Genomic DNA, 134,153 nt, shown 5'->3' on the forward strand with positions numbered 1-134,153 from the left:
ATGCAGGTCGTATCTTAAATGTTGGCGTTAAGCTAAACATGTAGTCTCTTCTCACGGATAGGGCCATCACCTTTGCATACCAACTTTCTTCCGCGAGAACTAATCCAAACCACACACTAATGTCATTATTAAAGTACAATTAGTTATCTACACAATACTCAAAAACTAATTGACATCATGCGAAATGGCTGCTATATTCATTTGCAGGGGCAAAACATACCGTATTTTCCGGACTATAAGGTACACTTAAAATCATTTTTTATCCTCAAAACTGGACAGTGTGCCTTACAACCCGGTGCGCATAATTTACGGAATAATTCTGGTTTTGCTTACCGACCTCAAAGCTATTTTATTTGGTACATGGTGAAAAGATAAGTGTGACCAGTAGATGGCAGTCAAACATAAGAGATACGGGTAGACTGCATTATAATGGCAGTCACACACAAGAGATACGTGTAGACTGCAATATGACTCAAGTAAACAACACCAACATTTTATATGTTCCATTGAGAATATAGAACATTACACACGGCGCTCAAAAATCAATCAAAATGTTTTAGTACGACTTTGGTAAGCTATGAAGCCGCATTGCTTGATGGATTGTACTGTGCTTCAACATACAAGTATTATTATGGTGTGTGTATAAGGTAAGACGTATTATCTGGCGTTTTGTTTCGCAATATTATGCAAAAGGAACTTTTCATACTTTCTGGTGCCTGCTGATCTGTATTTGGGATCTGCATAAGTCCTGAAAAATTGTGAAGCGACTGTCAGAAAGCGGCTTGAAGATGATCTGTAAAACATCATCTATGCAACATTTTGACCACAATGTGTAGACCACAATGAAGTGCTTCCCATTTAGAATTTTTTGTATAATAATATGACTACTTTAATGCGTCTTATAATCCGGTGCGCCCTATGGTCCGGAAAATAGGTACATAAAGAGAACTTGTTAGGAAAATGTCGGTCATTGGGCGCTGTGGGTCCTTTTAATGGCATGAATGATAGTGTTGTTGCGATGGCCGCAGCCATTTTTCTCTTCCTGTTGCTACACCTTTCACACTGACTGGTCTGTTTCCACTCGCGATAGCATCGCCAATTATTATCTTGAAATGTTATTATCGATTTTTTGGCCACATCCACTAATCGCTGTACCTCTTGCTGAGATGGAACTCGACTGTCCAGAATGAACTCACAACAACTGCGTGTCCTTTATTTTACCCCAAGACATTTTTAGCGACTGTCTGGATAGAAAAACAGAGACGTTGAGCCACGCTAGTCAAGGTCAGACCGCTAATGGTCAACAATCTGTGGCCAGGCAGGAAGAAGGCCAAATCATGTTGTAGCGTTTCAAACGGTGCTCATGGAAACACAACACAACTGGTGATTACTGCTCGGGTACGACATTTGTTTCTCTACACCAGGGGTCACCAACCTTTTTGAAACCAAGAGCTACTTCTTGGGTACTGATTAATGCGAAGGGCTACCAGTTTGATACACACTTAAATAAATTGCCAGAAATAGCCAATTTGCTCAATTTACCTTTAACTCTATGTTATTATTAATAATTACTGATATTTACACTTAATTGAACGGTTTAAAAGAGGAGAAAACAAGAAAAAAATGACAATTACATTTTGAAACATAGTTTATCTTCAATTTCGAATCTTTAAAATTCTAAATTCAACCGAAAAAAAGAAGACAAAAACTTAAAAAAATAATTTATGGAACATCATTAGTAATTTTTCCTGATTAAGATTAATTTTAGAATTTTGATGACATGTTTTAAATAGGTTAAAATCCAATCTACACTTTGTTAGAATATATAAAAAATTGGACCAAGCTATATTCCTAACAAAGACAAATCATTATTTCTTCTAGATTTTCCAGAACAAAAATTTTAAAATAAATTCAAAAGACTTTGAATTAAGATTTAAATTTGATTCTACAGATTTTCTAGATTTGCCAGAATAATTTTTTTGAATTTTAATCATAATAAGTTTAAAGAAATATTTCACAAATATTCTTCGTCGAAAAAACAGAAGCTAAAATGAAGAATTAAATTAAAATGTATTTATTATTCTTTACAATAAAAAAAAATACATTTACTTGAACATTGATTTAAATTGTCAGGAAAGAAGAGGAAGGAATTTAAAAGGTAAAAAGGTATATGTGTTTAAAAATCCTAAAGTCATTTTTAAGGTTGTATTTTTTCTCTAAATTTGTCTTTCTGAAAGTTATAAGAAGCAAAGTAAAAAAAAAAAAAGAATTTATTTAAACAAGTGTAGACCAAGTTTTAAAATATTTTCTTGGATTTTCAAATTCTATTTGAGTTTTGTCTCTCTTAGAATTAAAAATGTCGGGCAAAGCGAGACCAGCTTGCTAGTAAATAAATAAAATTCAAAAAATAGAGTCAGCTCACTGGTAAGTGCTGCTATTTGAGCTATTTTTAGAACAGGCCAGCGGGCTACTCATCTGGTCCTTACGGGCTACCTGGTGCCCGCGGGCACCGCGTAGGTGACCCCTGCTCTACACGTATTTGCTTCATCCATATTAAAACATAATTATATGTGACTAATGATTAGCACTTATGAGAGTGGGCTCACATGATTAAAACAAACTCTGGTGCATTTGCACTGTTATTGTGGTTTGTTTCATGCAATTCAGTAGAAGCATTTAAGTCCCATCTTAAAACTCATTTGTATACTCTAGCCTTTAAATAGACCCCCTTATGACCAGTTGATCTGCCGTTTCTTTTCTTTTCTGCTCTGCCCCCCTCTCCCTCGTGAAAGGGAGGGGGGCACAGGTTCGGTGGCCATGGATGAAGTGCTGGCTGTCCAGAGTCGGGACCCGGGGTGGACCGCTAGCCTGTGCATCGGTTGGGGACATCTCTGCGCTGATGACCCGTCTCCGCTCGGGATGGTCTCCTGCTGGCCCCACTATGGACTGGACTCACAATATTATGTTAAATCCACTATGGACTGGACTCTCACTATTATGTTAGATCCACTATGGACTGGACTCTCACTATTATGTTAGATCCACTATGGACTGGACTTTCACAATATTATGCTAGATCCACTATGGACTGGACTCTCACACTATTATGTTAGATCCACTATGGACTGGACTCTCACACTATTATGTTAGATCCACTATGGACTGGACTCTCACACTATTATGTTAGATCCACTATGGACTGGACTTTCACAATATTATGCTAGATCCACTATGGACTGGACTCTCACACTATTATGTTAGATCCACTATGGACTGGACTCTCACACTATTATGTTAGATCCACTATGGACTGGACTTTCACAATATTATGCTAGATCCACTATGGACTGGACTCTCACACTATTATGTTAGATCCACTATGGACTGGACTCTCACACTATTATGTTAGATCCACTATGGACTGGACTCTCACACTATTATGTTAGATCCACTATGGACTGGACTCTCACACTATTATGTTAGATCCACTATGGACTGGACTCTCACACTATTATGTTAGATCCACTATGGACTGGACTCTCACTATTATGTTAGATCCACTATGGACTGGACTTTCACAATATTATGTTAGATCCACTATGGACTGGACTCTCACAATATTATGTTAGATCCACTATGGACTGGACTCTCACACTATTATGTTACATCCACTATGGACTGGACTCTCACTATTATGTTAGATCCACTATGGACTGGACTTTCACAATATTATGCTAGATCCACTATGGACTGGACTCTCACACTATTATGTTAGATCCACTATGGACTGGACTTTCACAATATTATGTTAGATCCACTATGGACTGGACTCTCACACTATTATGTTAGATCCACTATGGACTGGACTTTCACAATATTATGCTAGATCCACTATGGACTGGACTTTCACAATATTATGCTAGATCCACTCAACGTCCATTGCACCGGTCCTCTCCAAGGTTTCTCATTGTCATCCCACTGGGTTGAGTTTTTCCTTGCCCTGATGAGGGATCTGAACCGAGGAGGTTGTTGTGGCTTGTGCAGCCCTTTGAGACACTTGTGATTTAGGGCTATATAAGTAGATATTGATTGATTGATTGAATTTCAGCTCCATTGTGATTGCCACACGGACCAGTGTCAAAATGACAGCAAAAAACACGCAACAATAATAAACATGTAAAATAAAATGTGTTGGGAGCATTCGCTCTCTCCCTCTGGATGTGACGTCCCTCTTTTAATGTCAATTTTAGAAGCTTTTTGTGAAATGCAAACTGTTAAATATGTCAGAATATAAAAATCCCTAACATATTCAACCCACCAGATGGCATTTTGGTTTGGAATATTTTAGCAATGTCATGAAAGCTGCCAAATCATGTCTTTACTTCATGCATATGAGACTCATCTAATGTGAACGATAAGCAAATCACACCAAAATGTGCACTTAGTATCGAGGGATACTACATATATATTGCGATATATATTGCAGCCTCCTGCAATAACGATATACATAACACACAACCAGTGAAGTTGGCACGTTGTGTAATTCATAAATATAAACAGAATACAATGATTTGCCAATCATTTTCAACTTACTTAATGTTGGAACTGAGAAACTTCATTTTTATTTTTTTTGCAAATAATCATTAACTTAGAATTGAATGGTGGCAAAACACATTGCAACAAAGTTGCACAGGGGCATGTTCACCACTGTGTTACATGGCCTTTCCTTTTAACAACACTCAGTAAAGGTTTGGGAACTGAGGAGACACATTTTTGAAGCTTCTCAGGTGGAATTCTTTCCCATTCTTGCTTGATGTACAGCTTAAGTTGTTCAACAGTCCGGGGGTCTCCCTTGTGCTATTTTAGGCTTCATAATGCGCCACCCATTTTCAACGGGAGACAGGTCTGGACTACAGGCAGGCCAGTCTAGTACCCGCACTCTTTTACTATGAAGCCACGTCGTTGTAACACGTGGCTTGGCATTGTCTTGCTGAAATAAGCAGGGGCGTCCATGATAACATTGCTTGGATGGCAACATATGTTGCTCCAAAACCTGTATGTACCTTTCAGCATTAATGGCGCCTTCACAGATGTGTAAGTTACCCATGTCTTGGGCACTAATACACCCCCATACCATCACACATGCTGGCTTTTCAACGTTGCGCCTAAAACAATCCGGATGGTTCTTTTCCTCTTTGGTCCGGAGGACACGACGTCCACAGTCTCCAAAAACAATTTGAAATGTGGACTCGTCAGATCACAGAACACTTTTCCACTTTGTTTCAGCCCATCTTAGATGAGCTCAGGCCCAGCGAAGCCGACTGTGTTTCTGGGTGTTGTTGATAAACGGTTTTTGCCTTGCATAGGAGAGTTTTAACTTGCACTTACAGATGTAGCGACCAACTGTAGTTACTGACAGTGTGTTTCTGAAGTGTTCCTGAGCCCATGTGGTGATATCCTTTACACACTGATGTCGCTTGTTGATGCAGTACAGCCTGAGGGATGGAAGGTCACGGGCTTAGCTGCTTACGTGCAGTGATTTCTCCAGATTCTCTGAACCCTTTGATGATATTACGGAGCGTAGATGGTGAAATCCCTAAATTCCTTGCAATAGCTGGTTGAGAAAGGTTTTTCTTAAACTGTTCAACAATTTGCTCACGCATTTGTTGACAAAGTGGTGACCCTCGCCCCATCCTTGTTTGTGAATGACTGAGCATTTCATGGAATCTACTTTTATACCCAATCATGGCACCCACCTGTTCCCAATTTGCCTGTTCACCTGTGGGATGTTCCAAATAAGTGTTTGATGAGCATTCCTCAACTTTATCAGTATTTATTGCCACCTTTCCCAACTTCTTTGTCACGTGTTGCTGGCATCAAATTCTAAAGCTAATGATTATTTGCAAAAAAAAAAAAAAAATGTTATCAGTTTGAACATCAAATATGTTGTCTTTGTAGCATATTCAACTGAATATGGGTTGAACATGATTTGCAAATTATTGTATTCTGTTTATATTTACATCTAACACAATTTCCCAACTCATATGGAAACGGGGTTTGTAGTTACTCACAACAAATTACACACTTGCAAATCAGATGGAAAATTAGAGGGAACATTTTTTTGGGGTATTCATAATACGGCAATAGGGAGAAGTTTTTATTTACACGATAAGTCGGGTGTGTCTTGACCTCTTCTGCCAAACCCCTAGGGTTCGATCGAACCGGGGTTAAGAACCACTGTTCTAGACCCTAATGAGGACGAGCGGTTTTGCAACTTTCCGATTCAAACCAAACATATCTGTCAAAACCGGAGCCACTTGTTTTAATGATAATGAGCAAAGCCTTCCTGCACAAAGACTTTTAAACGTACTCAGCCAAAGCAAACATCGGTACAATGGAAGCTGGAAGCAGCTCAGCTATCGTTGTCTCCCCCCTCTCTGCTGCGTACAAACGTTCATTACGGGGGGAGCGACATCTACAAGGTGTTGCTTCCCTTTAACTTTAGCCCAACTTTCCGAATAGCACGAACGCGCCGTGGCTTTTGTTTGTTTGGCTCATTGTGATGCAGGACCCGTCTGTGAGAACCAGGCGAGCTGCACACTCGCTGCCACCTCGTCTCCAAGGAGACGGCAATGCGGCCGTATAGCAGTGCTTCCATGCTCTGTCCTCAGCAGGAAGCACGATCTCATAATGTGAGGTCAGAGTTTCATAACCTGACTCATTTCACTGATTGGCCGTTCATTTCTGTGCCAGTAAATGATAATGTTTACTTAAAAGCCAAAGGGGGAGGGAGAGTTTCTATGAGAGTCTAATCAACATACTCTGTACTTTTGGACGGAATACACGTTTTAAATCACTTTGCGAGACTCAAAATATAAATTGCATGTATTTTTTCTGGCTTCAACAGAGATGCACTTTTGTGTATATAAATAGCTCTTGATATTTGTACTGTAAACAAGACAAACATAACCATATAAAGCAACGTTGTGCTAACATTGCATTTATATTATTTGGCAGCCATATCCATGCATCCATCCATCCATCCGGGAGTGGGGAGACAGGGGTGGAGGGTTGGGGGCTATCCCATCTGCACTCGGGCGGAAAGCAGGGTACCCCCTGGACAAGTCGCCAACTCATATCGTTATATTAAATTCCCCAACTTTACTCAAGATATGTGTCCCAATAATATTTTACACTGTTTCCATGCACTGAATTAGTCTGATTTCTCAAAGTTTGTTTAGGGGGGGTCTGCGGTTCCTTCCAAGGTTTCTCGATTCTCCCATTGGGTTGAGTTTTTTCTTGTCCTGATTTGGGATCTGAGTTGAGGATGTCGTTCTGGCTTGTGCAGCCCTTTGAGACATTTGTGATTAAGAGCTATATAAGTAAACTTTGATTGATTAAATGATTTATTCTATTTTCACGCCTATATGTGTCCGTCACCAACGCGGTGCCCGCGGGCACCAGGTCGCCCGTAAGGACCAGACGAGTCGCCCGCTGGCCTGTTCTAAAAATAGCTCAAATAGCAGCACTTACCAGTGAACTGCCTCTATTTTTTTAAATTTTATTTATTTACTAGCAAGCTGGTCTCGCTTTGCTCGACATTTTTAATTCTAAGAGAGACAAAACTCAAATAGAATTTGAAAATCCAAGAAAATATTTTAAAGACTTGGTCTTCACTTGTTTAAATAAATTCATTTTTTTTTTTAAACTTTGCTTCTTATAACTTTCAGAAAGACAATTTTAGAGAAAAAATACAACCTTAAAAATGTTTTTAAGATTTTTAAACACATATACCTTTTTACCTTTTAAATTCCTTCCTCTTCTTTCCTGACTTTTTAAATCAATGTTCAAGTAAATTTATTTTTTTTATTGTAAAGAATAATAAATACATTTTAATTTAATTCTTCATTTTAGCTTCTGTTTTTTCGACGAAGAATATTTGTGAAATATTTCTTCAAACTTATTATGATTAAAATTCAAAAAAATTATTCTGGCAAATCTAGAAAATCTGTAGAATCAAATTTAAATCTTATTAATAAAAGTCTTTTGAATTTCTTTAAAACATTTTGTTCTGGAAAATCTAGAAGAAATAATGTTTTGTCTTTGTTAGAAATATAGCTTGGTCCAATGTGTTATATATTCTAACAAAGTGCAGATTGGATTTTAACCTATTTAAAACATGTCATCAAAATTCTAAAATTAATCTTAATCAGGAAAAATTACTAATGATGTTCCAAAAAATCTTTTTTTAATTTTTTCAAAAAGATTCGAATTAGCTAGTTTTTCTCTTCTTTTTTTCGGTTGAGTTTTGAATTTCAAAGAGTCGAAATTGAAGATAAACTATGTTTCAAAATTAAATTTTTTTTTTTTTTCTCGTGTTTTCTCCTCTCTTATAAAAATGTTAGTGGCATATTGTGATTTCACAAGACTGTCTTAGAAGTGATCATTTGAAAATGTTCAATTTGAAAAATGTGCACTTAGAGAAAATATAAAAATAAAGTGTTGCATATTGATATTTATCTGTTTCTATATATATTTATTGTGAGAAATCATTAAGATGATCAGTGTTTCCACAAAGATAAATATCATTAATTATTAATAATAATAATAATAATAATAATAATAATAATAATACCTGATATTTATATAGCGCTTTTCTAAGTAATAATAACATAGAGTTAAAGGTAAATTGAGCAAATTGGCTATTTCTGGCAATTTATTTAAGTGTGTATCAAACTGGTAGCCCTTCGCATTAATCACTACCCAAGAAGTAGCTCTTGCTTTCAAAAAGGTTGGTGACCCCAGCTCTAATGCGACTGTTGGCCATACGCTGTGTCCCTCTCGTACACTACGAGGTGATTGTGGTTACTTTATCTAGTTTCCTGTAGTTATGTGGGAATGTCAATAAAAGAAGAGAATGCTACAAGATAATAAGAAAGCTCTTGTTCTATCCAAGGGGTTGGCAACCCAACATGTTGAAAGAGCCATATTGGAACATAAATGTCAAAAAACTAATCTGTCTGGAGCCGCAAAAAGTAAAAAGCCTCATGTAAGTGTTATAACGAAGGCAACACATTAAGTAAGTGTCTCAGAGGGTGGGATAACTCCTGCAAACGACTGGCTTAGAATGGCCAAAGGTATAGATGTGTGTTACAAAAAAGAGCAGTTAGTATAATACATAATGTTGGACACAGAGAACATTCAAACCATTTATTCATTGAATCAAAAATACTGAAATTCCACGACATAGTGAATTTGCAAACAGCTAAAATTATACACAAAGCAAACTATAATCTGCTACCCAAGAAAATACAACAATTCTTCTCAACAAAAGAGGAGAACATTTTTTTATTTAAAACCTTTGTACGCACGTACAGCACTTAAGACCTTCAGTATATCAGTATGTGGAATTAAATGGACTGGATTAAGCAAAGCAATCAAACAATGTACTAACATGATCCACTTCAAGAAACTCTTCAAACTTAAAGTGTTTACAAAGTACAAAGAAGAAGAAACATGTTAAACATTCTGAATTTATTTCATCCATCCATTTATTTTCAAGATAATCTTACTCATCTCACCATATGAAATATAACTTACTTCACCAATTATTACGTATTTATTAATTTTTATTGTGATTACTTATGGAGTATATTGTGAATAAATTGAGAACAGGAAGTGACCAAACGTTTTAGCACCTGCTATGTAAAGGAAAAGGGGTCGGATTAAATAAGCTCGGCCTCTTCCCACTCCTTTTCGAACATGTTGAATAGAGAAACTGGAAACTGTGGTGTATCATGTTGTATGCTTGCATGTTCCAAATAAACTCAATCTCAAACTCAAGTTAAAGGAAAGGACAGGCTGTCTTCTTCTAATGGATATAATACAATCTTTTGCTGTGATCTGGAACAACATGGCACACAAACAACTATGAGAAATGCAGGCAGATGACATACAGATAATGTGTCATGAGACATGCTAATATCAATTAAATACACAGAGGACATAAGTAAAGGAAATTAAATCAACTCAAATATACCTACAAACGAGGCATAACGATGCAATAAAAACTAGCCTAAATAGCATGTTAGCATCGATTATTAGCACTCCACGCAAGTCAACAACATCAACAAAGTTCACCTTTGTGCATTCACACACAGCATAAAACGTTTGGTGGACAAAATGGGACAAAGAAGGAGTCGCATAAAACACGTCTTTCTCTGGCAGCATTGGAGAAAGTTGTACATGTAAACAAACTACGGTGAGTTCAAGGACAGCCGAAGTTAGTAGGACAAAACTGCGCTGGCCAAATACTCTCATCGGTGAAGCATAAACACAAACATATTAAACAGTGGGCTTTCTGACAATTAGGAAGGTTTGTGTTATGTTGTCCTCCTACGGAAACATTATTAAAACAACAAATACATTTTTGTATATTTTTAGAGCCACGAGGGCGGTGCTCAAGAGCCGCGAGTTGCCGACCATCTTTCCACTGCTACTTTGTGTTGTTGGTATTATTTCAATGTGTTTAAAGGCCTACTGAAATGACTTTTTTTTTATTTAAACGGGGATAGCAGATCCATTCTATGTGTCATACTTGATCATTTTGCGATATTGCCATATTTTTGCTGAAAGGATTTAGTATAGAACAACAACGATAAAGTTCGCAACTTTTGGTCGCTGATAAAAAAAAGCCTTGCCTGTACCGGAAGTAGCGTGACGTCACAGGAGGAACGATTCCTCACAATTCCCCGTTGTTTACAATGGGATTCGGACAGAGAAAGCGACGATTACCCCATTAATTTGAGCGAGGATGAAAGATTCGTGGATGAGGAACGTTAGAGTGAAGAACTAGAGAGGCAGTGCAGGGTGTATCTTTTTTCGCTCTGACCGTAACTTAGGTACAAGCTGGCTCATTGGATTCCACACACTCTCCTTTTTCTATTGTGGATCACGGATTTGTATTTTAAACCACCTCGGATACTATATCCTCTTGAAAATGAGAGTCGAGAACGCGAAATGGACATTCACAGTGACTTTTATCTCCACGACAATACATCAGCGAAGCTCTTTAGCTACTGAGCTAACGTGATAGCATCTGGCTCAAATGCAGATAGAAACAAAATAAGTAAATCCCTGACTGGAAGGATAGATAGAAGATCAACAATACTATTAAACCATGGACATGTAACTACACGGTTAATAATTCTCAGCCTGGCAAAGCTTAACAATGCTGTTGCTAACGACGCTGAAGCTAACTTAGCAACTTAGCAACCGGACCTCACAGAGCTATGATAAAAACATTAGCGCTCCACCTACGCCAGCCAGCCCTCATCTGCTCATCAACACCCGTGCTCACCTGCGTTCCAGCGATCGACGGCGCGACGAAAGACTTCACCCGATCACAGATGCGGTTGGCGGCTAGCATCGGCTAGCGCGTCTGCTATCCAAGTAAGTAGTCCTTGTTGTGTTGCTACAGCCAGCCGCTAATACACCGATCCCACCTACAACTTTCTTCTTTGCAGTCTTCATTGTTCATTAAACAAATTGCAAAAGATTCACCAACACAGATGTCCAGAATAATGTGGAATTATTCGATGAAAACAGAGCAGTTTGTATGGTGACACATTGGGTACGAATACTTCCGTTGCCGTCGTGACGTCACGCGCATACGTCATCATACATAGACGTTTCCAACCGGAAGTTTAGCGGGAAATTTAAAATGTCACTTTATAAGTTAACCCGGCCGTATTGGCATGTGTTGCAATGTTAACATTTCATCATTGATATATAAACTATCAGACTGCGTGGTCGCTAGTAGTGGCTTTCAGTAGGCCTTTAAGTGACAGGTGTGGCTACTGTGATCATGAGAGATTAAGGCTGTGTGATTTTGAATACAAATAAAATCTTGATTTTCATGTCTGAACACTGGATTTTACATTTTACAAAAGTCAAAAGAAAGGTGGGAGTTACTGACATTTGTAATGAAATAAGCTAATTAAAAAAGGATAAATCAACATTATACTTAGGGATGGGAATCAAAAACCTTGTTTAGAGCTATTCTGTCTAGCTGTTCTCCCTCTACTGCTCACTAGTGTTACCATATCTGACTTATTGTGCAGAAATATGGGGAAATAACTACAAATGCGCGCTACATTCGTTAATAACCATGTTACAAAAAAGATCAGTTAGAATAATACATAATGTTGGATATAGAGAACATACAAACCCTTTATTTATTAAGTCAAAAATATTAAAGTTTGGTGATTTGGTAAAATTGCAAACAGCTAAAATGATGTACAAAGCAATCTATAACCTGCTAATATTATAATTAATTAATAATTATAATTTAAAACATTTATATGCATGTACAACACTTAAAACTTTTAGCATATCAGTATGTGGAATTAAATTATGGAATGGATTAAGTAAAGAAGTAAAAAATTGTACTGACATGATCCAGTTTAAGAGGTTGTTTAAATTAATAGTGCTTACAAAGTACAAAGAAGAAGAATTATGAGAAAAACTTCCAACCTTATTGAAAATATTCTTCATCTCAGTATGTTAATAATGACTGAATTAATTAATTACATATTACAAACTGTTGTATATACTAATTCATAGATGTTATTTTATTATATAAAAAGGTCAGTAAATGATTTTATATAATTGTAAATGCTTTGAAGTGGGAAAGGGGTAGGATTAAATAAGCTTTGCTTCTTCCTACTCCTTTTCGGGCATGATGTAAATGAAATGATATGAAATTGTGTGATGTATTATGATGTAAATGTGTTCATGTTCCAAATAAACTAAAAGAAAGAAAGAAAGAAAGAAAGAAAGAAATGTTCTTCCGGGTGGGGATGACTTCATTACGCAACGTGCGATGTGACGTCAGATCGCAAAATGCAAAACACTAACATTTTACAAGAAAATATTGCAATCATGCTGTGGAGGTTGCCCCCCAGTGGGTTCTCCAGACCACCAATCACTGACATGAGAGCAGGATTCAGGTTCACAACATTTTCTCCACAAGTCTCTCGGGTGCTTTCCAGCAATTGTCTTTTTCTCAATAAGTCTCTCGGGTGCTTTTCAGCAATTGTCTTTTCCTCTCTCGCTCTCGCTCGCGCTCTAGCTCCAACTCCCACTCCACACGTCTCTCCTCCTGGCTGCTTCTTTATAACAGAGCGACAGGTGATTAGATAACCAGGCCCAGGTGGGCCATCTACGCACCTGCCGCTGATTTCGAGGCCGGTCCTGGCACACCCCGCTTCGCTGCAGGCCCGCAGGCCACGCCCCCCTCCACACACGCTACTTGTAATAATTATAAGGCTGCTAGTTCATCAAAAAAAGGACACACGAGCAATACGCTGCAATATTTGAACACACAGCATGCAGCAAGTATAAATGAAAGTCAGATTTTTGAAACCGCTCCTATCTCATCCCAGCAGCAGTAACGCTAGAACGTCATCTGAACACGGCAGGTACTAACTCACCGCCTGTTTTTTGTTCAATTAAAATAAATGCCTTCTCATTTAGATGAGCATGACGAGAGACAGATGCTGAGCGGCTCTTAGGCGGGCAGTACTCGCCCCAGTTCACGTCTGCTGCTAGACCACACGTGTCAAACTCAAGGCCCGGGGGGCCAAATCTGGCCCGCCACATCAATTTAGGTGGCCCGCGAAAGCCTGGAAATAATATGCGTTAATAAAACGCTTAATCTTGTCTTACTAAATATGTATATTTGGTATTTCCCTTTTGCCATACAAATCATGTACTGCATGCATTTGCATATCTTTTCAAATTAAATATGATCAAAATCAAAATATTATATTATTATGTATTCCAAAAATATTTTTTTGTTAAAATAAAGATAAATACTGTACTTAAATATCTGCTTGACTTATGATTTCAAAACAAAGTATCAATCAAGTTGTAGACTGTACAATTGACAATGGATTTTACAGTTAAATTCTGCCGACTGGGTTTTTTCTATATGCAGTAAGACACTAAAACATTAAAAAACAAACAAAAAAAAACATTGAAACAACAAGATTTTACGGTAAAAAAAAGAAAAGAAAAAAAGGCAGCTCTGTTGCTTAAATTTTACTGCTAAAAACAGTGGTATTCTTTTTCCATTCCATTCATAATTTTTTTTTTATATGCTGTAAAACCCACTGCTTTTACTCTAAAGTTCTAGTGACTGAGCTGCCAGATTTTAAAGTAAAATGTCAATATTTTTTTGCAGCTTATGTAAAAAAATATATTGATACTGTATTATATATATATATATATATATATATATATATATATATATATATATATATATATATATATATATATATATATATATATATATATATATATATATATATATATATATATATATATATATATATATCAGGAGTCCCGACTAAACCCGTAAATGTAAGAAAATTTAAGAAAATGCATATTATACGAAAATACATTTTTGCTAGAATGTCGTAAAAAAATTCAAAAAAACGGACTTGCTTCAGCAGCATAATTCTGGTGCTGTAGTTGTAGGAGATGTCTCAAAACGTTTTTAAGAGTCCCGACTAAACCAGTAAATGTAAGAAAATGTAAGAAAATGCATATTTTACGAAAAAAATGTTTTGCTAAAATGTCGTAAGGGGGGCTTCTTACAAAAAATTCAAAAAAACGGACTTGCTTCAGCAGCACAATTCTGGTGCTGTAGTTGTAGGAGATGTCTCAAAACGTCATCAGGAGTCCCGACTAAACCCGTAAATGTAAGAAAATGCATATTTTACGAAAACATTTTTTTTGCTAAAATGTCGTAAAAAAATCCAAAAAAACGGACTTGATTCAGCAGCACATTTGTGGTGCTGTAGTTGTAGGAGATGTCTCAAAACGTCATCAGGAGTCCCGACTAAACCCGTAAATGTAAGAAAATGTAAGAAAATGCATATTTTACGAAAATACATTTTTGCTAGAATGTCGTAAGGGGGGACCCTTACAAAAAATTTAAAAAAACCGACTTGCTTCAGCAGCATAATTCTGGTGCTGTAGTTGTAGGAGATGTCTCAAAACGTTTTTAAGAGTCCCGACTAAACCAGTAAATGTAAGAAAATGTAAGAAAATGCATATTTTACGAAAAAAATGTTTTGCTAAAATGTCGTAAGGGGGGCTTCTTACAAAAAATTCAAAAAAACGGACTTGCTTCAGCAGCACAATTCTGGTGCTGTAGTTGTAGGAGATGTCTCAAAACGTCATCAGGAGTCCCGACTAAACCCGTAAATGTAAGAAAATGCATATTTTACGAAACATTTTTTTTGCTAAAATGTCGTAAAAAAATCCAAAAAAAAGGACTTGCTTCAGCAGCACATTTGTGGTGCTGTAGTTGTAGGAGATGTCTCAAAACGTCATCAGGAGTCCCGACTAAACCCGTAAATGTAAGAAAATGCATATTTTACGAAAATACATTTTTGCTAGAATGTCGTAAGGGGGGCTTCTTACAAAAAATTCAAAAAAACGGACTTGCTTCAGCAGCATAATTCTGGTGCTGTAGTTGTAGGAGATGTCTCAAAACGTTTTTAAGAGTCCCGACTAAACCAGTAAATGTAAGAAAATGTAAGAAAATGCATATTTTACGAAAAAAATGTTTTGCTAAAATGTCGTAAGGGGGGCTTCTTACAAAAAATTCAAAAAAACGGACTTGCTTCAGCAGCACAATTCTGGTGCTGTAGTTGTAGGAGATGTCTCAAAACGTCATCAGGAGTATTGACTAAACTCGTAAATGTAAGAAAATGCATATTTTACGAACATTTTTTTTTGCTAAAATGTCGTAAAAAAATCCAAAAAAACGGACTTGCTTCAGCAGCACATTTGTGGTGCTGTAGTTGTAGGAGATGCCTCAAAACGTCACCAGGAGTCCCGACTAAACCCGTAAATGTAAGAAAATGCATATTTTACGAAAAAAAATTTTTGCTAAAATGTCGTAAAAAAATCCAAAAAAACGGACTTGATTCAGCAGCACATTTGTGGTGCTGTAGTTGTAGGAGATGTCTCAAAACGTCATCAGGAGTCCCGACTAAACCCGTAAATGTAAGAAAATGCATATTTTACGAAAAATTTTTTTTGCTAAAATGTCGTAAAAAAATCCAAAAAAACGGACTTGATTCAGCAGCACAATTCTGGTGCTGTAGTTGTAGGAGATGTCTCAAAACGTCATCAGGAGTCCCGACTAAACCCGTAAATGTAAGAAAATGCATATTTTACGAAAAAATTTTTTTGCTAAAATGTCGTAAAAAAATCCAAAAAAACGGACTTGCTTCAGCAGCACATTTGTGGTGCTGTAGTTGTAGGAGATGTCTCAAAACGTCATCAGGAGTCCCGACTAAACCCGTAAATGTAAGAAAATGGGCTCGAACTCGATCATTTTTTATCAAACATCATCCCTACAAATAACATTGACAATGTTAATGCTTTGCAAACATTAAACCCAGGGTTGAATCACAAAAGAGTACAATGTTGCTTCTAATATTAATAGACGTACTGCAGATGTTGACAAAAACAAACATAATTCATGTATTTTTCTCTTGCTCAGAGGGCTGTCACGTCTTTACTTGTGAGATTCATAAATCATTTTTGTTGACGGCACTGCCTTTTAGTTTTTAATGGACATCATTTCCACTAACATTCTGCATCGACTGAGTTACGGTGCCGTTGATTAGAGCAGTGTTTTTCAACCGCCGTGCCGCGGCACACTGGTGTGCCGTGAGAGATTATCTAATTTCACCTTTTTGGGTTAAAAATATGTTTTGCAATCCAGTAATTATAGTCTTCAAATGATGTGTTGTTGTTGAGTGTCGGTGCTGTCTAGAGCTCGGCAGAGTAACCGTGTAATACTCTTCCATATCAGTAGGTGGCAGCCGGTAGCTAATTGCTTTGTAGATGTCGGAAACAGCGGGAGGTAGCGTGCAGGTAAAAAGGTGTCTAATGCTTAAACCAAAAATAAACAAAAGGTGAGTGCCCCTAAGAAAAGGCATTGCAGCTTAGGGAAGGCTATGCAGAAAACTGATGGCTACAAAGTAAACAAAAACAGAATGCTGGACGACAGCAAAGACTTACGGTGGAGCAAAGACGGCGTCCACAATGTACATCCGAGCATGACATGACAATCAACAATGTCCCCACAAAGAAGGATAAAAACAACTGAAATGATAGATGCGGGAAATATCGCTCAAAAGAAGACATGAAACTGCTATAGGAAAATACCAAAAAAAAAGAGAAAATGCCACCAAAATAGGAGCACAAGACAAGAACTAAAACACTACACACAGGAAAACAGCAAACAAGTCAAAATAAGTCAGGGGGTGATGTGACAGGTGGTGACAGTACACCTACTTTGAGACAAGAGCTATAGTGATGCATGCTTGGTCATGGTTTAAAGCAGGGGTAGGGAACCTATGGCTCTTGAGCCAGATGTGGCTCTTTTGATGACTGCATCTGGCTCTCAGATCAATCTTAGCAGACATTGCTTAAAGGCCTACTGAAATGAATTTTTTTTATTTAAATGGGGATAGCAGATCTATTCTATGTGTCATACTTGATCATTTCGCAATATTGCCATATTTTTGCTGAAAGGATTTAGTATAGAACAACGACGATAAAGATTGCAACTTTTGGTATCTGATAAAAAAAAGGCTTGCCCCTACCGGGAGTAGCGTGACGTAGTCAGTTGAACATATACGCAAAGTTCCCTATTGTTTACAATGATGGCCGCATGAAGTGAGAGAGATTCGGACCGAGAAAGCGACAATTTCCCCATTAATTTGAGCGAGGATGAAAGATTTGTGGATGAGTAAAGTGCAAGTGAAGGACTAGTGGGGAGTTGAAGCTATTCAGATAGGGAAGATGCTGTGAGAGCCGGGGGTGACCTGATATTCAGCTGGGAATGACTACAACAGTAAATAAACACAAGACATATATATACTCTATTAGCCACAACACAACCAGGCTTATATTTAATATGCCACAAATTAATCCTGCATAAAAACACCTGCGTGTTTGTTACGCTAGCTCCTAGCTCCTCTGCTAGCTCCTAGCTCCATAGAACACGCCAATACAATTCAAACACCTGATCAACACACACAATCACTCAGCCCAAAAGACTGTTCACCTAACCCAAGGTTCATAAAGCTTATATATTTTTAAAAAGTTACATACGTGACGCGCACGTATGGTACGGTACGTGTTATGCTAGCTCCTATGCTAGCTCCTAGCTCCATAGAACACGCCAATACAATTCAAACACCTGATCAACACACACAATCACTCAGCCCAAAAGACCGTTCACCTAACCCGAGGTTCATAAAGCTTATATATTTTTAAAAAGTTACGTACATACGCAAAAAAAAGTTGCGCACATACGGTCAAGCGATCAAATGTTTAGAAGCCAAAGCTGCATACTCACAGTAGCACGTCTGCGTCTTTGTCATCCAAATCAAAGTAATCCTGGTAAGAGTCTGTGTTGTCCCAGTTCTCTACAGGCGTCTGTGTATCGAAGTCAAAAGTCCTCCTGGTTAGAGTCTCTGTTATCCGAGTTCTTCCATCTTGACTGCATCTTCCGGGAATGTAAACAAAGAAGCGCCGGCTGTGTACTGTTGTGGCTGACTACGTTCGAAAAATACGTCCATTTCGCACCGACAACTTTCTTCTTTGCTTGCTCAGCTTCCTTCTTCATAATGCAATGAACATGATTGAAACAGATTCACGAACACAAATGTCCAGAATACTGTGGAATTATGAAATGAAAACAGAGCTTTTTCGTATTGGCTTCAATGTGGAAGGCATACCCGTGTTCGCCGGTCTACGTCACGCGCATACGTCATCCTCAGAGGCGTTTCGAACCGGAAGTTTAGCGGAAAATTTAAAATATCACTTTATAAGTTAACCCGGCCGTATTGGCATGTGTTGCAATGTTAAGATTTCATCATTGATATATAAACTATCAGACTGCGTGGTCGGTAGTAGTGGCTTTCAGTAGGCCTTTAACACGATAAGTAATGAATAATTCTGCTGGTAATCACAATGTTAAAAATAACGTTCAAAACATTGGCGTTTTTAGGTCTATTTTAGGGGGGCTCAAGCCCCCCTAAAATGTTCTTAAGCCCCCCTAAATAATTTGGTGTTAAAAAAAAAAATATATATATATATATATATTTTTTATTTTATTCATTTATTTTTTACAAATACATGCCGACATATTCATTATAAAGTGGCCCGAATATGAGTTTAAATCATTTAACCTGTCATTATTCACTCAGTTTCCCCTCACTTCATAGCGTAAGGTAGAGAGCTCCTTTTGTGCGTTTGTCCATTCCACTAGTTCATATAGAAAATGCCCACATCACTCAAAATCCAGTCCGCATTTTCTCTGAGACCTTGCTTGCGGTCCTGCAGGTGTACGAAGCACATTAGCACACAGCACAGCAGAACAAGAACCTTGTGTCTGCAATTGTAAATAATTTAGTTTTTAAAGGCCTACTGAAAGCCACTACTACCGACCACGCAGTCTGATAGTTTATATATCAATGATGAAATCTTAACATTATAACACATGCCAATACGGCCGGGTTAACTTATAAAGTGACATTTTAAATTTGCCGCTAAACTTCCGGTTCGAAACGCCTCTGAGGATGACGTATGCGCGTGACGTAGCCCGGCGAACACGGGTATGCCTTCCACATTGAAGCCAATACGAAAAAGCTCTGTTTTCCGGCTCTCACAGCATCTTCCCTATCTGAATAGCTTCAACTCCCCACTAGTCCTTCACTTGCACTTTACTCATCCACAAATCTTTCATCCTCGCTCAAATTAATGGGGAAATTGTCGCTTTCTCGGTCCGAATCTCTCTCACTTCATGCGGCCATCATTGTAAACAATAGGGAACTTTGCATATATGTTCAACTGACTACGTCACGCTACTTCCGGTAGGGGCAAGCCTTTTTTTTATCAGATACCAAAAGTTGCAATCTTTATCGTCGTTGTTCTATACTAAATCCTTTCAGCAAAAATATGGCAATATCGCGAAATGATCAAGTATGACACATAGAAAAGATCTGCTATCCCCGTTTAAATAAAAAAAATTCATTTCAGTAGGCCTTTAAGTTGTGTGTTTCTTGTAGAATCTATATAAAGTAATATACATTAGCCTATTGTTAAAATAATGAAAAAAAACATAATTAAATATATTTGTTTTATTGTATTGTTACAATAATAGCTGTTGTATTATTATAGGATGGCTTGTTAAACATTTCATAGGATTTTCAGAGGGTGGAAAAACCAAAGACATTTAATATAAAATGTAAAATGAATAAATACATAAAAAGGGAGAAAAAAAATGGTTAAAAGCCATCGTCCCGGGGAGCATTTAATTTCGTCCCGTGCATTTTTTTTAACCATCCCCGGGACGACGGGACTACATTAATCTCAAGCCCTGGAAATTACATTTTATTGTTTGCATTATTTGTTCCAGCATTGCACTTTGAAGATGGTCCCTCAGCTCTTTGACACCCTTGGCTCTTTTTCAGATCAGGGGCCGTACTTATCAAGCTTCTCAGAATTACTCCTAAGAAGTCTGCTAAGAGCTGACTTAAGAGTAAATAAATTCTTCGCTGAAAGCTGCACTTAAAAGTTAGTTATCAAGCGTCTTACTCACACTTTCAGTGAAGTGTAGGACTGAATTTTAAGTGTCACACTCAGAGCTGAATTACGACATTACTATGTGCCGTAAACGGAATTTTAGGTGACGTCATTTCTGTGTCCATAGAAATGACCAATCACGGAAGGGAATTCCTTGTCTAAGAATAAAGAAATATCTTGGAAATATTTAAGTGGACAATGGGAGTGTATATTTTGACAATAAACTACAAAATAATACAAAACAAACTAGTCCCCGCCGGCACTCACGCTACCGCTCCCTCTCTTCTATCGCCCACACACTCACTGACGTCACTCACCTCACGGCCACACACATACGCTACTGTCATAACATTTTCTTTCCAATTCATTAATTAGGCAACTAATTTGAAACTGGTGTGGGTGGCTCTATATATTCTAGCTCACTGCAGCCACATGCAGAAATCAACATGGAATCGAAAAGTATTAAATCCGTGACAAAAATAATACCCGCTCTGTCTAAACGATACCGTTTGATCAGCTGCTCGTCATCAAACAAATCCAGGACATCGTTCCGCTCCCTGATTGTTCGCGCACGTCTCTCTCGCCTCAGTGCCATCCCCTGCTGGCAACTCCTAACCACTTAAGACACCTCTGAAGGTCTCTTAAATATTGTGGAGAGTAGGAGTGATTCTTAGACTTAAGAACGTTGATAAAAAGCTTTTATTCTTAAGTTTGAGAGTAGGACTAAATTTTGCAAATTCTCAGGACTTAAGTGTAAAATGGCACTCTAAGAAGCTTGATAAGTACGGCCCCAGGACTCTAAGTCTTTCTTATTTACAGTATATATAAACGTTTCTCATTTCTATTCAGACTTCCATATATATTTAATTTCCTTAACAGCTTGCCGTAATATATATATATATATATATATATATATATATATATATATATATATATATATATATATATATATATATATATATATATATATATATATATATATATATATATATATATATATATATATATTATATACAAGCCAAATTATCCCGATCCAGATATTACTTTAATTCAAGTAATTAAGTAATATTTCCAGGGCTTGAATTTACAACCATTTTAGTCAAATATGTGCCCAAAATGTAATCTGTGCAACTTCAAAATATTTGGGAACAAACAATTATTGTATTGTGAGCTAAAGTGGTGGCATTAGCCTCTATGTTGTGAATGAATAACATAGAGGCTAATGCCATGACTTTCATTGTGTTTCAGTGTATCTTGAAGGATCATGCAAGTCGTTGTTTCTTGTTGATGCTGTAAACAAAATGTCACTGTGCACACCCATGTTTGTTGTTGTACTGAACACAGATTGAAAATAAACCCACTGAAATATTAATAATAACAAGGATTAATTTCTAAGTGTTTGTTAGCCGTTTGTGAAGTTTTGTGCTCGTGCGCTACGTTCGCTCGCATCCTGTGCATCTCCTGGGGGCTAAGCCCCCCCTGTCCTTAAAAGCTAGTGACGCCCCTGGTTCAAAATATAAAACATTCTCATGCATTTTAATCCATCCATCCGTTTTTCTACCGCACCTGTTCAAGAAGTCGCATTAATGGTAAGAAGTATTCTATTTATTATTGGTTAGCTTCAGAATAACATTGTTATTAAAAATAATATTATATTATGATAATAACTATACTCTAAAAATGTTGGTTTTAATTAAAAATGCACGCATTTAGTTGTATTCAGTGTTAAAAAATATTATATGGCTCTCACGGAAATACATTTTAAAATATTTGTCTTTCATGGCTCTCTCAGCCAAAAAGGTTCCCGACCCCTGGTTTAAAGTCATATCCAACAATTGCGACGACAACTTTTTACTGTCTACTGAGTTTAGTTTTTTAATGATTTCTGCTGGTGGTGTGGTTCTCCGCAAAAAATGTGCCTTCGCTCAAAAAAAGGTTGAAAAACACTGGATTAGAGGACAACGTTATTGGAGCAAGCTTGCAGCAAAATCCACTGATCAGTCAGGTTGCATGTACAGGAGATTTGATACAGAAACGGCTTGACGTGAAGCTCAGGTGCCTCCAGAATGGCTTCAGTTTGATTCACTAATGCAGTGAACCATGGGAAATGAATGTGGACGTAGGACCAATAAACCAGCAGATATAAATTGGAGATGAAACCCTAGAATCAAAGGGCAGGAGCAGCGGTGCACATGTAAGTAAACGACATTCATCTGACCAGGCACCATAATTGGAAAAATTAACTTTTGACATGTCGAGGCAAATGCTTCGCTTTCGGGCGGCAGAACAATGTGATTCCTCCCACACAATCTGGAGAGAAGAAAAATCAATGATTGTAATTAGGGCTGTCAAAGTTAAAGGCCTACTGAAATTAATTTTTTTTATTTAAACGGGGATAGCAGATCTATTCTATGTGTCATACTTGATCATTTCGCGATATTGCCATATTTTTGCTGAAAGGATTTAGTAGAGAACAACGACGATAAAGATTGCAACTTTTGGTATCTGATAAAAAAAAGGCTTGCCCCTACTGGAAGTAGCGTGACGTAGTCAGTTGAACATATACGCAAAGTTCCCTATTGTTTACAATGATGGCCGCATGAAGTGAGAGAGATTCGGACCGAGAAAGCGACAATTTCCCCATTAATTTGAGCGAGGATGAAAGATTTGTGGATGAGTAAAGTGCAAGTGAAGGACTAGTGGGGAGTTGAAGCTATTCAGATAGGGAAGATGCTGTGAGAGCCGGGGGTGACCTGATATTCAGCTGGGAATGACTACAACAGTAAATAAACACAAGACATATATATACTCTATTAGCCACAACACAACCAGGCTTATATTTAATATGCCACAAATAATCCTGCATAAAAACACCTGCGTGTTTGTTATGCTAGCTCCTAGCTCCTCTGCTAGCTCCTAGCTCCATAGAACACGCCAATACAATTCAAACACCTGATCAACACACACAATCACTCAGCCCAAAAGACCGTTCACCTAACCCAAGGTTCATAAAGCTTATATATTTTTAAAAAGTTACGTACATACGCAAAAAAAAGTTGCGCACATACGGTCAAGCGATCAAATGTTTAGAAGCCAAAGCTGCATACTCACAGTAGCACGTGTGCGTCTTTGTCATCCAAATCAAAGTAATCCTGGTAAGAGTCTGTGTTGTCCCAGTTCTCTACAGGCGTCTGTGTATCGAAGTCAAAAGTCCTCCTGGTTAGAGTCTCTGTTATCCGAGTTCTTCCATCTAGACTGCATCTTTCGGGAATGTAAACAAAGAAGCGCCGGCTGTGTACTGTTGTTGCTGGCTACGTTCGAAAAATACGTCCATTTCGCACCGACAACTTTCTTCTTTGCTTGCTCAGCTTCCTTCTCCATAATGCAATGAACATGATTGCAACAGATTCACGAACACAGATGTCCAGAATACTGTGGAATTATGAAATGAAAACAGAGCTTTTTCGTATTGGCTTCAATGTGGAAGGCATACCCGTGTTCCCCGGTCTACGTCACGCGCATACGTCCTCCTCAGAGGCGTTTCGAACCGGAAGTTTAGCGGCAAATTTAAAATGTCACTTTATAAGTTAACCCGGCCGTATTGGCATGTGTTATAATGTTAAGATTTCATCATTGATATATAAACTATCAGACTGCGTGGTCGGTAGTAGTGGCTTTCAGTAGGCCTTTAACGCAATAATGACGAGTTAAGGAAAGTTTTATTTTTTTTATTTTTTATTTTTATAATGTCCTGCCCAGCTTCTCGGGCAAATCATATAGCAGATGTAGATGCCCATATCGGCTGTTCAGATTTACTTTACAAAAGAGAAGTGTAGGATACTTCTCTTGTTGCCTTACTTGTATTTTGACTTTATTAAATGTATTTATATTATCATTTGGTGCAGCCGGGCCGGAGCAGGAGGGGATAGAAAGAGAGAAAAAGGAAGACAGAGGGGGGAATTGTGGGGACAAGAGGGGGATTAGACAGAGAGACAAAAACAACAACAGCAAACACAACAACAACAACAACAACAGAGCAACATCAGCAAATACAACATGTACAAATATGATGGTGAAAGTAATAGCAAATAAGCAGTTAGCGAAAATTTTAAAAAAAATACAGAAATGACAATGAGCATTATTACACTAAAAATGGAGCAATATGAATACCAATAGAAATAGTGCTATTGATAATAAACAATACCAGTACTTTACCTTTATTATCAACAATACAATTGTTCAAATGCAACAATACATATACGTAATGATAACTTGAGATACGAAAGAATGCAGAAAAATGGAGGGGAAGAAAGAGAAGCAACCTACATTAACCTTGTAGATTGTTATAGTAACAATAGGTTAAGCTTTGTCAGTGTGCCATGTGTTATACCCAGTTTACCCTAGGGCAACAACGTTAATATATGTTTGATGAAACGTGATTATGTGCATGAGTGTATGTGTGCATATGTACTTGTATATGTACAGTATGTGTATGTGAAAGTTTTCTTTAATGGCTCTTTTTTTTTTTTATAGTGCGAATAACACATGTGACACATACCGTAGTGGTGGGAAAGCAGCAGCGTTTCAGCTGGTGTTGAGTCACAGGAACAATAAAATGGACAAATAAAAAGGTATATTCAATGGAAAGTTGGGCTTCGAAGCCCTCCCGCCACTAGACCAACGTTATTTCCATCCACATCGTTGCCATCATGAGTCGCACTTTGCGTTTAAAAAAACCCCAAACTTGTTTCTGTATACGTGGTTGCTTATTAGGGTCCGCCCTGTAACCAGTACACAGGACTCCCCCAGGGAGTCCTGTGTACTGGTTACAAAGGAACCTATTGTTATTGTAAGGTTTTATTATTATTCTTTATTCTTCCGCCTGTTGGACAATTTGCTCATGCATTTGTTGACAAAGTGGTGACCCTCGCCCCATCCTTGTTTGTGAATGACTGAGCATTTCACGGAAGCTGCTTTTATACCCAATCATGGCACCCACCTGTTCCCAATCAGCCTGTTCACCTGTGGGATGTTCCAAATAAGTGTTTGATGAGCATTCCTCAACTTTATCAGTCTTTTTTCGCCACTTCTGCTAGCTTTTTTGAAACACGTTGCAGGCATCAAATTCCAAATGAGCTAATATTTGCTAAAAGTAACAAAGTTTACCAGTCCAAGTATCTTGTCTTTGCAGTCTATTCAATTGAATATAGCTTGACAAGGATTTGCAAATCATTGTATTCTGTTTTTATTGACCATTTACACAACGTGCCAACTTCACTGGTTTTGTAAAATACTGGGCTTTTTGTGCGAAGAGCGACATCAACCAACGACAAGCCTCCCTGTGTGGAATGTCACAGTTGCCCTCTCAGAAGGTTTTTTTTTTTTTTACTTCCGTTGGCTCTGCTTCCTCCTTGCCTTTTCGCCTTTGTGTCTGCCAAGTTTCCTTCCTTTCCTTGCAAAAAACAGCAATCCCTGCTGAAGATGGACTGCTCTGCAAACAATAGTGTACGTGCGCACGTTCCTGAATTACTCCATGTCATTTGGTCAAAGAACAAAAATTCCTACGGTGACCCCGACTCTGCTGGATGATGATGACAACATTAATCAGCCCCGGTATTAGAAATCAACACCATTAAATCTTGATGACAATTAATGAATTTTAAAAATGAGGGCACCTGTTAAGATGTGGTCTCATTCTTCTCCTTGTTTCAGTTTCTCATGCTGATTTATGTCTCCGTTCAGTGTATACTGTACATATACAGTATTTGTGCCCTGTCTCTGTTCCTGGCCAAACATGCAATACTGCTCTATTCATTAGACACTGTACCGATGATCAAAACAACACCCATTTGGGGAACGAGGACACTAACTCTGAGGACATTCCAAAGATCAAACTTAGCCTTGGCATCAACGTCTCAAACAGATTAAATTTCTGCTTCCTGCCTTTGTCTGAGATGCAAGTGCCTCTGTCCGTTTTGGATTCTTTAACATAACCCGAAGAGGCAACATTTATTTTTCCCCTTGCGCCTTGTTCATGGATACAATTGTATGTTGCAATTAATTGTTTTCGAGTTTTATATATTTTCAAGGGACAACAATGAACTTGGATGTACCGTATTTTCCGGACAATAAGGCGCACTTAAATTGTTTTAATTTTTCTTCTCAAAACTCGACAGTGCGCCTTATAACCCAGTGCGCCTAATGTACGGAATAATTCTGGTTTTGCGAAGCAATTTTTTTTTTTTTGGTAAATGGTGTAATGATAAGTGTGACCAGTAGATGGCAGTCAAACATAAAGAGATACGTGTAGACTGCACTATGACTCAAGTAAACAACACCAACATTGTATATGTTCAATTGAAAATATAGAACATTACACACGGCGCTCAAAAATCTATCAAAATGTTTTAGTACGACTTTGGTAAGCTATGAAGCAGCACCGCTGTGCTTCAACATACCAGTATTATTATGGTGTGTGTATAAGGTAAGACATATTATCTGGCGTTTTGTTTCGCAATATTATGCAAAAGCAACTTTACTTACCTTCTGGTACCTGCCGATCTGTATTTGGGATCTGCATAAGTCCTGAAAATGTGCGCACATCCGCCTTTGTAGTCCGTACCGACACCGTAGTCGATAAGCTTCTTCCTTTTCTCTATCTTCTTGTTATGGGACATTCATCCTCCACTGTTGCCATTTCTAATATAAAGTAGTGTAAAGTTCTTACTTATATATGTCAGTAAACATGCCATGAAAGCGCTAAAACATACCGGTGTAGTGAGTTTACATTATTCACCCAAGGAACTTTAGTTATTAGAGAGTTCCGGTCGGACGGTTTTTCACTGGACACATTTCCGGCCTTGTTGTTGCACTAGTGAGCCACGGATGAGGAGATGCTGCTCCGTTGTTGATTTTTATTTTACATGTGCAAAGAGACTCATGCATATAGTAGGATATATACATAGAGTATGTACCATATTTTTCGGACTATAAGGCGGACTTAAAATCCTTTCATTATCTCAAAACTCGACAGTGCGCCTTATAACCCGGTGCGCCTAATGTACGGCATAATTCTGGTTGTGCTTACTGACCTCGAAGCAATTTTATTTGGTACATGGTCTAATGATAAGTGTGACCAGTAGATGGCAGTCACACATAAGAGATAGGTGTACACTGCAAGATGATGGCAATAAACAACAACAAACTTTAAATGTTCAGTTGAGAATATAGAACATCACACACGGCACTCACAAATCCGTCAAAATGTTTTTAGTACGACTTCGGTAAGCTACGAAGCTTGATGGATTGTCGGTGCATTAAACATACGAGTATTATTATGGTGTGTGTATAAGGCCCGCAAAATGGCACAACAGCAGACATATTACCTGGCGTTTTGTTTCGCAATATTATGCAAAATTAACTTTTCTTACCTTATGGTACCTGCTGATCTGTATTTGGGATCTGCATAAGTCCTGAAAATGTGTGCGCGTCTGCAATTGTAGTCCATGCTGACGCCATAGTCATAAGCTTCTTCTTTTTCTCTACCTTCTTATGTGACATTCATCTTACGCTGTTGCCATTTCTAATATAAAGTAGTGTTCTTACTTATATCTGTCAGTAAACTCGCCATGAAAGCACTAAAACATACCGGTGTAGTGAGTGTACATTATTCACCCAAGGAATTTTAGTTATTAGAGAGTTCCGGTCGGACGGTTCTTCACGGGACACATTTCCTGCGTTGTTGTTGTTGCACTAGTGAGCCACGGATGAGGAGATGCTGCTCCGTTATGGATTGAAGTAAAGTCTGAATGTCATTAAAACAGTTAGCTCCATCTTTTGACACTTCTTCCACTCCCGTCCTTGCACGCTACACCGCTACAACAAAGATGACGGGGAGAAGGTGAGCCACGTAAATAAGACCGCCCACAAAACGGCGCATCCTGATCTGTAAAACATCATCTATGCAACATTTTGACCAAAGAACCACCATTACATGTTATGTAGACCACAAGGAAGTCTTTTACACTTAGAAAAAAATCATAATATGACCCCTTTAACGCGCCCTATAATCCGGTGCGCCTTTTGTATGAAAAAAGACCTGAATAGACTTGCTCATCGGCAGTGAGCCTTATAATCCGGTGCGCCCTATGGTCCGGAAAATACGGTACTGTTTAGGCACTGGAGAACCTAGGCCTCCAGCTTATCTTTTCTCCATTGAAGTTATTGTGTGTTAACATTTTATTTTCACAACGAGCTCCTTAACATTAATAACATGACACGTTAAATTCGTAAAAACTATATTAGTTAATAACATTCATTCATCCATTTTCTACCGCTTGACCCTCTCGGGATCACAGAGTTAATAACTGCTGGACTGGACTCTCACTATTATGTTAGATCCACTATGGACTGGACTCTCACACTATCATGTTAGATCCACTATGGACTGGACTCTCACTATTATGTTAGATCCACTATGGACTGGACTCTCACAATATTATGTTAGATCCACTATGGACTGGACTCTCACTATTGTGTTAGATCTACTATGGACTCGACTCTCACAATATTATGTTAGATCCACTATGGACTGGACTCTCACTATTATGTTAGATCCACTATGGACTGGACTCTCACACTAGTATGTTAGATCCACTATGGACTGGACTCTCACACTATTATGTTAGATCCACTATGGACTGGACTCTCACAATATTGTTAGATCCACTATGGACTGGACTCTCACAATATTGTTAGATCCACTACGGACTGGACTCTCACAATATTGTTAGATCCACTACGGACTGGACTCTCACACTATTATGCTAGATCCACTATGGACTGGACTCTCACAACATTGTTAGATCCACTACGGACTGGACTCTCACACTATTATGTTAGATCCACTATGGACTGGACTCTCACAATATTGTTAGATCCACTACGGACTGGACTCTCACACTATTATGTTAGATCCACTATGGACTGGACTCTCACAATATTGTTAGATCCACTATGGACTGGACTCTCACAATATTGTTAGATCCACTACGGACTGGACTCTCACAATATTGTTAGATCCACTACGGACTGGACTCTCACACTATTATGTTAGATCCACTATGGACTGGACTCTCACAATATTGTTAGATCCACTACGGACTGGACTCTCACACTATTATGTTAGATCCACTATGGACTGGACTGTCACTATTATGTTAGATCCACTATGGACTGGACTCTCACACTATTATGTTAGATCCACTATGGACTGGACTCTCACACTAGTATGTTAGATCCACTATGGACTGGACTCTCACACTATTATGTTAGATCCACTATGGACTGGACTCTCACACTCGTATGTTACATCTACTATGGACTGGACTCTCACACTATTATGTTAGATCCACTATGGACTGGACTCTCACAATATTATGTTAGATCCACTATGGACTGGACTCTCACACTATTATGTTAGATCCACTCGACGTCCATTGCATCGGTCGCCCAGAGGGGTGTCCCCCACATCTGCGGTCCCCTCCAAGGTTTTGAATGAAGTCACTAGTCAGAAAGTATATTTTGGACTAACTTAAAAACCGTAACGACACCAAACAGCACACACTAATGGCAGTGCTATTCCAGTATTTGCAATTATAAGGGGGGGCAACTTCAGGTTGACAGAAGCTGTGGAGAAAAGATAATAGCCTGCAGGAATTAAACCTCTGAACTGCACTTTATTAACTTCTCCGCCTATCAGCTGTGTGCAAATGTTGCCTTTCACTCCTCCTCATCTGCAGATGTGTGCTATGAAGTGTGGAGCAATAACGCTAGAAATACCAACTATGGCGAAACTTCGCCGCGTGACTCAGGATGATTTTATTCCTCCGCTCGTGTCCGCGTGTTTTCTCAGCATCTCTGTGTCCTCTTGTGACTGGTGTGGTGCAGCTTGTGAGAAGCAAAAAGCAAACTTATTTTCCCAGCAGAGAGCGAGCTCTGGATCGGGTCTCGGTTCAGTAGAAGTCATTCTCTTCCCTTATCAACGTCCTTCATGGTCGTGTTTATGTTCGCAAATGTTCCCTCTACAGAAAAAGTTCACTTTTTAGAATGATGTCCTCATTCCGCAGCCTTACAAAGACACCCCCAAAGCAGGGGTTCTTAACCTTTCTGATCTCGGGGCCTAACTTTTCCACTACAAAAGGGGCCTGCTCAGCAGGCACAAGACATTGATACAATGTAGGGTTGTCCCGATACCAATATTTTGTGAACCACGACCAAGTGTATTTCGATACTTTGATACTAAATAAAGGGCACCACAAAATTTTTTATTATTGGCATTATTTTAACAAAAAATATTTACATGTTTCTTATTGTAATTTTGTCCTTAAATAAAATAGTGAACATACAAGACAACTTTTCTTTTACAAACCCCGTTTCCATATGAGTTGGGAAATTGTGTTAGATGTAAATATAAACGGAATACAATGATTTGCAAATCCTTTTCAAGCCATATTCAGTTGAATATGCTACAAAGACAACATATTTGATGTTCAAACTGATAAACATTTTTTTTTTTGGCAAATAATCATTAACTTTAGAATTTGATGCCAGCAACACGTGACAAAGAAGTTGGGAAAGGTGGCAATAAATACTGATAAAGTTGAGGAATGCTCATCAAACACTTATTTGGAACATCCCACAGGTGAACAGGCAAATTGGGAACAGGTGGGTGCCATGATTGGGTATAAAAGTAGATTCCATGAAATGCTCAGTCATTCACAAACAAGGATGGGGCGAGGGTCACCACTTTGTCAACAAATGTGTGAGCAAATTGTTGAACAGTTTAAGAAAAACCTTTCTCAACCAGCTATTGCAAGGAATTTAGGGATTTCACCATCTACGCTCCGTCATATCATCAAAGGGTTCAGAGAATCTGGAGAAATCACTGCACGTAAGCAGCTAAGCCCGTGACCTTCCATCCCTCAGGCTGTACTGCATCAACAAGCGACATCAGTGTGTAAAGGATATCACCACATGGGCTCAGGAACACTTCAGAAAACCACTGTCAGTAACTACAGTTGGTCGCTACATCTGTAGTCACCTGAAATGGTTTTCACTTCACGGGTGTGATTGAAACTCATCGAGAGAATACCAAGAGTGTGCAAAGCAGTAATCAGAGCAAAGGGTTGATATTTTGAAGAAACTAGAATATAAAACATGTTTTCAGTTATTTCACCTTTTTTTAATTAAGTACATAACTCCACATGTGTTCATTCATAGTTTTGATGCCTTCAGTGACAATCTACAATGTAATTAGTCATGAAAATAAAGAAAACGCATTAAATGAGGATTAGGTGTGTCCAAACGTTTGGCCTGTACTGTATATCATATTCATTAACTAAACAGGATAAACCTTGTCGAATGATATGAAACCATGTGTGAATCGCAAAGATGATCAAGGCTTAGGTCAGGCTGATTACAAAAATAAATACGAATCAAATATACTGCAAAAGAAGGGACTGATGACTAATACATTTACATACCATTACACAGTTCTAACATAAAAACTAACTAAATTAATCATATATAACACGATATATATGTTTTTTAAATAAACTGTGAATAACATTTAGGTGCAAATGGGCAAAAAATACAAAATACACAACAACAGTAACTAAGCAAGAGAATACTTAGTGGTATGGAAGCAACAGAAGATCGGCGCTGGCGTGCAGGCCCGGCCCTAACCAATCTGGCGCCCTAGGCAAGATTTTAGGTGGCGCCCCCCCACATCGGCAGTGAAGTGTATATACTCACAAGAAACCGAATAGCTTTGTCTTTGACCTTTTTTTTTACTTAAAGAAAGCAAATTAACATATTATATGAGAATGTTATATTATGATTATCTTTAACCGAATCACAGCAGTGCTCGAATTAAAAAAACAGCATTCCCTCTCATGTGATATTGCTTAATTAACATTAATGATGTGCACTTTAACAACTAGGCTTGCAACTATACCTAATATATAAAGGGGTGGAAAAGTGACTATTACCTGCAGGGCAAACATTAGCTAACCAGAAGGCAATAACAATGTAAACAAAAAACACCTGCTTAAAAGATCTAATACAAATGTCCCTGAGGAATGTAAGGTGGGAGTACTGTAATTACCTAACGTTACATTATTATTTTCCATAACAATTTAGCCCCCTCCACAATATTAACCCGACGTTAAAACAGAACTAGCTATTTATTGATTAGCAATAGCCGAATCATGTAACATTAGCTTAATGCTAAAAATCCAGGTTACTATCACATTCTGTAACAGACAAATAATTTCATGTAGGCTAACGTTACCTACCTGCTACCTCTGTCTTTTTCTCGTTTCCCCTCCTCTTCTTTTCTATTTTTTCTTCCCTGGGCACCTGACAGTTTTGGCCGTTTTGACATCTTGTGTTGATTTTTTGATGTGGTGACGTCCAAAAAAAACCATGATACGGGAAGGGAGGGGGCGCACCGTTACGGTTAATGTTGTAACAAATAATATTTCTATTAAATAGGCTTTACTTTGCATTTTAATTAACGTGGGATTATTTTTTGTACTTAGAAATAATAGTACCAACTTTTTTTCTCCAACATTTGTGGCACTGGTGTGGCGCCCCCTGATGGACGGCGCCCTTAGCATTTGCCTATACGGCCTATGCCACGGGCCGGCCCTGCTGGCGTGGACTCAATGTGTTGGAACACAGTAGAAGGATTCCGCCACACCAAGTGTGTCTGTTGAGTGTAAATAGGCTGGGGTAATTGCAAACAGCTGTGCTCAATTACTCACGCCTTCCCCTGGGAACCATGGGAACTGAAAAAGTAGAGAAAAGAAAACAGAACTGGGAATCAAGATCGCCAGCAGGAGGCACAACAATGGGCTCTATGGTTAAAAAACGCTGCCTTAGAAGATGGCAATGGTTTAGTTAGACCTGTAACATAACTAAGTAATTCTATCAATAAAGTACTTTCTATTCTATTCTATTGTAATTTGGTAATCTCTTCACGTCTCAGATTACCATTTGGAATATGTTTGCAGTAAGGATGACAAAGGTGATTTGTTTGTTCTGTTGAATATTGCAGTGCTCGATACATGATACACGCTGTAGATTAGTGCTTAGATTACTGTAGATCAGGGGTCACCAACGCGGTGCCCGCGGGCACCAGGTAGCCCGTAAGGACCAGATGAGTTGCCCGCTGGCCTGTTCTAAAAATAGCTCAAATAGCAGCACTTACCAGTGAGCTGCATCTATTTTTTAAATTGTATTTATTTACTAGCAAGCTGGTCTCGCTTTGCCCGACATTTTTAATTCTAAGAGAGACAAAACTCAAATAGAATTTGAAAATCCAAGAAAATATTTTAAAGACTTGGTCTTCACTTGTTTAAATAAATTCATTAATTTTTTTACTTTGCTTCTTATAACTTTCAGAAAGACAATTTTAGAGAAAAAAATACAACCTTAAAAATAATTTTAGGATTTTTAAACACATATACCTTTTTACCTTTTAAATTCCTTCCTCTTCTTTCCTGACAATTTAAATCAATGTTCAAGTAAATGTATTTTTTTTATTGTAAAGAATAATAAATACATTTGAATTTAATTCTTCATTTTAGCTTCTGTTTTTTCGACGAAGAATATTTGTGAAATATTTCTTCAAACTTATGATTAAAATTCAAAAAAATTATTCTGGAAAATCTAGAAAATCTGTAGAATCAAATTTAAATCTTATTTCAAAGTCTTTTGAATTTCTTTTAAAATTTTTGTTTTGGAAAATCTAGAAGAAATAATGATTTGTCTTTGTTAAAAATATAGCTTGGTCCAATTTGTTATATATTTTAACAAAGTGCAGATTGGATTTTAACCTATTTAAAACATGTCATCAAAATTCTAAAGTTAATCTTAATCAGGAAAAATTACTAATGATGTTCCATAAATTCTTTTTTTTTATTTTTTCAAAAAGATTCAAATTAGCTAGTTTTTCTCTTCTTTTTTCGGTGGAATTTTGAATTTTAAAGAGTCGAAATTGAAGATAAACTATGTTTCAAAATTTAATTGTCATTTGTTTCGTGTTTTCTCCTCTTTTAAACCGTTCAATTAAGTGTAAATATCATTGATTATTAATAATAACAGAGTTAAAGGTAAATTGAGCAAATTGGCAATTTCTGGGAATTTATTTAAGTGTGTATCAAACTGGTAGCCCTTCGCATTAATCACTACCCAAGAAGTAGCTCTTGCTTTCAAAAAGGTTGGTGACCCCTGCTGTAGATTATCAGTTTACAAAACCCAAAACCAGTGAAGTTGGCACGTCGTGTGAATCGTGAATAAAAACAGAATACAATGATTTGCAAATCCATTTCAATCCCCACATCTGCGGTCCCCTCCAAGGTTTCTCATTGTCATCCATTGGGTTGAGTTTTTCCTTGCCCTGATGTGGGATCTGAGCCGAGGATGTCGTTGTGGCTTGTGCAGCCCTTTGAGACACTCGTGATTTAGGGCTATATAAGTAAACATTGATTGATTGACTGAGATCGACCGGGATGTATTTTTCAGGGCCGATACTGTTAATTACAGACCTGGGCAAATTACGGCCCGCGGGCCACATGCGGCCCGTTAAGACAGTGGTTCTTAACCTCGTTGGAGGTACCGAACCCCACCAGTTTCATATGCGCATTCACCGAACCCTTCTTTAGTGAAAAATAAAATGTTTAGTTTTTTTCAAATTCAAGACAAAGTTATGTTTTATTACTGGTGCACAAAATGAACCGTGCATGAACATCACCTTGTTCAAAGAACAAAACCATCATATCACATTTGTACATGTCGTATTTGCTGATGTTGCTCTGTTGTTGTTGTTGTTGTGTTTGCTGTTGTTGTTTTTGTCTCTCTGTCTAATCCCCCTCTTGTCCCCACAATTCCCCCCTCTGTCTTCCTTTTTTTTTTCTCTTTCTATCCCCTCCTGCTCCGGCCCGGCTGCACCAAATGATAATATAAATACATTTAATAAAGTCAAAATACAAATAAGGCAACAAGAGAAGTATCCTACACTTCTCTTTTGTAAAGTAAATCTGAACAGCCGATATGGGCATCTACATCTACTATATGATTTGCCCGAGAAGCTGGGCAGGACATTATAAAAAAAAAAAAAAAAAAAAGAACAAAACCAACACAGTGCATAAACTCACAACAAATTACACACCTGCAAATCAGTACGACTTCTGCTGTTGCCGTATCCATAATACGCCCATAGGGCATACTTGCCAACCCTCCCGATTTTCCCGGGAGACTCCCGAATTTCAGTGCCCCTCCCGAAAATCTCCCGGGGCAACCATTCTCCCGAATTTCTCCCGATTTCCACCCAGACAACAATATTGTGGGTGTTTATAAATGGTTGATTTATATAGGCTAGTAAGGTAAAGTTTTGTACCTGACAAGTTTCGGCTATCTTGCTTCTGCAGCCTTCCTCAGAGGTGTATATAAATCAACCATTTATAAATACACATTAGTAGGCTAAATGAACCTCTTTAACATAATATTGTGGGTGTGCCTTAAAGGCACTGCCTTTAACGTCCTCTACGACCTGTCGTCACGTTCGCTTTTCTTCCATACAAACAACGTGCAGACCCAGTCACATAATATATGCGGCTTTTACACACACGAGTGAGTACAAGGCATTCTTGATCAACAGCCATAAAGGTCACACTGAGGGTAGCCGTATAAACAACTTTAACACTGTTACAAATATGCGCCACACTGTGAATCCACACCAAGCAAGAATGACAAACACATTTCGGGAGAACATCCGCACTGTAACACAACATAAACACAACAGAACAAATACCCAGAACCCCTTGCAGCACTAACTCTTCCGGGACGCTACAATATACACCCCCCGCTACCACCAAACACCGCCCCCTCTAACCCCCCCCCCACCCTCACCCCCCATCTCCCGAATTCGGAGGTCTCAAGGTTGGCAAGTATGCGATAGGGAGAAGTTTTTATTTACACGATGAGTCGGGTGTGTCTTGACCTCCGCGGCAGAGACTCTGCCGAACCCCTGAGGCCGATTCACCGAACCCCTAGGGTTCGATCGAACCCAGGTTAAGAACCACTGCGCTAAGATTTTCAATCCGGCCCGCCGGACGTTCTACGTAATTTTTTTTAGATCTTTAACATCAAAACTGTAGCCGCCATTATGATGTGCAGTGCTGTTTTTAAATGACCTTAAGTCTTGAACTATAGAAAGTATTTCAAGGGGAACAAAGCAGAGTGGGCGGGGTTTGCTTTCAGAGCAGCCAGCCCGAAACGCGTGTGTCAGAAACAGATGCGGAAGCAGATTTTTAAGTGATAATATATCATATTGTAGGTGTTTATTACACTTTGCATTCATATTTTGCCATTTTTTACATTTTTGTTGTGTTTTGCTTGGTCCGAGAAGTAAAAGAGGAGCTACATTCACATGGTGTTAATATTCAGTGTTTTATTGTTCATAGTTAATATTGTAACTCACACTTACTTTATTTTAATGTACATTTTGGGTGTCCCATCCAGTAAAAAACTGTAAAATTCCATTCCGTTTTTTTTGAGGTGGTATGTCATAACTTTTTTAGAACTCTATCGGACATTGTTGACTTTTGGTATTGGTGTTCCTGAAAAAAACTTGATAACCTCTCCGTGCAGGAAGTGGGGCAGAGCAGAAAAGAGAGACGGCAGATCAACTGGTCTAAAAAGGGGTTCATTTTAAGGCCAGAGTATACATCAAAATGCCAAATATCGGTGCCGATAATCGTCCTGATCAAAAAAATTGGTCGATCTCTATTTTGCATAATAGGACCAATATGTTTATTAAACACCTATAATATCAAGTTTATATTAATAAAAAAACATGTTTGTTTTTATAAATCTTGAACTTTAACTCAAACTTTTGGACATGTTACTCCTTGTGTTAATAATGTGATATTTTAAGATGGAAGGGCTTCAATCAATCAATCAATCAAAGTTTATTTGTATAGCTCTTAATCTCAAGCGTCTCAAAGGGCTGCACAAGCCACAACGACATCCTCGACTTCACTTCTTCCTGCAGAGTGTGCATATCACTTTATGTTGGTGGACTGTTCCATAATATTTTTTTGTACTCAAATTTCCCATCAAAAGGGCCAACCTGCTAATTAGAGTGTTCCATATCGACTTGTTTGTTTTGCAACCTGCTACTACCGCATCACTTGCCCATTTGCGCATGCACTACGGCAAGGAGGACTATTTTCAGAGTTACACTGATAGCGGATTAATCTGCAGTGAAGTGTTAATTTGAAGCCCTACAGTACAGGATTGTACGGTATACCGGTACTGGTATAGTATCGCGGCACTAATGAATCAAAAACGGTACTACACTCTGAAAAGTACTAGCTCCCGGCCATGACGGCGTGTCGTCACGTCATGACATTGCTGGTTTTACGAGCAGAGGAGCATGTTTGGCAGCGCACAATCACAGAGTACTTACAAGCAGACACAGTGTGTGGACAGAAAAGGGAGAACGGACGCATTTTGGCTTAAAAACTAAAGATAAAGGTGAAGTTATAACACTGAAACGCCCTCAGGAAAAGATGCTTTAAGACATGGCTAGCTAGCTAGCGGCGAACGTCCATTCACAGTCCACAGTGCTTTAGCTACTTCTAAATCACTAATCCTCGCCTCCATGGCGACAAATTAAGTAAGTTTCTTACAAGTATCATCCCTGCAGGACGAGGAATAGCTAAACATGCTTCACTACACACCGTAGGAGGATACAATAGCTAACCGCTAACAGAAAGCTAGCACCCTGAATATAAACAGATGCCATGGTGGATCTACACCTGAAATCCACTGTAATGATAACAAGTTCAATAGCGTATATAGTCGATACTACTATGATTACGTCGATATTTTTGATTGTCACAAAATCCTTTTTCAAAAATTCATATATGTCAAATACGTCCCTGGACACATGAGGACTTTAAATATGACCGATGTATGATCCTGTAACTACTTGGTATCGGATTGATAGCTAAATTTGTGGTATCATCCAAAACTAATGTAAAGTATCCAAACGATAGAAGGATACGTTATTATTACATTTTAACTGAAGTGTAGATAGAACATGTTGAAAGACAAATTAACCAGATATTAACAGTGAATGAACAAATGGATTAATAATCCATTTTTACAGTTTGTCCCTCATAATTTTGACAAAATAGAATGATAAATGACACAATATGTTACTCCATATGTCAGCAGACAAATTAGGAGTCTTCGTTTGTTTACTTACTATTAAAAGACAAGTTGTCTAGTATGTTCACTATTTTATTTAAGGACAAAATTGTTCTTCGATTGCAATAAGAATCATATCTTTGATGTACCGTAAGAGTTTTTTGTTAAAAGAAAGCCAATAATGCCATTTTTTTGTGGTGCCCCTTATTTGGAAAAATACAGAAAAGTGTCAAAATACATTTTGGTACCGGGACAACACTACTATAGTAGATACATGATGTGTGCAATAGAGTTGAACCCTTTGAAAAGTTAATTTCCATTGTTGTAGTACAGTAAAACCTTTAGGGTCGTCTGTTTTCATATTTGGAAACAGTCAATCTGATAGGAGATAGTAGAAAATCACCGTAAAACATTTACAGGCCTTTTTATTTTTACTTTCCCAACTTTCAAACTGCAAGAAGTGACTGCGGATATGACCAAGAACTTGAGTCAGTACAGCTCATTTTTCCAGAATGATAATTTGATGCTTCTCCGATGGTGCTCGGGGGCAGAGAAGTGATTCATGGCAGTGTCGGAACACTGGGAATACTCACATTGATCATTGACACCTATGAGGAAAGGAAACACATTCTCTCGCCTCAGTCCGCGGCCTTCACATTCTAGTCTTCTCCAACTCTGGAATCCAGTAGTGAGGTGTTTCCGCTCCCAAATTCCTCAAGAGTTCTGGTCTCCTCCCGAGGGACATCAACAGAAGAGAGGAGGGAGGCTTTCGAATACATTCCCAGGAGGACGAGAGTTGGAAGTAAGAAGTGGGGAAAGGGCCGACGTTTGGAGCAAAACATAAGAAATACAGCTTATTGTCAAGAAGAACCCATATTTACACTTTGTAGTGATTGTTGTTTAAAGGCCTACTGAAAGCCACTACTACCGACCACGCAGTCTGATAGTTTATATATCAATGATGAAATCTTAACATTGCAACACATGCCAATACGGCCGGGTTAACTTATAAAGTGCATTTTTAAAATTCCCGCCACACTTCCGGTTGAAAAACTCCTTTGGATATGATTTATGCGCGTGACGTCACAAAATCCACGGAAGTGGTTGTACCCCATCGAACCCGATACAGAAACCTCTTGTTTTCTTCGACAAAATTCCACAGTATTCTGGACATCTGTGTTGGTGAATCTTTTGCAATTTGTTTAATGAACAATGGAGGCTGCAAAGAAGAACTTTGTAGGTGGGATCGATCGGTGTATTAGCGGCTAAGTACAATACTTACAGCAACACAACAAGGACTACTTACTACGCCTAGCCGATGATTGCCGCCAAACCCACGGATGAAGTCCTTCGTCGCGCCGTCGAACGCTGGAACGCAGGTGAGCACGGCTGTTGATGGGAAGATGAGGGCTGGCTGGCGTAGGTGGAGCGCTAAAGTTTTTATCATAGTTCTGTGAGGTCCGGTTGCTAAGTTGCTAAATTAGCCTTAGCGTCGTTAGCAACAGCATTGTTAAGCCTTACCAGGCTGAGAATTTTTAACCGTGTAGTTACATGTCCATGGTTTAATAGTATTGTTGATCTTCTGTCTATCCTTCCAGTCAGGGATTTATTTATTTTGTTTCCATCTTCATTTGAGAACGATGCTATCACGCTAGCTCAGTAGCTAAGTGTGTCACCGATGTATTGTCGTGGAGATAAAAGTCACTTTAAATGTCCATTTTGCGTTCTCGACTCTCATTTTCAAGAGGATATAGTATCCGAGGTGGTTTAAAATACAAATCCGTGATCCACAATAGAAAAAGGAGAGAGTGTGGAATCCAATGAGCCAGCTTGTACCTAAGTTACGGTCAGAGCGAAAAATTATACGTCCATCACTGCCTCTCCAGTCCTTCACTGTAACGTTCCTCATCTACGAATCTTTCACCCTCGCTCAAATTAATGGGGTAATCGTCACTTTCTCGGTCCGAATCTCTCTCGCTCCATTGTAAACAACGGGGAATTGTGAGGAATACTAGCTCCTGTGACGTCACGCTACTTCCGGTACAGGCAAGGCTTTTTTTTATCAGCGAGCAAAAGTTGCGAACTTTATCGTCGATTTTCTCTACTAAATCCTTTCAGCAAAAATATGGCAATATCGCGAAATGATCAAGTATGACACATAGAATGGATCTGCTATTCCCGTTTAAATAAATAAAAATTCATTTCAGTAGGCCTTTAACAAACAGTGCTGTCCTGTTAGACGCTTGGTTTTCATCGGACAGCGTCGATATAGAAATGGGTTCATGCCGGGTTAGATAGATTCGTTTTTGGATGTGCAATTTTTTGATTTACTTTAGGCCAACGGGGGAAATCCAATTTTGAATACTCAGGAAGAACATGAGCTATGGCAAGAGCCCTCAGTGTAGACCCCTGCCAAGGCTTGGACATTTATAACCTACAAAATCAATGTGTGAATAAATAGTTGCACAGTAATTTAAATAGTTGAAGTTTCATCCACATTCTGGACGCAAGGCAACAATAAGTAATGAGATTATACTTAAACACAACACACATAAACACAACATTATCAACGTCATCTCAGCATCATTTATCATTATTGAAACACCTTCCATAGAGGAAGTCGAGTCTAAGAACACCAACCTCAACATGCCCATCACAGAGGCTGACAGATCTGGGGTAGTCAAAAAAACTTAGTGGAAGGCTCCTGATGTGCCCTGAGTCACTTAAAGTACCAGTAGAACGGAAAAACAAGTTGATGTTATATTCTTATTTGTGTTTCATTGTATTCCAACTGATGCAACGAGATTTCTCTATAGAATCTCCTCTCTGGTCAACAAAAGCACCATGAGGATTCTAGCGGGAACTCTCGTTCAACCCTTTTTCGACTACGCATGCACCTCCTGGTACCCTAGCACCTCCAAATCCCTCAAATCTAGACTCCAAACATCTCAGAACAAGCTAGTCGGATTACTTCTAGACCTCCACCCCAGATCACACCTCACTCCTACCCACTTCTCTAAAGTGGGCTGGCTCAGGGTGGAGGACAGAGTAAAACCACTTGCACTGAGCCTAGTCTATAAAATCCGCTACACCTCCCTGATACCGAAGTACACGTCAAACTACTTCCTTAACGTAAATGACCGCCATAACCACAACACCAAGGGGAGCTCCACTAACCACGTTAAACCCAGATTCCGATCTAACAAAGGTCTTAACTCATTCTCTTTCTATGCCACATCAATATGGAATGCACTCCCACCAGGTGTAAAAGAAAGGGCATCTCTATCCTCCTTCAAAACCGCACTAAAAGAACACCTCCAGGCAACTACAACCCTAAACTAACACCCTCCCTTCCACATAATACCTCTTCGGACTATAAATAATCAAATGTAAACAATCAAACAATCAAATATAGACACTTTGTCTTACACTTTTTTTTATACTTTCTGATCTCTCCCTATGTCCACTACTTGCTATATATATATCCTACCAAGTCAGACCTACACTGTTTCAATATCCATTTCTCTGATGATGCAATTGTTGATGCTGATTGTTGATGTCTGAAGTGTTGATACCAACCAAACCTACCCCCCACCCCTCCATATCCCACACCCCGGATTGTAAATAATGTAAATAATTCAATGTATATACTCTGATGATTATCTTGTGTAATGACTGTATTATGAAAATAGTATATATCTGTATCATGAATCAATTTAAGTGGACCCCGACTTAAACAAGTTGAAAAACTTATTCGGGTGTTACCATTTAGTGGTCAATTGTACGGAATATGTACTTCACTGTGCAACCTACTAATAACAGTTTCAATCAATCAATCAATGCAGAGGAGTGGTCCACCCCGGGTCCCAACTTGGAACAGCTAGCGCGTCCTCCGGGTCCGAACTTGGACCAGCTAGCGCATCCTCCTTGGAAACTAATCTGTGGCCACCTGAAAACCTCTCCGCGCAGGAAATGGGGTCAGAGCAGAAAAGAGAGACGGCAGATCAACTGGTCTAAAAAGGGGGTCCATTTTAAGGATAGAGCAGGCCTGGGCATTTATTTTGACTCAGGGGCCAAATTTAGAGAAAAAAATGTGTCTGGGGGCAGGTATATCTATCTATCTATCTATGTATAATTATATATATATATATCCATCCATCCATCCATTTTCTACCGCTTATTCCCTTTGGGATCGCGGGGGGTGCTGGAGCCTATCTCAGCTATAATCGGGCGGAAGGCGGGGTACACCCTGGACAAGTTGCCACCTCATCGCAGGGCCAACACAGATAGACAGACAATATATATATATATACTGTACACACACACACACACACACACACACACACACACACACACACACACACACACACACATATATATATATATATATATATATATATATATATATACATATATATATATATATATATATATATATATATATATATATATATATATATATATATATATATATATATATATATATATATATATATATATATGCAAGCTGTGAAAAATATGCTGTACAGTATGTGTGCTTGGGTCCTATTTTTAGGAACACTAATACAAAACCTCACAATAATGTCTGATTGAATGCTAAAAACGTTATGACAGACCGCCTTAAAAAAACAGAATGGAATTAAAACATTTTTTACTGAACGTGACACCCAGAATGTACGTACATGAAAATAAAGAATGTGGGATTTAGAATATATATATGAACGATAAAATACTGAATATTGACAACATATGAACTTCATACCCCCTCTCGATCGACAAATTTTACAATCAAGCGAAACTCAACAAAAATGCAACAAACACAACGAAATACGAACACGAAAGGTAAAAATAACCCCACCTACAGTCTGATATATCTGATATTTCACTAAGTTTTAGAACTTTGTTGTAAAAATCTCCTTCCGCGTATGTCCCTGACACCCGCATTTCAGGCTGGCCGCTCTGGAAACACTCTGTGGAAAAGCTCCCCACCCACACTGCTTGGTGCCTCGTCTGAGCTGCTGTGACATAGATGACCATAGTAACTAATTAGATTACCACAGTAACTAGTATATCATGCAAAAGCGCAGATTCCAACCATTGAAATACTTTGTATAGTTCGAGACTTACGGTCATTAGAAAACATCACTGCACATCATAATGGCAGCTACAGTTTCCATCTTAAAGATCTAAAAAAATTATTTGGGAATGTCCGGCGGGCCAGATTGAAAAGCTTAACGGGCCGCATGTGGCCCCCGGGCCTTCATTTGCCCAGGTCTAGGCTAGAGAATACAAATGAGTTTTAAGATGGGACTTAAATGCTTCTACTGAGGTAGCATCTCTAACTGTTACTGGGAGGACATTCCAGAGTACTGGAGCCCCAATAGAAAACGCTCTATAGCCCGCAGACTTTTTTTGGGCTCTGGGAATCACTAATAAGCCGGAGTTCTTTGAACGCAGATTTCTAGCCGGGACATATGGTACAATATAGACCGTGTAGTATTTTATACGTAAGTAGTAAAACCTTAAAGTCGCATCTTAAGTGCACAGGAAGCCAGTGCAGGTGAGCCAGTATAGGTATATATACTGTATAGGTATATATGTATATAAAGGTATATACAGTATAGGTGTAATATGATCAAACTTTCTTGTTCTTGTCAAAAGTCCGGCAGCCGCATTTTGTACCAACTGTAATCTTTTAATGCGAGACATAGGGAGACCCGAAAATAATACGTTACAGTAATCAAGAAGAGACGTAACGAACGCATGAATAACAATTTCAACGCCTGTGGTGGACAAAACGGGACACATTTTAGCGATATTACGGAGATGAAAGAAGGCCGTTTTAGTAACACTCTTAGTGTGTGACTCAAACGAGAGAGTTGGGTGGAAGATAATACCCAGATTCTTTACGGAGTTGCTTTGTGTAATTGTTTTGTTGTCAAAGGTGGTATTATTAACTAAGTGCCAGTGTCTAGCACAGACCTGGGCAAATTAAGGCCCGGGGGCCACATGCGGCCCGTTGAGCTTTTCAATCTGGCCCGTCGGACATTCCCAAATATATTTTTTAGATCTTTAAGATGGAAATTGTAGCCGCCATTATGATGTACAGTGATGTTTTCTAATGACTGTAATTCTTCAACTATACAAAGTAGAGATGTATGCATTAAAATGTAATATCGGAAATTATCGGTATCGTTTTTTTAATTATCGGTATCGTTTTTTTTATTTTATTTTTTTTATTTTTATTAAATCAACATAAAAAACACAAGATACACTTACAATTAGTACACCAACCCAAAAAACCTCCCTCCCCCATTCACACTCATTCACACAAAAGGGTTGTTTCTTTCTGTTATTAATATTCTGGTTCCTACATTATATATCAATATATATCAATACAGTCTGCAAGGGATACAGTCCGTAAGCACACATGATTGTGCGTGCTGCTGGTCCACTAATAGTACTAACCTTTAACAGTTAATTTTACTCATTTTCATTCATTACTAGTTTCTATGTAACTGTTTTTATATTGTTTTACTTTCTTTTTTATTCAATAATTTTTTTTAAATTTATTTATCTCATTTTATTTGATTAATTTAAAAAAAAAAGACCTTATCTTCACCATACCTGGTTGTCCAAATTAGGCATAATAATGTGTTAATTCCACGACTGTGTATATCGGTAGCAGTTGATATCAGTATCGGTTGATATCGGTATCAGTAATTAAGAGTTAGACAATATCAAAATATCGGATATCGGCAAAAAGCCATTATCGGACATCCCTAATACAAAGTATTTCAATGGTTGGAACCTGCGCTTATGGATGATATACCAGTTGCTATGGTAATCTAATTAGTTACTATGGTAATCTACGTCACAGCAGCTCAGACGAGGCACCAAGCAGTGTGGGCGGGAAGCGTTTCCACAGACGCGGAAGGAGATTTTCACAACAAAGTTCTAAAGCTTAGTGATATATAGAATAGAATAGAATAGAATAGAAAGTACTTTATTGATCTCTGGGGGAAATTCAGCAAATATCAGATATATCAGATTGTAGGTGGGTTTATTTTGTTCATATTTCACTGTTTGTTGCATTTTTGTTGTGTTTCACTTGATTGTAAAATATGTCGATCGAAAGGGGGTGTGACGTTCATATTTTGTCAATATTCAGTATTTTATCCTTCATAGAAAAATGGAAAATTCCATTACGTTTTTTAAGGCGGTCTGTCATAACGTTTTTAGCATTCAATCAGACATTATTGTGAGGTTTTGTAATAGTGTTCCTAAAAATAGATACACCGGCCCCCAGACACATTTTTTTCTGTAAATGTGGCCCCCGAGTCAAAATTATTGCCCAGGCCTGGTCAAGCAGGAACGATAATCACTATTTCCGTTTTCTTTGCATTAAGATGCAAAAAGTTGCTGAACATCCATTGTTTGATTTAATTAAGACACACCACCAGGTGACTACAATCTGGCTTGTTGGTCAGCTTTAGGGGCATGTAAAGTTGGGTGTAATGCGAGGCGCTAACCACGACCCATCAGGAGCAGTTAAGGGTTTGGTGTCTTGCTCAAGGACACCTCGACATGAGCTCTACCCACTGAGCCATGCACTCCCATATCAGGAATATGCAACCATAATTATTTGATACTTATTTATATTGACAAATGCTGTGTTTTAAAATGTAATATTGTTTAATAAAGGGCATTTATTACGTATGTCTAGTTTGTGTCGCTAGCTCCTCACAGCCTAAAGTATACCCTTACCATGTTTCTTTTTTAAATGACTTCACTAAAATACAAGAAAATGCCAACCATATGTGCTTAATGGGGGACATTTGGCCAGGAAAAGGCTGTTAAGTTTTGCACAAGTAAACACACTGCAGGACTGCTTGTATTCGAGATTATATTGGACATTTTAGATACAAGCCGATTGATTTTTTTTTTTTTTTTTTTTTTTTTTTTTCCAAGATGGCTGCGCTTCAGAGCAGCGGCTTCGTGCGAGCGCTCCTGGAAGTGTAGACCGATTTGGCAAAAATACCCCTCAATTCAGTCAATTTCATGGCTGGCTCACAGCGTGTTCACTCCGTGATCACTTACGACCGACTTACGATTCTGGATGTGGAGAGATCGGGCCATTTTGGGCTGATAGATGCGTGTACGATGGACCTGCTCGCTAGCTTGGGAATTCTTCGCGAGCTACATCCAGCAGTGGCCTTTGAAGCAGCGGCGTCGACTACCAGCGGAGACGGTCAGCGAAAGAGACGTAAGCGATGCGCTCGGAAGCAGAAGCGGGGGTGTCGGGCGGGGTATACTCTAGCCTTTAACACTAGAAGTCCCAGCATTTTTCTGTCTACCTAGAAGACCCAGAGAGGGGTCATTTGGCCCGACGCTTTTCCCGAATACACTAATCACTCATTTTGTTATGGTAATGAGGCTGTTAGGGGCAGTTTGTCTAGGTAGACAGAAAAATTATACATGTGGGAAATGCCGAAAGGAGCAATGGCAGTGCCAGGATTGTGAGTGACTGCTCAAATGTATGTCAGTCACGTTTACATGGACATGGTTTTTCATTCTTTGTAAATATGCTTTTTTCTTTGTAAATTTTTTTTTTTAAACTATTTTTGGCACACAAAAATAACAATTGCTTCTGCAACAACCCTCCACACCAAAACTGGGAAAACAGTTGCTTTTTCATTCTTTGTAAATATGTTTTGTTTTGTATTTTTTTTAACAATAAATGTCAGAGTGTTGATCCCTTCATTCTGTTGATCCTTGCAAAAACACACACAACCTACCTCAGAACTAAAGCTTGAGCTGTAAGGTCCCCTCCCCCACACAGGCTCAAGTGGCCCCCTGCCGTGTGCCACTAACAGCCACATTTTCATAACAAAAGGAGTGTCCACAGGGGGGACTAGGGGTCAAATGACCCTCTTGTGTGTTTTCTAGGTAAAAGTGTCAATTGACCCTTCTCTGGGACTTCGCGTGTTAAATAGACTCCCTTTTTAGACCAGTTGATCTGCCGTTTCTTTTCTTTTCTTTTCTACTCTGCTCCGGGGTGGACCGCTAGCCTGTCCATCAGATGGGGACATCTCTACGCTGCTGACCCGTCTCCACTCGGGATGGTTCCCGCTGGCCCCACCATGGACTGGACTTTCGCTGATGTGTTGGACTTTCACATTATTATGTCAGACCCACTCGACACCGAGGATGTCGTTGTGGCTTGTACAGCCCTTTGAGACACTTGTGATTTAGGGCTGTATAAATAAACATTGATTGATTGATTGATTGATTGATTGATTGAAACTTTTATTAGTAGATTGCACAATACAGTACATATTCCGTACAATTGACCAGGAAATGGCAACACCCGAATAAGTTTTTCAACTCGTTTAAGTCGGGGTCCACGTTAATCAATTCATGGTAATATATCATATCATCCGATACTTGTTTTTATGCTAATATCAGATCAGGACACTCCTAGTTTTCAAACCTGAAACTTTTGAAATACCTGAGGGACAGCCTTATGGGAGAGGAAGTTTGAAGGAGGTGTCTCACATCCACCAGCTACACCAATGATGTCATCATAGTGGACTGGAAGAGGATTCCAGTCACGGCCTGTGCAGGTCTGATGAATTCATTGCTGGATAACAATGGTGCTCACACTAAGTATTGACAAACACAATTTGGACATGTTCACTGTGAGGTGTACTCACTTGTGTTGCCTTCTCTCCATGTTCTTCCGCTTATCTGGGTCTGGATCGAGGGCACTGCAGTGTCAGTAGGGAAACCCAGACTTTCCGGTCTACGGCCACATCCTCCAGTTCCACTGTGGGGACACCGAGGCATTTAGACAATAATGGCTGAGCTGAGTTATTTTCAGAGGAGAGTAAATTGAGACTGATCTTCAAGCTGTACATTGACTACTCGAAAGCAGGGCTCATTAAACAAGTGACCCGAAGGCCAAATCAAATTTAGTTCAAAACTTTTGCAACAAATTCAGGAGTAATTTCCAGGAGTGCTCATGTTGTATAGAGGAACTTGGACCACTGTAAACACATTGGCAGATCCTTGCATTGACATCTGAACCCTGCCAGCAAACAGAACACTGGGGTCCAAACTTCTGATTTAAATAATTCAGGCGTTCCTCAGGGCACCCCAATAAGTCCTCTCTTTTTGTCAGTTACAATTTGTTTTGGTTATGTGATTTACGTAACTAACTTGTTGACTTCAGATGCAGTCAGTAGTGTTTTTCAAGGCACCGTTTCAGGTCCTCTCTTTTTCATCGTTTGGGCTATTCAACTGGTGGCTCGCGAGTTCAGTTAAGAAAATGTGTGAGCGATGCACATTATTGCAGAAGGTCCTTAAAGGCCTACTGAAAGCCACTACTACCGACCACGCAGTCTGATAGTTTATATATCAATGATGAAATCTTAACATTGCAACACATGCCAATACGGCCGTGTTAGATTAGTAAAGTGCAATTTTGAATTTCCCGCGGAATATTCTGCTGAAAACGTCTCGGTATGATGACGTTTGCGCGTGACGTCACGGACTGTGCGGCCATATTGGGACACCATTGTGGCCAGCTATTAAAGGCCTACTGAAAGCCACTACTACCGACCACGCAGTCTGATAGTTTATATATCAATGATGAAATCTTAACATTGCAACACATGCCAATACGGCCGGGTTAACTTATGAAGTGACATTTTAAAATTCCCAGGAAATATCCGGCTGAAACATCGCGGTATGATGACAAGTGACGCGTGACGAAGTCCGAGTAACGGAAGATATGGTACCCCGTAGAATCCTATACAAAAAGCTCTGTTTTCATTTCATAATTCCACAGTATTCTGGACATCTTTTGCAATTTGTTTAATGAACAATGAAGGCTGCAAAGAAGACAGTTGTAGGTGGGATCAGTGTATTAGCAGCGGACTACAGCAACACAACCAGGAGGACTTTGTTGGAGCGCTAGCCGCGCTAGCCGCCGACCTCACCTTGACTTCCTACGTCTCCGGGCCGCCAAACGCATCGGGTGAAGTCCTTCGTCCTTCTGCCGATCGCTGGAACGCAGGTGAGCACGGGTGTTGATGAGCAAATGAGGGCTGGCTGGCGTAGGTGGAGAGCTAATGTTTTTAGCATAGCTCTGTGCAGTCCGGTTGCTAAGTTAGCTTCAATGGCGTCGTTAGCACAGCATTGTTAACCTTCGCCAGCCTGGAAAGCATTAACCGTGTATTTACATGTCCACGGTTTAATAGTATTGTTGATTTTCTATCTATACTTCCAGTCAGGGTTTTATTTCTGTTGTTTCTATATGCAGTTAAAGCAAGATGCTATCACGTTAGCTCGTAGCTACAGCATTTTGCCGATGTATTGTCGTGGAGATAAAAGGCACTGAATGTCCATTTCACGTTCTCGACTCTCATTTTCAAGAGGATATAGTATCCGAGGTGGTTTAAAATACAAATCTGTGATCTACAATAGAAAAAGGAGAGTGTGGAATCCAATGAGCCAGCTTGTACCTAAGTTACGGTCAGAGCGAAAAAAGATACGTCCATCGCTGCCTCTCAAGTCATTCACTGTAACGTTCCTCATCTACGAATCTTTCATCCTCGCTCAAATTAATGGGGTAATCATCACTTTCTCGGTCCGAATCTCTCTCGCTCCATTGTAAACAACGGGGAATTGTGAGGAATACTAGCTCCTGTGACGTCACGCTACTTCCGGTACAGGCAAGGCTTTTTTTAATCAGCAAGCAAAAGTTGCGAACTTTATCGTCGATTTTCTCTACTAAATCCTTTCAGCAAAAATATGGCAATATCGCGAAATGATCAAGTATGACATATAGAATGGATCTGCTATTCCCGTTTAAATAAAAAAAAATCATTTCAGTAGGCTTTTAAGTCGTCTGTTTTCATCGCAAAATTCCACAGTATTCTGGACATCTGTGTTGGTGAATCTTTTGCAATTTGTTTAATGAACAATGAAGACAGCAAAGAAGAAAGCTGTAGGTGGGATCGGTGTATTAGCGGCTGGCTACAGCAACACAACCAGGAGGACTTTGAGTTGGATAGCAGACGCGCTACCGTGAGTACGCATTTGGCTTCCAAACATTTGATCGCTTGTCCGTACGTGCGTGCCGCTATGTGCATGTCACGTACGTAACTTTGGGGAAATATATGTGCTGTATGAACTTTACGGAGGTGAACGGTACTTTGGACTGTGGGATTGAGTGTGTTGTGCGGGTGTTTGATTTGTATTGGTGGGTTATATGGACGGGAGGGGGGAGGTGTTTGTTATGCGGATTAATTTGTGGCATATTAAATATAAGCCTGGTTGTGTTGTGGCTAATAGAGTATATATATGTCTTGTGTTTATTTACTGTTTTAGTCATTCCCAGCTGAATCGCTCCCACTGCCCTCTAATCCTTCACTCTCACTTTCCTCATCCACAAATCTTTCATCCTCGCTCAAATTAATGGGGTAATCGTCACTTTCTCGGTCCGAATCGCTCTCGCTGCTGGTGGCCATGATTGTAAACAATGTGCAGATGTGAGGAGCTCCACAACCTGTGACATCACGCTACTTCTGGTATAGGCAAGGCTTTTTTTTATCAGCGACCAAAAGTTGCGAACTTTATCGTCGATGTTCTCTACTAAATCCTTTCAGCAAAAATATGGCAATATCGCGAAATGATCAAGTATGACACATAGAATGGACCTGCTATCCCCGTTTAAATAAGAAAAATTCATTTCAGTAGGCCTTTAAAATCAGCACTGCACTCCTGTAACTGACAAAATAAATAGACCAAAATCCAACGTCCACTGCAGATGACGCAGGGTCTCAAAAATATACAAAATAAGACAAATCGTGAATCCTTAGATTTCTTGAAATGTGCCTCCCAAAACAATTTAGTTGAATATCCCTGCTCTAAAGTGCTGTTGAAACATTTTTCATTTATTTAGTCTCCACATTGGATACAATAAAATGGTTAGTAAAACGTGAGGGGTGTTCTCAGTTTTGTGATATACACTATGTGTCATGATCTGTGGTCTGGATCATGTTTTTTGTTATTTTCTGTTTGTTTAAGACTCTATTAGTTCCTGTTTTTGTGCACCCTTGTTTGTTTAAAGGCCTACTGAAAGCCACTACTACCGACCACGCAGTCTGATAGTTTATATATCAATGATGAAATCTTAACATTGCAACACATGCCAATATGGCCGGGTTAACTTATAAAGTGCAATTTTAAATTTCCGCCACACTTCCGGTTGAAAACGTCTAGATATGATGACGTATGCGCGTGACGTCAACGGTTGATACGGAAGTATTCGGACCCATTGAATCCAATACAAAAAAGCTCTGTTTTCATCCCAAAATTCCACAGTATTCTGGACATCTGTGTTGGTGAATCTTTTGCAATTTGTTTAATGAACAATGGAGACTGCAAAGAAGAAAGCTGTAGGTGGGATCGGTGTATTAGCAGCGGACTACAGCAACACAACCAGGAGGACTTTGAGGATAGCAGACGCTCTAGCCGAACAACCTCACCTTGACTTCCTCCGTCTCCGGGCCGCCAACCGCATCGGTGATCGGGTGAAGTCCTTCGTCGTACCGTCGATCGCTGGAACGCAGGTGAGCACGGGTCGTGATGAGCAGATGAGAGCTGGCGTAGGTGCAGAGCTAATGTTTTTAGCATAGCTCTGTCGAGGTTCCGTAGCTAAGTTAGCTTCAATGGCGTCGTTAGCAACAGCATTGCTAAGCTTCGCCAAGCTGGAAAGCATTAACCGTGTATTTACATGTCCAGAGTTTGGTAGTATTGTTGATCTTCTGTCTATCCTTCCAGTCAGGGACTTATTTGTTTTGTTTCTATATGCAGTAAAGCCCGATGCTATCACGTTAGCTCAGTAGTTAAAGAGCTTCACCGATGTATTGTCGTGGAGATAAAAGTCACTGTGAATGTCCATTTCGTGTTCTCGACTCTCATTTTCAAGAGGATATAGTATCCGAGGTGGTTTAAAATACAAATCCGTGATCCACAATAGAAAAAGGAGAGAGTGTGGAATCCAATGAACCCTTGTACCGAAGTTACGGTCAAAGCGAAAAAAGATACGTTCTGCACTGCACGCTAGTCCTTCACTTTCACGTTCCTCATCCACAAATCTTTCATCCTCGCTCAAATTAATGGGGTAATCGTCGCGTTCTCGGTCCGAATCTCTCTCGCTGCTGGTGTAAACAATAGGAAAATGTGAGCAGTCCTTCCTCCGGTGTCGTCACGCTACTTCCGGTAGGGGCAAGGCTTTTTTTAATCTGAGACCAAAAGTTGCGAACTTTATCGTCGTTGTTCTATACTAAATCCTTTCAGCAAAAATATGGCAATATCGCGAAATGATCAAGTATGACACATAGAATGGATCTGCTATCCCCGTTTAAATAAAAACATTTCATTGCAGTAGGCCTTTAAGTTTCCATGACGACTTATTAGTTTCACCTGCCTCATGTGTTCGGGACACGCACTTGCTCTAATCAGGAGATTATTATTTAAGCCTGTGGTTGCCAGTTAGTCTGTCTGGCGACATTGTTCTTTTCATGCTCTGTTCATGCTGGCATTCTTGCAATTGTTTCACGCTCTTTTTCTTGCTTCACGCCATGCCAAGTAAGTTTTGTTTATTCATGCCACAGTTAGCGAGTTTTTGTTTTGCCCTGTCCATAGTTTACACTAAGTTTTAGTTTTTCCCCCTGCGTGAAGTTGTGCCTTCGCCTTGTATGCCTTTTTGTTTTCACCTATTTTGAGAGTCAAGATTAAATATGTTCCTACCTGCTACCGTTGTCCAGAAAAGTCAGTTTTCTTCCTGGGAAAACAATCCTCGCAGTAAGTTGCGAAAACCCCCTCGTCTTGACACTATGTTTATGATCATTATAACATTGTAATTTCTATCGGTGGCCTAAGTCAGGCTTTTGCATAGTATTGTAATTCTAATTATTGTAATTTTTTAATGCTATATAAATCTAATTATTTACAAAAAATAAATGTTTGCACAAAACATATTTATTGTTTCGTATCTAAATATTTACCTTAGGGAAGTGACCGCTCTTATTCAAGCGGGATGTTCATAACAAAGACCTTTTCCTGGGGCATATCGTGCGCAACACAACAGTGGATACAAATGTTGACACAGGCATACCTGAAGAATCCTGATAAACTTGAATATTGCTGACTTGTTTTTGGTGTGGGACGAGGTAAATGCACGTGTTCGTACTTCAAGGAAGGAGGAAGGTATGGCCCGAATGCTGTTATCCCATCATTCTAAGACAGGTGGTTTGTGACACAAAATAAGATTGAGCAACAAAGCCAACTTGTACGCTTTATGAGTCAACTATATTGCAAGTGTAGGCCTCTAAAATCTGACTGCAGTCAGGGATCACCTCAGGGGACCTCAAGACCACAAAACCCTGACACCTCCTCCATCACCAACATTAACCCAGACTCTGAACTCTTGTCTATCACCTCTTCTCTTCTGTTTGCCACTTCATCTTTTCTGTTTGCTCTCTGTTTTATCAGACATCAGCCAAAGTCAGGCATGCATTTGTAATGCCCGGCTTTGGCTTTGGACCACTGTTTCAGCTCTGAATCCAAATGTGTATTTTTATCTCTCTACAGAGCAGTCTAATAGTGGCTCCACTTTTGACCCAAACAGGAAATCAAAGTAAACAACACTTTACTTCTACGTGAGCAAAGTTTGTGGCAGGAAAAGAGGTTCACTTGTGGGAATAGTGGTAATGTTCCTCAACTAATAGTCTGTGGCCTTCAATTGCACCCCTGCCACAAAAAAAACCCCAACGAGCATTTCCCCATTTCATCGCCAGAACAGCTGAGCTAAACTACATCGTCTCAGAAGATGTAGTTTCTCTTTAAATATCCTTCTTGAAAATGGCCTTGCAAATATATATCTGCCACCTAATCAACGCTTTGTTCTCCTTCTCTGCTAGCCCGGTCTGGCTACGGCGCAACACTTCCTGCTTCCTGCTAAACTGAAACTTGTGATTGGATACTCACTTTGGAATGACAAGTGAGTATCTAATCGCAACTGTCTATCAACTGTATGTGTTCTCAAATTCATCCGCTAACGGTCCCGGTGAGTATCCAATCACAGTCTCGTTAACATCAGACTATCTGGATAGGCTACTGTCAACAACTTGTGATCTGATTGGCTATCGCAACTGTCTATCAACTGTATGTGTTCTCAAATTCATCCGCTAACGATCCCGGTGAGTATCCAATCACAGGACGCTTAATTGTCACGTCCAACGTTAGGCCATCTAGAAGGCCTTACTGACAACAACTTGCGATCTGATTGGCTATCGCAACTGTCTATCAACTGTATGTCCCCGTTCGCCCGCATTGTTGATTCTGAAGGCCCCTGGCAGATTTGGTACAGCATGGCAACATAAGCTAGCTGAATTCTGATTGGATACAAACTAAAACTAAAAACAACAGCACTGGAAGGAGCATAATATGACATAAAGAGAATATGAGTACTTTTAGATATTTAGGGAAAGTAAATCAAAAAATAATTGTATCTTTAATTATGATCATGATTTCTGGTTATGTTAGGCCAGCAGAGAAAGCCTTGCTGGCCCTGACGGCACACCACTGTATGTATCATAATGTTGTATTAACCGAAGAACAAGAAGAGAAATTCACCAATAAATACATGCAATTATTATTATGATTTGCTAGCTTCTCATAACCTTTCTTGTATTTTGAGTGTGGCCCTAAAACGTTGTGGGCTGTCTGAATTGTATTCTTATTCTATGAAGCCACAGGCCAGTGAAACTCAGCTGCAAACTGCACTCAGTGTCAGGTTCAAACACTGATGACATCTATTAAACAGACAAGAAGCAAGGAATCAAGCAGAGACAGAGTTAAATTTTACTCATGAGGAGAGACGTACTGGACTGTACACTTAGTTACAGTTCCAACCTACGCTCTAAGGCACAGCCCACATGCTCCACTATTTATTCGGGAGGTCCATGGTTACATCACTGAGGCTGCTTCTGAAGGAAGGGGGGTAATTTCAGCAGCCCCAGTTAGACACAATATATGATTATTCAGAAATGGAAATGTGCTGACACTCGTGATATCGCCCCGTCTCTGCTTTGTCTGCGTCAAGGTACTCGATGTTCGCCCTTGGCAGTCAGCAGGCCTGGTCTGGACACAAACACTGATACGAGACGACTCGCAATCCAAGATTGCAAGTTGTCCCTCTGCACAGATAGAAAAGTACGACTTCAGCACAATTGATAATAACTATAGCAACGGCCTTTAAGCATAAGAGTTGTGTGATAACTTACACATAATTATTCTAACTCTCAGTCTCTGGGCTGCACTTTTGACACCCCTGGTTAAATATGTTTACTGGAGGTTTTAGTTTTTGCATGCTGCTTTTTGACTTAAGAGCATGTCTTTTACTGTGTGAACATGTGACAATTTGGAGAAATATACAAAATCAAGTGATTTCCTTCCTGACCCTCAAGAAGAGGAAGTTGAAAGTGCATGACACATCAAGGAAGATTCGTCATCTCACTTCAGTGCATTGTTGTACAAGAACGTACACATGCCTGCTCTTTGTTTTTTATTCCTGTCCGTCCTGAGCCAAGGTAAGTCAATATTCTCTGTGTTTTTGTTGCCTGGGCTCTGTGTGGGGACGTCACATTTTAGAGCTGTGATCTCTTTTGTTCCTTCACAGTTTGCTCAGAGGCCCTCAAAGTCATCGGTCATGTCGGGCATGATATCACATTGCCTTGCGCCTATGACGCCCGAGCTCATGGCTCTCTGAGTTTCTGTTGGGGTCGAGGAGAGGTCCCCACTTTCAAATGCTCCGATTACATCCTTTCCGCCGAAGATGGGGCGGTCGTCTTCCTCAGTGAGCCCAGGTACCAGCTGCTGGGCCGTGGGGGTGATGGTGACGTGTCCCTGACCATCCACAACGCCCAGCCCAGTGATGCTGGAGTGTACGGCTGCAGGGTGGAGTTGCCGGGGTGGTTCAATGACCACAAAGTCAACACGTATTTGGTGGTAAAAGAAGGTGAACACACCACTCTTTTTGTCACCACTGTCATTTTTGTGCTCATATGTGTTTTAATAATCATTTTGTTACACTCACTCTTACTGTTTTAATGCAAAACTCAAGCTGCTTGACCAACGAATGAATTAAGCAGGGAAGAAGAAAAACGGATATGACGTCATATACATATATAAATATTTATAAACGAGAGACGATTAGAGATGGTCATCCTGTAAACAAGAAAGTGGGGATATGGGTGGGCAATAGAGGTCCTTGCAGGAGAAGGGTATAGCTGTGGCCCTAAACACTGAGTCGCGCCCACTCTAAGTTGCGCCCACAAGGGTGACGACGACGGAAGTGAATCATATCTTAAAGACATGCCCATAGCGGCACTGACAATGCGAGGGTGGACACTTGTTTTGTAACGTGATCCGAGATGGCTGATACAGCGTACCAGGGTTGTTATTAATATGTTGAATGTATTGCTTTTTACAACCCTAACACCAACCACAAACCTAACCCTAACCAAAACCAAAACCAAACTTATTTTCAGCCGTATTGTTTTTTATTTAGTTCTGATTTCTGGGTAAAGTATAGTCTCTCCAGCTTCACTTCCAATTATGACATTCTTCACTTCTGTTGTCGTCAACAGTGTTGAGTTAGTTACTGAAAACCAGTAACTAGTTACAGTTACAAGTTACTTTATTTCAAAAGTAACTCAGTTACTCACACCAAAAAGTAATGCGTTACTGTGAAAAGTAACTATTTAGTTACTTTTTTTCCCCCCTCTTTTTTTTTTTTAAAGCTCCCATTAAAGGCCTACTGAAAGCCACTACTACCGACCACGCAGTCTGATAGTTTATACATCAATGATGAAATCTTAACATTGGCTTAATCTTAATACGGCCGGGTTAATTTATAAAGTGCAATTTTAAAATTCCCGCCACACTTCCGGTTGAAAAACTCCTTTGGATATGATTTATGCGCGTGACGTCACAAAATCCACGGAAGTGGTTGGACCCCATCGACCCGATACAAAAACCTCTTGTTTTCTTCAACAAAATTCCACAGTATTCTGGACATCTGTGTTGGTGAATCTTTTGCAATTTGTTTAATGAACAATGGAGGCTGCAAAGAAGAACGTTGTAGGTGGGATCGATCGGTGTATTAGCGGTACAATACTTACAGCAACACAACAAGGACTACTTACTACGCCTAGCCGATGATTGCCGCCAAACCCACGGATGAAGTCCTTTGTCGCGCTGTCGAACGCTGGAACGCAGGTGAGCACGGCTGTTGATGGGAAGATGAGGGCTGGCTGGCGTAGGTGGAGCGCTAATGTTTTTATCATAGTTCTGGGAGGTCCGGTTGCTAAGTTGCTAAATTAGCCTTAGCGTTGTTAGCAACAGCATTGTTAAGCCTTACCAGGCTAAAATTTTTTAACCGTATAGTTACATGTACATGCTTTAATAGTATTGTTGATATTCTGTCTATCCTTCCAGTCAGGGGTTTATTTATTTTGTTTCTATCTTCATTTGAGAACGATGTAAGACTACTTTACCCGAGGCTACATTTGTGAAATTTGTGTTTCGGACGGCAGAAATTGCGATGTTTGTGTTGATTCCAAGTGTTGACAGTCAATGAAGAAAAATCAGCCACCACTTACGCTACAGTTTCATAATTTACCAGGAAAAGTAGTAGCATACATATGTTAACATTGTTACTAACCGTAATCATCCTGATAGATAGACACAACAAAATATTTAAGTTATCTAAAACATGTTATGTTACACCACATGCTGCCTCTTTACCTGTCATAAAAAATACATGTCTTCAGTAATTCTGTATCTACTATTATAGGCTACATGTCGATGATCAAAACAACTACTATATTAAGCTACATCTTTGTGTTTACCATTCACAAAAACAACAATGCAGTCGGCCTGTAGCTACAAACTACTACGCAACTCCTACAACTAATAGAGCAAAGTAATTCGTAATCCTGAAACTAGTGGATTTCCTGAAAGTAAATTGTTGAATAAACTACTGAACTAACCTTAAAACAAATAGCATTTTGCTTGTTGATGTTTTTAACATTAATTAGAAAATTTGGTCACCCACAAGCTCCAAACAAGACATTTGTCATTTGTCTTCAGTTTGAAAAATGGAGAGTTTTGCTTCTTCCAATCTCTCCAGATATCTATAATCGCATAACAAGTGCCCCTTGCACATCTAAGAACCATTTTTCTAAATAAATATCAATTCTACTGTTTGTCAGTTTCTGTCGCAATGCTAACACCAATTGTTTGTGGTAAACGCTTCCTTGTAGTGGGAGGGTACTGTGAATTCCCCGCAATCTGATTGGTTGAAATAGTCAGAATGGTTGAAAAGTTGGAAGCATGGATTGGTTAGACAGCTGCCGTGCACTTTTCAGTGCTGCATACTCCATTGAATCGCTGTCCTCTACAGTTAAAATTTGACTTTGGTTTATCTATTTAGTCAGAGTTACAGGAACGCTGTGCTGTTTTTAAGGATCTTCTGCACAAATGTGAGTCTCTCTCACCACTTGTTGAATAGGTGAATATGGAAATAGTTTAAAAAGCGCTTTAAGTACCTTGAAGGTAGAGAAGTGCTATACAAGTATAACCCATTTACCCTAAATCAGTGGTTCTTAATCTTGTTGGAGGTACCGAACCCCACCAGTTTCATATGCGCATTCAGCGAACCCTTCTTTAGTGAAAAATAAATAAAAAACATTTTTCAAATTCAAGACAAAGTTATGTTTTTGGTAACACTTTAGTATGGGGAACATATTATAAGTAACAAATACTTAATTTAGAGTTATTTGGACACTATGGGAACATATTCTAAGTAACAAAGACTTAATTTAGAGTTATTTGGACACTAGGGGAACATATTCTAAGTAATAAAGACTTAATTTAGAGTTATTTGGTTAGGGTAAGGGTCAGGGTTAGAGTGTTAGGGTTATAATAAGGCCATGCCGAATAAGGCATTAATAAGTACTTAATAATGACTAGTTAAGAGCCAACATGTTACTAATTTGCATGTTAACAAACAACTAATTAATGGTGAATATGTTCCTCATACTAAAGTGTTACCATGTTTTTTTAACTGGTGCACAAAATGAACTGTGCATGAACATCACCTTGTTCAAAGAACAAAACCAACACAGTGCATAAACTCTCAACAAATTACACACCTGCAAATCAGTGTGACTTCTGCTGTTGTTGTATCCGTAAAACGCCGATAGGGAGGAGGTGTGTTTTGACCTCCACGGAACCCCTGAGGCCGACTCACCAATCCCCTAGGGGTCGATGGAACCCAGGTTAAGAAAAACTGCCCTAAATGATGAAAAAGAGAGGACCTAAGATGGAACCTTGAGGAACACCACTTGTATAACTAAAACAGTTGAATAAAGGACTACGGATGACATCTGAAGTAAACAAGCTACAGCAATATCTTAGTTACATCAATCACAGTACAAAAAAACATTTGTAACTGCCAAAAAGGAGAAGACTTAAAAGGAGTGCCTTGAGGAACGCCTCGGTTATGTAAATAACAAGTTTGGACCCCAGTGTTTTATGTTTGCTAGCAAGGTAAACATGTCAATGCAAGTATCTGCCAATGTGTTTACAGTGGTCCAAGTTCCTCTATACAACAGGAGCACTCGAGTGTTTTTAGGAATTTGCTGCAAAAATCTTCCAAGTTTTGAACTGAACTCGGGGGCTGGTATGGTGTATTTCCCTGCTGGATTTAGCCCCCGGCCTCCAGTTGAATAGGCCCTGCAGTAGAGCAACCATGTGATTCCTACCAACCAAACAATCAGACTTCAAACATAATGATAATTAAAACATACAGCGTGTGAATCAGATGCAATTTAAATATAAGTGCAATAGAAGTAATGAAAAAGGGTTTAAAATCTAATTGTTAAAAGTGGCACCATGTTGTATTTTACTACATTTGTTAATTTTTTGTATGATTTGTACTTCACTTAATCATTGAAATACGTACATCTATATAAGGATGTGTGTGCTCAAAGGTGTCCAGTCCTATTTTATTTGAATATATTTTTCTTTATTAAGTAACTAATTTGTGCTAGTCTTTATTTAATGCAGGCTAATAATGGCAGTGTTTCCCACACATTCATTTATTTGTGGCAGCCCGCCACAAAAGAATTACGTCCGCCACAAATAAAAAAATAAAATGTTTTTTTTTTTTTTTTTTGTCCTATCCAGCTTCTCAGGCAAATCATATAGTTGATGTAGATGCCCATATAGGCTGTTCAGATTTGCTTTACAAAAGAGAAGTGTAGGATACTTCTCTTGTTGCCTTATTTGTATTTGACCACTACTGTTTTCTGTTTATTTGTTACTGACTGTGGCAGGACACCTCTGCCTCTGTTTCACTTTATGTTGCTGGTAAATAATATGGTTGTAGTAGTAGGCTAAAGTTAAATTATTTAGTATGCACTAATTAAAGGGGCAGAGCTTTAAGAGACATTTTAGCTTTTATATTTTATAAGATATATTTTTTGTAAGAACCACAATTAATAAATATATTTCAGTGAATAACTTATTGTTCAAATCTGTATATAAATATGTACATAAAGTGTTGTAATTATATTGTAAAATGGATGGATGGATGGATGGATGGACGTTTAAAACAAAACTGTTATTATTAATTAGTAAGTATACATTTTTTGAGCCTTTTTAGAGAAAATCATATCATTGTAGTAAATTATGCAAATTACCCGATGATGTCATGGTGACCACGCCCATAGCCACGCCCCCACCGCCACAGGTATCTTGGCAGTTTATGGGAAACACTGAATGGGCTTACTTGCTCGCTCGAGAAATTAACTGTACAATATTCTTTGTAAAGAAATATTATTTAGTGTACTGCAGATTTTGGCTTAGAAGTAACACTAAAATTTGCTTTCTTTCTGTCCACATTTTCCTCTTAAATATACATGAATTTTTTTTTAATTACTGTAATTTTATTTCGTTTTATTTTACTTAAAATGTCTGCAGAACAAAATAATGGTTATGATACCTGTGTTTACCTTTTTTTGTGTTCGTTATGTTTTAATGTATTACTTTGCTATTATCATCTGAACCTTAAAACATTTTATGTTATTTTTGTAGCTCCTTTGCAACAGCCTGTCACTCAAGACACTGTACATCCAACAGTGGGAATACAACAGGGTGAGTACAGTAATACAGTACAATATTTCATGCTGAGCGCACAATTACATTCATTGGAGTTGTTTTCATTTCCAGACATTACAGATGTGATGTCTACATTTAAACATCTAGAAGGAGATACATTAAAGAACACTAAAAGAGATGAGGTATGGTTATGTTTTTTCTTATAACCATGTTCCTCGTGTGAGAAACGTATTAAGTCCATGCAATTTTGTGTAGTTTATCAATGTATACTTTGTAAATGAACATACCAACTGCAGATTTTAAAAGGGGTCATATCAAGATTTAGTTTTTATTTTTAAAACACTTCTTTTTGGTCTCTATATAACATGTAATGATGGTTCTTTGATCAACATTTTGCATAGATTTTGCTGTTAAAGGCCTACTGAAAGCCACTACTACCGACCACGCAGTCTGATAGTTTATATATCAATGATGAAATCTTAACATTGCAACACATGCCAATACGGCCGGGTTAGATTAGTAAAGTGCAATTTTAAATTTCCCACGAAATATCCTGCTGAAAACGTCTCGGTATGATGACGTATGCGCGTGACGTCACGGATTGTAGCGGACATTTTGGGACACCATTGTGGGCAACTATTAAGTCGTCTGTTTTCATCGCAAAATTCCACAGTATTCTGGACATCTGTGTTGGTGAATCTTTTGCAATTTGTTTGATAACAATGGAGACAGCAAAGAAGAAAGCTGTAGATGGGAAGCGGTGTATTAGCGGCCGGCTGCAGCAACACAAACACATAGCGGCTACCTCGTAGCCGGTGTTTCATTGTTTACATTCCCGAATGATGACAGTCAAGCTTTACCATTGGCCTGTGGATAACTGGGACAACAGAGACTCTTACCAGGAGGACTTTGAGTTGGATACGCATGCTTGTGGAGATGGGACAACAGAGACTCTTACCAGGAGGACTTTGAGTTGGATACGCACTACCGTGAGTACGCAGCTGCGGCTTCCAAACATTTGATCGCTTGCCCGTACGTGCGTGCCGCTATGTGCATGTCACGTACGTAACTTTGGGGAAATATATGTGCTGTATGAACTTTGCGGAGGTGAACGGTACTTTGGGCTGTAGGATTGAGTGTGTTGTGCGGGTGTTTGATTTGTATTGGCGGGTTATATGGACGGGAGGGGGGAGGTATTTGTTATGCGGGATTAATTTGTGGCATATTAAATATAAGCCTGGTTGTGTTGTGGCTAATAGAGTATATATATGTCTTGTGTTTATTTACTGTTTTAGTTATTCCCAGCTGAATATCAGGTCCCACCCGCCTCTCACAGCATCTTCCCTATCTGAATCGCTCCCACTGCCCTCTAGTCCTTCACTCTCACTTTCCTCATCCACAAATCTTTCATCCTCGCTCAAATTAATGGAGAAATCGTCGCTTTCTCGGTCCGAATTGCTCTCGCTGCTTGTGGCCAAGATTGTAAACAATGTGCAGATGTGAGGCGCTCCACAACCTGTGACGTCACGCTACTTCCGGTACAGGCAAGGCTTTTTGATCAGCAACCAAAAGTTGCGAACTTTATCGTCAATGTTCTCTACTAAATCCTTTCAGCAAAAATATGGCAATATCGCGAAATTATCAAGTATGACACAGAATGGATCTGCTATCCCCGTTTAAATAAGAAAATCTCATTTCAGTAGTATAAAAAAAATAGTATAAAAATGTGTGTATGTATATATATATATATATGTATATATATATATATATATATAAATATATATATATATATATATATATATATATATATATATATATATATATATATATATATATATATATATATATATATATATATATATATATATATATATATATATATATATATATATATATATATATATATATATATATATACACATACACACATTTTTATATTATTTTTATTATTTCTGACAGTCCATACAGTATATGTTGACACACACACACAGGACAATATTCTCTGTACTGGTTCTTTTTAGCGCAATTTCTTACTTTCTCACAAAGGCATTTGTAACTGTGTCAGTTTGCACGTATAGATGAGCTAAATAAAGATGCAAAATAGCACCCGCAGAACAGTTTAAATGTTGCTAAATCATATTGCCCTTGCTGAATAATTATAAGTGCATATTCCCCTCGCAGTATTATGGCATTCTGACTATCAGTGTATATTCTGCATATCCAAGAAGACAGACACACTACATTAATTGTACACCTTATTTTGATGATCCTTTGCTCATGACCTTAGTACAGGGGTCGGCAACCCAAAATGTTGAAAGAGCCATATTGGACCAAAAATACAAAAAACTAATTTGTCTGGAGCCGCAAAAAATAAAAGCCGTACATTAATTTTATAATAAAGGCAACACATGACGTACGTGTCTATATTAGCTATAATAGCCTACTATCAAAATGACTATGTGTCACAGGCTGAAGTAAATCTTGGTTGACAGAAATGTTGAAATGTAATATTTATTCTACACATTTTTACAACATTAGAAACCATTAGTAAATCAGAGGCTACTCAGAAGGTGAGATAACTCCTGGAAATGACTGTCTTTTAATGGCCAAAGGTATAGATGTGTGTGTCCAAGTTAAAGGAAACGGCAGGCTGTCTTCTTTTAATAGATTTATTACAATCTTTGGCAAGCTGGGTAATGTTTGCTGTGGTCTGGAACAACATGGCACACAAACAACTATCTGAAATGCAGCCAATATTACATACAGATAATGTGTCATGAGACATGCACAACTAAATTATATACAAAGAGGATAAAAGTAAAGGGTATTAAATGAGCTCAAATATAACTACAAATGAGGCATAATGATGCAATACGTACATACAGCTAGCTTAAATAGCATGTTACCATGGATTAGTTTGCAGTCATGCACTGACCGCATACTGTATGCCTGATTAGCACTCCAACAAGTCAATAACATTAACAAAGTACACCTTTGTGCATTCACGCACAGTATAAAACTTTTGGTGGACAAAATGAAACAAAGGAGTGGAAGATTTTACATGTAAACAAACTGTTGCGTCACAGTCCACACTATTGTGAGTTCAAGAACCGCCGAGATTATTAAGACAAAACAATGCTCACCAAATACTCTCATCAGTGAGGCATACACACAAACATATTAAAACAGTGGTAGTTCTAACAATCGGGAAGGTTTGTGTCGTGTTTGTCCTCAAACAAAAAACATACTAAAACAAAAAAAGTATTTTTTCCCGTTTTTCCATTTTCAATCCTCTTTTAAAAATGCGGCACTGAAGAGCCGTGGATTGCTGACCCCCGCCTTAGTAGATCAGCTTTGCGTGCATATTTTAGTACACACAAACATTTGGTGGATCAGACCCTTTTTTATCAATTTATGTATTTCATCAACACCTATCTTGATACTGTTGCTAAATTATTTTGAACTCATTTCATCCAATGTTTGAATTTGTTTGCAGGAAAACATCAAAGTGTTCCAAGAAGTGGGGAACATTTGCAGGCTGGCAGCTGTAATCTCATTGACCATCATCGTAATCACAATCTTTGTTTCCTGTAAGTATGATTTGGATTTTTGATACATGGTAGCCCTTAAAACTGTTCATTTCTTCAAAGCAGGGAGAAGGCCTCGTCCTCTTCAGCATATGAAAACATCAACTATGGAGAATATTTATCAAAACGTTTAACGTTGGCACACCAATTCTTTGGAAGAAGTGTGTATATATATATACCGTTCAAAAGTTTGGGGTCACCCAAACAATTTTGTGGAATAGCCTTCATTTCTAAGAACAAGAATAGACTGTCGAGTTTCAGATGAAAGTTCTCTTTTTCTGGCCATTTTGAGCGTTTAATTGACCCCACAAATGTGATGCTCCAGAAACTCAATCTGCTCAAAGGAAAGTCAGTTTTGTAGCTTCTGTAACGAGCTCAACTGTTTTCAGATGTGTGAACATGATTGCACAAGGGTTTTCTAATCATCAATTAGCCTTCTGAGCCAATGAGCAAACACATTGTACCATTAGAACACTGGAGTGATAGTTGCTGGAAATGGGCCTCTATACACCTATGTAGATATTGCACCAAAAACCAGACATTTGCAGCTAGAATAGTCATTTACCACATTAGCAATGTATAGAGTGTATTTCTTTAAAGTTAAGACTAGTTTAAAGTTATCTTCATTGAAAAGTACAGTGCTTTTCCTTCAAAAATAAGGACATTTCAATGTGACCCCAAACTTTTGAACGGTAGTGTATATATATATATATATATATATATATATATATATATATATATATATATATATATATATATATATATATATATATATATATATATATATATATATATATATATATATATATATATATATATCTTTCATGCAGTGTATGCATGGTACTTTATTCACAGACACACTGCCTCCTTGTGGATCTGATTTATTACTACAAAAATAGATATGAGAAATTACAGGAAGAGATTCATCGCCTCTGCCAAGAAATGTGTGTTTTGTTCATCATTTGTTTGGTTTGTATCCAAAAAACACAAACGTTGTTCATGTTATATGAAAATATAACAATGTTATATTTTCCCATATTAATGGTGATTTTCTGTTCAGCCATTTTTTGTTGTCACTTTTCACTCAAATACATTTCAGTTGATACTTTGTTGCTGTCTTTCGTGACGAACTGTACTTTTGTTGTTACTTTGTTAATAAACCCTTTTTGTAAGCATACTCTGATACTGGGTCCTGGCTTCCTTGTCTGAACCTTGACAGCATGAATATAAACGAAAGACTAATGCAGTCATTAGGAATGTCAGTTTAGTGCTGAGCCAAATTAAGATGATTTGTTATTGTTGTATGTAATAAGCCCAGAGAAGGGAGATGTTTGAGTTATACAGATACGAGGACACAACTTTGTTGTGCTCATGTAATCGCCCTGAGAAGGGAGATGTTTGAGTATACAGATATGAGGACACAACTTCGTTCTGCTCACGTCTATAATGACTACCAGGAACAAATCAAACACCAAACATGTACAAGTACACAGTATTGCAATAAACATAAAATGCACTCCAGTATTATCATACGGATTTTACATTCAAATAATCGAGTAGGTTTTCCTGTTCTTTGCACTTATAGACTTGACCTTAGTGTAACAGTATTTGAAGATGTCTCAACAAGTAAATACAAAGGTTCACCCAATACAGTAAGCCTATATTGTTTTAGTAACAAAAGTCACTTATCATTCTTTAAGATTAAACAAACTACACTGAGTTAGTCCCAGAAACTGTAGTAAATACACATTTCATCAGCAATATACACAGATTAATAATTAACTACGCACAGTACCTTTCTATATATTTAACACTGTTGATGCAGTTAGAATCTGCTTCGTCATCGGCAGTGCAATTAGCTTTAGCATTAGCTTGGTCATGTGTAAAGCCTTGTCGACTGAAAAGACACATATCATAAAAATATACTCTTTCAAACATGTTTAAACACTATAAAGATACATTCGGGGGTAAAACTATTAACATAAAGACACTCGTACCTGAGAAGGGAGATGTTTGAGTATACAGATACGAGGACACAACTTCGTTCTGCTCACGTCTGTATTGACTGCAAGCAGGAAGTCAGGTGTCCTCTAGTATAGCTCCCAGCACAACGCGCCCCCTGCTGGAGCCGTCCAGTACTACAATGGCTCCTATTAATGCTGGCATTACAATAACATTAGCTCCATATTCTACAAATAACGGTGCTTTACTGTTGTCATTAACAATAAACATTTTTAAGTTGCAAATATAAAATGACATATTAATACTTTGCTACTTACAATTACTGTATTATACTAGTAACTACATTTACATCCTGTCACACTCACGTCTATAATGACTGCCAGGAACAAATCAAACACCAAACATTTACAAGTACACAGTATTGCAACAAACATAAAATGCACTCCAGTTAGGGCTGGGCGATATGGCCTTTTATTAATATCTCAATATTTTTTAGGCCATATCACGATACACGATATATATCTAGATATTTTGAATGAACACTTGGTGCATATAATCACACCAGTATGATGATTCTATGTGTCTACATTAAAACATTCTTGTTCATACTTCATTAATATATGCTCATTTTAAACTTTCATGCAGAGAGGGAAATCACAACTAAGTCAATTTACCAAAAGTGTACTTATTAAACAGTTATTAAGCAGTGGCACAAACATTCATGTCATTTCAAAACAAAGTGCAAGATTGTCAGACATTTTAAAACAAGCTATTAGTGCACTTTTGTGCATGATGTCACTAAGATGACATATCAAAACAACACTAAATTAAAGTGCACTTTTTGTACAGAACGCCACTACAATAGTTTAAAACAAATAAAACGCACTTTTGTGGGCATGATGTCACACAAGATATTTCAATAACTGTCACATAAAAATGAGCTGCATAATAGGAAATCCAATAGTGTTTGTCCTTCGCTATGTGGTAGGTTCCTGCGGACGTTATCTCCTTCTGTTGTTGACTATTTTTTTTTATACTGTGTTGATCTGGAAATTGTTGCTTCTGCATTTTGTGGGTGTGGCGCCGGCCGGAGATGTTGACATGCGGAGTTTCAAGCACTCCTCATTCTCTAGCGCAGTGTTTTTCAACCTTTTTTGAGCCAAGGCACATTTTTTGCGTTGAAAAAATCCGGAGGCACACCACCAGCAGAAATCATTAAAAAACGAAACTCGGTTGACAGTAAAAAGTCGTTGTCGCAATTGTTGGATATGACTTTAAACCAGGGGTCACCAACGCGGTGCCCGCAGGCACCAGGTAGCCCGTAAGGACCAGATGAGTAGCCCGCTGGCCTATTCTAAAAATAGCTCAAATAGCAGCACTTACCAGTGAGCTGCCTCTATTTTTTAAATTGTATTTATTTACTAGCAAGCTGGTCTCGCTTTGCTCTACATTTTTAATTCTAAGAGAGACAAAACTCAAATAGAATTTGAAAATCCAAGAAAATATTTCAAAGACTTGGTCTTCACTTGTTTAAATACATTCATTAATTGTTTTACTTTGCTTCTTATAACTTTCAGAAAGACAATTTTAGAGAAAAAATACAACCTTAAAAATTATTTTAGGATTTTTAAACACATATACCTTTTTACCTTTTAAATTCCTTCCTCTTCTTTCCTGACAATTTAAATCAATGTTCAAGTAATTTTTTTTTCATTGTAAAGAATAATAAATACATTTTAATTTAATTCTTCAATTTAGCTTCTGTTTTTTCGACGAAGAATATTTGTGAAATATTTCTTCAAACTTATTATGATTAAAATTCAAAAAAAATTATTCTGGCAAATCTAGAAAATCTGTAGAATCAAATTTAAATCTTATTTCAAAGTATTTTGAATTTCTTTTAAAAATTTTGTTCTGGAAAATCTAGAAGAAATAATGATTTGTTAGAAATATAGCTTGGTCCAATTTGTTATATATTCTAACTAAGTGCATATTGGATTTTAACCTATTTAAAACATGTCATCAAAATTCTAAAATTAATCTTAATCAGGAAAAATTACTAATGATGTTCCATAAATTATTTTTTTAATTTTTTCAAAAAGATTCGAATTAGCTAGTTTTTCTCTTCTTTTTTTCGGTTGAATTTTGAATTTTAAAGAGTCGAAATTGAAGATAAACTATGTTTCAAAATTTAATTGTCATTTTTTTTTCGTGTTTTCTCCTCTTTTAAACCGTTCAATTAAGTGTAAATATAATTAATTATTAATAATAACATAGAGTTAAAGGTAAATTGAGCAAATTGGCTATTTCTAGCAATTTATTTAAGTGTGTATCAAACTTGTAGCCCTTCGCATTAATCACTACCCAAGAAGTAGCTCTTGGTTTCAAAAAGGTTGGTGACCCCTGTTTTAAACCATTACCAACCATGCATCAATATAGCTCTTGTCTCAAAGTAGGTGTACTGTCACCACCTGTCACATCACACAGTGACTTATTTGGAGTTTTTTGCTGTTTTCCTGTGTGTAGTCTTTTAGTTCTTGTCTTGCGCTCCTATTTTGGTGGCTTTCTCTCTTTTTTGGTATTTTCCTGTAGCAGTTTCATGTCTTCCTTTGAGCGATATTTCCCGCATCTACTTTGTTTTAGCAATCAAGAATATTTCAGTTGTTTTTATCCTTCTTCGTGGGGACATTGTTGATTGTCATGTCATGTTCGGATGTACACTCTGATGCCGTCTTTGCTCCACAGTAAGTCTTTGCTGTAGTCCAGCATTCCGTGTTTGTTTACTTTGTAGCCAGTTCAGTTTTAGTTTCGTTCCGCATAGCCCTTCCTAAGCTTCAATGCCTTTTCTTAGGGGTACTCAACTTGTGTTTATTTTTGGTTTAAGCATTAGACACCTTTTTACCTGCACACTGCCTCCCGCTGTTTCCGACATCTACAAAGCAATTAGCTACCACCTACTGATATGGAAGAGTATTACACGGTTACTCTGCCGCGCTCTAGACAGCACCGACACTCAACAACACATAATTTGCAGACTATAATTACTGGTTTGCATGAATATTTTTAACCCAAATAGGGGAAATTAGATAATCTCCTACGGCACACCAGACTGTATCTCACGCCGCGGCACAGTGGTTGAAAAACACTGCTCTAGAGGGTGACTTTTCAAATGATGCTACAAATTAGCAGAAGGTGCTACTTTTTGTAGCAATGCTTTTGCCGCATACTTGACATATTACGGTTGTCTATCATCTTCCCGCTTCAAGCCGAACCACCGCCAGACGATGGACCCCCTGCTGTTTTTTGGGGGAATTAATTCTTCTTCCTTCATTTGTTACCAGATTCACACCTTCCTTCTGTCGTATTACCACTGGCACCGCTACGCTAGCATCACAGCTAACGTTACCCATGCCGCTACCTGTCTGCTCCGCGAGGGCGTGTGACGTTGCACGCGCGACAGTATGTGACGTATGTAAGAAGGTGCGCTTGTTTTATGTCTCTGTGAGAAGGAGAGACAAGAAAGAGTGAGAAAAGCCTGAAGTGTAATGCCTGCAGCTAAAAGCAACTGCGTGAGAACGTACTGTATACTCGAATATCACGATATAGTCATTTTCTATATCGCACAGAGACAAACCAACGGTATATCGAGTATATTCGATATATCGCCCAGCCCTAACTCCAGTATTATCATACGAATATACAGGTATATATATATAAGACTTTACCTTAGTGTAACAGTATTTGAATATGTCTCAACAAGTAGATACAGAAATTCACCCAATACAGTAGGCCTATATTGTTTTAGTAACAAAAGTCACTTATCCTTCCTTAATATTAAACAAACTACACTGAACTAGTCCCAGAAACTGTAGTAAATACACATTTCCGCAGAAATATACACAGATTAGTAATTAACTACACACAGTACCTTTCCATGTATTTAACACTGTTGGTGCAGTTAGCATCAGCTTCGACATCGGCAGTGCAATTAGCTTTAGCATTAGCTTGGTCGTGTATAATGCCTCGTCGACTGAAAAAAGACACATCATAAAAATATACCCTTTCAAACATGTTTAAACACTATAAAGATACATTCAGGGGTAAAACTATTTACAAACCCCGTTTCCATATGAGTTGGGAAATTGTGTTAGATGTAAATATAAACGGAATACAACGATTTGCGAATCCTTTTCAACCCATATTCAGTTGAATATGCTACAAAGACAACGTATTTGATGTTCAAACTCATAAACATTTTTTTTTGTTGCAAATAATCATTAACTTTAGAATTTGATGCCAGCAACACGTGACAAAGAAGTTGGGAAAGGTGGCAATAAATACTGATAAAGTTGAGGAATGCTCATCAAACACTTATTTGGAACATCCCACAGGTGAACAGGCAAATTGGGAACAGGTGGGTGCCATGATTGGGTATAAAAGTAGATTCCATGAAATGCTCAGTCATTCACAAACAAGGATGGGGCGAGGGTCACCACTTTGTCAACAAATGCGTGAGCAAATTGTTGAACAGTTTAAGAAAAACCTTTCTCAACCAGCTACTGCAAGGAATTTAGGGATTTCACCATCTACGCTCCGTAATATCATTAAAGGGTTCAGAGAATCTGGAGAAATCACTGCACGTAAGCAGCTAAGCCCGTGACCTTCCATCCCTCAGGCTGTACTGCATCAACAAGCGACATCAGTGTGTAAAGGATATCACCACATGGGCTCAGGAACACTTCAGAAAACCACTGTCAGTAACTACAGTTGGTCACTACATCTGTAAGTGCAAGTTAAATCTCTCCTATGCAAGGCGAAAACCGTTTATCAACAACACCCAGAAACGCCGTCGGCTTCGCTGGGCCTGAGCTCATCTAAGATGGACTGATACAAAGTGGAAAAGTGTTTTGTGGTCTGACGAGTCCACATTTCAAATTTTTTTTGGAAACTGTGGACGTCGTGTCCTCCGGACCAAAGAGAAAAAGAACCATCCGGATTGTTATAGGCGCAAAGTTGAAAAGCCAGCATCTGTGATGGTATGGGGGTGTAGTAGTGCCCAAAACATGGGTAACTTACACATCTGTGAAGGCACCATTAATGCTGAAAGGTACATACAGGTTTTGGAGCAACATATGTTGCCATCCAAGCAACGTTACCATGGACGCCCCTGCTTATTTGAGCAAGACAATGCCAAGCCACGTGTTACATTAACGTGGCTTCATAGTAAAAGAGTGCGGGTACTAGACTGGCCTGCCTGTAGTCCAGACCTGTCTCCCATTGAAAATGTGTGGCGCATTATGAAGCCTAAAATACCACAACGGAGACCCCCGGACTGTTGAACAACTTAAGCTGTACATCAAGCAAGAATGGGAAAGAATTCCACCTGAGAAGCTTCAAAAATGTGTCTCCTCAGTTCCCAAACCTTTACTGAGTGTTGTTAAAAGGAAAGGCCATGTAACACAGTGGTGAACATGCCCCTGTGCCAACTACTTTGGCACGTGTTGCAGCCATGAAATTCTAAGTTAATTATTATTTGCAGAAAAAAAACAAAGTTTATGAGTTTGAACATCAAATATGTTGTCTTTGTAGTGCATTCAATTGAATATGGGTTGAAAAGGATTTGCAAATCATTGTATTCCGTTTATATTTACATCTAACACAATTTCCCAACTCATATGGAAACGGGCTTTGTACATAAAGACACTTGTACCTGAGAAGGGAGATGTTTGATGAGAACACAACAAGAAAGTCAGCTGTCTCCTAGTATAGCTCCCAGCACAACGCCCCCCCCCCTGCTGGAGCCCTCCAGTACTACAATGGCTCTTATTAATGCTGGCATTAGATTAACTCAATATAGTACAAATAACCGTGCTTTACCGTTGCCATTAACAATAAACATTTTTAAGATTGTGAATATAAAATGACATAGTAATAAAACTCAAGAGCTTACTCTGCTACTTACAATCACAGTATTCTACTAGTAACTAAATGTACATCCTGTCACATAAACACCACTCTTATTTTCCTTAAAAAATAATATATATTGAAAAATAAATGGGTTTAATGGAATATGTGCAAAATGTCTTCAAAGTATTCATGTTTTCCCACGGATCTGTTTTTAACATGCTGGCCTATAAAATGAGGCGTGATTTGTTTTTGTAAATGAACCAACTAAAAATACATTTTCTTCAGTCCTTAAAAAATCTTGTTCTTTTAGTTTCATGTTCTTTTAATTAACGTAATGGACAGATTGTTTGGCTTTCATATTCCTCTGTATTGCGGAAAGAGATTATTCTAGATTGTACCTAATGTCATGACTGTTTTTTATTGACTATTGACTATCTTATTGATTGTGGGACAAGCAGTAGAAAATGGATGGATGGTTCTTTTTCGTCACTTATTGTTTGTCTTTGGTACACTAATGTGTATATTTTAGGCCATTGGGTCTTTGTTTTGTTTTTGCGAAAATATATACACTACCGTTCAAAAGTTTGGGGTCACCCAAACAATTTTGTGGAATAGCCTTCATTTCTAAGAACAAGAATTGACTGTCGAGTTTCAGATGAAAGTTCTCTTTTTCTGGCCATTTTGAGCGTTTAATTGACCCCACAAATGTGATGCTCCAGAAACTCAATCTGCTCAAAGGAAGGTCAGTTTTGTAGCTTCTGTAACGAGCTAAACTGTTTTCAGACGTGTGAACATGATTGCACAAGGGTTTTCTAATCATCAATTAGCCTTCTGAGCCAATGAGCAAACACATTGTACCATTAGAACACTGGAGTGATAGTTGCTGGAAATGGGCCTCTATACACCTATGTAGATATTGCACCAAAAACCAGACATTTGCAGCTAGAATAGTCATTTACCACATTAGCAATGTATAGAGTGTATTTCTTTAAAGTTAAGACTAGTTTAAAGTTATCTTCATTGAAAAGTACAGTGCTTTTCCTTCAAAAATAAGGACATTGCAATGTGACCCCAAACTTTGAACGGTAGTGTATATCTATTTTTATATTGTTATTTTTATCTTTGGTATGAACATTATTATGTAAACTCGAAGTTATTATTACTTTTTTTGGTTCTTTGTTGTTGCTATTTTTGTATAACAACATTTTATTATTTGATCATGTTGTACTGCATTTTAATCTTTTGTTTTGTGATTGTGTGATGTTTTTTGGTCTGGACCCCAGGAAGAATAGTCTCCACTGCGGTGTAGACTAATGGGGATCCTTAATAAACTAAACTATACTCTGTTGGTTCATCTATAATTTTGGTTGGATCATAGTCATTAGGATAAATCACAGTTTTAAACACACTGAATAAAAACATATCTGGGCTTGAACAATTACTCGTGTTCTCACATTGTTTTAAATCACTGGCTTGTTTGTATTCCTTTCCAACACTAAGAGGTTTTTTCCCCCTGCGGTTGTTGACTGATGCAGATTGTTTCGTTTCCCTTTTAGAACAATCAGGAAGGGGCGCTGTGTTATGTGGGTAGAGACGGGGTTATTAAACAGACAACAAACCACAATCGAGCTTCATAGGAATGTTACTGCATTATTATTGCAGCTGTCTTCTGTTATTACATCATGTCTATCTAAGCAGGCTATTAGCTTCATCGAGCAGCCCTTTGAGATATGCTAAGAATATGTAGGACTGGGGTTGTGCTGATTTGTGAGTGTAAACACTATGGATGAACACATGTAAACTCAACGTGTGTTCATTCATAGTTTTGATGCCTTCATTGACAATCTACAATGTAAATAGTCATGAAAATGAAAAAAACGCATTGAATGAGAAGGTGTGTCCAAACTTTTGGCCTGTACTGTAGTTCAGTGGTGGTTGCGTGTTTGAAAAAGTGGTTTTAGGATCGCCACCAAGAACCATCCAGATTGTTATAGGCGCAAAGTTCTAAAGCCAGCATCTGTGATGGTATGGGGGTGTATTAGTGCCCAAGACATGGGTAACTTACACATCTGTGAAGGCGCCATTAATGCTGGAAGGTACATACAGGTTTTGGAGCAACATATGTTGCCATCCAAGCAACGTTACCATGGACGCCCCTGCTTATTTCAGCAAGACAATGCCAAGCCACGTTTTACAACAGCGTGGCTTTGTAGTAAAAGAGTGCGGGTACTAGACTGGCCTGCCTGTAGTCCAGACCTGTCTCCCAATGAAAATGTGTGGCACAAGATGAAGCCTAAAATACCACAACGGAGACTCCGGACTGTTGAACAACTTAAGCTGTACATCAAGCAAGAATGGGAAAGAATTCCACCTGAGAAGCTTCAAAAATGTGTCTCCTCAGTTCCCAAACGTTTACTGAGTGTTGTTAAAAGGAAAGGCCATGTAACACAGTGGTAAAAATGCCCTTGTGCCAACTTTTTTGCAATGTGTTGCTGCCATTAAATTCTAAGTTAAAGGCCTACTGAAATGACATTTTTTTATTTAAACGGGGATAGCAGATCCATTCTATGTGTCATACTTGATCATTTCGCGATATTGCCATATTTTTGCTGAAAGGATTTAGTAGAGAACAACGACGATAAAGATCGCAACTTTTGGTATCTGATAAAAAAAAAGCCTTGCCCCTACCGGAAGTAGCGTGACGTAGTCAATTGAAAGGCTCCTCACATTTTCCTATTGTTTTCAACGCAGCTAGAGCGATTCGGACTGAGAAAGCGACGATTACCCCATTAATTTGAGCGAGGATGAAAGATTCGTGGATGAGGAACGTTCGAGTGAAGTACTAGAATGCAGTGCAAGACATATCTTTTTTCGCTCTGACCGTAACTTAGGTACAAGCTGGCTCATTGGATTCCACACTCTCCTTTTTTTATTGTGGATCACGGATTTGTATTTTAAACCACTTCGGATACTATATCCTCTTGAAAATGAGAGTCGAGAACGCGAAATGGACATTCACAGTGACTTTTATCTCCAAGACAATACATCGATGAAACACTTTAGCTACGGAACTAACGTGATAGCATCGTGCTTAACTGCATATAGAAACAAAATAAATAAATCCCTGACTGGAAGGATAGACAGAAGATCAACAATACTATTAAACCAGGGACATGTAAATACACGGTTAATGCTTTCCAGCCTGGCGAAGGTTAACAATGCTGAAGCTAACTTAGCAACCGGACATCACAGAGCTATGCTAAAAACATTAGCTATCCACCTACGCCAGCCAGCCCTCATCTGCTCATCAACACCCGTGCTCACCTGCGTTCGATGCGGTCGGCGAGACGGAGGAAGTTAAGGTGAGTTCGGCGGCTAACGCATCTGCTATCCATCTCTGTCTTCCTGATTGTGTTGCTGTAGTCCGCCGCTAATACACAGATCCCACCTACAACTTTCTTCTTTGCAGTCTCCATTGTTCATTAAACAAATTGCAAAAGATTCACCAACACAGATGTCCAGAATACTGTGGAATTTTGAAATGAAAACAGAGCTTTTTTGTATTATATTCAATGGTGTACCAATACTTCCGCATCAACTGATTCCGTCACGTGCATACGTCATCATATCTAGATGTTTTCAACCGGAAGTGTGGCGGGAAATTTAAAATTGCACTTTATAAGTTAACCCGGCCGTATTGGCATGTGTTGCAATGTTAAGATTTCATCATTGATATATAAACTATCAGACCGTGTGGTCGGTAGTAGTGGCTTTCAGTAGGCCTTTAATGATTATTTGCAAAAAAAACCAAACAAGTTTCTCTGTTCGAACATTAAATATCTTGTCTTTGCAGTCTATTTAAATTGAAAACGATTTGCAAATCATTGTATTCTGTTTTTATTTCCGAATTACACAACGTGCCAACTTCACTGGTTTTGGGTTTTGTATTTTGCCTTGGTTCTGTCAGCAGATATCTCCAAATATGGTCGGGCTCGGTTTACCGGAATACTCCTGCGCATGTTTTATTATTTTTTTTAGCAGATATAATAATACCAACCATTGATACGTGTTCATTTTAAGCCTTTGTTCTGGAGTTTCTTTAGTTCCTGTTTGCTTCGGGTCAGTCTCCGGCTGACAGTAAATAGGTGGTTGCTGAAATCAGTCATTGTTGTCATTTATGTTGACCAAAAGTGGAATATAATTGTAATGTGAGATATGAATCAGAAACTACTGTATTTTCCGCACTACAAGGCGCACCTAAAAACCTCCAATTTTGTCAAAAGCTGACAGTGCGCCTTATAATCCGGTGCGCCTTATATATGGACCAATATTGAGCCACAACAGGTCTCGCGACTACAGTAACTACGGGACTTCATTTTCCCCCGTAGAAGAAGAACTTCTTCTTCTACGGGGGAAAATGAAGTCGGCGGCTGCTTACCGTAGAAGAAGAACTTCTTCTTCTACGGGGGAAAATGAAGTCCCGTAGTTGCGAGACCTAAACTTTAATGTAAAGACCCAAAAATGGCTCCTATTAAGAGACACGCTTACGACACAGAGTTTAAACTCAAGGCGATCAGTCACGCAGTAGAACACGGGATTAGAACAGCAGCGAGAGAATTTAACATTAACGAATCAATGGTGCGGAAGTGGAGGAAGCAACACGATGACCTGCGCCAAGTAAAGAAGACTAAACAGAGTTTCCGAGGGAACAAAGCGAGATGGCTACAGTTGGAGGACAAACTGGAACAGTGGGTTGTTGAACAGAGAGCAGCAAGTAGAAGTGTCAGTACAATCACTATTTGTTTTGTTGACATTCCCTTTAGCGCAGCTCCATCTAATGGATGCATAACGTAACCCCAGCCTCTACTGTAGCGTCTATTCTATGCGCCTTATAATGCGGTGCACCTTATATATGAACAAAGTTTTAAAATAGGCCATTCATTGAGGGTGCGCTTTATAATCCGGTGCGCCGTATAGTGCGGAAAATACGGTATATCCAAAACCGTAAAAATGGCTGCCAGGGCCAGAGGAAGAGCAGGGAGCCATACTCACGTTGTTTCTTTTACCGAGTCAAGTTCTTGCTGTCTTCCGAGCAGTAGGCGAAGAGTAGCAGACGTCTTCGGAACACAGTTGTTTTGGACCGGGATTAGCTTAGCGTCGTTGGCTAGCTAGCTAAGAGAGAGGCGGTGAAACAGAGAGTGGGTGCTTTGTAAGTTTGATAAGACTACTAAATATGTTGGAGAAGGAATAAAGAAAGCTGTTAAACAATTAGAAGCACACAGATAGAATGATACTACTTAGCTTTTGCACGGCAGCGAGCGGTAGCAGTCCTTTCCGGAATTGACGTCACTTCTGGCAAGGAAGGCTATCTGGTGTAACTAAGCAAAAACGATTTCATGGGATTGATGTGTTCTGTAGAGTCCTGACAAGGTAAGGCTGAAAGTGGAAAAAAAAGCCCCTCCCTGTGTTTCTTTTGACTTTGTTGACCTTTGGCGATCCCCTTAAGGCTGGGGTGTCAAACTCAGGGGCCACATGGAGGAAAATCTATTCCCATGCGGGCCGGACTGGTAAAATCATGGCATTAAAACATCAAAATAAAGACAACTTCAGATTTTTTTTCTTTGTCTTACTTTGGCCAAAAGTAGAACAAGCACATTCTGAAAATGTGCATATTACAAATAGTCCTCTTGACATAAACATTCAAGTGTGTTGAAAATTCTAAGAAAAAAATTGGTTCAGTTTCAAAAACACCATGAAGAACAACATTAACTTAGACTTTGTCTTAGTGTGTTTATTTACAAAGCCATTAAACTTTAAGCTCTTCCTGTTTAGGATTCTCACGTTGGCAGTTCACTTTTAAAAACGTTTGGAAATGCAATAGAGTGGTTTCCTCAAACCACCGAATTGTTGAAGTTCCACAAATGCCACAACACATTCATTTATCATCATAAAATATAAAAATTACAATATGAACAAAACAGATATCAAAATGACACCATAGCCCAAATCCAGGAAACATAGATTGAAGCATAAAATAAAATAGAACAAACACAACAAATGGAGAAACACACATTTTTACAATGGAGTTCAGGGTGCACATTGTGCATTCAACCAATTGCTAGCGCTGTATGGAACTCTAACTAAAAAGATGATGGTCAAGTTCACTTAAGTCTTTGCATCTTACCATTTCGTTATTTTACCCGTTGAGTGGACAATTTACTGCCGCCATCTGCTGCCAGCCACAACAAGAGCAGCTGATTGCTTGCACCTGCGCTGATTGGAGTAGCGGCAGCCAATCCAGAGGGCGCTTAAAGTCAGCGTATACGTCATTGTTAAACACCGTCATGTGTCACGTGGGTTACACCTGAATTGCTATTGCGACATCCAGTAAAACAGCAGTTTCTTTCATTAAAAAATGCAGCTCACCTTTATATTTAGCAAACTGATCTTGCGGGCCGGATTAAACTCATTTGCGGGCCTGATACGGCCCGTGTGCCGTACGTTTGACACCGCTGCCGTAAGGTCATACAAAAATAATCACATTTTTCAAAAGCTATCTTGCTACTATATGTCCTTCAAACCTGTGCACATTTTATTCTTTATCTTGTGATTTGCAGTGCTTTAGGCTTCATTGTGTTTTCTATAAGACATTTTAATGACAAAATATATTTTGAAAGCTGTTGGTTATCTATAACACCAGCTTTCTTCTGTTTCGACAATGTCATAAAGTATGTCCAACTCCAAAACATAACAGCAGCATTTTTAAAAAGATTGAAGTCGATGTGTTTTGTTGATTTTTTCTTCTTCTTGTTATTAGTGAATTTTGACATGAATCTCTATTGCCAACAAAAACCAATCAGCAAAACTAATCAGTTGATCAGGTATTGTTCTGTCCTCCATGTTTAGAGAAGCGTTTGGGTGCATTTGTAAGCTGGGAAAAACAATGATTCAAAGAAGTTATGGGATGAATAGAAATTGATTTTTTTCCCCCATTATGTTAGTTGCAGCTCATTAACTTCAAGCCGCAAACAAACAAGGCCATCTGAATAATTCCATGCATGTATTAGTTTGTCTAGTTGGTTTTTGGGTGCGCTGAAAGAGGAAGTCATATGCCGGGGTTACTAAAGACTAGACTAAGATACACACTCAGCAGTCTATAAAACAAGGGTCAGTTGCCTGTGAGCGACCCTATTTATTTCCGTATAATCCCATTGTATGTTAAAGGCAAAATTTCACTTTCTTTGGAATTTTGCCCATCGTTCACAATCCTTATGAGAGACAAGAAGACAAAAGTGTTTTTTTGGGAGGCATTCTAATGTGTAATAATCAGCTCGTTCTAGGTGGCTAGCAATGCAACTACTGGGTGCAATCCATTCTGCCTCGTAATCACTTTGGAAATACATCCAAAAAACGCCAACAATGTCATTTACGTTACGTAACCTGTATGATAACCAAGCTGTAGAGACATTGTCATTGTAAGAGCAAACACTGTGGAACTATTTTTGTAGCGTACTATCCATACTTGCCAACCCTCCCGTTTTTAGCGGGAGAATCCCGGTATTCAGCGCCTCTCCCGACAACCTCCCGGCAGAGATTTTCTCCCGACAAACTCCCGGTATTCAGCCGGAGCTGGAGGCCACGCCCCCTCCAGCTCAATGCGGACCTGAGACTGAGTGGGGACAGCCTGTTCTCACGTCCGCTTTCCCACAATATAAACAGCTTGCCTGCCCAATGACGTCATAACATCTAGGGCTTTAGAGAGTAGAGTGGACAACTGCGCACACAACAAGGAGATGAAGCAGAAGAACGAGGAAATTACAGACATGGCGACGCCATCGACGAGCAAGATGAAGAAATACGCTTGCAAGTTCCAAAACGAATGGAAACAAGAATTTCATTTCATCCAGGACAGTTCGAAGGGGAAGGTGTATGTTGCCTGTAAATATGTAGAACAGACTTCTCCATTGAACACGGTGGCCGAAATGATATACTCATCATGAACGGAGAAGTTAAACAGGACAATACTGCCATCTAATGGATAGCCACCGGAACACTGAAATTCAAGTATTTCTTTTATGTAAATAAAATAAATATATATATATATATGTATATATATATATATATATATATATATATATGAAATACTCGAGTTGGTGAATTCTAGCTGTAAATAACCACGCCCCCAAACGCAGCCCCCCGCCCCCAACCAACACCCCCAACCCCTACCCCCCACCTCCCGATATTGGAGGTCTCAAGGTTGGCAAGTATGGTACTATCACATCACCTAGCGACGGCATGCTACGGCTTTAGTCGTAAGCTAACTTCTTGCATCAGCAGCGGAATCTGAACAAATGAGGATTGAATGTGGGATTCCATAAGGTTCGGTTTTGGGACCAAAATTGTTTATTTTATATATTAATGATATATGTGAGGTATCAAAGTTATTGAAATTTGTATTATTTGCGGACGACACCAACTTTTATAGTTCGGGACATGACTTAAAAGCATTATCAAACATTATTGAACAGGAAATGATTCAACTTAAGAGATGGTTTGATGTCAATACATTTTCATTATATGTAAAAAAAAACAAAGTTCATGATTTTTTTGTAGGAGGAAAAGGGAGGAAACGATCAAACTGTCAATAGATGGAATTTATATTGAAAGGGTTTCTGAACTTAGATTTTTAGGAGTGATACTGGATGACGGTCTGACATGGAAATCTCATATTGCACATGTACGGAAAAAGATGTCCAAGAGTATTTTTATATTAAAAAAGGTAAAATATGTATGATAGGGCAATGTGTATATTGTATTGTGCACTTATATTGCCATATATCAGCTACTGTGTGGAAGTGTGGGGGAACACATATAAGAGTAACACAGGCCTGGCCCTAACCAATCTGGCGCCCTAGGCAAGTATTTGGGTGGCGCCCACCCACATCGGCAGTGAAGTGTATATACTCACAAGAAACCGAATAGCTTTGTCTTTGACCTTTTTTTACTTAAAGAAAGCAAATTAACATATTATATGACAATGTTATGTTATGATTATCTTTAACCGAATCACAGCAGTGCTTAAATAAAAAAACAGCATTCCCTCTCATGTGATATTGCTTAATTAACATTAATGATGTGCACTTTAACAACTAGGCTTACAACTATACCTAATATATAAAGGGGTGGAAAAGTGACTATTACCTGCAGGGCAAACATTAGCTAACCAGAAGGCAATAACAATGTAAACAAAAAACACCTGCTTAAAAGACCTAATACAAATGTCTATGAGGAATGTAAGGTGGGAGTACTGTAATTACCTAACGTTACATTATTATTTTCCATAACAATTTAGCCCCCTCCACAATATTAAAAATGACGTTAAAACAGAACTAGCTATTTATTGATTAGCAATTGCCGAATCATGTAACATTAGCTTAATGCTAAAAAGCCAGGTTACTATCACATTCTGTAACAGACAAATAATTTCATGTAGGCTAACGTTACCTACATGCTACCTCTGTCTTCTTCTCGTTTCTCCTCCTCTTCTTTTCTATTTTTTCTTCCCTGGGCACCTGACAGTTTTGGCTGTTTTGACATCTTGTGTTGATTTTTTAAAGTGGTACGTCCAAAAAGAGTCATGATACGGGAAGGGAGGGGGTGCATCGTGCGGGGGGAGGGGGTGGGGGCGTAATGTTGTAACAAATAATATTTCTATTAAATAGGCTTTACTTTGCATTTCAATTAACGTGGGATTATTTATTGTATTTAGAAATAATAGTACCAACTTTTTTTTTTTTCTGCAACATTTGTGGCACTGGCGTGGCGCCCCCTGATGGACGGCCCCCTAGCATTTGCCTATACGGCCTATGCCACGGCCCGGCCCTGGAGTAACATAAAGGCATTGTATCAACTACAGAAAAGAGCTATAAGGATTATTCATAAAGTAGATTACTTAGAACACACTAACATATTATTTATTAATTCAGGTTTATTGAAATTACAGGAGCTAGTAAAGTTACAGACATTAAGTGTCATGTTTAAGGCTAAAAGTAAAACTTTACCAGCAAATTTACAAAAAATGTTTGTCATCACTTCTGAGAATGAAGACCATAGAAGAAAAGGTCATTTCCAACATCAGTATTCAAGGACAACTTTAAAACAAATGTGCATATCAGTGGTGGGGGTTTAACTGTGGAATTCTCTTTACAATGAGATAAAAGATTGTAAAAATATATTCCAATTGAAAAAAAAATATAAAGACAGAACAATAAGATCATATGGACAGCCATAAGTGTTTACATTTTGCTTTATATTTATTATTTTACTTATTTTTTGCCTGGTTTTGTATTTGTTTTGTATCATCCCGTGTGTGTATATTACTTCTCTTGTCTTTTTTGTTCGGTTTGTACTTCATGAAGTTTTGCACTTGTTGTGTTTTTTTGTTTGTTTTCGTTATATTTGGATGTAATTGTTGGCGTATATGATATCATTAAGTAGGACTACGTATTATGTTGAAGGGGGCAGGAAAGTATACGATTTTTCTTCATCCTGCTCCTTCTCAGGCATTGGTGTGTAAATGTATAATTGAATAATTGTGGTATAATTGTCTATCGATCAAAGATGCACATCAATGAAGGAGATAAATAAAAAAATAAAAAAATGGCTTTTGAATGCGATAGGACAACAATCTGTACTGACTGAAAAACATGAATAATCATATTACAGTATCTGTAAAGTATTCGCACACGTTTCATGTTTTGTTTGTACACAGCTAGCCCGGCAGTATATGTATGTACTGTAGTTGTAATACCACTCATGCATCATGGTCAATATCATAGTGACTCACTTGATGGACAGTTGTCCTCTTGGTCAAGCTGGCCTGGTGAAGTTTTTCCGGTTGATTTTGGGGAGGGACACCATTTCTGTCAGCATAGCTTAGCTTCAAGTTCCACATTTGCACCGTTAAGTTACGCCGACCTCACTCTCTTATGTGTGTACTGTAGTTGTAATAACAGGCATGGTGTGCTGCATGTATCATGATCAATATAAAGTGTGACTCACTTGATGGACATTTGTCCTCTTGGTCAAACTGGCCGGGGAAGTTTTTCCAGTTGATTTTGGGGAAGAACACCATTTCTGTCGGCATAGCTTCCATATTTACACCGTGAAGTCACGCCGACCTCAATCTCTCGGTTTCCGTCTGCTCCAACGTTTCGCCCTGTCTTCATGCTCACTTCTTTAGGCAGCCGTTCATCCTCTCTATATTCAGGCACAAAAAGATAATATTGTGAATCCTCATTTGTCCAAAAATGGTCGTCTTCGTTGTCTGTTGCCAAATCTGCTATGATTACAACACACAAACACACGTTTGTTTCTGGAAGTACGAACACACATTTGTTGCCGGAAGTTGGAAGTGCGTTGCTATGGGAACGGAAATAAATGTGCTGAGGGAATAAGTTCCTGTAATGCATAAAATTACCAATACACGGTAAATATTGAACTTGTTACATATTGTTATGAATTTTGTCTTCTACTACATTATATATAGACTTGCAGAGTGTATAAAATGTTAATGGCAGGTTTTGAAGTTGTTTTTGAAGGGTACAAATTTGAATCCTCCTCTTGGTCAAGCTGGCCGGGGAAGTTTTTCCGGTTGATTTTGGGGAAGAGCTCCATTTCTGTCGGCACAGCTTGGCTCCAAGTCCCACATTTACACCGTTAAGTCACGCCGACCTCACTCTCTCGGCTTGCGTCTGCTCTCAACGTTTCGCCCTGTCTTCATGCTCGCTTCTTTAAGCAGCGGTTCATCCTCTCTATATTCAGGTGCAAAAAGATATGGTTGTGAATCCTCATTTGTCCAAAAATGGTCGTCTTCATTGTCTGTTGACAAATCTGCTATGATTACAACACACAAACACACGTTTGTTTCTGGAAGTACGAACACGCATTTGTTGCCGGAAGTCGGAAGTGCGTTGCTATGGGAACGGAAATAAATGTGCTGAGGGAATAAGTTCTAGTAATGCATAAAATGACCAATACACGGTAAATATTGAACTTATTACATATTGTTATGAATGTGTATGTTGCTGCATTATATATAGACTTGCAGAGTGTATATAAAATGGGGTTTTGAAGTTGTTTTTTGAAGGGTACAATGGTGAATCCTATTAGCAGGATCTGGCAAGTGTTTTTTATCATCTTTAGAATCCTGAAAAAAAAAAGATGTGTTATTGTCTCTCATGATTGTGAACAATAGGCAGGATTCCAAAAAACTGCTGTAAACACATAATAATTCATTTACATCAAAATTGTCCATGTTCGGTTAGATTACTGTGTTTAGATGTTGTGGTAAACCTTGTTCCCTAAAAAAAGAATTTTGGGAGTTACAATTTCCTGAAAACGTCAAGCAGCCTTCTTCTAATGGATGAGTGCCTATGGGGCATTGCTCAAATTTGTAACTGCAAAAATGACTGATTGACCTCTGAGTTCAGGCTACTTCATTTGTTACCTCTGACAACTCATTAGCTCCAAAAGTTTGCTCTCTTGTCTATTCATCAAAAACGGAAACTGCTTGGCACTTGGAGGAGAAGGAACCAAAACCACAGAAAAGGAAGCTGACCTTTCGCACATCCCACCTCGGCCTGCAGAAATGTTTGTGTGAGCAAATCAAGGACGGCGTCATGTGATTTGGAAACTTTTCACAGCTGAAACCCACTTGTGGTCTAATTGAGTGCCCGGCAGCAGGTGGATGAAGTCCTTGGTTAAGTGCATATGACAATGACTTCTTTTGTCAGCTTGGGTTGCAGCCTCTGCCTTCTTCTAGGTAAAACATTTTCCTTGGCATGCATTTGTGATACTAAACCATCTTTTCTGGCTTTTCAGGTTGCAGCTTGTCAGTGGGCCTGGAGGTCAAAGTGGGGTCGGATGTTACCCTAATGTGCGTATACAACGCTGGGTACTATGGCAAGCTGTCAACGTGCTGGGGACGAGGGCCGATCCCGAACAGAGGCTGTGCAAATCAACTCATCCAGACCGATGGAACAACGGTGACCAGCAGACTATCTGAGCGTTACCTGCTTATGGGTAATCTCGGCGAGGGCGACGTGTCGCTGACCATCAGACAGGTTGAAGAGAGTGACACGGGGATATATGGCTGCCGTGTGGATGTCCCAGGCTGGTTCAACGATCGCAAACATCAGATCACCCTGACGGTGGTACCAGGTGAGGACACTTCAAATGGTGAGGTTCTGCAGCCATTGCTTGGTTTTTGCTGTGGTATCCAAAATGTAAGTTGGGCTTCAACTATGAGGCGTCAAAAGACATAAGGGGTGGTGCAGTAGTTCCAGAAAAGCAGAGAAAATCTATTTTTCCAGACCTGCTAAACTAACTTCAGTCGTGTCAAAGTCAAAATTTCAAAGTCAAAACAGTTAACGCAAGGTTGTCCAAAGTGCGGCGCGGGGGCCATTTGCGGCCCGCAGATAATTGTTTACCGGCCCGCCACACATTCTGGAAATGCCATTGCAAAAAATAAAAAAGAACAGTAAAAAAAGTGGAATGAGGTGAAAACTAACGAGAAAAAGTTGCAATGTTGACACAAAGCTGCCATGATGTCTGTTTTTTCTTTCTCCTTTGTCTTTCTTTATTATTTTATTTTTTGCCATTGCTCAAAAAAATAATAATGACAAAAAAATCCATGTTATAATGAATTCTTTTCAGGGCTCCAATTACTTCAAATAGTTCACTTTAAAATGTTTTATGTGGTAAATATTGCATATATGGTGTAGTTGCCTTTTAAAAACATCGTTTTCTTTGACAACAGAGAAAAACAAAAAAAAATAATAGTTCAAACGTAAAATCGACAAGATATATCTGAAGTTGATCTCGTAACTTAAGTGTTGAAAGTTAAAAAAAATTTAAAATAATAAAAATGTATCACTTTATGAGTGGGGCACCTTTTGGATCCCAAATATATTTAGTGGTATTTTATTTATCTTTTCACTGTGATGACTCAAAAATATTAAATAATTAAAATCAATGGTGTCCTGCATTATTGATCTTTTAGGGCTTTTATTACTAAATACTGCACATTACAGTTTTACTATAAAAAACAAAGTTGGTTTTTGACAGAAAAGCCATAAAACCTTTTTACTGTAAACATTAAATAAAAAATAATAATACAAATTTGACTTATTTTTAAAATTTTAATGACTGAGACCATTTATGGTCCCCGGGAAAAATTAAAAAAAAAAATCCAAATATTTTGTTATGGTTTGAAAATGAAAAATATCAAAATGGCCTCCACATGCTTTAATTTTTCTGTGTGCGGCCATCAGTGGAAAAAGTTTGGACACCCCTGAGTTAATGGATCTTATCAAGGTTTGTGGTCATGGTTTTCGGTTTGTTTCTGTGTACATTGTTGTTCTTTTTCTACACCCCAGAATATCATATCCCAATAATCCACCATTACCATTTTTAAAAAATCAATTATGTCATGTATAGTTACAGAGCTGCCAACATTTGGTGTTTGATCTCGTTTCACACATTTTTGTTGAAGCTTGATGCTTTGCAATAACTTTAGTAATGTTTGGGGTAAGGTTCTGTGCAGTTGACACTCTCAGGGTGGATTGTTGCAGGTGTTTATCTATTGGGGATGCGGATCTTACAACAATTCATGATTTGATTATATTAAAATTCTGGGGGTGACAATTATTTAGAATCGAATCTCTATTCAACACGATTTTTGATTGAAACCAATTCTCGCCATTTGGTATAAAATGGTAATAAAACCTTTTCAAAAGGTTATGTGCAGTTCACACTCAGGATGGATTGTTGCAGGTGTTCAGCTATTAGGGATGCAGATCTTAAAACAACTCATGATTCGATTTGATTTAAATTCTTGGGGTGACAATTAGATTTGGAATCGAATCTCTATTCAACACGATTTTTGATTGAAACCAATTCTCGTCATTTGGTATAAAATGGTAATAAAACCTTTTCAAAACAGGTTACAGGTTACAAAAGCTCATTATATATATATATATATATATATATATATATATATATATATATATATATATATATATATATATATATATATATATATATACTACCGTTCAAAAGTTTGGGGTCACCCAAACAATTTTGTGGAATAGCCTTCATTTCTAAGAACTAGAATAGACTGTCGAGTTTCAGATGAAAGTTCTCTTTTTCTGGCCATTTTGAGCGTTTAATTGACCCCACAAATGTGATGCTCCAGAAACTCAATCTGCTCAAAGGAAGGTCAGTTTTGTAGCTTCTGTAACGAGCTAAACTGTTTTCAGATGTGTGAACATGATTGCACAAGGGTTTTCTAATCATCAATTAGCCTTCTGAGCCAATGAGCAAACACATTGTACCATTAGAACACTGGAGTGATAGTTTCTGGAAATGGGCCTCTATACACCTATGTAGATATTGCACCAAAAACCAGACATTTGCAGCTAGAATAGTCATTTACCACATTAGCAATGTATAGAGTGTATTTCTTTAAAGTTAAAGGGAAACTTCGGTTTTTTTCAACCTGGGCCCTGTTTTCATAATTTTTTCTGTATATGTGAGTGCTGGATAAAACATTTTTTGAGGTCGCGCCAGTATTGAGCAGGGCAGGCAGCCTCCAGCCCAGCTAACGCTCGTACACAGGGCAACTGGCTCTCGTCAAAATTCGGCCTATAAACATGCATTTTTTTCACACTGACAGGCTCAGATAGTTACAATGAGTGTCCGACAACATACGAGAAAGGAGAAATTAACGTATGTCTCTACCTTTAGCTGGAGATCGCTGTTTGTTGTGAGCTGTGTCCAAATCTCACCACGCTACAAATCTCGTTCCGAAATCTCGCGATAACTCGCGACAAAACACCGGTGGAAAAACAGTTACCTGACTGAGGTGAAGAGAGACGACCGAAGTGATTTTCTGTTGGATTACCGAAGACTGTTATTTTAGTTTTATAGAAAAGTTTGTTTGTTTGTCAGTCATCTCTCTTCACCTCAGTCAGGTAACTGTTTTTCCACCGGTGTTTTGTCGCGAGTTATCGCGAGATTTCGGAACGAGATTTGTAGCGTGGTGAGATTTGGACACAGCTCACAACAAACAGCGATCTCCAGCTAAAGGTAGAGACATACGTTAATTTCTCCTTTCTAGTATGTTGTCGGACACTCATTGTAACTATCTGAGCCTGTCAGTGTGAAAAAAATGCATGTTTATAGGCCGAATTTTGACGAGAGCCAGTTGCCCTGTGTACGAGCGTTAGCTGGGCTGGAGGCTGCCTGCCCTGCTCAATACTGGCGCGACCTCAAAAAATGTTTTATCCAGCACTCACATATACAGAAAAAATTATGAAAACAGGGCCCAGGTTGAAAAAAACCGAAGTTTCCCTTTAAGACTAGTTTAAAGTAATCTTCATTGAAAAGTACAGTGCTTTTCCTTCTAAAATAAGGACATTTCAATGTGACCCGAAACTTTTGAATGGTAGTGTATGTATATATATATATATATATATATATATATATATATATATATATATATATATATATATATATATATATATACATATTCAGAGCGCGATGATGTCACGTCATCGATGGGAAAATGCATTTTCAGACAATATGATTTGCCTGAGCGACTAGGAGACACAGAGAGTAACAAGCGGTAGAAAATGAATTAGAGAGGACAGATTTTAAAAAATAATAACAAATTTAAAAACTTTTTTTTTTTTTTTTACTTGGGACTTCCAGCAGGCCGGATTTTGGGGACCCCTGATGTATACGTTCCGAGAGTAAGCAAAGACATGGCATCTTGAGAATTAAAAAAAAAATACAAAATCAATTTAAAAATAGATTTTTTTAAATTATCAATCGATTAAAAGTGAGAATAAATTAGTCACGATTCGGATGTGAGTACATTTTTTTGTGAGTAAATTTGTTTGACTCCTAGGCACTAATGTCATCTAATATATGGACGTTTTATTAACACCCATCCGGAGGAAATGAGCACTTAAAAAAAAAAAACACAAAAAAAGTGCTCATTGCTGCTTTAAAGTTTTATTTTACAGTTTGAGATTTATTGAATGTTTCCCGACGGGTGGTTGGATAAACGAAAGGAAAGAAAAGTATACACTTTAAAGGGAACCTATTATGCAAAACCAACTTTACATACCTATTGGCACAAGTTTTTGTGTATTTAGGATCTGCATAAGTCCTGGAGTTTTTAAATCAAACCATGTAGGCATGGCGTAGATATTTATAAAAAACATCTTGCCTTCCTTCATACTTGCTGCAAAAGAGCCGCCTGGAATTTGCCCAAAATGTGACCTAAATAAAACTAATGTAAATTTTACAGTGAAATTCTTGCAACTGAGCTGCCTTTTTTTTTTTTTTTACCATACAAACAGCAGTACTGTATTTCCATTGACAGTAACATACAGTCAATTTTGAGGTGAAATTATTGCAACTTACCACATTTTTTATACATTTTCCATCCATCCATCCATTTTCTACCGCTTGTCCCTTTCGGGGTTGCGGAGCCTATCTCAGCTGCATTCGGGCGGAAGGCGGGATACACCCTGGAAAAGTCGCCACCTCATCGCAGGGGCTTCCACTAGGAGGCGTCAAAAGACATCAGGGATGGTGCAGTAGTTCCAGAAAAGCAGAGAAAATCTATTTTTCCAGACCCGCTAAACTAACTTCAGTTGTGTCAAATTAGTTTTCAAAAAAATCTACTAATAAAATGCATTAAAAAATTGTGTAATAATAGTATTCACTGACAGAAGTGTTGGGTTTTGGGCACAGTTGGGTGTTCCAACAGGACAATGACCCCAAACACACGTCAAAAGTGGTAAAGGAATGGTTAAATCAGGCTAGAATTAAGGTTTTAGAATGGCCTTCCCAAAGTCCTGACTTTAAGCTGGTTCAAGTCATATCTACAAGATAGGAACTATTTTGTTTCCATTGGTGACTTTGTATCAGAACCAACCAACGTAGCGTGTGGATTCCCCCAAGGTTCAATCTTGGGGCCGACTTTATTTAACATCTATATGCTCCCACTAGGACAAATCATGCAAAATAATAACATTGACCATCATTGCTATGCCGATGACACCCAAATCTATGTAGCGCTATCACCAAATGACTATCGCCCCATAGATCTTCTGTGCCTGTGCATTGAGCAAGTCAAACACTGGATGTGTCGAAATGTCCTACAATTAAATGAAGATAAAACTGAGATCATTGTTTTTGGTGCTAAAAAAGAAAGGTTTAAAGTCATCCAACACCTTCAATCACTGTCCCTGAAAACCTCAAATAAAGCCAGAAATCTTGGGGTTATTTTAGATTCTGATTTACATTTCGACAGTCACATCAAATCAGTAACAAAATCAGCCTACAATCACCTCAAAAATGTAACAAGACTTAGAGGGCTCATGTCAGCTCAAGACTTTGAAAAACTTGTACATGCCTTTATTACCAGTAGGCTAGACTATTGTAATAGTCTCCTTGCAGGTCTTCCCAAAAAAACTGTCAGGCAGCTACAGCTTGTTCAGAACGCTGCTGCTAGAGTTCTAACAAAGACCAAAAAATGTGAGCACATTACACCAATTCTTAAATCCTTACATTGGCTCCCTGTACATCAGAGAATTGATTTCAAAATCCTCCTGCTCACATATAAATCACTACATGGTCTAGGGCCCAAGTATATCACCGATATGCTCCCACTGTATAAGCCCTCTAGATCACTAAGATCTTCTGAGACCAATCTGTTAGCGGTTCCCAGAGTAAACTCAAATCAAGGGAGAGCATCATTCAGTCACTATGCAACAAATAGCTGGAATAAACTTCCTGAAGATGTCAGACTTTCCCCAACTCTGATTACTTTTAAAACTACACTGAAGACTTTTATGTTCACCTTAGCTTTCAGCTAAATCTTTTAATCTTTTAACTTTTAACGTCCGCACTATTTTTATTTTGATTGTCTGCATTTTAATTTTGCTTTTATTTTCTTTCATTTCACTTTGTCGTCTGTGAAGCACTTTGAGTCTGCCTTGTGTATGAAACGCGCTATACAAATAAAGTTGCCTTGCCTTGCCTAAACATGTGGACAATGCTGAAGAAACAAGTCCATGTCAGAAAACCAAATTGGGTCTTGGGCACAGTTGGGTGTTCCAACAGGACAATGACCCCAAACACACGTCAAAAGTGGTAAAGGGATGGCTAAATCAGGCTAGAATTAAGGTTTTGGAATGGCCTTCCCAAAGTCCTGACTTAAACGGGTGGACAATGCTGAAGAAACAAGTTCATGTCAGAAAACCAACACATTTAGCTGAACTGCACCAATTTTGTCAAGAGGAGTGGTCAAAAATTCAAGCAGAAGCTTGTGGATGGCTACCAAAAGCGCCTTATTGCAGGTAAACTTGCCAAGGGACATGTAAGCAAATATTAACATTGCTGTATGTATACTTTTGACCCAGCAGATTTGCTCACATTTTCAGTAGACCCATAATAAATTCATAAAAGAACCAAACTTCATGAATGTTTTTTGTGACCAACAAGTATGTGCTCCAATCACTCTATCACAAAAAAAATAAGAGTTGTAGAAATAATTGGAAACTCAAGACAGCCATGACATTATGTTCTTTACAAGTGTATGTAAACTTTTGACCACAACTGTAACTGCGATGTGGCCCTCAGTCAAAACAACTTTGACACCTCTGGTCTGGAGGAACTATGGAGGAAGGCAAAGTTTTTTTTAAAATAAATATCTCTGTCATGCTTTTATGGTTTTATTTAACATTTTTGGGTCTTTTGGCGATCCCATATACCAGGGGTCGGCAACCCAAAATGTTGAAAGAGCCATATTAGACCAAAAATACAAAAACAAATCTGTCTGGAGCCGCAAAAATTAAAAGCCATATTACATACAGATAGTGTGTCATGAGATATACATTGAATTAAGAGGACTTAAAGGAAACTAAATGAGCTCAAATATAGCTACAAATGAGGCATAATGATGCAATATGTACATACAGCTAGCCTAAATAGCATGTTAGCATCGATTAGCTTGCAGTCATTCAGTGACCAAATATGCCCGATTAGCACTCCACACAAGTCAATAACATCAACAAAACTCACCTTTGTGCATTCGTGCACATTGTTAAAAGTTTGGTGGACAAAATGAGACAGAAAAAGAAGTGGCATAAAACACGTCCTAGATGGTCGGAGAAAGTTGTAAACAAACTAAGGTGAGTTCAAGGACCGCCAAAATTAGTAGGACAAAACGGCGCTCGCCAAATACTTGATATCAGTGAAGCATATTTAATATAAACAGTGTGCCATGAGTTATAAATTGAATTAAAAGGACTTAAAGGAAACTAAATGAGTTCAAATATAGCTACAAATGAGGCACAATGATGCAATATGTACATACAGCTAGCCTAAATAGCATGTTAGCATCGATTAGCTTGCAGTCATTCAGTGACCAAATATGCCCGATTAGCACTCCACACAAGTCAATAACATCAAAAAAACTCACCTTTGTGCATTCATGCACAACGTTAAAAGTTTGGTGGACAAAATGAGACAGAAAAAGAAGTGGCATAAAACACGTCCTAGATGGTCGGAGAAAGTTGTAAACAAACTAAGGTGAGTTCAAGGACCGCCAAAATTAGTAGGACAAAACGGTTCTCGCCAAATACTTGATATCAGTGAAGCATGTTTAATATAAACAGTGTGCCATGAGTTATAAATTGAATTAAGAGGACTTAAAGGAAACTAAATGAGTTCAAATATAGCTACAAATGAGGCATAATGATGCAATATGTACATACAGCTAGCCTAAATAGCATGTTAGCATCGATTAGCTTGCAGTCATTCAGTGACCAAATATGCCCGATTAGCACTCCACACAAGTCAATAACATCAACAAAACTCACCTTTGTGCATTCATGCACATTGTTAAAAGTTTGGTGGACAAAATGAGACAGAAAAAGAAGTGGCATGAAACACGTCCTAGATGGTCGGAGAAAGTTGTAAACAAACTAAGGTGAGTTCAAGGACCGCCAAAATTAGTAGGACAAAACGGCGCTCGCCAAATACTTGATATCAGTGAAGCATGTTTAATATAAACAGTGTGCTTTATAACAATTAGGGAGGTTTGTGTCATGTTTGTCCTCCTACAGAAACCATATTAAAACAAACTTTTTTTTTTTCCGCTCATCTTTTTCCATTTTTCATATATTTTTGAAAAAGCTCCAGAGAGCCACTAGGGCGGCGCTAAAGGCTCTAGAGCCGCGGGTTGCCGACCCCTGCCATATACACATAAACAAGTGCCAAAAGGTAAGAAAAGTTGGTTTTGCATAAAAAGTCCCCTTTATGTAACCCTAAAATGCACGTTTCCGGTCATAATCAAATGCAGAATCAAACTGGTGACATACACTATATTGCCAAAAGTATTTGGCCACCCATCCAAATGATCAGAATCAGGTGTCCTAATTACTTGGCCCAGCCACAGGTGTATAAAATCAAGCACTTAGGCATGGAGACTGTTTCTACAAACATTTGTGAAAGAATTGGCCGCTCTCAGGAGCTCAGTGATTTCCAGCGTGGGACTGTCATAGGATGCCACCTGTGCAACAAATCCAGCTGTGACATCTCCTTGCTCCTAAATATATAATAATGCTCCAGGATACCAACACATTTTGGACAATTCCATGCTCCCAACCTTGTGGCAACAGTTTGGAGCGGGCCCCTTCCTCTTCCCACACGACTGTGCACCAGTGCGCAAAGCAAGGTCCATAAAGACATGGATGACAGAGTCTGGTGTGGATGAACTTGACTGGCCTGCACAGAGTCCTGACCTGAACCCGATAGAACAGCTATGGCAGCGATGTCCAAAGTGCGGCCCGCAGGTCAATTTTTAACGGCCCTACGGCCCATTTTAAAATACGATTAAAAAAATTTAAAAACATAAAAAGTGGTATGAAAGACCAAACAGGTGAAATGTAACAAGAAAATGTTGCAATGTTTACTCTAATAACACAAAGCTGCCATGCAGGCTGTTTCTTTCTTTAAAAAATATGAATGAATCAAAATCAATGTTATGAATTATTGACCTATCCAAGGCTCCAATTACATCACAGTAAATATTGCACTGTGAGATATTTTTTTGGGAAAATGTTGCACATTTTTTGTGTTTGCCATATAAAAAAATGTAACTGTTTTTTTTTTTTTTTTTAAAGAAGGGCCTAAAACGAACAAACAAAAAACATAAACAACAATACAACTTATAATTGACGGATAGATCTGAAGTTGATCTCGAGATTATTGTGTTAAAAGTAAACAGTAAAAAAAATGTATAATTTATTTTTTAACACTTTAATGAGTAGGACCCTTTTGGATCCCCAATAATTTTTGTGTGATTTGTTTTTAAGTGTCATCGCTCAAAAAATAATAATGCATTAAAATCAATGGTGTTATGAGTTACTGACCTTTTTAAGGCTCCAATTATTATATAATCTCAAATATTCCACTTCAAAATTTTATTGGGTGAAAATATTGCATTTTTTGTGTTTTTTCCATTAAAAAACAGGGTTTTCTTTGACAAAAAGAGCATACGACTTAAATCTTTAAAAACGTTATATTGACAGATAGACCTAATGTTGATCTAGGGCAGGGGTCACCAACCTTTTTGAAACCAAGAGCTACTTTTTGGGTACTGATTAATGCGAAGGGCTACTAGTTTGATACACACTTAAATACATTGCCAGAAATAGTCAATTGGCTCAATTTACCTTTAACTCTGTTATTAATAATTAATGATATTTACACTTAATTGAACGGTTTAAAAGAGGAGAAAACACGAAAAAATTACAATTAAATTTTGAAACATAGTTTATCTTCAATTTTGACTCTTTAAAATGTAAAATTCAACCGGAAAAAATAAGAGAAAAACTAGCTAATTCGAATCTTTTTGAAAAAATTAAAAAAATAATTTATGGAACATCATTAGTAATTTTTCCTGATTACGATTAATTTTAGAATTTTGATGACATGTTTTAAATAGGTTATAATCCAATCTGCACTTTGTTAGAATATATAACAAATTGGACCAAGCTATATTTCTAACAAAGACAAATCATTATTTCTTCTAGATTTTCCATAACAAAATTTTTTAAAGAAATTCAAAAGACTTTGAAATAAGATTTAAATTTGATTCTACAGATTTACTAGATTTGCCAGAATAATTGTTTTGAATTTTAATCATAATAAGTTTGAAGAAATATTTCACAAATATTCTTAGTCGAAAAAACAGAAGCTAAAATGAAGAATAAATTAAAATGTATTTATTATTCTTTAAAATAAAAAAAAATAATTTACTTGAACATTGATTTAAATTGTCAGGAAAGAAGAGGAAGGAATTTAAATGGTAAAAAGGTATATGTGTTTAAAAATCCTAAAATCATTTTTAAGGTTGTATTTTTTCTCTAAAATTGTCATTCTGAAAGTTATAAGAAGCAAAGTAAAAAAATGTATGAATTTATTTAAACAAGTGAAGACCAAGTCTTTAAAATATTTTCTTGGATTTTCAAATTCTATTTGAGTTTTGTCTCTCTTAGAATTAAAAATGTCGGGCAAAGCGAGACCAGCTTGCTAGTAAATAAATAAAATTTAAAAAATAGAGGCAGCTCACTGGTAAGTGCTGCTATTTGAGCTATTTTTAGAACAGGCCAGCGGGCGACTCATCTGGTCCTTACGGGCTACCTGGTGCCCGCGGGCACCGCGTTGGTGACCCCTGATCTAGGGATTTAAAACTTGAATAAATATAAAAATAATAATACTGAATAATAATAACACATTTTTTATATTTTTTTTACCAAAACCCTTTGGGGTCCCTGGGATCAAGCCCGAGTGGAGGCCTAAATGTATATTTTTTTATACATATATTGTATTGGTTTTTAAAATAAAAAAATATCAAAATGGCCCCCGCTTGCTTTGATTTTTCGGTGTGCGGCCCTCGGTGGAAAAAGTTTGGACACCCCTGACCTATGGGATGAATTAGAACGGAGACCTTGTCGACCGACATCAGTGTGCGTTTTTGAATGAATGGTGGAAAATTCCTATAAACACACCCCGCAACCTTGTGGACAGCCTTCCCAGAAGAGTTGTAGCTGTAATAGCTGCAAAAGTTGGACCGACATCATATTGAACCCTTTGGGTTAGGAATGGGATGGCACGTCAAGTTCATATGTGAGCCAAGGCTGGTGGCCAAATACTTTTGGCAATATAGTGTATTTTCTGTGAGGCAACAGTAGTCACCGCCTCTTCTAGCATGCAGCCGCGTCTCTATGTGATCAGGCTGCAGCCTCCCACGCGACTCCTCTCTGTTTACTAAATTGCATTTCTACGTCTGTAGCGCGCCCTGATGCTCTCATGGTGAAAATGCAGGAGGTGGGGACAAGGAGTCTCACTGTTCGCTGGTCTCACGTGTTCGACGGGGGAAGGCCCATCACGTCATACAGGATCGACATCAAGAGCGAAGATGGTAATGCTGACAAATGCAATATTTTTTTTGGAAAAGGAGGGTTTTTTTTATCCCATGCTTGGGTGTGCCGCACAGATCTGTGGGATGCTGCAGTGACAACTGAGGTGTCCAATCCAGACTTAACCCGGGTCACTCTGGTGGACCTACAACCGGCTAGAAACTACAACCTCCGCATGTTTGCCATCAACAGTGTAGGCATGAGTGAGCCGAGTAACGTTCTTAAAGTCACCACCAAAGAAGCAGGTAGTAAAAAAGAACATTTATATAGTCATACGTAGGGATGATGTTTGATAAGAAATTATCGAGTTCGAGCCCATTATCGAATCCTCTTATCGAACCGATTCCTTATCGATTCTCTTATCGAATCCAGATAGGTTGTTGTATATGGAAAAAACACACAATATTTGGTTTAACAAAAGCTCACTTTTATTTTATAAGAAAAAAATTAAATTAATATAAATAAATAAATATTGACTGTTGTTACCCCCTTTAAAAAAATAAAATAAAATAAATACATTGATTGATTGATTGAGACTTTTATTAGTAGGTTGCACAGTGAAGTACATATTCCGTACAATTGACCACTAAATGGTAACACCCGAATAAGTTTTTCAACTTGTTTAAGTCGGGGTCCACTTAAATTGATTCATGATACAGATATATACTATCATATATACTATCATCATAATACAGTCATCACACAAGATAATCACATTGAATTATTTACATTATTTACAATCGGGGGTGTGGAGGGAGCGGGGGGGGGGGGGGTATGGACATCAAGTAGTGGACATAGAGAGAGAGAGAGAGAGATCAGAAGGCATAAGAAAAAGAAAAAGTATCTGCATTTGATTGTTTACATTTGATTATTAGCAATCCGGGGAGGGTGTTAGTTTAGGGTTGTAGCTGCCTGGAGGTGAACTTTTATTGCGGTTTTGAAGGAGGATAGAGATGCCCTTTCTTTTATACCTGTTGGGAGCGCATTCCACATTGATGTGGCATAGAAAGAGAATGAGTTAAGACCTTTGTTAGTTCGGAATCTGGGTTTAACGTGGTTAGTGGAGCTCCCCCTGGTGTTGTGGTTATGGCGGTCATTTACGTTAAGTAGTTTGACATGTACTTCGGTATCAGGGAGGTGTAGCGGATTTTATAGACTAGGCTCAGTGCAAGTTGTTTAACTCTGTCCTCCACCTTGAGCCAGCCCACTTTAGAGAAGTGGGTAGGAGTGAGGTGGGATCTGGGGTGGAGGTCTAGAAGTAACCTGACTAGCTTGTTCTGAGATGTTTGGAGTTTAGATTTGAGGGTTTTGGAGGTGCTAGGGTACCAGGAGGTGCATGCGTAATCGAAAAAGGGTTGAACGAGAGTTCCCGCCAGAATCCTCAAGGTGCTTTTGTTGACCAGAGAGGAAATTCTGTAGAGAAATTTCGTTCGTTGGTTAACCTTTTTGATTACCTTGGTTGCCATTTTATCACAGGAAAGGTTAGCCTCTAGAATGGAACCTAGGTAGGTGACCTCATCTTTCCTGGTGATGACAATGTCACCTACTTTTATGGTGAAGTCATTGACTCTCTTAAGTTTGATGTGGGACCCAAACAGGATGGATTCTGTTTTACCCAAGTGGACATATTGACTGTTGTTACCCAGAGTATATTAAGTGGGATTTTTCAGAAAAACAAGTATGTGACCTGCGCTGGCAAAATGAGTCACAATGAGGACATTTTAAAAATGAGTTATTGTTATATACACATTCTCCATCTAAAGACCTTCAAAATGATATATGGTTTGTTGGAATCGGACAGAAAATGACCGAGTTACATCCGATTGAAGTCGACCAAGTTTGAGGGTCCGTTTTGAGAAAAACCAGCTTAAAGTTTACTGTTCCAGAACAGAATGTTCCAAAACAAAACTCCATAGCAACCATACCTTAAAAGTCCTTGTAGCAACACCAAAATTGGTACAATTAAAGTCAAATCCCATGTCTAAAGGAAAAATATTTATTCAACTCTATTGAAAACGGTTATGTACAAAAATGTCAACACTGTTATGTCACAGTTTTTTTGTTCACTGGTCAGTTTGTCAGCTGGTCAGCTGTCCGTAATATTCCTGACCAGCAGCACTAAGAAGATTCGCCGACTGCAGTGAATTTAGCGCACTTGCAACCGCCTGTGTACCCTCTCCACCTTCGAAATCCATTACGGAATGTAAAACAGTCTAACTTATCCACAAAAATAATAATTAAATGTTCGAAAATCATCTTTTTTCACTAAATATTCCGCTTGAATTACTGTGTGTTGTTTTTCTTCAGGGCGCTACCATGATACCACAATGCACCGCGCGGGGTGATTCAACCAATGAGGGTACGCCTCACAGCGACCGGTTAGCAACAAGCCGGATTTGTTTACGTCGGGACAGGTTTAAAAACTCGACTTATATTGGTTCAGAATGGCGTCATCGGGAATTCCATGCTCATTTTTAGAAAGTACGTAACCGTGGCGTCACAATGATACCAAATATGGCTAGGGGGATTCCCCCTTATTGCCGCGAGTGAGCGTTGAAAACACTTGATTTTCTCAAGGAATTTTAACACAAAGGACTAATTTCTGAAGACATACCTCATACAAAACCTTCAAATAAAGGTGATTTAAGATGTTTTCTTGCTATTTCGATGATTGGGATAGCTAGATTGTGGCATTATGGACTCGTTTTTGTGAAAATCTCAATTTCAACCAAGATATATTTTTTTTCACTTATTTGCCTGTAGGTCAAAATTAGCCTGTGCGTATTCCGACTCATTTTGCCAGCACGGGTCACATATATACAGTAACACAAAAACAACCTGTCTCTGTGATCACTACAGGTGTATAAATAACAATATAGTGTTAAATAAAATCAGTCCCTTGGGCACAAAACTGAAAATAATACAGCTCTCCAAAAAGTGCACTTCTGCTGCTATTGGAACATACTAACTACACACACTATGACACTAAGAACGCCACAGTCATCAATCAACAATTCTGCAGTCCTGGTTGACATAAGAGGTAACCTTATTTTAGCCTAAAGGCTACAAGTGAGCAGATATGGAAATTAACCGGCAACAGTTAACATTAGTTACTCACCGGCACTATCACTGGAACTGGGGCTGCAGGTTGAAGCAGAGGAAGAGGGGCGTGTTTCGTCATCTCTGTCGCTGCTTCTCCACGTGTTCAGGTTATGTGCGGCCTGAACATGTTGCAACATGTATGTTGTACTGAGAGCGAAGCCTGGCAATAATTGCATATTGCCATTTCCTTGTCGTATTTTTTTGTAAAATGAAACCATGCATTGAGGCGTTTTTTCCGGTCCATTATTTTTGCTGCTTTCTGTATCTGCCGCCTAATGACTGAGCTACGTCATTTCCTGTGATGTCCCACAGGGCATTTTCTGTGGGACGGGATTCGTTCCCAGGGATTCGAATAAAGAACCAACTCTTTTTCTTTACTATAGTGGCCTCAATAACGGGGGAACCGGTTCTCAAAAAGGGATTCGAGTCCATGGAATCGGTTCTTTTCTTATCGAACAACAGGGAGAACCGGTTTCGAACATCATCCCTAGTCATACGTTTGTTGAGCGTTTTATTGTTTTTCTTTTTTTATTGTTGTTCCTGTTTAGCACCGGACGGTCCACCCTTGGACATGCAATTCCTTGCTCTCTCATCTACAAGCATTAGAGTCACTTGGAAGGTAAAGTGACACTTTTCACAGATTCTCTAAGAAAAACCTTTGAACATTAAAAACCCCTCAGGATCATCTTTGCAAAGTATGATTTTATTCCAAAAAATATAATACATTTCACATACGGACTAAACCAATTGTCACCGCCCCATAAACACACAAAATTGGTATAATTACATGCACTAAAACAAGTAATTATTGCATGGATTTGGTTGAAACCGCTGTTTTAAAAGACAGGTAAACATCTTATTAGGTTTTTTACTTTTTAAAGATGGGAATAACATGTCCAGAACATATAAACCCCCTTAAGTAATTTGGTTTTGAATTTGTTAAGGAAAAAAAAAAAAAATTCCAAAAAAGTGACAACAAATTCAATATATAGTGGCTAGAATGTGAATTTGAATAATCATATATTATGCCATTGGTTATAATCATATATATTTACATGTCAAATGTTGAATAATATGTTTTTATAAAAAAATTCGATTAATTTAATCAAATTAAATTTTTTAAAATTAAATTAAATTAAATTTAATGTTGTATTTGTATTTGTATTTTATTTATTTATTTATTTTATTTTGGTCACATCAAACCAAAAATACAGTTTTACAAAAAAATAGCATCTCAAAAGCAAAATCATAATTTGTAAAAAAACAAACAAACAAACAAAAAACTCAAACCCAAAAGTAATATTAAAATTTTTTTTTTAAAAGAAAAATGCATTTTGACCTCTTTAGCATGACCTAAAGCACTAATGGTAAGAAAGCAGAAGGTGTAGGAAAGAAGTCTCACTATTCACTGGTCTTTCGTGTTATTTAAAAATATGGTAACACTTTAGTATGGGGAACATATTGTAAGTAACAAAGACTTAATTTGGACACTAGGGGAACATATAGGGCTTAGGGTTAGGGTTAGGGTTACTAATAAGCAATAACTCTGAGGTTATTGAGGGAATACTCTTTTGTTGTATAATAAGGCCATGCAGAATAAGGCATTAAAGGCCTACTGAAATTACATTTTTTTATTTAAACGGGGATAGCAGATCCATTCTATGTGTCATACTTGATCATTTCGCGATATTGCCATATTTTTGCTGAAAGGATTTAGTGGAGAAAATCGACGATAAAGTTCGCAACTTTTGCTCGCTGATAAAAAAAACCTTGCCCCTACTGGAAGTAGCGTGACGTCACAAGCGGTAGTGCTGCTCACAATTCCCCGTTGTTTACAATGGAGCGAGAGATATTCGGAGCGAGAAAGCGACGATTACCCCATAATTTGAGCGAGGATGAAAGATTCGTGGATGAGGAACGTTAGAGTGACGGACTAGAATGCAGTTCAAGAGATATCATTTTTCGCTCTGACTGTAACTTAGGTACAAGCTGGCTCATTGGATTCCACACTCTCTCCTTTTTCTATTGTGGATCACGGATTTGTATTTTGAACCACCTCGGATACTATATCCTCTTGAAAATGAGACTCGAGAAGGCAAAATGGACATTCACAGTGACTTTTATCTCCACGACAATACATCGACGAAGCTCTTTAGAATGAGCTAACGTGATAGCATCTGTCTCAAATGCAGATAGAAACAAAACAAATAAATCCCTGACTGGAAGGATAGACAGAAGATCAACAATACTACTATCAGGAGACACCGAACCAAACACTGGACATGTAATTACACGGTTAATGTGTATTCGATGCCTGTTGAAGCCTAGCAATGCTATTGCTAACGACGCTAACTTAACAACGGGACCTCGTCAGAGCTATGATAAAAACATTAGCGCTCCACCTATGCCAGCCAGCCCTTCTCTGCTCATCAACACCCGTGTTCACCTGCGTTCCAGCGATCGACGATGCGGTCGGCGGCCCGGAGACGTAGGAAGTCAAGGTGAGGTCGCCGCTAGCGCGTCTGCTATCCAACAAAGTCCTCCTGTTTGCGTTGCTGTAGTCCGCCGCTAATACACCGATCCCACCTACAACGTTCTTTTTTGCAGTCTTCATTGTTCATTAAACAAATTGCAAAAGATTCACCAACACAGATGTCCAGAATACTGTGGAATTTTGTCGAAGAAAACAGAGCTCTGTGTATTGTGTCCAATATGGTCCAAACACTTCCGTGGACCTCGCGACGTCACGCGCATACGTCATCCTCCAAAGGCGTTTTGAACCGGAAGTTCCCCGGGAAATTTAAAATGTCACTTTATAAGTTAACCCGGCCGTATTGGCATGTGTTGCAATGTTAAGATTTCATCATTGATATATAAACTATCAGACTGCGTGGTCGGTAGTAGTGGCTTTCAGTAGGCCTTTAATAAGTACTTAATAATGACTAATTAAGAGCCAATGTTACTAATTTGCATGTTAATAAGCAACTAATTAATGGTGAATATGTTCCCCATACTAAAGTGTTACCAAAAATATTTACACATTTAATAATTTTAGACTTTTATTCCCAGTAGGCACAATACATTGATACAACGTTGATTATACATGCATGTCCTTTAAAACTGACTTTGACACAACGTTGTAACATAGTTATAATTTTAAATTGAGCCAACGCTGATGTCCAACGTTGGATCCATGTTGTTGGTTGGGAAATGACCAAATTTCAAAGATCAAGTCAACGTCACAACCTGACATTGAATAAACGTCGTCATAAAGCATGTTGTTTTAACGTCGTATTTGTTTTGTAGAATCCTGGTTGGGAAATGACCAAAATGCAATGGTCAAATCAACGCTGATCCAACATTGATTAAACGTCGTCAAAAAGCATGTTGTTCCAACGTTGCTCAACATCAGGACCTAATTCAACAACTTCTCAACGTTGTTTTATTGTCCTGTGCCTGCTGGGTTAGCCTTAGCTATTTTTCACCAAACATTTAGAATAGTTATTTATTCACTTATATTATTATTTTTTGTTTTTTATTTGTTTATTTGGTGGGTAGTAAAAACATAATTAAGAAACACAACTTATGTTTTTTTTAATATTTTTTGTGTAAAAGCACATATTGACTTTTGCTGTTTTCTTCCTCACAATTTTAATTATTTTGTTTATTATAGACTTTTTATTTAAGAAATATAAATAGTCAGGGTATTTGTAAGAGCATTTTTCTTCTTTTTTTTTTTTAAAATGGAAGAATCTTTTTTTTATTTTTTATTCTATTATTATTATTATTATTTTTTAAATTATTAAATCAACATAGAAAAAAACACAAAATACACTTTCAACTAGTCAAATGGAAGAATCTTTAGTTTAGTGTTAAAACCTCTTAAGGCCCAAGCTGTTTGTTTACATGCTTTTTTTTTTATTTCTCTTTGCTATTGGGGCTTATTGGACCCTAATTAGAATAAAAACCAAGAATCATCTTTTGATATGATGTACTTAGTCCATAAGTACACAAACGTGTACTTCACGTTAGTGACATGTTAATTCTTATTTCTACACTTTTTTTCCCCAAATTTCATTGTATGTTATACTCTTCTGACGCCACCAGATGGCAGTATAAGTGTCCACATAAGCGGCCATAAGACCCCAATTCAGTAGTGTACACAATTTTGTAAATACGAGCTAAAAGGTGCTGTCCACGTATGTGGCCACTAAGCCTTTAGAGGTTTTAAAGCAGTAAAGTGTCACCTTTTCTGTAATAAGTCCTAAACGTGTCCTTTATTCAACACTGTGAAGAGTTGAAAGTGCTAATAATGACAATGTTGTGTTTAGCCTCCGAGCGCTGACCTGAGAAATGGGGTTCTGCAAAGTTACAGCATCAGCTACACAGAGTACGACCCTGCAAGCCGACAATTAAAAAAGTGGCAAAACCAACGTGTCGGGGCCACACGGGAACAGGAGAGCCTCATCCTGAGTGGACTGAAGCCTTCCACCAAGTACGGGGTTATCATACAGGCCTTGACCAACGCGGGAATTGGACCTGCCTCAACTCTACCCTTCATCTCCACGCTAGATGAGGGTGACTTATCATAGAACTTACTTCAGGGGAAGTGGATATAATTGGTGCTGTGCAAAAGTTTTATGATTTTAGCAATGACCATATATAATTATTTGTGAATTGGAATACAGCTAGCCAACCCATTCACATAGAAAACATATATACAGTACAGGCCAAAAGTTTGGACACACCTTCTCATTCAATGCATGTTCTTTATTTTCATGACTATTGTAGATTGTCACTGAAGGCATCAAAACTATGACACCAGTGAAGTGAAAACCATTCCAGGTGGCTACCTCTTGAAGCTCATCGAGAGTGTGCAAAGCAGTAATCAGAGCAAAGGGTGGCTATTTTGAAGAAACTAGAATATAAAACATGTTTTCAGTTATTTCACATTTTTTTGTTAAATACATAACTCCACATGTGTTCATTCATAGTTTTGATGCCTTCAGTGACAATCTACAATGTAAATAGTCATGAAAATAAAGAAAACACATTGAATGAGAAGGTGTGTCCAAACTTTTTGGCCTGTACTGTATATTTGTCCCATTAAATATACCGTATTTTTCGGACTATAAGTCGCAGTTTTTTTCATAGTTTGGCCCGGGGTGCGACTTATACTCAGGAGCGACTTATGTGTGAAATTATTAACACATTACCGTAAAATATCAAATAATATTATTTAGCTCGTTCACGTAAGAGACTAGACCAGGGGTCGGCAACCCAAAATGTTGAAAGAGCCATATTGGACCAAAAATACAAAAACAAATCTGTCTGGAGCCGCAAAAATTAAAAGCCATATTACATACAGATAGTGTGTCATGAGATACACATTGAATTAAGAGGACTTAAAGGAAACTAAATGAGTTCAAATATAGCTACAAATGAGGCATAATGATGCAATATGTACATACAGCTAGCCTAAATAGCATGTTAGCATCGATTAGCTTGCAGTCACTCAGTGACCAAATATGCCCGATTAGCACTCCACACAAGTGAATAACATCAACAAAACTCACCTTTGTGCATTCATGCACATTGTTAAAAGTTTGGTGGACAAAATGAGACAGAAAAAGAAGTGGCATAAAACACGTCCTAGATGGTCGGAGAAAGTTGTAAACAAACTAAGGTGAGTTCAAGGACCGCCAAAATTAGTAGGATAAAACGGCGCTCGCCAAATACTTGATATCAGTGAAGCATGTTTAATATAAACAGTGTGCCATGAGTTATAAATTGAATTAAGAGGACTTAAAGGAAACTAAATGAGTTCAAATATAGCTACAAATGAGGCATAATGATGCAATATGTACATACAGCTAGCCTAAATAGCATGTTAGCATCGATTAGCTTGCAGTCACTCAGTGACCAAATATGCCCGATTAGCACTCCACACAAGTGAATAACATCAACAAAACTCACCTTTGTGCATTCATGCACATTGTTAAAAGTTTGGTGGACAAAATGAGACAGAAAAAGAAGTGGCATAAAACACGTCCTAGATGGTCGGAGAAAGTTGTAAACAAACTAAGGTGAGTTCAAGGACCGCCAAAATTAGTAGGACAAAACGGTGCTCGCCAAATACTTGATATCAGTGAAGCATGTTTAATATAAACAGTGTGATTTATAACAATTAGGGAGGTTTGTGTCATGTTTGTCCTCCTACAGAAACCATATTAAAACAATTTTTTTTTTTTCCCGCTCATCTTTTTCCATTTTTCATACATTTTTGAAAAATCTCCAGAGAGCCACTAGGGCGGCGCTAAAGAGCCGCATGCGGCTCTAGAGCCGCGGGTTGCCGACCCCTGGACTAGACGTATAAGATTTCATGGGATTTAGCGATTAGGAGTGACAGATTGTTTGGTAAACGTATAGCATGTTCTATACGTTATAGTTATTTGAATGACTCTTACCATAATATGTTACGTTAACATACCAGGCACCTTCTCAGTTGGTTATTTATGCCTCATATAACGTACACTTATTCAGCCTGTTGTTCACTATTCTTTATTTTTTTAAAATTGCCTTTCAAATGTCTATTCTTGGTGTTGGCTTTTATCAAATAAATTTCCCCCCAAAATGCGACTTATACCGTAATTTCCGGACTATAAGCCGCTACTTTTCCCCCTCGTTCTGGTCCCTGCGGCTTATACAAGGGTGCGGCTTATTTACGGCCTGTTCTTCTCCGACACCGACAAAGAGGATTTCGGTGGTTTTAGTACGCAGGAGGAAGACGATGACACAATGATTTAAGACTGACTTTTCATATACCGGTAGGCTGGTTATTTTGGTAACGTACAGGCGAGCACTTTGCATTACTTTGCACCGTTGTATTATTTGTACTCTGCACGAATGCTGTTCGCCATGTCAAAGATGTGAAAGTTTGATTGAATGATTGAAAGATTTATTGTTAATAAATGGGACGCTTTGCGTTCCCAAACAGTCATCTCTGTCCCGACAATCCCCTCCGTGGTAGCAGGAACCCCTATATACTACGCTAATTACACATCAAAACCCTGCGGCTTATAGTTGGGTGCGGCTTATATATGGAGCAATCTGTATTTCCCCCTAAATTTAGCTGGTGCGGCTTATAGTCAGGTGCGGCTTATAGTCCGGAAATTACGGTATATGTTTTTTTCCTTCTTTATTAGGCATTTTCGGCCGGTGCGACTTATACTCCGGAACGACTTATACTCCGAAAAATACGGTACATGAAAGAGCCATGACTCTAACCAACCATAAGGTAGGAAAATAACAAATTAAAATGTATCAATGTAAAATTGCAAAAGAGCTGCCTCTCTAAAACCTACACTACCGTTCAAAAGTTTGGGGTCACCCAAACAATTTTGTGGAATAGCCTTCATTTCTAAGAACAAGAATAGACTGTCGAGTTTCAGATGAAAGTTCTCTTTTTCTGGCCATTTTGAGCGTTTAATTGACCCCACAAATGTGATGCTCCAGAAACTCAATCTGCTCAACGGAAGGTCCGTTTTGTAGCTTCTGTAACGAGCTAAAGTGTTTTCAGATGTGTGAACATGATTGCACAAGGGTTTTCTAATCATCAATTAGCCTTCTGAGCCAATGAGCAAACACATTGTACCATTAGAACACTGGAGTGATAGTTGCTGGAAATGGGCCTCTATACACCTATGTAGATATTGCACCAAAAAGCAGACATTTGCAGCTAGAATAGTCATTTACCACATTAGCAATGTATAGAGTGTATTTCTTTAAAGTTAAGACTAGTTTAAAGTTATCTTCATTGAAAAGTACAGTGCTTTTCCTTCAAAAATAAGGATATTTCAATGTGACCCCAAACTTTTGAACGGTAGTGTATATGGAACAAAATACTAATAATTGTCATTGCTAAATTCGTTTTTTTTTTTTTTTGCACAGTACTATATGATTTGAACAAATTACCTCACCATTGATAATTCTATGTTTATTTTTTTTATTTTGTATTCAGTTGTCCAAACTTCAACTCAGGCAACAATCAACACACCCTTTACTGTCATATGGAGCATTGAAGATACCACCAGGTTGATCCCAGGTAACAAAGTCAGGGACACAAAAAAAAAACAAAATCATGACCATAATAAAATGTTAAAAAAGGAAAAGTGAAGCCCGAAGCTTGTCAAATACATGTATCTTGCTTTCACTATTATTTGTATTACCTTTTATATCGCCGACTGGCTTAAATAGACATAAATAAAAGTCATAAACATAAGTGTAAAAAACCCACAATATCCCGGTAAACTGTATTATACTAGCACATTTCCAGAAAACCATGGATGTGGAGCCATATTTTGTATATTCTGGATTTGATTTTGGTCTATTTATTTTGTCAGAGTTACAGGAGCACGCTCCTATTTTTAAGGACCATCTGCAAAAATGTGAGTCTCTCTGACAAAGGATGAACAAAAGAGGACCTAACGTGGAACCTTGAGGAACACCACTACTATAACTACAGAAGTTGAACAAATGACTACTGACTGCATCTGAAGTAAACAAGCTAGAGCACCTTAGTTACACAAATAATTGTATGGAAAAAAATGCCACTGCCAAAAAAGGAAAGGACTCAAAGGGGTGCCCTGACGACCGCCTCAGATGGTCAAGGTTGGACATCAGTGTTCTATGTTTGCAAGCAAGGTAAAAATGTCAATGCACGGATCTGCAGAAACGCGTTTATAGTGGTCCAAGTTCCTCTATATCAGGGATGTTAAATGTGTTTTCATTGAGGGCCACATCGCAATTATGGTTGCCCTCAGAGGGCCGCTTTTAATAATGAGTAATATATGAATATACATGAGTATACATATAATACATTAATAATATATATTTTTACATTAGCTGCAAATTTTTTTTTTTAATTTTACTTTAAAAACTGTGAGCTCAGTCACCAGAATTTTACAGTAAAAGCAGTGGTTTTTTTTTTGGTTTTTTTTACAGCATATACAAAAATGTAATAAATGGAATGGAATGGAAAAACAATACCACTGTTTTAGCGGTAAAATTCAAGTAATTTTTACGTAAAATCTTGTTGATTTAATGTTTTTTCTGTTTGTTTTTTTAACAATTTAGTGTCTTACTGTGTATGGAAAAAAACAGTACCAAAGTTGATTTTACGGTAAAAAAACTCAGTCGGCGGAATTAAACGGTAAAATCTATTGCCAATTTTACAGTCTACAATTTGATTGATCATTTGTTTTGAAATCATAAGTCAAGCAGATATTTAAGTACAGTATTTATCTTTATTTTAACAAAAAGTATTATAATATTTTGATTTGGAAAATATTGGATTTTAAAATATATGCAATTGCATGCAGTTCATGACTTTTAATGTCAAAAGGGAAAGAACAAATATATTTAGTAAGAAAAGATTAAGCATTTTTAAGGCACATAAAATAATGTGGTGGGCCAGATTTGGCCCCCGGGCCTTGAGTTTGACACTCTGCTCTATACATTAGGAGCACTTAAGTATTTTAGGAATTTGCTGCAAAAAGGTTTGTCTCCCTAGTTTTAAACTGAATTCAGGGGCCGCCAGTTGAATAGCCCTGTACTAGCAAATCATTTTTGCAAATGTAATATGGCAATGATTAAAAAAAAACATTTTCTATTGTGCCTTAATACAATTTGTTCAATTTCCAATCCTTTATCAATAATATTCCATCAAATATTTCACTTCTTTTGTATCCAAAGATCACACAACTTCCGTGACAGATGTGGTTCGTGCCAGCACAACATGGGAACAAAGCTCTACAAGTTTCTCTTCAGGTGCAGAGGATAAACAATTCATAATGATCCAGGATACACTGTTGTTCCAAACTCTATTGTTTATATTGTGAACATCTCCTTTGTAGCAGAGTCTCCAGATCCCCCTGTTGTTGAGTTAAAAGAGGTCCGAGACAATGCAGTTTCTCTTACTTGGACTGCTGGGTTTGAAGGAGGCGGCCCCATTACCGGATATTTTCTCGAGTATAAAGCAGTGAATGGTAAAGGACAGTCGGTGGAACGATTCAAACCAAGCTAATTGTTTATTCAACACAACAATGTACTGTTCCCCCCAACAACTACAGGCTCATGGGACTTTAAAAAGACCGTAGTAGACTTCAGCCCCAACCAGACAGAGGCCACCATCATCGAGATAAATCCCTCCATGTACAACATCCGCATGTTTGCCACAAACAGCCACGGCACCAGTAAAGCCAGCAATATCCTCACCTTCACAACTGGAGAGAAAGGTGAGTGTGTCATTATGTACATAACAGAAATGTTTACACAGTTTATCTCCAAACCAGGAATGACGCACAGGGAAGCGGGGAAAAAAGGCAAAAACAGCCCAAATGTGAAAAATGCCGAAAATGATCAAAATGATCAAAGTTCTATAAGTCCCGGGAAGAGCAAAAATGAACAAAATGTCAAAAATACACCCAGGAATGACACAAAGGGAAGCGGGGAAGAAAAAGGCAAAAACAGCCCAAAACGTCAAAAATGACGAAAATTATGAAAATTACCTAACCGGGTTTGAGTTCCATAAATCCTGGGAAGAGCCAAAATGACCAAAATGTCAAAAATTCACCCAGGAATGACACACAGGGAAGTGGGTAAGAAAAAGGCAAAAACAGCCTAAATTGTGAAAAATGCTGAAAATGCTCAAAAATACCTCCCCGGGTTTGAGTTCCATAAGTCCCGGGAAGAGCCACAATGACCAAAATGTCAACAATACACCCAGGAATGACACAAAAGGAAGCGGGGAAGAAAAAAGCAAAAACAGCCCAAAACGTCAAAAATGACGAAAATTATGAAAATTACCTAACCGGGTTTGAGTTCCATAAATCCTGGGAAGAGCCAAAATGACCAAAATGTCAAAAATACACCCAGGAATGACGCACAGGGAAGTGGGTAAGAAAAAGGCAAAAACAGCCTAAATTGTGAAAAATACTGAAAATGCTCAAAAATACCTACCCGGGTTTGAGTTCCATAAGTCCCGGGAAGAGCCACAATGACCAAAATGTCAAAAATACACCCAGGAATGACACAAAAGGAAGCGGGGAAGAAAAAAGCAAAAACAGTCCAAAACGTCAAAAATTACGAAAATTATGAAAATTACCTAACCGGGTTTGAGTTCCATAAATCCTGGGACGAGCCAAAATGACCAAAATGTCAAAAATACACCCAGGAATGACACACAGGGAAGTGGGTAAGAAAAAGGCAAAAACAGCCTAAATTGTGAAAAATGCTGAAAATGCTCAAAAATACCTCCCCGGGTTTGAGTTCCATAAGTCCCGGGAAGAGCCACAATGACCAAAATGTCAAAAATACACCCAGGAATGACACAAAAGGAAGCGGGGAAGAAAAAAGCAAAAACAGCCCAAACGTCAAAAATGACGAAAATTATGAAAATTACCTAACCGGGTTTGAGTTCCATAAATTCTGGGAAGAGCCAAAATGACCAAAATGTCAAAAACACACCCAGGAATGACACACAGGGAAGTGGGTAAGAAAAAGGCAAAAGCAGCCTAAATTGTGAAAAATACTGAAAATCTCAAAAATACCTCCCCAGGTTTGAGTTCCATAAGTCCCGGGAAGAGCCAAAATGACCTAAATGTCAAAAATACACCCAGGAATGACGCACAGGGAAGAGGGGAAGAAAAAGGCAAAAACAGCCTAAATTGTGAAAAATGCTGAAAATGATCAAAAATACCCACCCGGAATTAAACATTAGTTTATGTTCCAACACGTTTACCCTCACACGTTGAAAGTATTTGTTAACTGTTGACAGTGATTTATATCGCACATTTTTGTTGGTAAATGAGAGACGATGAAAGTTTGTCATCACACATCAACATCTCTAACATACAAATGCTGCCTCTTTAGGAGTTTGGTAATGCAAATGAAATACCCTGGATAAGTAAAGTTGAAATAAAATATAAAAAACATCATTTCTGGGCTATAACGCAGACCGGTATTCAAGCCACACCTACCAAATTTGAGAACATTTTTTTTTTTTTTTACATATATTAGCCTCACTGGACAATAAGCCTTAGATATATACCGGTACGAAAGATTTTGTAAATGTTTATTTACATACCTTAAAGGCCTACTGAAAGCCACTACTACCGACCACACAGTCTGATAGTTTATATATCAATGATGAAATCTTAACATTGCAACACATGCCAATACGGCCGGGTTAACTTATAAAGTGCAATTTTAAATTTCCCGCCACACTTCTGGTTGAAAACATCTAGATATGATGACGTATGCGCGTGACGGAATCAGTTGATACGGAAGTATTGGTGCCCCATTGAATACAATACAAAAAAGCTCTGTTTTCATTTCAAAATTCCACAATATTCTGGACATCTGTGTTGGTGAATCTTTTGCAATTTGTTTAATGAACAATGGAGGCTGCAAAGAAGAAAGTTGTAGGTGGGATCGGTGTATTAGCGGCGGACTACAGCAACACAACCAGGAAGACAGAGATGGATAGCAGACGCGTTAGCCGCCGAACTCACCTTAACTTTCTCCGTCTCGTCGAACCGCATCTGTGATCGGGTGAAGTCCTTTGTCGCACCGTCGATCGCTGGAACGCAGGTGAGCACGGGTGTTGATGAGCAGATGAGGGCTGGCTGGCGTAGGTGGATAGTTAATGTTTTTAGCATAGCTCTGTGATGTCCAGTTGCTAAGTTAGCTTCAATGGCGTCGTTAGCAACCGCATTGTTAACCTTCGCCAGGCTGGAAAGCATTAACCGTGTAGTTACATGTCCCTGGTTTAATAGTATTGTTGATCTTCTGTCTATCCTTCCAGTCAGGGATTTATTTATTTTGTTTCTATATGCAGTTAAGCACGATGCTATCACGTTAGCTCCCTAGCTAAAGTGTTTTGTCGATGTATTGTCGTGGGGATAAAAGTCACAGTGAATGTCCATTTCGCGTTCTCGACTCTCATTTTCAAGAGGATGTAGTATCCGAGGTGGTTTAAAATACAAATCCGTGATCCACAATAGAAAAAGGAGAGAGTGTGGAATCCAATAAGCCAGCTTGTACCTAAGTTATGGTCAAAGCGAAAAAAGATATGTCTTGCACTGCATTCTAGTACTTCACTCTAACGTTCCTCATCCACAAATCTTTCATCCTCGCTCAAATGAATGGGATAATCGTCTTTCTCGGTCCGAATCGCTCTAGCTGCGTTGAAAACAATAGGAAAATGTGAGGAGCCTTTCAATTGACTGCGTCTCGCTACTTCCGGTAGGGGCAAGGCTTTTTTTTGATCAGATACCAAAAGTTGCGATCTTTATCGTCGTTGTTCTCTACTAAATCCTTTCAGCAAAAATATGACAATTTCGCGAAATGATCAAGTATGACACATAGAATGGATCTGCTATCCCCGTTTGAATAAAAAAAAATCATTTCAGTAGGCCTTTAAATGTTTTTTTTGTTTTAAACGATGCCAGTCAAATGGCAGTAAAACGGAAAAAATCAAACAAAACAGAAGTCATCGTCAGCACTCTACTTAGCTAAACAGACTCAATAACTCAACGGTGACGTTTTGGTGAATTCTTGAAACTGAAACAATACACAATTGGAATAGACAAAACAGGAACTACATTTTCAACCTGCAACATCTGCAGTGAGCAAACTTGTCCAAAAGATGGCGCCAGAGCACTAACAATAACACACCATTTATTGTCTCTTTTGGTGTAATATGAAAACTGTTTTTTGAATACAAAACATTATGACCGTCAGTGAAGAAAAATCCATAAATTAGCCGCACTGTTTTAAAAATCGTAGGGTACAAAGGGGCAAAATGTTGCGGCTAATAATCCAGAATATCTGCTATTTGTAAACTAGGAAGTGAGGATGCCGGTGTGTTGCTGAATGTTTATATACTGTACAGTACCCAGAAGGCTTAGCGCTGTAGATAAGAAACAGAAGGAGGCCTAAGCTCCACGGGAAGAAGACGATTGTGCCATTCAAGCAGTAAATAGTTAATATATTGTCACATGTTGTGGTTCCCGTGCCATCTCCATTCATCCATCTTCAACCGCTTATCCGGAATCGGGTCGCGGGGACAACATCTCCATCAGAGACCCCCAGACTTCCCTCTCCAGAGCAACATTAGCAACTTCCTCCTGGGGACCCTGAAGCGTTCCCAGGCCAGAGAGGAGATGTAATCCCCCCATCTGGTCCTTGGCTTGCCCCGGAGTCTCCTCCCAGTGGGACGTGCAACAAGGTCCTCCCTAGGGAGACGCTTGTGAGGCATCCGCACAAAAACCACCTAAGCTGGCTCCTTTCCAAGCGGAGGAGCAGCGGCTCAACTCCGAGTCTCTCTCGGGTGACTGAACTTCTCACCCTATCTCTAAGGGACATGCCAGCCACCCTTCTGAGGAAACTAATTTCGGCCGCTTGTATCCACGATCTTATTCTTTCGGTCATGACCCACACTTCATGACCATAGGTGAGAGTAGGAATGTAGATAGCTCGGTAGACCGAAAGCTTAGAGCCTGCAATACTGCCGCAGCTGCTCCGATTCTCCGGCTGATTTCCTTCTCCATCTTTCCCTCACTCGTGAACAAGACCCCGGGATACTTAAACTCCTCCACCTGGGACAGAGTCTTGTTCTCTACCTGGACTGTACAAACCATCGGTTTCCTGCTGAGAACCATGGCCTCAGATTTGGAGATGCTGATCCTAAGTCCAGCCGCTGAACACTCGGCTGCGAACCGATCCAGTGAGTCCCCGGAGTCTCCTCCCAGTGGGACGTGCAACGAGGACCTCGCTAGGGAGACACTCGTGAGGCATCCGCACAAAATGCCCGAACCACCTAAGCTGGCTCCTTTCCAAGCGGAGGAGCAGCGGCTCAACTCCGAGTCTCTCTCGGGTGACTGAACTTCTCACCCTATCTCTAAGGGACATGCCAGCCACCCTTCTGAGGAAACTCATTTCGGCCGCTTGTATCCACGATCTTATTCTTTCGGTCATGACCCACACTTCATGACCATAGGTGAGAGTAGGAATGTAGATAGCTCGGTAGACCGAAAGCTTAGAGCCTGCAATACTGCCGCAGCTGCTCCGATTCTCCGGCTGATTTCCTTCTCCATCTTTCCCTCACTCGTGAACAAGACCCCGGGATACTTAAACTCCTCCGCCTGGGACAGAGTCTTGTTCTCTACCTGGACTGTACAAACCATCGGTTTCCTGCTGAGAACCATGGCCTCAGATTTGGAGATGCTGATCCTCATTCCAGCCGCTGAACACTCGGCTGCGAACCGATCCAGTGAGAGCTGAAGGTCATGAACCGATGGTGCCATCAGGACTACATCATCTGCAAACAGCAGTGACGTGACCTTTAGACCCCCGAGACATATACCCTCTCCGCCATGGTCACGACTCTGCCTAGAAATCCTGTCTATGAAAATCACAAACAGGATAGGTGACAAAACCAGTGAAGTTGGCACGTTGTGTAAATAATAACAGAATACAATGATTTGCAAATCCTTCTCAACTTATATTCAATTGAATAGACTGCATAGACTAAATATTTAATGTTTGAACTAACAAAATTAATTTTATTTTGCAAATAATCATTAACTTAGAACTTAATGGCAGCAACACATTGCAACAAAGTTGGCACAGAGACATTTTTACCACTGTGTTACATGGCCTTTCCTTTTAACAACACTCAGTAAACGTTTGGGAACTGAGGAGACACATTTTTGAAGCTTCTCAGGTGGAATTCTTTCCCATTCTTGCTTGATGTACAGCTTAAGTTGTTCAACAGTCTGGGGGTCTCCGTTGTTGTATTTTAGGCTTCATATTGCCCCACACATTTTCAATGGGAGACAGGTCTGGACTACTGGCAGGCCAGTCTAGTACCCGCACCCTGTTACCAGCACATATTAGTGAAGACACAACAAACTCCCTTCTTGTCTCTCATGGACACACACCTGTTGTTGTTGACTTTGGATTAGCGACTGCAAAAACATCAAGGCTGCGGAACAGAGACACACTACGGGCTTACACACACACTTGCAACCACAAACATATACGCCACACATACACACCCCACACCCCCCAACCCAACGCCCTCGACGCAAATCCCATAGGGGTGATGAATGGATGGTCAGCGCCTGAGAGCTGCGGCCTATCATCATGACCTCGCACTCCCTTCCCTCTATTGCTAGATATCTCGAGATGTACGTTGTAATATGTATATGTGCTTTGCTATGGAGGCTTTTTCCCACTCCAGACTGGGCCCCCTTAGGAGCTCAGTCTAGATTGTATTTTTTTACTCATCCTTCCCCAGCGTTTTACCTTTTTCCCATCTTTTACGGGGCGCCTTGTGGCGACCCATCAGCGTTCCTGTTCTGTAACCCTGTACACTGTTTGTTTGTCTAATCTTGAACGGGTTTGTGCTGAAAAAGTTTAGTTGTACTTTTGCAATGACAATAAAGATCTATCTATCTATCTATCTATCTATCTATCTATCTATCTATCTATCTATCTATCTATCTATCTATCTATCTATCTATCTATCTATCTATCTATCTATCTATCTATCTATCTATCCATCTATCCATCTATCCATCTATCCATCTATCCATCTATCCATCTATCCGTCTATCTGTCTGTCTGTCTGTCTGTCTGTCTGTCGGTCGGTCGGTCGGTCCGTCGGTCCGTCGGTCCGTCCGTCCGTCCGTCTATCTAACTATGAAGCCACACTGTTGTAAGACGTGCAGAATACGGCTTGGCATTGTCTTGCTGAAATAAGCGGGGGCGTCCATTTAAAAAGACGTTGCTTGTATGGCAACATACACTACCGTTCAAAAGTTTAGGGTCACATTGAAATGTCCTTATTTTTTAAGGAAAAGCCCTGTACTTTTCAATGAAGATAACTTTAAACTAGTCTTAACTTTAAAGAAATACTCTCTATACATTGCTAATGTGGTAAATGACTATTCTAGCGGCAAATGTCTGGTTTTTGGTGCAATATCTACATAGGTGTATAGAGGCCCATTTCCAGCAACTATCACTCCAGTGTTCTAATGGTACAATGTGTTTGCTCATTGGCTCAGAAGGCTAATTGATGATTAGAAAACCCGTGTGCAATCATGTTCACACATCTGCAAACAGTTTAGCTCGTTACAGAAGCTACAAAACTGACCTTCCTTGGAGAAGATTGAGTTTCTGGAGCATCACATTTGTGGGGTCAATTAAACGCTCAAAATGGCCAGAAAAAGATAACTTTCATCTGAAACTCGACAGTCTATTCTTGTTCTTAGAAATGAAGGCTATTCCACAAAATTGTTTGGGTGACCCCAAACTTTTGAACGGTAGTGTATGTTGCTCCGAAACCTGTTATGTACATTTCAGCATTAATGGTTGCCACAAATTCCGGAAGGGACTGAATAATGATCCTCGACACTCCTTGTTCTAAGGCAGGGTTAAACGTTCATGATCGTGGTATTATGACTTATCCTCATGCAATTGTGACTTTGCCTTTGTTTCCTCAAAAAACATGACTTTATCCATGCCGGATTACTACTTGTAGTATATTTTGGCTCTAATACTACTCATCATTATATTTGTGTTTGCACAGATCCCCAAAAGGGTGCCGTCGCTACGGCCACATCGATTGACACTCAGGCTGCAGTAAGTAGGAACCAATGTGAAGTACTATTGCTACTAGCAAGGTTGTTTTTTTTAATTATCCGGCCCATGAGAGGACAACAACAAAAAGATGTTCTGTCGTGTCCCCTGCTAGACAAGCACGGTGGATGAGGCTCGAAGTGGTCACCTGGTTGCCATCGTTATTCCAGTTGTGCTGGTGATGCTGTTCATCGTTGCCATAGTAACTGTGTGGCAACTGCGACGTAAGTACGCCGAGTCACGCCGGTGAGTGGCGCTTCGGTCTGATGAATGAATTCTCCATCGCTTGTCCCTTCGCAGGGCTCAAGGGGAAAAAGGGCAACCTCAACATGTGAGTGTCTACATTTGTTCTATTCTGTATTTTCTTCCCTCAAAACACGCTGACTGGATCAAATGCTCTCTCCCCCTGCAGGTGGTTGAGCAATGACGCGATACTTTACAGAAGCTCTGACTCCACGCAGGAGCTGTGAGGTCCTGTATCTTTACGGGACAATAAAAAGGCGTAAAAAGAGCAACGTGCTAAACTAACATCCAGTTTGACAGCTAAAAACGATAAAAAGCACACAGGTCTGACATGACTTTACACTCATGTCCTTATACAAAACCCCAAACCAGTGAAGTTGTCACGTTGTGTAAATGGTCAATAAAAACAGAATACAATGATTTGCAAATCCTTTTTAACTTATATTCAATTGAATAGACCGCAAAGACAAGATACTTAACGTTCGAACTGGTAAACTTTGTTATTTTTTGCAAATATTAGCTCATTTGGGATTTGATGCCTGCAACATGTTTCAAAAAAGCTGGCACAAGTGGCACAAAAGACTGAGAAAGTTGAGGAATGCTCATTAAACACTTAAAGGCCTACTGAAATGAATTTTTTTTTATTTAAACGGGAATAGCAGATCCATTCTATGTGTCATACTTGATCATTTCGCGATATTGCCATATTTTTGCTGAAAGGATTTAGTAGAGTAAATCGACGATAAAGTTCGCAACTTTTCCTCGCTGATAAAAAAAAAGCCTTGCCTGTACCGGAAGTAGCGTGACGTCACAGGAGCTAGTATTCCTCACAATTCCCCGTTGTTTACAATGGAGCGAGAGATTCGGAGCGAAAAAGCGACGATTACCCCATTAATTTGAGCGAGGATGAAAGATTCGTAGATGAGGAACGTTACAGTGAAGGACTTGAGAGGCAGTGATGGACGTACCTTTTTTCGCTCTGACCGTAACTTAGGTACAAGCTGGCTCATTGGACTCCACACTCTCTCCTTTTTCTATTGTGGATCACGGATTTGTATTTTAAACCACCTCGGATACTATATCCTCTTGAAAATGAGAGTCGAGCATGCGAAATGGACATTTAAAGTGACCTTTAGCTCCACGACAATACATCGGTGACACACTTAGCTACTGAGCTAATGTGATAGCATCGTTCTCAAATGAAGATAGAAACAAAATAAATAAATCCCTGACTGGAAGGATAGACAGAAGATCAACAATACTATTAAACCATGTACATGTAACTACACGGTTAAAAATTCTCAGCCTTGTAAGGCTTAACAATGCTGTTGCTAACGACGCTAAGGCTAATTTAGCAACTTAGCAACCGGACCTCACAGAACTATGATAAAAACATTAGCGCTCCACCTACGCCAGCCAGCCCTCATCTGCTCATCAACAGCCGTGCTCACCTGCGTTCCAGCGATCGACGGCGCGACGAAGGACTTCATCCGTGGGTTTGGCGGCAAGCATCGGCTAGGCGTAGTAAGTAGTCCTTGTTGTGTTGCTGTAAGTATTGTACTTAGCCGCTAAGACACCGATCGATCCCACCTACAACGTTCTTCTTTGCAGCCTCCATTGTTCATTAAACAAATTGCAAAAGATTCACCAACACAGATGTCCAGAATACTGTGGAATTTTGTCGAAGAAAACAAGGGTTTTTATATCGGATCAGATGGGGTCCAACCACTTCCGTGGATTTTGTGACGTCACGCGCATAAATCATATCCAAAGGAGTTTTTCAACCGGAAGTGTGGCGGGAAATTTAAAATGTCACTTTATAAGTTAACCCGGCCGTATTGGCATGTGTTGCAATGTTAAGATTTCATCATTGATATATAAACTATCAGACTGCGTGGTCGGTAGTAGTGGCTTTCAGTAGGCCTTTAATTGGAACATCCCACAGGTGAGTAGGCTAATTGGGAACAGGTGGGTGCCATGATTGGGTATAAAAGTAGATTCCATGAAATGCTCAGTCGTTCACAAACAAGGATGGGGCGAGGGTCACCACTTTGTGAACAAATGTGTGAGCAAATTGTCGAACAGTTTAAGAACAACATTTCTCAACGAGCCGATGCAAGGAATTTAGGGATTTCGCCATCTACGCTCCGTAATATCATCAAAAGGTTCAGAGAATCTGGAGAAATCACTGCACGTAAGCGATGATATTACGGACCTTCGATCCCTTAGGGCAGGGGTGTCCAAACGTTTTCCAATGAGGGCCACACACTGAAAAATCAAAGCAAGCGGGGGCCATTTTGATATTTTTTATTTTAAAAACCAATACAAATATGTATAAAAAAGATACATTTAGGCCTCCACTCAGACTTGATCCCGGGGACCCCAAAAGGTTTTCATCAAAAAAAATATTACAAATGTGTCATTATTTAGTAGTATTATTATTATTATTATTATTATTATTCAAAGTTTAAATCTCTATATCAACATTAGGTCTATCTGTCAATATAACGCTTTTAAAGATTTAAGTTGCATGCCATTTTTGCCAAGGAAATCCGTGTTTTTTTATGGAAAAAAACACAAAATATGCAATATTTTCCCCCCAATAAAAGTTTAAAGTGGAATATTTGAGATTATATAACAATTGGAGTCTTAAAAAGGTCAATAACTCATAACAACATTGATTTTAATTCATTATTTTTTTGAGCAATGACACTTCAAAAAAAAAAAAAAGTCCCACTAAAATGATTGGGGATTCAAAATGGTACTGCTCAGTAAAATTTAAAAAAATAAATCCAACATTTTTTTTAACTTTTGCCACAATAGTCTCAAGATCAACTTCAGATCTATCCATCAATTATAAGATTTATTGTTGTTTATGTTTTTTGTTTGTTCGTTTTAGGCCCTTCTTTAAAAAACTTTGTTTTTTAAATGGCAACCAAAAAATATGCAACATTTTCCCCCCAAATGTATCTCAAAGTGGAATATTTAAAGGCCTACTGAAATGAATTTTGTTTATTTAAACGGGGATAGCAGATCTATTCTATGTGTCATACTTGATCATTTCGCGATATTGCCATATTTTTGCTGAAAGGATTTAGTATAGAACAACCACGATAAAGATCGCAACTTTTGGTATCTGACCAAAAAAAGCCTTGCCCCTACCGGAAGGAGCGTGACGTAGTCAGCTGAACATTTCCGCAAAGTTCCCTATTGTTTACAATGATGGCGGCCAGAAGTGAGAGCGATTTGGACCGAGAAAGCGACGATTTCCCCATTAATTTGAGCGAGGATGAAAGATTCGTGGATGAGGAACGTTAGAGTGCAGTTCAAGACATATCTTTTTTCGCTCTGACCGTAACTTAGGTACAAGCTGGCTCATTGGATTCCACACTCTCTCCTTTTTCTATTGTGGATCACGGATTTGTGTTCTAAACCACCTGGGATACTATATCCTCTTGAAAATGAGAGTCGAGAACGCGAAATGGACATTCACAGTGACTTTTATCTCCATGACAATACATCGGTGAAACACTTTAGCTACGGAGCTAACGTGATAGCATTGTGCTTTAACTGCATATAGAAACAAAAGAAATAAACCCCTGACTGGAAGGATAGATAGAAAATCAACAATACTATTAAACCATGGACATGTAACTACACGGTTAATGCTTTCCAGGCTGGCGAATGTTAACAATGCTGTGCTAACGACGCCAATGAAGCTAACTTAGCAACCGGACCTCACAGAGCTATGCTAAAAACATTAGCTCTCCACCTACGCCAGCCAGCCTTCATCTGCTCATCAACACCCGTGCTCACCTGCGTTCCAGCGATCGACGGTGCGACGAAGGACTTCACCCGATCACAGATGCGGTCGGCGGCCCGCAGACGTAGGAAGTCAAGGTGAGGTCGTTCGACTAGCGTGTCTGCTATCCTCAAAGTGCTCCTGGTTGTGTTGCTGTAGTCCGCCACTAATACACCGATCGCACCTACAACTTTCTTCTTTGCAGTCTCCATTGTTGATTAAACAAATTGCAAAAGATTCACCAACACAGATGTCCAGGATACTGTGGAAATTTGAAATGAAAACAGAGCTTTTTGTATTGGATTCAATGGGCTCCGAATACTTCCGCTTCCACTGTTGACGTCACGCGCAAACGTCATCATATCGAAACGTTTTCAGCTGGAAATTTGCCGGGAAATTTAAAATTGCACTTTATAAGTTAACCCGGCCGTATTGGCATGTGTTGCAATGTTAAGATTTCATCATTGATATATAAACTATCAGACTGCGTGGTCGGTAGTAGTGGCTTTCAGTAGGCCTTTAATGTGAAGTAAATGGAGCCTTGAATAGGTCAATAATTCATAATGACAGTGATTTTGATTCATTATTATTCTTTAAAGAAAGAAACAGCCTGCATGGCAGCTTTGTGGTATTAGAGTAAACAATGCAACATTTTCTTGTTACATTTCACCTGTTTGCTCTTTTATACCACTTTTTATGTTTTTTATTTTTTTTTCATCATATTTTTAGAATGTGCCGTGGGGCCGTAAAAAAAAAATTACCTGCCGGCCGCAAATGGCCCCCGGGCCGCACTTTGGACACCCCTGCCTTAGGGGATACTGCATCAAAAAGTGACATCAGTGTGTAAAGGATATCACCACTTGGGCTCAGGAACACTTCAGAAACCCACTGTCAGTAACTACAGTTGGTCGCTACATCTGCAAGTGCACGTTAAAACTCTCCTATGCAAAGCCAAAGCCATTTATCAACAACACCCAGAAACGCCGCCGACTTCGCTGGGCCCGAGCTCATCTAAGATGGACTGATGCAAAGTGGAAAAGTGTTCTGTGGTCTGACGAGTCCACAATTGAAATTGTTTTTGGAAACTGTGGACGTCGTGTCCTCCGGACCAAAGAGAAAAAGTTTGAAAGTTAAGTATCTTGTCTTTGCAGTCTATTCAATTGAATATAAGTTGAAAAGGATTTGCAAATCATTGTATTCTGTTTTTATTTACGATTTACACTATGTGCCAACTTCACTGGTTTTGGGTTTTGTATCTTTGGGTCCTGAAGTATTTGGACAATGATATGAGTGTTCAGTAGTTGGCATTTCATCAACCAACACAGTAGAAATATCATATAGAAACGAGGGCTGTCAGATTTAACTTGATTAATCATACAAATATATCATATTAATCATGTACATACACAAATTAAGCCCACAATTTATTTAAACCGCACATGTGTTTTTACCTTAACTGTAAATGGTTACCTCGAGAGGGGGAGTGGGTTGTCACACAGTGAGTGATCAGTGATGAGTGAAAAGACCGTGGCAAATGTCACTCCAAAATACCATACTCTACCATACCACTTTATTTATATAGCCCTTTACACATTGACTGGGCTTGATAATATGCAATGGGTACAATGTTAAAAAAAAACAATCTGTCCATTAAAGTAAAACATTTAAAAAATCTTAAATTATTATATTTTATCTGTATTTTTATTAGAGCTGTAAAAAAATAAGTTAACTTACGCTAAATGTATTTAATAACAAAAAATATCGTATACAGTATACATTGCAGGCCAAGTTTGGACACACCTTCTCATTCAATGCGTTTTCTTTATTTTCATGACTATTCACATTGTAGATTGTCACTGAAGGCATCAAAACTATGAATGAACACACGTGGAGTTATGTACTTAACAAAAAAAGGTGAAATAACTGAAAACATGTTTTCTATTCTAGTTTCTTCAAAATAGCCACCCTTTGCTCCGATCACTTTTTTGCACACTCTTGGCATTCTCTCGATGAGCTTCAAGAGGTAGTCACCTGAAATGATTGTCACTTCTCAGGTGTGCTTGAAGCTCACCGAGAGAATGCCAAGAGTGTGTAAAGCTGTATATATATATATATATATATATATATATATATATATATATATATGTATATATATATATATATATATATATATATATATATATATATATATATATACTGTATATATATATATATATACATATATATATATATATTTATATATACTGTATATATATATACATATATATATATATATTTATATATACTATATATATATATATATATATATATATATATATATATATATATATATATATATATATATATATATATATATATTCTAGTTTCTTCAAAATAGAAACTAAAATATAAAACATGTTTTCACAAAAAAAGTGAAAACATGTTTTATATTCTAGTTTCTTCAAAATAAAAACTGCAATATAAAACATGTTTTCACTTTTTTTTGTGAAAACATGTTTTATATTCTAGTTTCTTCAAAATAGAAACTAGAATATAAAACATGTTTTCACTTTTTTTGTTAAAACATGTTTTATATTCTAGTTCCTTCAAAATATCCACCCCTTGCTCTGATTACTGCTTTGCGCACTTTTGGCATTCTCTCGGTGAGCTTCAAGCACACCTGTGAAGTGAAAACCATTTCAGGTGACTACCTCTTCAAGCTCATCGAGAGAATGCCAAGAGTGCGCGAAAAAGTAATCAGAGCAAAGGGTGGCTATTTTGAAGAAACTAGAATACAAAACATGTTTTCAGTTATTTCACCTTTTTTTTGTTAAGTACATAACTCCACATGTGTTCATTCATAGTTTTGATGCCTTTAGTGACAATCTACAATGTAAGTAGTCATGAAAATAAAGAAAACCCATTGAATGAGAAGGTGTGTCCAAACTTTTGGCCTGTACTGTACATATGTGCACACTGATTAAGCACACCATTTATTTTGACTGTACATGCTGCTAACCCTAACCATTGATGGTTACCTAAAATGTAGCATGGGTTGTCAGTGCAAAGGTCAATCCATCAATCAATCAACCAAAGTTGACTTATACAACCCTAAATCACAAGTGCCTCGGAGGGCTGCACAAACCACAACAACAACATCCTCTGATCTGAACCCACATCCGGGCAAGGAAAAACTCCAAAAGCCCAAAATGGGAAAAAGACGAAACCTTGGAAAGTGGCCGCAGATGTGGGGAGACTCCAACTGGTGTGGTCGCTGGCAAATTTCACTCCACAATCCACCCGAACGAGACTTTAGTTAGCAGGTTTTCAGCAAACACATGTTTTAACATTCTGACAATATAATTGCATTTGTGTGAAAATAGCGGGGTCTTTTTCAAGTTTATTTAAATTATGCAAGCCCATTTTAATCTGTGACTAATCATGATTAATCCAAACTCAATGCTGTGAATAATCTGATTAAAAAAATATACTTTTTTGACAGCACAAACTTTTGTATTAAAAATGAGCTTCTACCCTTTCCAAAAGCTTCACAATCAACACACCAGGGGCCGTACTTATCAAGCTTCTTAGAATTACTCCTAAGAAGTCTGCTAAGAGTTGACTTAAGAGTAAATAAATTATTCGCTGAAAGCTGCACTTAAAAGTTAGTTATCAAGCGTCTTACTCACACTTTCAGCGAAGTGTAGGACTGAATCTTAAGTGTCACACTCAGAGCTGAATTACGACATTACTATGTGCCGTAAACGCAATTTTAGGTGACGTCATTTCTGTGTCCATAGAAATGACCAATCACGGAAGGGAATCCGTTGTCTAAGAATAAAGAAATATCTTGGAAATATTTAATTGGACAATGGGAGTGTATATTTTGACAATAAACTACAAAATAATACAAAAAAAACTAGTCCCCGCCGGCACTCACGCTACCGCTCCCTCTCTTCTCTCGCCCACACACTCACTGACGTCACTCACCTCACGGCCACACACATACGCTACTGTCATAACATTTTCTTTCCAATTCATTCATTAGGCAACTAATTTGAAACTGGTGTGGGTGGCTCTATATATACTAGCCCACTGCAGACACATGCAGAAATCAACAAGGAATCGAAAAGTATTAAATCTGTGACAAAAATAATATCTGCTCTGTCTAAACGATACCGTTTGATCAGCTGCTCGTCATCAAAAAAACAACAACATTGTTCCGTTCCCTGAACGTTCGCGCACGTCTCTCTCGCCTCAGTGACATCCCCTGCTGGCAACTCCTAACCACTTAAGACACCTCTGAAGGTCTCTTAAATATCGTGGAGAGTAGGAGTGATTCTTAGACTTAAGAACGTTGATAAAAAGCTTTTATTCTTAAGTTTGAGAGTAGGACTAAATTTCGCAAATTCTCAGGACTTAAGTGTAAAATGGCACTCTAAGAAGCTTGATAAGTACGGCCCCAGATCTTTGATAAGTACGGCCCCAGATCTCCAAAGCTATTTATATTATACACACTTGAGTGTGTACAAATATCATTGAGACCATGAAAATGGATGTACTTTCCATAAATGTACATTATTATATGATGAAAGTCTTTCTGTGTATAACACTTTTGTTAATATATACAGTACTCACCCCCTTATCAGCTGTCAGGCATTACTCAATCTGTATTGAACAGTAATAAAGGATTGAAGGAACATTTTGATTGTGAACAAGCTTCATTTCGCTTGAACGTGTTATGATATACTGTATTTTCCGGAACATAGGGCGCACCGGATTATAAGGCGCACTGTCGATCTTTTTTCATATCTAAATCGCACCGGATTATAGAGCGCATTAAAGGAGTTGTATTATTATCATTTTTTCCTAAAGTAAAAGACTTCATTGTGGTCTACATAACATGTAATGGTGGTTCTTTGGTCAAAATGTTGCATAGATGATGTTTTACAGATCATCTTCAAGTCGCTTTCTGACAGTCGCTTCCGGATGCGTCGTTTTGTGGGCGGTCTTATTTACGTGGCTCACCTTCGGCAGCGTCTTCTCCCCGTCATCTTTGTTGTAGCGGTGTAGCGTGCAAGGACGGGAGTGGAAGAAGTGTCAAAAGATGGAGCTAACTGTTTTAATGACATTCAGACTTGACTTCAATCAATAACGGAGCAGCATCTCCTCATCCGTGGCTCACTAACAGGGCCGGCCCGTGGCATAGGCCGTATAGGCAAATGCTAAGGGCGCCGTCCATTAGGGGGCGCCACGCCAGTGCCACAAATGTTGGAGAAAAAAAAAAGAAAAAAGTTGGTACTATTATTTCTAAATACAAAAAATAATCCCACGTTAATTAAAATGCAAAGTAAAGCCTATTTAATAGAAATATTATTTGTTACAACATTACGCCCCCCCATCCCCCCGCACGGTGCGCCCCCTCCCTTCCCGTATCATGACTCTTACCACATCAAAAAATCAACACAAGATGTCAATACGGCCAAAACTGTCAGGTGCCCAGGGAAGAAAAAATAGAAAAGAAGAGGAGGAGAAACGAGAAAAAGACAGAGGTAGCAGGTAGGTAACGTTAGCCTACATGAAATTATTTGTCTGTTACAGAATGTGATAGTAACCTGGCTTTTTAGCATTAAGCTAATGTTACATGATTCGGCAATTGCTAATCAATAAATAGCTAGTTCTGTTTTAACGTCGGGTTAATATTGTGGAGGGGGTTAAATTGTTATGGAAAATAATAATGTAACGTTAGGTAATTACAGTACTCCCACCTTACATTCCTCAGGGACATTTGTATTAGATCTTTTAAGCAGGTGTTTTTTGTTTACATTGTTATTGCCTTCTGGTTAGCTAATGTTTGCCCTGCAGGTAATAGTCACTTTTCCATCCCTTTATATATTAGGTATAGTTGTAAGCCTAGTTGTTAAAGTGCACATCATTGATGTTAATTAAGCAATATCACATGAGAGAGAATGCTGTTTTTTAATTTGAGCACTGCTGTGATTCGGTTAAAGATAATCATAACATAACATTGTCATATAATATGTTAATTTGCTTTCTTTAAGTAAAAAAAAAGGTCAAAGACAAAGCTATTCGGTTTCTTGTGAGTATATACACTTCACTGCCGATGTGGGGGGGGCACCTAAAATCTTGCCTGGGGCGCCAGATTGGTTAGGGCCAGGCCTGCTCACTAGTGCAACAACAATGCCGGAAATGTGTCCTGGGAAAAACCAGTGAAGTTGCACATAAAACATTTTAAAGTGAAATATTTGAAGTAATTGGAGCCTTGAAAATAATTCATTATAACATGGATTTTTTGTAATTTTTTTTTTTTTGGGAGCAAAGGCAAAAAAAGAAAAATAAAGAAAGACAAAATAAATAAAAAAAACAGCCTGCATGGCAGCTTTGTGTCAACATTGCAACTTTTTCTCGTTAGATCTCACCTCATTTATTTTTATTTTTGCAATAGCATTTCCAGAAAGTGTGGCGGGCCGGTGAACAATTAGCTGGGGGCCGCAAATGGCCGCACTTTGGACACCCCCGCTATAGTGTGAGGGCAGAAACACATTTTTTTTTATGCCACACTGTTTAACAATTTATTGATGATTATTATAGACTACAGTATAATCGATTTAATGAAAATCAGGAAATATTATCTAAGGTCAGCTGAAAAACTCAGTTTAAGAATAATAAATAGAAATCCTTCATAGTGTTAATGCAGCCGTGTCAAAGTCAATGTCAAGAATGAATTATCTACGGCCCCCGGGATGATCTTTGATTAGTATTAGAAACGGCCCGCAAGCCACAGCCGCCTGCTGCTGTTTTGCACGCACCAATACTCCATCAGTGTTGGCGCTAGGAATTTTCAAAACGGGGTCCCAGGGACCCCATCAAGTCATAAAAATGGGGTGCCATAGTAAATTTTGGGGGTCCCACTTTTGAAAACAAATGATGAATATATGCATTATACTGTTATATCTCACATTCTATATTGTGTTTTGGAAAAAGGTTGTCATAAACTTTACTTAATTCATTAAAAAGAAAAATACAAAACAAAACAAATGTACTGCATATGTAAATGTATTCAGTTATAAACATTCATTCACTTTCTTCTTTCCTTCATGGATCTAAACCAGGGGTCACCAACCTTTTTCAAAGCAAGAGCTCCTTGGGTAGTGATTAATGCGAAGGGCTACCAGTTTGATACACACTTCAATAAATTGCCAGAAATAGCCAATTAGCTCAATTTACCTTTAACTCTATGTTAATATTAATAATGAATGATATTTACACTTAATTGAACGGTTTAAAAGAGGAGAAAACACGAAAAAAAATTACAATTACATTTCTAAACATAGTTTATCTTCAATTTTGACTCTTTAAAATTCAAAATTCAACCGAAAAAAAGAAGAGAAAAACTAGCTAATTTGAATGTTTTTGAAAAAATAAAAAAAATAATTTATGGAACATAATTAGTAATTTTTCCTGATTAAGATTAATTTTAGAATTTTGATGACATGTTTTAAATAGGTTAAAATCCAATCTGCACTTTGTTAGAATATATAACAAATTGGACCGAGCTATATTTCTAACAAAGACAAATCATTATTTCTTCTAGATTTTCCAGAACAAAAATTTTAAAAGAAATTCAAAACACTTTGAAATAAGATCCAAATTTGATTCTACAGATTTTCTAGATTTGCCAGAATATTTTTTTTGAATTTTAATCATAATAAGTTTGAAGAAATATTTCACAAATATTCTTCGTCGAAAAAACAGAAGCTAAAATGAAGAATTAAATTAAAATTTATGTATTATTCTTTACAATAAAAAATAAAAAAAATTACTTGAACATTGATTTAAATTGTCAGGAAAAAAGAGGAAGGAATTGAAAAGGTAAAAAGGTATATGTGTTTAAAAATCCTAAAATCATTTTTAAAGTTGTATTTTTTTCTCTAAAATTGTCTTTCTGAAAGTTATAAGAAGCAAAGTAAAAAAATTAATGAAATTATTTAAACAAGTGAAGACCAAGTCTTTAAAATATTTTCTTGGATTTTCAAATTCTATTTGAGTTTTGTCTCTCTTAGAATTAAAATGTCGGGCAAAGCGAGACCAGCTTGCTAGTAAATAAATACAATTTAAAAAATAGAGGCAGCTCACTGGTAAGTGCTGCTATTTAGCTATTTTTAGAACAGGCCAGCGGGCTACTCATCTGGTCTTTACGGGCACCACGTTGGTGACCCCTGGTCTAGACTTTACCGTTGCCGGTATTCTTTTCTATATTTTTATTGTAATATATTCCAGAATGTGTTTGTTCTATTTTTGGCCAAAGTAAGACAAAGAAAACAATCTGAAGTTGTCTTTATTTTTTTTGTTTTAATGCCATGATTTTAATAGACCGGCTCGCCCCTGAGCTAAAATGAGTTTGACACGCCAACTTTAATGTCATTAGCAGTTATCCTGTTGTATGCACCAAGTGCCGGCAGAGGGCGCCAGAGGGCCATCGTTGAGCAAGCCCCAGTTTACCCGGCAATCAGTCTGGAGCATCCTCATGAGGGGCCACTGTAGCCAAACTAGATTTCCATCCATCTGTCTAATAAATCTCTCAATTGGAGGAGGAGATTTGATATGTCCGCAGAGATTTGGGTTAACTGCTAGCCAGGACTTTTCTCACCAATGCGGGATGATGGGAGTGTCAGCAAATGCCAGTTCATACAGCATGTCCTGGTGTTTATATATGGTGGAATAGATGAATGCATGGGTGGATTCCTAGGAAATCTCTATGTTGTAAACATAGGTTTGGTTGTTATCATCAGTCATCAACAATTGAGAACCGAGAAATGGATATTGGAACAGTGTAGGTCTGACTTGGTAGGATATGGACAGCAAGTAGTGGATAGAGAGAGAGAGAGAGAGAGAGAGAGAGAGAGAGAGAGAGAGAGAGAGAGAGAGAGATCAAAAGGCATAAGAAAAAGTATCTGCATTTGATTGTTTACATTTGATTATTAACAATCCGGGGAGGGTGTTAGTTTAGGGTTGTAGCTGCCTGGAGGTGTACTTTTATTGCGGTTTTGAAGGAGGATAGAGATGCCCTTTCTTTTATATCTGCTGGGAGCGCATTCCACATTGATGTGGCATAGAAAGAGAATGAGTTGAAGGCCTACTGAAATGCATTTTTTTAATTCAAACGGGGATAGCAGATCCATTCTATGTGTCATACTTGATCATTTCGCGATATTGCCATATTTTTGCTGAAAGGATTTAGTAGAGAACAACGACGATAAAGTTTTGGTCGCTGATAAAAAAGCCTTGCCTGTACCGGAAGTAGCGTGACGTCACAGGTTGAAGGGCTCCTCACATTTCCCCATTGCTTACAATGCAGCGAGAGCGATTCGGACCGAGAAAGCGACGATTACCCCATTAAAATTGAGCGAGGATGAAATATTTGTGGATGAGGAACGTGAGAGTGAAGGACTAGAGTGCAGTGCAGGATGTATCTTTTTTCGCTCTGACCGTAACTTAGGTACAAGGGTTCATTGGATTCCACACTTTCTCCTTTTTATTGTGGATCACGGATTTGTATTTCAAACCACCTCGGATACTATATCCTCTTGAAAATGAGAGTCGAGAACGCGAAATGGACATTCACAGTGACTTTTATCTCCACGACAATACATCGGTGAAGCTCTTTAGCTATGGAGCTAACGTGATAGCATCGGGCTTCAATGCAGATAGAAACAAAAGAAATGAACCCCTGACTGGAAGGATAGACAGAAAATCAACAATACTATTAAACCATGGACATGTAACTACACGGTTAATGCTTTCTAGCCTGGCGAAGCTTAACAATGCTGTTGCTAACGACGCCATTGAAGCTAACTTAGCTACGGGACCTCAACAGAGCTATGCTAAAAACATTAGCATTCCACCTACGCCAGCCAGCCCTCATCTGCTCATCTACACCCGTGCTCACCTGCATTCCAGCGATCGACGGCGCGACGAAGGACTTCACCCGATCATAGATGGGGTCGGCGGCCCGGAAACGGAGGAAGTTAAGGTGAGGTCGGCGGCTAGCGCGTCTGCTATCCATCTCAAAGTCCTCCTGGTTGTGTTGCTGCAGCCAGCCGCTAATACACCGATCCCACCTACAACTTTCTTCTTTGCAGTCTTCATTGTTCATTAAACAAATTGCAAAAGATTCACCAACACAGATGACCAGAATACTGTGGAATTTTTTGATGAAAACAGAGCTTTTTGTATTGGGGCACAATGGTGTGCCAATACTTCCGTTCACTCCGTGACGTCATGCGCAAACGTCATCATACATAGACGTTTCCAACTGGAAGTTTCGCGGGAAATCTAAAATTGCACTTTATAAGTTAACCCGGCCGTATTGGCATGTGTTGCAATGTTAAGATTTCATCATTGATATATAAACTATCAGACTGCGTGGTCGGTAGTAGTGGCTTTCAGAAGGCCTTTAAGACCTTTGTTAGATCGGAATCTGGGTTTAACGTGGTTAGTGGAGCTCCCCCTGGTGTTGTGGTTATAGCGGTCATTTACGTTAAGGAAGTAGTTTGACATGTACTTCGGTATCAGGGAGGTGTAGCGGATTTTATAGACTAGGCTCAGTGCAAGTTGTTTTACTCTGTCCTCCACCTTGAGCCAGCCCACTTTAGAGAAGTGGGTAGGAGTGAGGTGGGATCTGGGGTGGAGGTCTAGAAGTAATCTGACTAGCTTGTTCTGGGATGTTTGGAGTTTAGATTTGTGGGTTTTGGAGGTGCTAGGGTACCAGGAGGTGCATGCGTAATCTAAAAAGGGTTGAACGAGAGTTCCCGCCAGAATCCTCAAGGTGCTTTTGTTGACCAGAGAGGAGATTCTATTGAGAAATCTCGTTCGTTGGTTGACCTTTTTGATTACCTTGGTTGCCATTTTATCACAGGAAAGATTAGCCTCTAGAATGGAACCTAAGTAGGTGACCTCATCTTTCCTGGTGATAACAATGTCACCCACTTTTATAGTGAAGTCATTGACTTTCTTAAGGTTGATGTGGGACCCAAACAGGATGGATTCCGT

General features: G+C 38.6%; 2 protein-coding genes and 1 long non-coding RNA gene across 12 annotated transcripts; 2 read left to right on the plus strand and 1 right to left on the minus strand.

Moving 5' to 3' along the window:
- Nucleotides 1-33,103: 33,103 nt before the first annotated feature.
- Nucleotides 33,104-93,946, minus strand: LOC133649108 (uncharacterized). Of its 8 annotated transcripts, none has more exons than XR_009825987.1 (9): nt 93,843-93,946; nt 91,176-91,317; nt 84,529-84,941; nt 78,735-79,060; nt 60,258-60,399; nt 48,681-48,793; nt 48,476-48,607; nt 39,558-39,730; nt 33,104-33,533 (listed from the first exon to the last, which is right to left on the minus strand). It is a non-coding gene; the product is annotated as an uncharacterized LOC133649108 (long non-coding RNA). The 8 variants fall into 8 exon arrangements; XR_009825984.1 differs by lacking the exon at nt 33,104-33,533 and having other exon boundaries at nt 39,322-39,730; nt 84,529-84,604; nt 84,744-84,941; XR_009825983.1 differs by lacking the exon at nt 33,104-33,533 and having other exon boundaries at nt 39,322-39,730; nt 84,529-84,621; nt 84,744-84,941.
- LOC133649107 (hepatitis A virus cellular receptor 1 homolog) lies at nt 56,481-66,354 on the plus strand. 2 transcript variants are annotated; one of them, XM_062045901.1, is made up of 6 exons: nt 56,481-56,630; nt 56,720-57,058; nt 62,203-62,262; nt 62,338-62,408; nt 65,723-65,816; nt 65,877-66,354. In XM_062045901.1, the coding sequence occupies exons 1-6, from the start codon at nt 56,588-56,590 to the stop codon at nt 65,945-65,947; spliced, it is 678 nt and encodes a 225-aa protein (XP_061901885.1). In that variant the 5' UTR covers nt 56,481-56,587; the 3' UTR covers nt 65,948-66,354. The 2 variants fall into 2 exon arrangements, with proteins under 2 accessions (XP_061901885.1, XP_061901886.1); XM_062045902.1 differs by having other exon boundaries at nt 65,880-66,354.
- LOC133649106 (cell adhesion molecule DSCAML1-like) lies at nt 86,322-120,204 on the plus strand. Of its 2 annotated transcripts, none has more exons than XM_062045900.1 (14): nt 86,322-86,505; nt 86,565-86,903; nt 98,122-98,250; nt 98,326-98,493; nt 101,899-101,969; nt 105,682-105,928; nt 109,371-109,454; nt 111,104-111,178; nt 111,268-111,396; nt 111,481-111,645; nt 119,007-119,059; nt 119,172-119,280; nt 119,357-119,387; nt 119,469-120,204. In XM_062045900.1, the coding sequence occupies exons 1-14, from the start codon at nt 86,454-86,456 to the stop codon at nt 119,524-119,526; spliced, it is 1,710 nt and encodes a 569-aa protein (XP_061901884.1). In that variant the 5' UTR covers nt 86,322-86,453; the 3' UTR covers nt 119,527-120,204. The 2 variants fall into 2 exon arrangements, with proteins under 2 accessions (XP_061901884.1, XP_061901883.1); XM_062045899.1 differs by having other exon boundaries at nt 86,323-86,505; nt 111,265-111,396; nt 119,469-120,200.
- The last annotated feature ends 13,949 nt before the right edge of the window (nt 120,205-134,153 follow it).

The sequence above is a fragment of the Entelurus aequoreus genome, linkage group LG04, assembly GCF_033978785.1.
Source record: "Entelurus aequoreus isolate RoL-2023_Sb linkage group LG04, RoL_Eaeq_v1.1, whole genome shotgun sequence".
NCBI classification, from domain to species: Eukaryota; Metazoa; Chordata; class Actinopteri; order Syngnathiformes; family Syngnathidae; genus Entelurus; species Entelurus aequoreus.

Bases quoted from the DNA above. Each gene is read 5' to 3' on its own strand.
- LOC133649107 (XM_062045901.1), top strand. From the start codon at position 56,588: ATGCCTGCTCTTTGTTTTTTATTCCTGTCCGTCCTGAGCCAAG. The intron at 62,263-62,337 runs GTGAGTACAGTA...TTTCATTTCCAG, and splicing joins AACAGTGGGAATACAACAGG to ACATTACAGATGTGATGTCT. The intron at 62,409-65,722 runs GTATGGTTATGT...ATTTGTTTGCAG, and splicing joins AGAACACTAAAAGAGATGAG to GAAAACATCAAAGTGTTCCA.
- LOC133649106 (XM_062045899.1), top strand. From the start codon at position 86,454: ATGACAATGACTTCTTTTGTCAGCTTGGGTTGCAGCCTCTGCCTTCTT. The intron at 101,970-105,681 runs GTAAAGTGACAC...TGTTGTGTTTAG, and splicing joins GCATTAGAGTCACTTGGAAG to CCTCCGAGCGCTGACCTGAG. The intron at 119,281-119,356 runs GTAAGTACGCCG...GTCCCTTCGCAG, and splicing joins AACTGTGTGGCAACTGCGAC to GGCTCAAGGGGAAAAAGGGC.